The 144,179-nt window shown below is 45.4% G+C and overlaps 1 protein-coding gene and 3 long non-coding RNA genes across 8 annotated transcripts; 3 read left to right on the forward strand and 1 right to left on the reverse strand.

Annotated features, from left to right (window-relative positions):
• Nucleotides 1-4,304: 4,304 nt before the first annotated feature.
• On the reverse strand, nucleotides 4,305-95,337 carry Capn13 (calpain 13). 5 transcript variants are annotated; one of them, XM_040730926.1, is made up of 24 exons: nucleotides 95,201-95,319; nucleotides 83,799-83,949; nucleotides 81,136-81,369; nucleotides 68,787-68,859; nucleotides 67,296-67,411; nucleotides 62,834-62,970; nucleotides 57,332-57,506; nucleotides 56,483-56,557; nucleotides 51,319-51,404; nucleotides 47,266-47,340; nucleotides 45,558-45,703; nucleotides 43,570-43,712; nucleotides 39,185-39,196; nucleotides 36,728-36,930; nucleotides 35,803-35,839; nucleotides 34,721-34,777; nucleotides 31,844-31,901; nucleotides 31,699-31,757; nucleotides 30,094-30,162; nucleotides 26,969-27,044; nucleotides 24,939-25,145; nucleotides 22,857-22,912; nucleotides 21,863-21,911; nucleotides 12,763-13,235 (listed from the first exon to the last, which is right to left on the reverse strand). In XM_040730926.1, the coding sequence occupies exons 3-23, from the start codon at nucleotides 81,331-81,333 to the stop codon at nucleotides 21,885-21,887; spliced, it is 2,085 nt and encodes a 694-aa protein (XP_040586860.1). In that variant the 5' UTR covers nucleotides 81,334-81,369; nucleotides 83,799-83,949; nucleotides 95,201-95,319; the 3' UTR covers nucleotides 12,763-13,235; nucleotides 21,863-21,884. The 5 variants fall into 5 exon arrangements, with proteins under 5 accessions (XP_040586859.1, XP_040586860.1, XP_040586861.1 ...); XM_040730925.1 differs by lacking the exons at nucleotides 12,763-13,235; nucleotides 83,799-83,949 and adding an exon at nucleotides 4,305-5,069 and having other exon boundaries at nucleotides 95,201-95,337; XM_040730927.1 differs by lacking the exon at nucleotides 83,799-83,949 and having other exon boundaries at nucleotides 24,939-25,067; nucleotides 95,201-95,337.
• On the forward strand, nucleotides 91,330-95,307 carry LOC121133820. Its single transcript, XR_005870815.1, has 5 exons — nucleotides 91,330-91,583; nucleotides 92,797-92,899; nucleotides 93,483-93,547; nucleotides 95,026-95,127; nucleotides 95,216-95,307. It is a non-coding gene; the product is annotated as an uncharacterized LOC121133820 (long non-coding RNA).
• Nucleotides 95,338-96,616: 1,279 nt separating the features above from the next.
• Nucleotides 96,617-101,207, forward strand: LOC121133862. The gene is made up of 3 exons (XR_005870878.1): nucleotides 96,617-96,698; nucleotides 98,404-98,494; nucleotides 100,751-101,207. It is a non-coding gene; the product is annotated as an uncharacterized LOC121133862 (long non-coding RNA).
• Nucleotides 101,208-129,686: 28,479 nt separating this feature from the next.
• Nucleotides 129,687-133,122, forward strand: LOC121133837. Its single transcript, XR_005870845.1, has 3 exons — nucleotides 129,687-129,797; nucleotides 129,963-130,668; nucleotides 132,889-133,122. It is a non-coding gene; the product is annotated as an uncharacterized LOC121133837 (long non-coding RNA).
• The last annotated feature ends 11,057 nt before the right edge of the window (nucleotides 133,123-144,179 follow it).

The following is a 144,179-nucleotide window of genomic DNA, read 5'->3' on the forward strand; positions in this document are numbered from 1 at the left end:
CCCAAGGCTTTTCTTAAGGTCAGTTCTATTTAACCTTTAGGGCTTTTCTTTTGCTTGCAGACCAAGAAAATTGCTCATGTCTTTTTGTTTGTTTTGGTATTTTTTTAAATCCTCTTTCATTGCTGCTACTCATTACTCAATGGATTTGAGATACGAGTTAGTACTTGGGAAAAGAGAGACAGTCTGGCTGCCATGTTCTGACTTCAGTCTTGAATGGAGTTCCGGCCCTCCATGGGGATAGTTCTTTTCTTCCTGAGCTTTCTCTATCTTCATGTGCTTCCAATCCTCAAACCAGGGATGGAGGATCTTTCTTCAGCCCTTCCTCCAGCTGCAACAGGTGAGCTTTAAATGTTCAGGGTGAGCTGTCTTTCTCTAGTGGCTTGTTTTCCCCAAAAGGGTTAGGGAACGGTATTCTTGGAATTGCTTCAGCACTGTCCCTCTCACCCAGGTCTGAACCAGGAGGAGGATGGTGTGGGTCTTACCTTCCCATATTAGCTCTTAAAGTGGTTCGTGGAAGAGAGACAGCTGGGAATCAAGCCTGGTCCTCTAGCAGAGCAGCCAGTATGATTAACCACTGACACATCTCTCCAGCCCTTCTTTTCTGATTAAAATAAGGAGTCTGGGGGCTGGAGAGATGGCTCACCAGTTAAGAGCCCTTGTTCACTTTCCAGCACCTCCATGGTGGTTCACAACCATCTACAACTCTGGTTCCAGGGGATCTGATGCCCTCTTCTGATATTCACAGGTACCAAACATATACATGGTACACACACATATATGCAGACATGGAAAACACTCATACACATAAAATAAAATAAAACAAATCTAAACAATAAAATAAGGGGTTTTATTTTAAAGGCTACAGAACATCCCATTATATTGGCATATTATTTAATTGGAAACATACTGCAGATACCCCCTCTTGATGGTTATTTAGATTGGTTACTAGCCTTGACACTGTTTATAAATGGTGCTGAAGTTCGTTTCCCTTGTGTACAGAGATGCTCTGTGGCATACATGACTGCCTATGCTATCCCTGGACCTACACACATGTGCATTTGTATTACAGTCTGCCAAACTAGGCTCAGTTGGGGCTACACCCATTTCAGTTCTCTCCACAGTGCAGGGGAATTTGCCTACTCGTGCACATCTGTCAGAGCAGAATGTCCTCCTCCACTGATTTGACAGACCTGAAACAGCATCTCAATGTGGACATCATCTGCATTTGTCTCCGAAGGGTTGGACCCGGCATCCTGACATAGGCTAGAGAAACACTTGCATTCATCTTTTAGTTCTTCCGAAGTTGGAGGGGCTTGGGATGGCTTTGTGGAGTTTGGGGAAGACCTTCCCTAGGATCATGCTTTCTCCATCCCTCTGCCTTCTCTGGATTTAGACAGAAAGATTGAAGTTACTGTGTGATGCTTTAGTGTGTGTGAAATATTTCTGTTACATTTACTTCTTTATTTGCAGAAGTGGATTTTATCAAGTAATTTAGAAAATTTGGATATAAATTGAAGTACAGGTATTAAGGGGAGAGAGATGGTTGGAAAAGGGAGAGTGCATATTTAAGATATGGCTGTGGGAGAGAGAGATAGATAGATAGATAGATAGAGAGAGAGAGAGTCACCTCTGTTACATACAAAAACAGAAAATTACTGATTAAAGCAATGTCATTTTGAATCACTTTCAAGGCTGATCAGGGATGAAGTCCCCTGTTGTACTCTGTTCATCTGTAGGGGTCAGTCCCTCAGTGACTAGAGGGGTGAGAATTTCTGGTTCAGATGGGTGAGATTTCAGGAACCGAGTTAAGATGTTTTTCTGAGGGGTTTGAAGTATGTGCTTCCTCATGGTCTAGGCTGAGCTTCCTGGACAGCCCAGCTCAGAGTACATCTCTAGGGTATGGTGGAAGCTGAGTTAGTGTTTCCTGTGAGGGGGCTGCCCCTGGCTGACTAGGGCACACTTCCATGGTGTGGGCTAGGTAGAGGATGTCTCTAGAAAGTGCAGAGGACTTTGAGGAGTGGGAGCTTCGTTTTCATTTTGCTTGTTCTGTAAAGGAAAACAAGAGTCTATGACTAAGGTGGCCGTGGAGGAGATAAGGGACCAGCATCAGATTCCAGAGCAGAGACAGAGTGCCAGGACAGGAAGTCAGGGCATGTGCATAAATCTGAGGAGGAGAGTTAAGCTCCCTGTCACACGGGGCTTGAACCAATTGAATTTTATTCTTCCGGGGCAGTTGGAGCCCCATTAATCTGTGGGTTACAGCACTAATGCTAACTGCCCAGTTTGCAGAGCCACCTAACTGGGCCCCCCTTGTCTGAAAATCTCCCCTTAGCCCAGCTGAGGCTGGTGGGAATGCAGGGTGGTCCCAGCTCAGTGTCTCCATCCCTGGTCCTGTATCCTCACATCTCTCAAGGCATTGATTGAGCTCCAAGCCCAATGGCACCTGCACCTTGAATATCTCTTCTCTTCAAAGGCCATGTCATAACTGCTGGTTCTGCCCAACCCTGTCTCTGTGCACCCAAATCATTGATGGGCACAGAACATCTAGCAACTGCCCATACCAGCGTGTCTCTCAGCTTCTGAGGAGCTGTGGTCCCTCAGGGTTCCACACTTCTGGAGGTGGAGCTGGTGGAAGAGGATGGTGGCAGTCCCCTAGGGATAGAAACAGCAGCTGTGGATGCTCTAGGTTAGACACATTGTCTTAGTGTTCTCCGGCTTCGAGGAGACGCCATGGCCACAGCAACCCTTATAAAGGGAAAACATTTAACTGGGGCTGGCTTATGGTTTCGGAGGTATAGTTCGCTGTCACCATGGCAAGGGGCATGGCAGCACACAGGTAGACGTGATGTTGGAGAAGTACCTGAGAGTTCTACATCCAGGTCCACAGGCAGCAGGAAGAGAGAGAAAATGGGCCTCGTTTGAATCCTTGAGACCTCAAAGCCCACCCCACAGTGGCACACTGTCTCCAATAAGGCCACACCTACTCCAAGGCCACTCCTCCTAATCCTTTCAAACAGTGCCACTCCAGGATGAGGCCAAACATTCAAATCTATGAGCCTGTGGGGACTATTCTTATTCAAACCACTACACACAGCTAACTCCAATTGCTTCCTAGGACCCCATAAATAACCTTGTTCTTCATAGCTTTCCTTCCAAAATAACACTATAGCTCTTCTCATTTCAAAGAGGAGGAAACTGAGGTCCTAACTTCACACCTGAGCATCTCCGAGAGCCGGTCAGAGCACAGTGGGAAGAGAGCTGTGCTTTCTTGGTTTACAGCACGCTGGACCCAGGAACACCACACACAGCTGTCCTATGCCGCTTTCATGGGAAGAGAAAGTAAGTTAATGGGAAAAGCTATGATCACAAGTGTGCTACAGCTTGACCACCTGGCCCCAAAGCCCCACCAGGGACCCATGTTTGTACATGTGGCTGGCCAAGACTCCCCAGGAACACTTGGGTAAAGGGATTAGAGGCTGAGTTTCGAATGCAGCGGCTCAGAGGCAGAGGATGCCCAGCAGAGGGATGGGGGAAGAGACTTTCCCACAACCCAGTTTGGCTTTTGGAAGTGGTTCGCTCTGGTGATTCAGAGGTTCAGCTTTCCCATGCCCGTGCTAAGCCTCTTACTGACCAGTGCCCTGCATGGCGGGCCATTTTCAGGAGCCTGGGCTCTGAGTTGGTCCATTCTGTCCTTCTGCCTCACTCTCCTCATTACTGAAGGAGGATACTATACTCACAGAAGACCAGCAGCCTTGGAGATGGAACTTGCTTGGTTCCTGGTTCTCCCTGTCAGGGGTTCCTTCTATCAGAGACCCCTTTCATTCCTCATAAAGCCAAAGCACTCGAAACTTGTTTTGTGAAATGCTTCCTACATCCCAAGTACAGTAAGAACCCAGCAAACAGCCTTGTGGTTACTGGTACTCTGCGTCCTGTGAAGCAACAGTCTATAAAAGCAAAGCTCTGGTCCTGTGGGCCATGCTGCCATCTGGAGGTCGTGGGGAAGGAAATAAAAACAACTGAAGATGAGGAAAATTAAAGATACTGATCACGCTATCAGACACAGCATGATTATCTAGACATGGGCCCGACACTTGGCATGATTTACCCTACTGAATAATTAGATTCAGCCCATCCCTCAATAAGGATGTTATATATGTGGTTGGAGGCATCACCACTGTCACTTAGGTTTTATGACCCTATCAGATGGAGATCTATCCTCTCCACTACTGAGATACAGCACCACACCACGGAGCTGGGGATGCTAAATACCTTCCCAGGACCACACAGCCAGTAAAAGACAGATCTGGGATTAGAGCCAACCTTTATGCTTGTCCTCTACATTGTAGATTCCTCATCAGCGCTGGTTCTCAACCAGTGGGTTGAGACCCCTTGGGGTCGAACAACTCTTTCACAGGGATCACCTTAGCCCATCGGAAAGCACTGACATTTACATTACAGTTCACAATAGTAACACAATTACAGTTATGGAGTAGAAATAAAAGTATTTTACGGTTGGGGTCACCACAACATGAGGAACTGTATTAAAGGGTCTCGGCATTGGGAAGGTTGAGAGCCCCTGCCCTGCAGGCTCTGGGCTAAGGTAGGCCTCTGGCAGGAAGGACAGGTGTGGCCAAAAAGGGAGACAGAAGTGAAATCAAATGTGTGGTCCAAGAAGCATCCGTGCTGGTCTTGGCTTCCTGCTGCCCTCATTGCAGAGACTGGAGCGTGACCAGCTGTGAACAGATACTGATGGCAGGATCAGAGCCCTGATGTCCTCAAAGCTGGCGGTGTCCAAACAATCGCTCACATTCACAGTCCCACAAGAGTACAGACTCAAAGGGCAAGTGAGGGAAGAAGCCAGCTCTGGGGCAGACGGTGATGAAGATGTTTGTGTTTGTGGCTTTGTGCATCATGCCTTCTCTGTTTCTTCTAGCACAGGGACACATCACTTACACGTGTGTGCTATCACAAGAGGAAGGACCGTTAGATTAGATGTCGCCTGGTGCATACCCGGCAATTGGAAATGTATTCTGCGACAGAGGGGAGAAATCCGCTCCATTCCAGGGAAACTGAGGCACAGAGAGGAAAGAGATGATTACAAAACCACATCCTTAAACATGCGGCCGGCCCTGGAATTCAAGTCTCCAGACACCAGCCTGCTCTCTGTTTGTTTTGTTGAGTGACACCCGGAGCTACAACAGGGTTGAGCAAGTGAAGGGAAGGCCTGCGTGCCTGATGGCGACTGGGGAGTAGGGAGGACTTGCTATTCCTTGGCCAGGTCTACACCTTGATTCTTATACCTGTGCCCACTCCGGAGGCTTCCTGTGGGAGATGTGATGGAACCAGGCATGATAAGAGGGTGATAATCCACTATTCAGCTAGCGTGGAACCCACAGTGTCAAAAAGACCAGGTGAGGTTATTTGACAACACTGTCTTAAACAATTCACATATTAATCTTAAGAGGTAATATCTCCCCAGACATACACTTTAAAAAGTACGTCTTCCCTAAGAGGTTTTCGGTTCACAGCAAAATTAAGCAGAAAGTGTAGACTTCTTTCCTGTGTCCCCACAGCCTCCCTCAACATCAGCATCTCCCACCAGAATGGTCCTTTTGATGCAATAGATGGATGGATCAACATTGACACCTCATCATCCCCCAAAGTTCACAGATTCTGTTGTAGGGCACCCTGGGTGCTAGAGTCATGTGACAAGTGGTTGCATGCTTGAATGCCTATTTACAGAGGAGGGGAGCTGGGACCAGAGTTAGGATGAAGGTCACACAGCAGGAAGTAGCTGGGATCCTAGCCTGGTTTTGCAGGATTTTGTACCCAGCTTTGTGACTTTCTAACAAGGGTCCATCATGTGACAGACACACACTGGCTGCTTGTTGGCTGGAGCTGCCACCTTGCAGGGCCACAGTCTCATAGGGCCACCTAACTGGGCTTTCTCACATGGTGTTGGTGTGTAGACTGCAGGCGAACAGAATCATTGGACAGGTTGGTACCAGAAGCATTTCTGCACCGACTCAGGACTCCTGATCTGATATTGTGATACTGGTGGGTGTCTGTTGAATTGGATCCCGGCCCCATAGGAAGGTGCATCCCTAGGCTGTCTCACCCTTATCTTTAAATACCTGGCAGACACGGGAATAGGGTAAGTGCCTTTCTTGCTCCTCTAGGACATCTCTGGGTTCTTCTGGTCAAGTTCTGCCTCCTGATAGGCTGTGAAGCCATTCAGGTCTGCAAATGCTCACCCCGAGTGGACTGGCTTGCAGGCAACCAGCCTAGACTTTCCTTTTCTTGACATTTGTGCAGACCAGTGGCAAGAGTGTGGCTTTGTATAGTATCCCATGCTTTGCCCTTTTAGCTCATGGCCTCGGGCACAAGCCTGTGCCCTTCGTTGACAACTGTGGTGTAAGTCCGTGAAGAGTGCTTAGGGATCAGAGACAGTTCCTAGTACTGCACAGGTGCATTTAGCAGCTGGTAGCCCTCATCCCTGAGCAAGATGCTCTAACTCTGAAGTACCTCCCATCTAGAAAGGATGCCAGATGGGGCTGCCAGATAAAAGCCAGGGCACCTCAAAGCCCAGTTCTCTTGTTGCCATCAGTTTTGTCTCTGTTAGAGGCATTACAACTTTTCATCATTCACAAAGCAGATCCAAAGCCCTCTTGGATTTCCACTGTGGACACCAGCTATCACTACCGCTCTCTCCGCGAGGCACCTGCCACCTTCCCCTCCTATAATCCACTAGACAGTGTTTCGCTTGCCACTTCTAACCCAGTGGGGAGCAATGATCTTTCTCTGGGGGTGCCTCAGTGACTTGGGGAGGTTTAAGTGCAGATCCCAGGCTTCCATCAGCACCCCAGGTCTGTTATGAAACTCTCTAGAGCAGGCCCAGGACACTCATCACAAAGATCCCCACTGACTCTGGTTTGAGTGTCACTGTACCCATGGGATGGCTGCCTCATGTCTGTCTCTCCAAGGAGAGTCTGAGTCAGGGCTGGGAGAATTGGGAAGGGAGGAATAAAGTCGTACTCATTGCTTATTCCAACTTTAAAAACATTACTGCCCCGAATTCTCTATAGGTAGAGGCGCTATCAGCTGGGTGTGGAAATGCACACTCCAGTTCCACACATATATCAGTTTAAATGCCAGTTCAGCAATTAGTTGCACACTCACTTCAAATTACTTCTCCTATTTTTTGGTGTTTTTCCAATGTTAGAATGGACTGTAATCTCTAATTCAAAGATTTATAAGTGAAGTCATGATAAATTCACAGGAGGCATACAAAACACAGGGCCTCGCATTGCCTCTCAGCTCCAAATCTGTCCTTAGATGCCCCGTGTACAGCTTCTTTCCCCACTGGCGCAATGCTCATCTTCATCACCAGAGGGAGCCAGTAATAGCTCAAGGGAGTCCCAGGTCCCATCTCCAGTGAGTGTTCCCAGGATCCAGCAAGGAGCCTCCTGGGCTCCAACTTCAATCCTTTAAAGAAGTTAACTGCATTTTACCTTTGGCAATTGTATGTGCATATGAATTAGATTCCCCTAGTCAAGGTGTGGGTTGCGACTTTTGTTCCCAACAGGGGCTCTGACAAATCCATAGCAGGCATTTGGAAACAGCAGCACACTGGTTCTCACCTTTAGACGGTGCTAAACATGATCTCATGACAGAAAGTGGCCACACACTGCCAGAGGCTGTGGCGGCTCTAGAATTTGTATCTGCAGCTGGAGCCAGTGACCCCTTCCTTCTGGACGGGTGTTGATGGGATGCTACTACGTAAGACCTCTGTGGTGGTCTAGGGCTAGGCTTATCCCGGTTGCGTCTACTGTTTTCTCACGGCGGCAGCTGGCATCTGGGATGACGGGAAGTCTTGACACGCAGTATCTGCTGTCAGTAGCCGGTTGCGTGGGTCTGCTAGGCTCCATAATGGTGACACAGGTGAAACCCAGGGTTCCCATACTGGGTTTTGGGCTACTCCTAGCTCACAAAACAGAACAAAACAAACAAACAAAAAACAAACCTGTTTTATAAGCACGAGAGAGTCTTGGGGAGCAGGGGAAGGATTCTGAGACCAGCCCAAACTGAAGAAATTGATTAAAGCTAGACTGAGGCAGCTTACACCAGGCGCTGTGAGTTAATTCTTTTGGTTTAGTTATGGTGTAGCCTCCTTGTCTGCAGGGCAGAGCAGTGGGGCTGGAGAGCAATTGGTAGAGATAGCCACTAGGTGTCACTGTCCCACCAGCATCTGTCCAGGGAACGACATTGGCTGATGGCCAGCTCCAGGTAGGTGGAAGGGAGTGTTTTGTTTTGTTATGTTTTTTTCTTTTCCATGCTTGTAAACATCCAAGGCAGAGAAGCATCTGCTCCTATACTGTGGGGAGAGAGAGCACTCTTTAGCTTATTGTCCCACACAGTGTGAGTCTCTGGTTGTTATGGTGCCAGGTGTATTTTTTCATGGCTGTCCACAACACTGATTGCTGCTTAGACTATTAGGCACTTAAGACCGTTGTAGGAAGAGACCTTGGAGATCTTGGAGGCAGAGTCTTCATTTTTCTTAGAAGAGGCCCAGAAGGAAAAAGCCTTTCCCTGAGGATATACATCTGAATAGACAAAGACTAGACCTGAGCCTTGGACGCGGAGGTTTCGGTGGCTCTGTCGACTCCACCATGATCCCTGTTTTACACTCTGCTCCATCAACTGTGCTGTTACCATTCACGGAGCAGTCACTGTTTGCTCTGTTCTTTGTAGCTGAACAGAACTGGACACCTGTCCAGACCTACGATGCCCTGGCATGTGACATACCCATCAGTGCATGTGTGACGGTGCATCATAGCTAAGGGGACAGGTCATTTCCCTCTCTTTGGTCAAGAGCACTTTGCCAAGGCCATCCACATTTTCTGCAAAAGATGGCAGAGGATTCAAAGATGACAGGGCAGTTTCGCAGAAAACCCATCATCAAAAGATCTATCCTGAAGGCACAAGCAAGTTACATGAAGAAGTTGTCAGAAGCCTATATTTTCCACCCGTCTCGATGCCTCCTGCTCTAAAGCATGCACCCGTAGCTTCATGGGGTGTGCCCTACGGTCAGTTCACTGGAAGAGAAGGAAGAGGAGGTCCTGGTTTACTGATGGTTCTGCATCAGAAGTGGACAGCTGCAGTTTTACAGCCCGTCACTGGGACAGCCCTGAAAGAACCATTAAAGGGAAATCTTCACAATGGGTAGTTCATAATGGGTGTATATGTTGCTGTGGCCAGCTCAGGTGACACTGAGGATGGGGTGGACGTTGGCAACTGTGACCACCAGGGGGCAGTATTTCATCACCTTCGGCACTGAAGAAAGTTACTTTGGGATCTTTTCAGGGATCAGAGCGTTGGCAATAATGTTCTGGGTGCAGAAAACGAGTAAGTCTATCGGTCTGGCCTTGAAGTCTACCTCTCAAAGACAGCCATTGTATCATCTTGCCTGTCTGGCCTTTCACGCCAGCAGCTATGGAGTGGACACCTCTGCAAGACCAAAGCGTCCGTCAGCTCATCTACCTTGCCCAGGGTCCTTCTGTGGTCCAGAGCCATTCAGGGTTAGACTCTGAGAGAATTTTGTGGTCTCAGACGGAAGGATATAGAGTTCCATGGATGCGGGCTACACAAGGCTCAGGAGAGCAACCAATGTGTCCAAACGCATTTGTAGATGATGACCTCACGCCACAGTGTGGGAAGGTTGCACACTGATGCCCGTGGTTAGAGCTACTCCAGTCTGTGCACGCCCAATGCCCTCAGGTCATGTCACAGTGTGGGAAGGTTGCACACTGATGTCCGTGGTTAGAGCTATTCCACTCTGTGCATACCCAAGCCCCCCAGGCCAGTCTTGTTTTCCCTCCTTTGCTTTATACTGGGCTGCAAACCCCCACTGCCCATTCCGCATCTATCTTTTGTACTCTGCCACAGCCACGTGTCCCTGCCGCGCTCCTTATTGACCATTCTGCTGGGATATTAAACACCTTGGGCTTGGCTGGGGGACCATTAATCACCAACCTTGTCAGAGTGATGGATTCTGTTAGGATTACTGCTTAATTAGCTTGTTTGGGGCAAGAAAATCAGCCAGGACATTAGCTCTCTGCAAGCTAGAAGGAAAGGGGGAAGTGAAGGGGTGGTAGGGACCTTGGAGCTCTCTTGGGTAGCAGCCTGTGTCTAGAGCACGGTGGGAGGGGGGCCTCTGACCCGAGCGAACCTTACGCTCGAATTCACCAGACATTGCTGTCCCCTCTGGCTACCACAGCCGGGAGAGACACCCCCATGCCGTGGCACCAAAGAGCAATGGTTCCTGACGGTGTCATTCCAGGACCACATCCATTCCCCGGGGAGCTTTAAAAAAATCAGATTACCAGGCCTGGGTTTGAATTTTCTCCATCAGCATCTTGGAAGACTCTTGTTTTATTTTGAAGATACTCCAGATGGGTTTTGTTCACAGCACAGTGTGGGAGCCATGGCCTTGAAGGTTTGAGAGTTACTTGAGTCTGGAGAGTGATGAGCTGGTCCTGCCTTTCCAGCAGATACGCATTTCACATGGGCAGGGTGGACTTTCACTGCAGTGGGCGGGGTGGACTTTCACTGCAGTGGGCGGGGTAAACTTTCACTGCAGTGGGTGGGGTAGATTTTCACTGCAGAGGGTGGGATGGACTTTCACTGCAGCGGGTGGGGTGGATTTTCATTGCAGTGGGCGTGGTAGACTTTCACTGCAGCGTGCCTACCAGTTTCCATGCATGTCAGTATCCTTCCGCCACGTTTCTTTTCCAGCTGTGCAGGTGACCATCTCTTGGCACCAGGCACATTTTCACCCTCTATATATTCTTTTCCAGCTGGAAGGGGCTGGAAGCCTGAGAAAGACTTTGCAGAGAGAATTCCAGACACATTTGCAGGTCCACCATCGATTGGCTTGTGTGGGGTTTGGAAGGCCCCAGAGGAAGCCTCATTACCCAGGGAGGCTGGGTCCCAGAAAGCAGCTGAAACCGTATACTCAGAGCTTTTGTTTGTTTTGGGGGGTGGGGTGGGGGCTCCCTTGCTTCTCCCTAAAACAGAAATGAAGCCAAACTTGGTTCTCAGCTCCTCCAGGTCCACGGAAGATATAAGACAGTATTCCCAGAAGGGAATCCCAGAGGCCTTGTCACCAGGGCACTGTGACAATCTGGCAGGGCTGTGCGCATCTGAAGTCATCAGGGCATAGCACTGCCCTTGCGTTGGGGCCTTTCTTGACTTTTGCTGAGGGATGCAAAGAACCAGGAGAAGTTACATCAAGGGGACGTGCAGGCTGGTATGTCCTGTGCTGAGGGACTGGGTAGAGGATCTCCAAACTCCAGACAGGAAGAGTCTGTGTGTCATGTCATGGACACAGCAGCTTCCCCGAGTCCTCTGGAGCTCAGTGTGGCTCTGTGAGTCAGCATTTCAAATAACCTCTCTGCTTATGTCTTGCTAACATTAACAATAAAATTAAAGCCTGGCTCTGAAGCCGAGCCTCAAGGGGGAGGAACCTGGTCTGCATTGTGTGGACATCAGTTTGGTCAATGCAAACGAGGCTTGGTCCACCCCAGGACTACTTGCTGTTGTCCCTGTGGTTGTAAAATGAGCTGTTCTTCCTTGGCTCCTCAAAACCTAGCAGACTCAGAAGGGAGACGGGGTAACATGAGCTGAGGCAGCCAAGAATTCAGGTATGCTGGACTTTCTACATAGATATTCAGAAGGAGGTCACCTTTGACCTTCCTCAGGGATGGCTGGTTTAGTCTTCTGCATTTTTTCTTGTAGCAGACCTTCTGTTGACCCACAGGCCCAGTATTTTTGCATGCAAAAGATCTTATGGGACAGGGCAACCCAGCCCATTAGCTATTTCATTCTAAATTCCATGCAGGGGACATGAAAAGACCAAGAACACCCTGCAATGTGTGTATTAGTTGGTATGCTTGTTGTTTGTATACCAGATGTGGTCACTTCCAAATGGTGACCTTGTTCATGGTGTGAGTGTGTGTGTGTGTGTGTGTGTGTGTGTGTGTGTGTGTGTGTGTGTTGGGGCAATCTGTCCCCTGCCATCTGTTTTCTTATGGAGCCCTCTCACAGAGTCACACTCGGGAAGGTTTTCATCTTCCTGGACTTTCCATACAAATATTTGCTGTTCTTAGTGTGGTTTAAATTCAAAATGTTTCCCTATAGCTCATATGATGAATGAATATTTGTTCTCCAGCAGGTGGCGCTATTTTTGGAGGTTGTGGGACCTTCGGGTGGTAGGGACCCAGCTGATAGGTAGGTCTCTAGAAGTGGATTTCAAAGTCTATGTAGCCTGGCTCCTGGTTCTGGTTTTACTGTTTCTGCTTCCTAGACCACTGTGGTGTAAGGAACCTGTACGATAAGATCCAGTCACTATGAACGTTGCTATCCTTTTTCCACCACAGTAGACTAAAATTTCATGATACGATACGTCAAAATAAACCTTTCTCCCTGGGAGTTATTATATCAGGTATTCCATCACACAGATGGGGAAAACAGCCAAAACAATCCCTCACTGGGAGAGGCTTCCAGAGTTGAACTCTTAGACAGCATATATTCCAGAGTAGGGTCTGGCCTGGTTATTTTCTGAAATGACCAGGGTTCAAAATGACCCTTTTGAGATACCCAAGGACCACATGATGAACAAGGAGGAGGAAGGCACTAGATTGTCCTTTCCTGAGCTGTGCTTTTAAAGCCAGACCTAAGATTCTTCTTTTGCACCAAGAGTCCTTTGTGGAAATGCGTTTTATTTTGCCATTTAGTTGTGAAACAACTAGGGTGCAGATACAAAATAATATGATTATCGGCAAGTGACACTGAATAATAGACCATTCCTGAGTCACCAACGCAGTGGATAAACTAAGTCAGTCTGGCTTTTCCAAGAAACAGATCCAGCGATGGTAGTGCAGGTTTCTTCCTCTTTTACCACAGGGACATTTCCTGCTTTGTTTTCCCAGAAGTGCTGACTGATGTCAGAAAGTGCTCCGATTACCCAGCGGCTTTGGGTTTACCCAAGGAACCCAGCTAGGAAGTCATCCCAGGCTCTTGAAAGGCATTCAAATGCCAGGCTTAGCTGCAGACCTGCCACGGGGGTTGGTTGACTCCATTTCAAATGCCAAGCTTAGCTGCAGATATGCCACCGGGGTTTGCAGGGCTCCACGGAGAAGGAAGCCAGTTCCTTGACTGACCACCAGGAGCGTGTCCTACAGAAACACAGAAGCTCATAGGCCAGAGGTCCCGGGGAAATAAACTGTTCCTTTCTTCAAGTAACCATGGAGGCGCAGCCCCATTTCCACCTTGTGGTGCAGCATAGCAAGGCTGGGCATTTCCTACAATGTGTGTATTAGTTGGTTTGCTTGTTGTCTGTGTACTGGATGTGGTCACTTCCAAATGGTGACCTTGAGTGTGACTGGTTCCCTCACAGAGTCCCCCAACAGACAGGGATGTTCTTCCTCTTCAAAATTCTTAGAGGCCCTTTCCATCTGTTTCACCCTGCCTGAAGCTGGGATCTAAGCCATAGCTCACTTGGCTCTGTGTGTACCTGCAGCACTGTGACCGTCAGCCCCCAATTTGTACTCCCCGGGGACAGACCAGAAAGGCAGCTCTCCCTCTGCCCTCTGCCCTCTGCCCTCTGCCCTCTGTGTGTTCCAGTCTTTTGGCTGTGAACCTCTGCAGAAGAGCACCCTTTTCTCAAGAATATATGGGTCAGATTGAGTGACAACCTTGCATAGATATTTCTCCTGCAACTATAATTTGTCCCCGCCCACACCAGTTAGGAGCCCTGGCTTTCCTTCCCAGTTGGTCTCCTCTTGCAAGACCTAGTCATTTGATTTTCAGGCCTTTCCTGCTTCTTAGATGTATTTTCTAGTAAGAATCCAATCTAACACATATAATTTGAGAACCCAGTCATCACTACAACCCACGAGGAAAAAGGGCAGATGGCTGTGTCCCTTCCTGTCCTCAGTTCTTGCTTTGGAAGCCTCAGTCTACTTTTCTAAATACTCAGCTCAGCCAGCGGCTCCCTCACTTGTCAATTTTAAATGCCCATCGATTTCTGAGATGGAAGACAGAGCTGGGCATTCCTCGCCCACTTTTATACATCTATCCTCTTCATTCTTCTAATATATTTATATTCCACTTTTTGCTAGATCAATACTTAATTTCTACTTTATTACAATTATATATGTACTGTTCACCGCTGGGTGAAGAAATACTCTTGGATCACATTTCCTTTCTTCTGTAACTTTTTGTTCTTCCAGGAGTTACTAATTGCCTCATTTTTTTTGTCTGTATAGTCTGTCATTATCTTAACAACTCTTCCCTAGTCTCCAGCAGGATTCCAAAGCTTTCCGCATGATGGAGCCATCCAAGGGTCTGCTCTGGTTTGCTCTTCCCTTAGCTCCAGGGTCTGCTTGCCCTCCGTGCGGTGTCTAATCCCACTAACTGTACTTTCCTGCTGGTGGGGCTCACGAGTCCCGACCCCGCCCTCACCCTCCGATTACACCCTCAGAGGGTGCATGTTCAGTTCCCAGCTGAGATCATTTTTCTTCCAAAGCCAGTCCAGAAGGCCGGACACTGATTTTTTGGGGGGGGGGTAACTGGAAACCATTGTGTTTATATTTTTTTAATGGAATCTGGAGTTCTTATGCTACCAGTGGCAAATCCAGACTCCTAACTCTGAATATGACCTACATGGGAGAGTCTGATCCAAGCCTCTGATGGTCTCATCTGCTGTGTTGCCAGTCTTCAACCCAAAGTCTAGCCAGCCATATCAGAGGGATTTCTTGGTCTAAAGGTTACAAGAGATGAATTTATTGGGGTAGAAGCAGACCCACTCTGAGGAATGTTTGACAGCAGTCAGCAAGGTCAAGGACATTTTTCACTTTCTCAGAGATTAAAGATTGCTGTGCAGTGGAAACTGGTATAAACTCCAGCTTTGTTAGAAAGTGTTCTACTGCCATATTGTCAATACATCAGCATGGATGCAGATGGCATCAGCCAGACGAACTTTCAGCAAGATGCAACTCACAATGCATTAAACCTAGAGACCCTGAAAGCAGTTTGAGTCAACACGGCCTCACCTGTCTCAATGCACCACTAGAATTTCTGAGCTTAGTATTTTAACTGCGCATCACCCACAACATGGCAGCGGAGGCACATGCCTTCTTCAGAACAAATAGGTGCGAGGGGAGAGTGGAAGAGCTGTTCAGCCTGGCTGTGCTTGCTCAGACCCTAAGCTAAGCCAGAAGCCAGCAGGGTGCTAAAGATGAGGCAGAAGCAGAGGAAAATGCAATTCTAACAACGGCAGTGCAAGCCAACCTACTCAGCAAGTCCAGGGCACACGAAAGGCTTCTTGTATGTATAGTTCATAGAATGTGACCCAGAGACAGACCGGCCTGGCAACAGGGTTCCATTATTTCCTTCTCTGGGGAAGAAGCTCGTGTAATGAAAATGACAAATCCTTTGCTTATTCCAGCAACAACATGACTGAATTAGCAAGATCTGAAAAATGACAATACCACTAGAATACTAGCATGGAAGGGGACAATTTCACAGGGTCCCATGCCTGCACAAAGAACTACAGGCAACTAATGACTGCTGATAAGGGGAAAGTTATTCTTTCCCAGTGATGCGTGCCCTAATTGTTTATCCCTGAAATAATACACTCACAAGCAACATTCAAGAGTCTCAGCAGGCTGTAGGTATATATTTGTGCATTTACATATGCATAGACATATGTAATTATAATAAAAGAAGCCATCAATTTGAGAAGGAATGAAGATGGGGACATGGGAGGGATTACAGGGAAGAAAGAGGAGTGGGGAAGCGATGTAATTATATTTTAATTAAAATAAAGTTTAAAAATGAAAGCACAATTTCTTTTAAAACCTGGGAAGTGATTACTGGGTGACTCTCCCTCCCCACACTGTACTTGGTACTCAGGTAGCAACAATTAAGACACAGTAGGCTTAGCATCTAGCAGGGGGTGTGGTCACCGAGCAGTTAAAAGTGTATTAGCCAGCTACAGACAGATTGGAGGTTCCCTAACCCGATGGATGGTATCCACTAAAAGCTCAAAGTTAAGTGGGACATCCACACCCAACCCCCTTCTCCCAAGGCTCCAGGATTGTCTCATAGCAGAGGACAGAAAGAATGCAAAAGCCGGAGGTGGCAGAGCACTGCTAAGAAACACTGTCCTCCAAACACGACGGGGCAGTTGTTCACAGGCACTCAAAGGAGCTGTGACGGCATCCTCAAGACCCATGCAAGGTCAAGGTAGACAAGATCCCAGCATGGAGGGAGAGGTGGCCATAAAAATCCTGCCCCTTGCTGAGGAGCTACTGGCAATTGGTGAGACAGGGACTCTCAGGCTGCCAAGAGAGGGAGAGTCTGTCTTCTTCAGAGACATGGCCCCTGAGAGGCTACTCGGGTTCCGGTAGGAGGTCCTACACCCAGGTGCATATAGATAGCACTAAGTAGACTCGGTGGGTTTAAGAAAGAAAAAAGAGCACATTAGCTTCGAAGGGGAAAGTGACTTGGGAAGGCATGGGAGGAATTATACGGGAGGAAATACATTTGACCAAAACACATTATGTGCATGTATGAAATTCTCAAATAATAAAAAGGGAAAAATGCATCATCCACACGAATATGCATGGTCCTGGACATAGTCATTTCTGAATGAAATTTAAATGCAATGTTTTCTGAATACTAAATAGACTGTCACCTAGACATGAACACATACAATCCCTGTTGGACACACGGCTGGAAAAGCACCACAGTAAAGTAGGAAAATTACAGACCTAGCCTTTAAATCCCCCCTTGCTGTTAACTGCCCTTGCAATCCCCAGCAACCTTCTCAATTGTAAAATGGGGGCGATATCATACAGTATTTGTTGCAATGTTAAAAATACTACATTCCCACCCCCATTTTTAAAAAACCCTTCAAATTTAACATTACATGGAATAGTGAAAGACTAGCCATCTTTTCTAAGATCAGGAACATAAGGATGTCTGGGGGTCTGTTTGTTTATTTGTTTTTTCATTTGTGTTCAAATTTGTAGTAGACGTTCTATCCAGGATAATAAATCAAGGAGAAAAACCCCAATACCAAAAAAGCCAAACTAAAACAAAAAAACCAAAATGATAAGTAGAAAAATAAAACTACGTTCAGATATGATTTTATATCTTCAAACTCCAAAGGGATCCCTTTAAAACCAGAATGAGTTTAGAAAAGTTGTAAGACAGAAGATCAGTTTATAAAGCCCAACCTATTGCTAAAACCTAGCAATGGATAGCTGAAGGGGGGTAAGAAAACAATTTCGCTTACGATAGCATCAGAAGGAACACACAACTCAGGAGTCAGTGTAACACAGGTGCTCAGACCTTCCATTCTGAAGTCAGGAAGGCATCTCTAATAGACACTAAAGATGTAAAAATGGAGGTGTGTTCCATATCTACAGGTTCAAAAACTTGTTGTCGTGAATATGATATTTCCCAATTAATTTAATACTTAATGTGATCCCCATCACCTGCATGCCTCCAGGACAGGACTGGGAATATAGACTAAATCCTTACAGTATGAAGAGTTTGTGTTCAAAGACAGCAAGATGGAAGAGGTACTAGTCTTTATCAGTGGGTGCAGAGAAAACCAGACATCCACATGTGAAAGAATAAAGCTAGACTACTGCTATATACAGGCAAAAACGTTACCTCAAAATAGTTCAAAAGCCTAAATGACAAAAGCTAAATTGTAAAAAAAAAAGTTACAAGAGAACCAGGCTAGACAGTGACCCCTGAGATCTACAAACCAAATTATAAATAACTAAAGAAAAATAGGCATGGCAGACCTCATCAAACCTAGAAGCTTATGAACTTCAAATGATACCACCCAAAATTGAAAAGACAAAAACAAAACAAAACCCCCACACAATGCAAAGTGGGGAGGATCTTGGAGGAATTGGGAGATAGGGGAAATAAGATAAAACATATTACATGAAAACAATTTTTAATTAAAATGAAATAAAAATTGAAAAATGAAAAGACAACCTTAAGTAAGAGGAAAAAACTTGACAAAAACATATATGATAAGGGATTAGTAACTAAAATATGAAAATAAGTCTCACAATTCAGTGGCAAGAAGATTTGAATATATAACTCAATTTCAAAATGCAGAAAGGAGTTGAGTAGAATTCTCTAAAGAAAGCATACAATTAACCCATAATCAGTGGGAAAGAGGCTCAGCATCATTTGATATCAAGGAAGTGCCAACAAAACCCACAGTGAGGTACCAGTTCAAACCCATAGAGACAGACAACCCCATGTGTTGCTTAAACTCCCATTCTCTGCTGGTGGGAAGAGACAAAAAGGCAAGCCACTCCTCAGAGCATCACACAGAGTTACCATGTGCTCCTTCAGGCCCATCACTAGCTATATAGCCTAGTGAAGTGAAAACATGACGTCCACCTCAAAGCTCACCTACAAACATTCACAACATGATAATCAATGATCATCTCCACAAAGTACAAATAACTTCAACATCTACCAGTTGTTGAATGATGAATCAAATACGGTGCAGTATCAATGAAATACTGCTTAGGACTAAAATGGAATGAAGACTTAAGGCATGCTTCAATGTATGTGAACTCTGAGAACATCAGGGTAGGTGAAAGACACAGTTACTAAGGGCCGCTCATTTTATGATTCCACTTGTATGGAACACACAGAATAGGCACATCTACAGAGTCATAACGTAGATTACAGTTTTCCTAAGATTAAGGTTGGGTGCAACGGGGGAGTAACTGCGGGGGGAATATTATATTGCTTTATATGGAAGTGCTATAAAATCATATTATTGGAATGGTCATGTAGGCCTGCAAGTATACTAAAACCACAAATATAACATACTTGGTTTCTTTGTTTGTGACAGTGTCTCAGCATGTAGCTCTGGCAGGTCTAGAACTCACTATGTAGCCTAAGCTGGATTGGAATTTGTGGTCTCCTACATCTGCTTCCTGGGCTTTCAGTTTCTAGGTGTGTACCACTGTGTTTAGCTTGAATTCCACACTATAAGTGGGCAAACTTTATGTTGTGGATTGCATTTCAACAAACCTCACTAAGAATAAAGGAAGAAACGACAACAAGAAAACTACATGCTGAGTTTTGTAACCGGGGAAAGGGTATGTGAGAAATTTTATGGGAGTTGCCAGTTGGGCTACAGCAAGAAATGGCAGATGATGGGCTACTAATAGTCAGGGCAGAACAGACAGTAAGGCCTGAGATCCGAGGCTTGGAATAACAAGAATAGAAGGCAATTGTACATATGGTGGATGTAGATGAAGGAACAGGCGAGTTGTGATAGGATGGATGGGCTTGAGGCAGATGGTGCAACGATCCAGGGATTGATGTTAAGGACTCTAGAATTACCTTGTATAGCAAGAGGAGGATATGTTGAAGAGTTTTTCACTTGGAGAATGTGGTAAATGGATTTGAATTTTTTAAGAGCATAGTTCTGGCTTCAGGAAATTGATTTGAGGGATATGAATGGATATAGAAAAATAAGATCAAAAGCCAATGCAAAATTCAGGGAGACAGATGATTTCTGAGAAATCCAAATTGAAATAGCTCAAAGAGAGAATAGGAAGTAAGGATGGGGAGACAATTAATTCCTTTATGAAGTTTGGCTCTAATGGGAGGAGAGGGGTGGTAGAGGCTGGAAGGGATTATGAGGTGGGAGAGATTCAAAAGACAAATGTTTGAATGATGCTTAGGAAATCCTGGAGAATGGAGAGAGAAAAGAAAGAGAGAGAGAGAAGAAAGAGAGAGAGAGAGAGAGAGAGAGAGAGAGAGAGAGAGGAAGGGAGGGAGGGAGAGAGAGAGAGAGTATTTCGAAGATAGAGGAGAAAATTCATTCAAAGGTGATGGTAGTGAATTACAGAACAACCCCAGAGGGAGATGCTGTGTGACAGCATGGGGATGAAGGGGTTGGTACCAAAGCAGGTGGAGCTGTACATTTCCAGGCAGAGCTTCTTCATCTTCCTGCCTCTAGTTCCTCAGTGCAACTCAAGAGCCATGCAATATTGTGATGTCAGAGAGTAGCTATGAACAAGGAAGAGGGACCGCTCAGTGTAACGACAGGCATTGATCATTAATGCAAGATAAACACATATGCATCTCATATTATGCTCCATCCTTGCACACTCTTAGAGCAGGAAACTGGAAAGATGGGTGAAAAGATAACTGGGACTCCCCAGAAGAGACAAGACAGAGAGAATTCAGCTACTTTAAAAGTTCAAGGATGTGGACCCCGCGTGCCAGATTAGCTTCAAGATACAATTAAAGAGTCATCCTTTACATTAAACCCCTGCAGACTGTGATAGGCATGATAAAGCTGGAAATGATCTATTTCTTTTAAAAGGAGTGAGAGGGAAATTCAAGCAGTCGAGGGAAATTGACTCTTGTCAACCTGTAGTCACCAGTAACCACCAAATGTTCATCAGGAAGTACTGATGCTCAAATATTATATCTTTATGCAGAGTTCCTTTCTCACCGTTTCAAGGCACACACATGATTCACAGATTACACAAAGATTATTTTCAGAAGTTAACATCTCAGAGGGTCTGGTGGTGAATTTTGATTATTAACTTAACTGGAGGAAGAAACATCTGTGGGATTAGTGGGGTATATTTTTCGGTGTGTCTGTGAGGGTATTTCCAGAGAGGACTGACTAAGGGAGTAAGTCCTGTTCTGAATGAGCTGGAGAGGTTACCCTCCTACAACCTAGGTCCCATACTGAACACAAAAGGGAAAAAAGAAGACAACCAGTTGAGTATGTGAGTTCATATTTCTCTGCTTCCTGCCTGTGGAGGCAAAGCACCAGCCACCCTGAGTTCCCACTGCCATACTTTACCTAACCATGACATACGGCACACTTTCAGACAGAAATGAACCCTTTCTCCTGTTAATTGCTGTTATCAAGCATTTTGTCACAGCCACAAGTTACTAGTAGAGAGGGCATTGACTACAGTATTGTTTCATGGAGAACCAACAGTGATAACTAAGTAAGGGAGGCTTTGGGTCAGGCAGCAGAAGTTTCTTCAAGGACCTCAAGGTCTGGAATGTCCAGTCTTTTTTTGTTCTACAGTGGTCTAGGGAGTAGAGCTTCTTCGGAAGCATGATAGAAGTTTCCAGAGACCTAGATTGTTGTCTCCAAATAAGGAATACATAGACTTGAAGATTTCCAGAAAGTGGAAGCAGAAAATCTTAAGCTTATCAGAATTCAAGAACACCCAGCCAGAATTTCTCCTATGGCAGGATTGGGCAATGTGATAACAGACCTCCTGGATCTCTAGTTTGTTCCATAGAAGTCAAAGTGGTCATGCGCTTCTTGATGAACACAGACTAGAAGTATAAATGACAGTGACTACACATATCCACTACTGTCCAAAACCAGCTAGGCAGTGGTAAAGCTGGGTGGCCAGCTCTCCTTCCCGGCAAGGTCAACTGTTCATGTTGCTCCACAGTATTCTATTTCCAGCATTTCGAGTCCCTGTCTGGCATGAGTCATCACCCTTTCTCTTTGGAACATTAATAAAGTGTTGTAAACCTCCCATTCACGACTTTCAGACTGCTCTCTTCGTGAACGTGTCTGGATGAAATCTGAGCATTTGGCCTTGAAACTCAGGAGCCATGAGCAGCGGGGCCTTGGCTCATAAAACAAGATTTCTGGTGTCTCTGAGAGGCTGTCCAGGGAGTCTTAAGTGTCATTTGTAGAGAAAGAGGGGCAATGTTCATAGGAAGAAGAAAGGACTCCAATGATGCCATGTCTTACCTGGTCCAGAGGGCTCTTCGTCTCAGCCATACATGACCAGGTTCATCCACTGAGAAATAAGCATCATAATTAGAACAGATACTCTTTCTGGCATGTAAATCTCTGATATGTAATATATGCAGCGTCCTGTACATGTAAAATACATGGGTTTGGGGGCAGATGTTGGTGCCAGGTATCCTTCTTTACTTTTTGAAACAGAGTCTCTCATTGAACCTAGAGTTTACCAATGGAGTGAGGCTGGCTGGCCAGCAAACTTGTCAGATTCCCCCGTCTCCATCTCTCCAGGGCTCTGGGGTTACAGGCATGCACCACCATGCCTGGCTTCTTACATGGGTGCTAGGGTTCTAAACTCAGGTCCCCATGCTTGTGTGTAAAGTACTTACTGACTGAGCCCTAGCCCTGTGTCACCAGTTCTTAAAGCTACTTCATTTAATGTGGAAGAGGGCAAATGTATACCCCTTCCCTTGGAAGATCTCAGCCCAGCATAAATGCCTTTCCCTGGCTAACTCCACCCTCGGTGGTCTGTCACAATACATCGTCTCCCCAAACTTTCTAGGTAACTTTACAGTCCTCCACTCCACCACCTGAGCAATTGAAGGGCATATATTATTTTCTAAATAGCCCAGCAGAGAGAGGTGTTCGGGGGTTGACCAGCTGGCTGGTTAGATAGCTCTAAAATTCAGGCTTAATGTACAGTGAGCTTGGTGGATTGTTCTTTACTTCTCTCTTGGATTTATGACTCCCACATAATCCTCTGCTTTATTAAGCTATTGGAAAAAAATAAAATCTCTCTGCCAAGATCCTAAAGCAGCCTGGCAGCCTGCAATATATAAAAGCAGTAATTGGAGGCAGTTCCCCCTCCCCCTGCCACCACCAGCTTGGCTGGCCTTTGATGGACTATTTAATACCCTGGGGAGAAAAATGCCCCTTGGAACTGGATCAGGAGAATGAAGCCTGGGACCGTGCCTGGTCCTGGGAGGGGAAGGCGTCTCACCTCCATTTCTGTCAGGTAGACTCCTTTGCCATCCTTGGAGAGGTTGCGGAATGCCTCTAGGATAGAGGGAGAAAGGTTCTGACAGGCTGACAGGCCGTAAGTCCTCACTGCCCCCACAATGTGCCTCTGCTCCCTCTGTCTGGCCCAGCTCCATGCTGCGGGGTGGCTTAAGGTTGCCCCCTCAGGACAGCTGCGATTACCTCACCTCTCCCCTTCCAGATCCCACGTACCTTGTTTCCTTCCACTTTGTCTTTTGGGGGGGGGCGTATGGGCTGATTTGTTTATTTTCTGTTTTGAATCAGGGTTTCTCTGTGTAGCCTTGGCTGTACTAGAACTCAGATCAGGCTGACCTCGAATGCAGACATCTACCTGCCTCTGCCTCCTAGAGTGCTAGGATTAAAAGTGTGTGCCACCACACTCAGTGGGTTGGTTTTTTCCCCCTTTTGAGACAGGGTTTCTCTGTGCAGCCCCATATGTCCTAGAACTCTCTCTGTAGACAAGTCTGGCCTAGAACTCACAGAGATCCACCTGTCTCTGCCTCCCAAGTGCTGGGATTAAAGATGTGTGTCACCATGCCCAGTGGGTTGATTTTTTTTGTTTAATGGGCACAGTTAGGGATCTCCCCGATCTACAACAGGCTTCACGCTAACCTTAAGGCTCTATTTTCCCAGACTTCACTTGGAACCTTGGGCTTTGCAGAAGTTCCCCATGGCTGTGGAGGTATCAGGATTCGGGGGTGTTTCTGGACCCCACTCTACCATTCCCACATTTGCAACAGCTGTATCTATATTGAGCTTCTGAGCTGGGGCTTCACCCAAGGTTTCACTTAGAATGAAAGCTATTCTGCTAAAACATGTGGAACCCTTCGGCCTCCGTCTCCGGAGTTCTGTAGGTTGGAAAAAGAACTCCTGCTCCCAGGTATTTGCTTGTGTGAAATTCTTTCACTAGAGACTGAATCCTTCACTGCATAACTAAAGAGCAGATTTAGTTCTTAATATAACACAGAGAGGGGACAGGGCGACTTAAATGAACCTTGTCCTGAGACAGAGCCTGAATAGGGCGAGGAAGCAGAAAGAGACTTGAGGTGTAGGAACAGGAAAGAGTGTGGAAGGGAGGATGAGGACACAGATAATGGCACTGCTACTACTTATCAGAGGCTGACAGCCTCTGGAATTTCCAGGTCCCCATGTGTGAGAATTAGAAACAACAAATGGATAGACATGTGGAGAAGGGCAAAGGTAGAGACAGTTTATTGAGAATATAGGCCCATGATGGGCAGTGTTAACGGACAAACTTGACAGAATCTAGAATCACCAGGAGAAGCAGGGCTCTGGGCATGTCATGATTGCATTGAGGTGGGAACCACCATGGGTGGCGGCATCCCCCGGCTGGGATCCTGGTCTGTGTAAGCAGAGAAAGGGAGGTGCACAGCAGCTCACATTCGCTGCTTTCTTCCTGGCTGCAGATGCAACATAACCAGTGGCTTCAAATTCTGCTAACCCATCTTCCCTGACTGTAATCTGCAACCGGGAGTCAGACAAAACAAAACAAAACAAAGAAACAAACACAAAAACTCTTCTCCCTTAAGTTGCTTTGGTCAGAGTGTTCTATCATAGCAACAGTGAAGGAGAGCGAGACAACTTGCAAGAGAGGAAGTAGGCCAGAGCATGGAGGAAGGTTAGAGACTCAATGGCATGGTGTTAGGAGGGCAGTAACCCTTTCTGTGACATTTGCATAGCATCAGTTGCCACAGAAATTTGCATACGATGAGCTTTTGGTTTTCTTTTCCTTTTGAGGATGCACAATCTATTCCATGTTGGCTTTGGTTGGGGAGGTGTCCAGTCTTCCTCTTGGCCAACCTGTCTTTCACGTGTGGGGGTTTTGCAGACCTCATTTTATGCCTTACTTCTTGCCACCATACTACTTACAGTCTCGCTGGCTGGGCCCCCTTAGATCCAGGGACTCACCAGCCTGCCCGCTCCTGAGTCTTCACCAATGTATCAGACATCGGTGCTTTCCTGATCATCCATTGAGTTCACTGGTCACTGTCAGGGTCTACAGAATGCCCCCGGGCTCACTTACTTGCCATGGTTTCCAGCCGTATCAGGAAGCAGACAAGACTGGGGAAGCTGACTTGGCCAGAGTTATCACTGTACCGGAGTGTCATGAGACTCAGCAGCTCATTGCTGATGAAGACTCCTGAAAGGAAGTCTGGGATGGGAAGGTAAGTTGGTAGCTCAGAGGAGACTGGAGATGGGGTAGTCCTCTGCCTCATGAGGCTCAACGAACCTGTTACGAGGGCCCACAGCCTTCTGTCACATCCCCTGCTCAGTCCAGTGTGTCAGCTAGTCCCACCTCACTCAGGCTCTTGCCTTTTTGTCCTGATTGCTGGCTGTTGTGTTCTAGTGTCACTGCTTGCAGCTTGGCCAGAGACCAACTCGAGGGACTCAAGGTGCTGACTATTGTGAAGACATGCTGCCTTTTCCAATAATTAGATAATCCCCATGTGGTATAGAGCTGCTAGAACACCTAAGGACTGAAGTCCAGCCCTGCCTCTGCTGGGTCTCTCTTTGCTGGTGTTCATATTAAACCACCTTCCAACTAGATGTTGGGACTCTATGTAAGCACTGTATACGGGTGCTTCTAATGCAGGCAGGCGTGGTCTCCCTGCAAGAGGGAGATTCAGCTCTATAGTGCTCAGCCAAGGAAAGGCTGGGCCACAGAAGGGAGACCACAACCGAGAAGGTCGCCTTAGCTGAGCAGAAGATAGGCCTCTTGCCCTCTTTCTTCGACCTTGTCATTTTGTATCTCTGGTTATAAGCTCCAGGGAGACACCAACCACAGAGGTGACACGGGCAGAGTGGCCTTAGTTGTTCCTCTGGTGAGCGGGCAGGCACTTGAAATCTATGCAAGGATGAGCTTGGTGGCCCATGGGCCCCATGTAGTTAGAGTCACATTTGACTTCTGCCGTTGATAAAATAGGAACCTTTGGATGGGGCTTGGGTTTTCCTGATAGCTCCCTGCTTAGCTTCTGAGTGCTTCTCAGTTGAATTGGAAGTGGTCTCTATTCCCCCCCCCCCATGTTTTATTCTGCAGTCACGAGGCTGCTCTGATGGCTCCATCTTTAACTGGCTCTTCAATGGTTCTCCAAGTGTGGCCCCATGTCAGCCACAGAAATTATGCCTTGGAACTTGCCAGAGATGGAGGGAAAGCTCAGCCTTCCCAGTTCTAGCAAGCCTAGCGGGGCAGCTCAGCTCTGGGTATCTTAGCCTTCTACACTGCAGACCTACGACGCTGGGGTGCAGCAGCTGACCATCATAATTAAGGGGAGGAGCTCTGCTCAAACGGAGAACAGTGACTTGTGTTTCTACCACTGTCTATGCCAGGGACACTGGAAGAAGAATTATGGGGGTGCTCTTTCCACAGTTAACCTGGGGGAATGCGATTCTACAGCTTATTAAGGAAGGTGGCCATTTCCTTACATAACCTTTATGAGATCTCTCTTCCCCACAGGTGCGGTGGAAGCAATGATTCCTGCCCTTTCCAGTTCGCAGCCGGGAGGAGACAATGAAACGGGATGATGTGAGCAGTTCTTGGTGAACTATGAAGCACCAATGCACCCTAAAGTGTTGTTAGCATTACCCGAGGGTGGAAAGCTTGTGCCGACTCAAAGCCAACGCATGCCATTTGGTTTAATTTAGCCTTGAACCTTATGTGAAAGGGAGAGAAGTGAGATCCCCAGCCTACTGTAGGCGTTTAACCCTGACAGCCCAGACAGGGAGCTGGAAAGCCCCTGGAAGATGAGCTCCATTCCTTGCAGGCTATCAGTCACGCGGGTCCTCCCCACTCACTCAGAGCTGTGCTGGGGAGAGAGGGCAGCTGAGGAGATTGACTGGAACAGGACTGCTCAGGCTGCAGTGGAGAGGAGGGGGCTCACATGAGCCTAGAAACCTTCAAGGTCAATGTAGGTAGGAGAGAACACAGAGCTAGAGCTCTCTTTTCTCCCAGCTGCCCAGTCTCACCATGCCAGGCTTGCTTATGGCGTGATGGGAATGTGGGCTTCATGCGTGTCCCATGGCCCCCAGTCATCCAGGCTCATGAGCCCCCATTACCTGTACTTTCTATGACCTTCCACAGGTCTGCGCCCAGGAGAACTCCGGGGCTCCTCTGAATGTTCTGGAAAATGTGCTGGTGGGGAGAAAGAAGCAAGAACCCTGTGAGGACCCAGACGATGTAGGGGGAGAGGCTCTGTGGATGCTTTCACCCCCAGAGGAGGCCTTACTAAAGTGTGCAAGGAGCCAGCTTACAGGGAGGTGGGGGAGGGAATGGTGCAAATGGGAACGGCCACACCCTTTAAGTTTGGTCACGGCTGGGCCCGAAAGTCCTCTCTTGTAACCACTCTCCTTTGCTCTTCTCACTCCAGACACATGGGACATTTGGCTGTGTTTGGGAAAGCACAAGGTTTCTCTCTAGACCAGCGGGTCTCACCCTTCCTAATGCTGCAACCCTTTAACACAGTTCCTCATGTTGTGGTGACTACCAATCATAAAAAATGATTTTTGTTGCTACTTCGTAACTGTAATATTGCTACTGTTAGTATTGTAATGTAAATAATTTTGGAGATGGAAATTTGTCAAAGGGGTCGCAACCTGCAGGTTGAGAGCCTCCATTCTAAAGAGTTTGCGTCTAGTAGTGGTTACACGCACAGTCACAACATGATCTGCTGGGCTGAAGTTCCAGCTCAACTACTGACCAGCTGTGTAACTAAATCTTTATTAAGTTATTTCATCTCTCTAGGCCTCATTTCTTCATCTACACTAGCTACAGTCCTAGGTTTTTTACAGGACGCCAAGGAGCAAGCATCTATAAGTTACAAATCCATAAAGTGCCTGCCATTCACTAATACCTAAGTGTGCATGCTCGTATACGTGAAGCCCCTCATGGGGATAGTGAGTGCTGTATGGAAAATACCAACAGCAGGCTAGAGCTTTGTCCTGGCCCCAGCGTGGCTGCAGAAAGTAGACAGTAGCCACTGTTGTCCCACTCCTGTATTTACTGGAGAAATTCCTCTCAACTGAGTGTCCATAGAGATCCTGGGCTGTGGTGCACTTCCTACACCAGGTAATTGACCCCCAGGCAGGTGAAGACCCGGTCTTCGATTAAGTGGGCAGCTGCCCACGACTGAGCCCAGAGTGCCTCATGGGAATCTTTCCATGTCCAAACAGCAAATCCCAGGTATGCAAGGCAGGGCCAGCACGGAGTGGGGCAGGGAATGACAGCCTGAGAACCTCCCCTAGGCATTATTTGGTTACTGGTAGCTTTGAAGACAGACTTCAAGTGATTTCCATTACTTATCTCATTCATTTAGTAGCTGATTAGCTAGGTCATTTATTGAACAATTCTAAACACTGCTGTGTTACACACACCAAGGGGGTCTCTGGGGAAAGATGAACATGAGGAAGATCCTGCAATGAAGGACCTAGCGATGTAAGGACAGGAGGAGCCTGTTGTTGTGGAATATTAGTTGAAGATGTGTTACATTTGTTTATGCTGTGGAACATTTGTTTGATGATACAAAGGTGTGTTGCATTCTTGTATGTTGCATCTGTCTAACTATGAGAAACTGTTACTTTGCTTGTCTAAAACACCCATTGATCTCATGAGGAGCTGAACAGCCAATAGCTAGGCAGGAGAGAGAAATAGGCGGGGCTGACAGGCAGAGAGAGTAAATAGGGAGAGAGAAAAGGGAGGAGTGAGAAAAAGAAGGAAAGGAGGATGCTGGGGGTCAGCCACCCAGCCAGACATGGAATAAGAAGGAAAGAAAAGATACACAGGAATAGAGAAAGATAAAAGCCCAGAGGCAAAAGATAGATGGGATAATTAAGAAAAGCAGGCTAGAAACAAGCCAAGCTAGGCAGGACATTTATAAGTAATAATAAGTCTCTGAATTTGTTTGGAGGATGGGTGGCAGGCCCCTGAAGAGCAAAAGAGAACAGAATAAAAAACAACTACAGCCTGCCAACCATTCTACTGTCTGGTGAGACGTCCAATGGCCCCCTGTCAGTGATCAGGTGATGTGTGTTGGCATAGTCACACTGGGGTACTTGATTCAGTCTTTCACAGTGTTCAGAGATAGTGACATGATTAGGCATATGATATATTGGTGCTCTTTATTTTTTAAAAGCAGCTTGTATGCATGTATATGTTATATGATTGACTGATTGCCTTATTTATTCATGTACTCATTTATTCATTTGACAAAGGGTTTCTCCATGTAGCCAAAGCTGCCTTCAAACTCATAATCTTTCTGCTGCAGCTTTCTGAGTACTGGGATTACAGATGTGCCCATCATACCTGGCCAGATTATACTTTTATTTAGTGTGTATAAATATGCCTACTATAGGATACATTCTGGAACACATTAACTAGGTCTTAATACTTTCCCTTTGGCAAGATCATGTTTCCCTTTTTGAGTTTGCTTTTCCTCATCTCTGTTTTCTATTGTCAATAGGCACTACTTTTAAAACAAGAAAAAGTCCCTTTTAAAGTACAAAATATTAAGGTAGACAATGTGGCCTGCCCTACAGGTATCGGATAGAAGGTGAGGAGTCAGAACAGACAGTGATCAGGTCACAGGGACTGGAAAGAAAGACTTGGCAGGGAAGGCATGTCCAAAGCTACCTGGGTTCTTAGTATGGATGATCGATGGCCAGGCTTGGGGTACAGAGATGGGAGAGAAGAAGGGCAGGCCAGAGGAACAAAGGGTTTATTTGGGAGAGCATCTTAGAGTTGGGTTTCAGAGGAAGGAGGATGAGTAATTGACATCCTCTGGAATTAAAATTAGAGGCGCAACTCAGGAGGTCTGTGTGCTTCTTTGATGCATTGGACTTTGTCCTGAGGACAACAGGAGGTCATGGCCAACCACATCTATTTGGTAGGTCCTTCCACAGAGGCATTGGGATAGAAGGAGATGGGTTCAGACTAATGGGTGTTTCAGTCTATATCATGGCAGTTCTAGACACTGTCCATGGTAACCCACCTCCTGGAACATTCCTCATCCTTCCTCTCTGACAGCACTTCAGACCTTGGTGTGTGTCTCCCTAAACTAAATGTGAGTGACTCTGGGATCGGTTGATGCTTCCTATCCTTTCACACCCCAGCGTGGGTCACCTAGTAAATATTTGCTCAGCTGGGTTCAGTAAGAGCACTGGTCATGCCATAGGAAGTGTGACCATACCTGGCAGTGGATAAGGCGACTCCACAGTCTTGCAAACTCGTCCTGATCCAGCCGCCCATTCACCTTCACCTGGAGGAGGAGTTAAGTGCCAAGCAGTCCAGAGGGCAGCGGGAAGGGGTCCTATTTGTCCTGGCAACAAAGCCAGAGCAGCTTTGTCCTTCAACTAGCAACCCAGTGCCATGTTGGCCCCATGCCAGATGACTCCCACTGTATGTGAAGGTGACCTGGCTTATATTTCCTTTACAAAATAAAATGTACTGTTACAAGGAAGACACCCCGAGAAAGAGTCATCAATTTCAGTTATATCCAGCAGAAGAAAGGGACCCTCCCCCGCCACGACTACAGCATGGCCTTCACCAGCTGGGCTGTGTTCCTGGGCAGGGAAGGGTCGGGAGGAGCTTGCAGGGGCCTTGCAATGCAGAAGTAGTGTGGATAGGTAAAGGTGCCATCCCTGGGCCCTGTGTGTTGCTGGGGTGTTTCCTGAGTATTAATGCTTCCCCAGCTACCCATTGTAGTGGGCAGCTAATGCAGGAAAAATGATTGAACTATGAGAGCTAGCACCCAACCCTAGCACTCAACCCCAGGGGAGCCCTATTTGCAGTTTCCAAGCACAGTGCAATGCATGGGTCTTTTTCTACTCTCTTTTTTTCCCTTCTCCCAGCTGGGTGTCCTGGTCATGGGGTTGCAAGGGCCATTTGGATTCCTCTGTGTCTCTGAGTGACTCCAGACCAGAGCCAGCTAAGACAGGACTGATTTATGATTCCATCACGAAGCCTTCTTGTTCTACAATAGCTGGCTTCGCATTCACAATCGAGCCTTGTTAACAGTGTGAGAGGGGGTGATCTGTCTCTCTCTGGAGACAGCCACAGCCTGGGGAGGAACCGCCAGGCTTGGGAATCCATCCTACATGGCCAGTGTCTCTTGGGTCCGAAGAGAGAGAGGTCGGATAGAGGAGAAAGGTCCCTTGGAGAGGGTGTTCAGATGAGAATTAAGCAGTTAAAGTTTGATTCCTGGTCCTGTTCCTTGTGGTCATGGAGCTGGGCTAGACCCCGAGTTGCCTCAAGACCACTGTCAACCCATGCAAAAATGCCATATGAGTCACGGGGGGGGGGCACCACTGCTGTGCACTGCAGACCAAGGAGGTTTGAGACTTTTCAGTGGTTATCTTTTTAAATTGGTGGCCTTCTGATTAAGGAATCCAAGCAGTGAAGGAAAGCTCGAAGGTTTTGAAAACAGTTCCAGTTGGAGGACATTGTACAGGCTGAGGTTAGAACATAGACTTTGGGAGCTAAATTTTCAAATCCATGTGTGGCTTTCAACTAGCTGTGTAAGCTGGGCAAAGATACTTGACCTCTGTGACCTTTGTGTTGCATTGGGCAATGGGATTCACAGCTGTTGCATCATAAGGGTTGCTGCAAGCATTACAAACGCCATTTCCTTAGGGATCCCAGAAGTTTTGTCAGCAGTGACTATTGCTATTGCTGTTACGATGAGCTAGAGTCTGGAGTAAGCTGGGAGAGAAGGCCCAGGATTCATGTGCTGATCTATAACCAGAAACCCAGGGACGCCCTCAGGGCTGCAGGAGAGGGTGATGGTGAAGGATACATCCATCAGAGCCACAATGCTTTGGCACTGGTCCAAGGAGAAAGTGTCCTCCGGAGACCCTGAGGAAAAAGAAGGACTGAAGTGCCATTGAGGGTGGCTACATGGGGGATGAGGCCAGAGACAGGAGGCCTCTGAGTTGACATACCTATCAGGAACTCCTGGTTGAGAAGTCTCTGAAGTTGGGTGGCATCAATGCCCAATCCCTGGTCCAAAACACAGGAGAAAAATGGGTGTGAGATGGGACTCAGGAGCCGAGGGATAGATCCACCCAACTCTGTAGCAGCGTTCCGAGTTCTATGCCCTCCCTTTCCGTAGCGTGTCTACCTGCTCTTTGTTCTGGGTTCTGGTCATGTTGATGACCCCCTCCCTGACAAGACATGATGGTCCTGACACTTGGCTCCTGGTGTGGGTCCGTTATTGTTAGAAAGCACGCCTCTTCCTCCCCTTCTCACTGCGGCTGGCTCTCGCAGATCCCCACCATGGCAGGATGACCAGTGTAGCCCTTTAGGGATGTATTCTCCACTTCCAGAGGGACTATTAGAAGAGGTGATGACTTTGTGTGTGCCTGTGTGCGATAGTAGGCGCTAAACACACTCAAAATTAGGCTACTAGAAGAAGCTAGCATGGAGCACATGACTTAGTCTTCCAGGTACCGAGGCTTTCCTTAGATTAAAAGCAGGAAGCCTCTAACGTGGTGGTGAACAGGTTTCTTTGTAGGCCTGATCTCGGAAGGAGTCGTGGCACTGACCGTTCCCTGCAGACAGGCACTGGGCAACCTGGTGGTAATATCATTTTTACAAAAAGCATGGCTGCTGCCCTTGGGGCTGCTGGCACTGGAGTAAGGTTTCTCAGCGGGTAGACTTGTAGAGTGGCCCTCCATGGCTTAGAAGGTGCCTCCTCACAGACAACTGCACTCACAGCTCCACATAGCCCCTTCCTCCTGCTGTAAAAGCAGGAGCAGCCCCAGAGCCTGTCATTGTGAGGCCCTGTCTGCAGTGAGAAGCACAAGCCTCTAAGATGCCAGTGTCTCCTGCTGGTCCTCAGGGCTTTCTTCTAACTTCACGTTTGGAAATATCAGCGAAGTTGGCTTCATGTGCCAACATCAGCCGAGCTTTTCTTCCAAAGAACCTTGCACAGAAGTGCCATGCTAAGGAGGCACTCGCCTCCATGGAATTGCCCGTCAGCCAACAGGCTGAACAAAGCATGGACAACATCTGCTTCCTTCTCCATATTTCCCACCTAGGGCACACTTGGACCAGGACTCCACACTATTCCCCACCAGGAGCATTCGAGGAACTGGTGGCAGGGACGGCAATGGTGGTTACTCAGTCGAGTTCCCCAAGAATTGCATGTATGAACTAAGGGACCCTCAAAGGTTGGGGCTGTGGTACTTCCAAAGCTTAGTGAAGTAGGTACTTGGGGTGTGTCCTGGGAGTTTGGAAAATGCTTGCCAATTGAATTTATGAAGGATGGTGGTTCAGTTTGCTCTGTCTAATTGAGAACCCAAATGCATGTTGCCCTTCTGACGGGCAGGCTTGGTTATAACATTTCCACTACCATGGCTAACACAGGCAACTAGCCACAATGAGCGGTGATAGATGACTGTACTTATAGAGCTAGTTACACCAACGTGAGATGTCATGGGAAGAGACAGTAGTAAGTGCATGAGAATGCTTTGGTTAAAAATGTCTTGGGCAGTCACAATCCCTGAGCACAGTTTGCATGTTGTACAGGATGCTGCCAGGGTGCCTTGCTCAAGGGTGCCTGCCTAAGAGGCGGCCTAGGCACAATACTGTATTGGTGTCTTATTTTAATTCTGACCACTGTCCAGTACCAGCAACGGTCACTCTAGGGGGAGCCCAACATTTGTCTGTCTCTTGGAAATGTCCTGATTAGGGAGTCTGTACCATCCTGTCATATGACAAATTACATTTTTATTTTAGAAGTCCAGGTTCATGGACCTGTGTGAAGATATACCACCTGCCCTGGAGAAGCTTGGTCTCAGGCATCCTAATCAGGTCCTGCTGGCCACCTCAGAGCAGCTAATCTAAGCTTGGGTGTCTGCTCCAGGGGAGCTAATCTGTCTTAATTCAACCTGACAGAAATGATTGAGTACCTGCTCCGGGCCAAGGACAGTGATGGGTGCTTGGGGACAAGGAATGCAGATGAAGCCATCTCTGCCTTTGGGAGCTCACAGACAGGAGACAGAGGTCTTCTGGGCCAGTCTGGTTTCAGTGAGAGCTGCCCTGAGTCCTGGGCAAGTACTGATGGCTGTTCTTTGTAGCACTCACCCCTCATTCCAGTCACACCCTCATCTGCATCCACCCCCTTTTGCCTGTGGTCCAGGCTGTGCCTGAGATACCACTATGCCATTAGCCCTCTGAGTACAGAAGCATGGGAGACATGCCTCCTTTCTCGGCCTCTGCTTGGCCCACTGTACACAAAATCATCTATATTACTTTCTGCTTCCCACACCGACACTGTTATTAATGGTAAAAGGCCCATCCCACGGAACCACTGGCAGCTCTTTTATCCTGAGGAGTCAAGGAGTTCTTTATAACAGTTTATTAAACCATTAGGAAAGCCCCATGTGCACATAGGTGGCTTGGCAGGGAGAGAGCTGTTGGGGATTTCTGAAGCTGGCCAGCTCCCGGGAGGAACAATGCCAGGTTTGGTGGGGGTAGGGAGAGTGATGGCTGAGCCAGAGAAAGGAAGATTTCAAGGGGTGCTGCCAACTTCTTGTCTAAAGGCTCAAACAACACTATATCCCTTACACACAGCCCTTAATTATCATCTCCCTTCCTAAGCTCCATGTCCCAGTGGGATTCCACCCACATTGGGACATACTTGTCTCTAGAGCTTGGCAGCCAGAGCATCTGGGGATGGTCCAGGGAGAGAACATGACCGATATGATCAAGTCCTTTTCATTCTATGCATTCTGACAAGCAACTGGAGAAGTCTGTGTTCCTGAAGTGTCCCCCACCCACAGACAAGTAAGGTCGACGGGTGTTAGGTAACATACCCGATCCACGTATCTGTAGAAAATGCTTTTTTGGGATCCATTTTCTGAAAGACTTCCCTGGTTCAAAGGAAAAATAGGTATGTCAAACTTCTGGGGAGGAGACCACTCATCCGGTACGGCCTTGTTTCTGTAAGAGCTGGACTGATGAAGGGTATAATTAGCCTCACCTGAATCTTCCCCTGGTGGTTGTAGGGGTCAGGTGGGGGAAATCAAACTTGAAGGGGCTTTGAAAACTAAAGTTTGTTAGAAGGAAGATACTTGAATCCAATCTGATCTTGGGGTGCTGGTCTTCTCTTCTGCTCCACCCCTTAGAGCTACGAGAAGCCTATCATAGCATTTCTGCTTTCCTTAGGCAATAGCAAGGCCAGGAAGGAGAAAGATGCTCTTATGTGTGGGTCTTGTGTGTGTGTGGGGGGGTCTTGTGTGTGTGGGGTCTTGTGTGTGTGTGGTATTGTGTGTGTGGGGTCTTGTGTGTGGGGGGGGTCTTGTGTGTGTGTGGGTCTTGTGTGTGTGTGGGTCTTGTGTGTGTGTGGGTCTTGTGTGTGTGGGGTCTTGTGTGTGTGGGGTCTTGTGTGTGTGTGGGTCTTGTGTGTGTGGGGGTCTTGTGTGTGTGGGGTCTTGTGTGTGTGTGTGTCTTGTGTGTGTGTGGGGTCTTGTGTGTGTGGGGGTCTTGTGTGTGTGGGGGTCTTGTGTGTGTGGGGGTCTTGTGTGTGTGTGGTCTTGTGTGTGGGGGGTCTTGTGTGTGTGGGGGTCTTGTGTGTGTGGGTCTTGTGTGTGTGTGGTCTTGTGTGGGGGGGTCTTGTGTGTGTGGGGTCTTGTGTGTGTGGGGGTCTTGTGTGTGTGTGGGTCTTGTGTGTGTGTGTGGTCTTGTGTGGGGGGGTCTTGTGTGTGTGTGGTCTTGTGGGGGGGTTTGTGTGTATGGGGGTCTTGTGTGTGTGTGGGTCTTGTGTGTGTGTGGTCTTGTGTGTGTGTGGTCTTGTGTGTGTGGGGTCTTGTGTGTGTGTGGTCTCGTGTGTGGGGGGGTCGTGTGTGTGGGGTGTGATGGAGTTAACAAAGACAGCAGACAGGACCTGCACACCTACCTTAAGGGCTCTGAGGTTGAAACTGCTGCTCACGTTCCTAGAAAACCAGGGGAGCAGTGTGACAAAAATGACCAGCACTGTATTCCCAGGAGTCTACCTGTGGAGGACACCCAAAGACCTAACATCTCCAGCAAGGGTGAGTAGAAGGCAGCCATGGCAGTGGACACACACTGATCTCATGCTCATTTGAAGTGGCATGGTCTGGTTTTCTAGCCACTGACTTGTTCATCCTGAGATGCACATGGACAGTGACCTCTATAGCCAGAATGCAGAAGACCTTTGGCTCATTCTCCATCTTGAATTAGCAGTGGCCACCCTTACTCATTGGCCATAAAGACCTCTCTGACCATATAACTCCTGCCTCAGGCTCAAAGAGACAGGACTTGTTGATCCCAATCTTGACCCGTGATTTAACATCCAAGACCCCATAGAATGTCTGTTTGTCAGGTCAATCTGTCCTTCTGGTCTACCCCACATTCTGGCCATGTTTCAGACAAGTGAATATAATACATGGTACAATCTTCCCATGCATATGACTGGCAGTACTTATCCAACAAGCCCTGGCACTGCTATGTCCCTGCTTCTTCTCAGGCTTTCTTTCTACGTGCATGGTCTTCTCTTGAAGTTACTAACATCTGTTTACCTTCAAGGACCAGCTCAAGGACCAGTTCCTCTGAGAAGCCTTTCCCAGCCCCCAGGGCCAGAAGCAGTCCTTCCACTCTGTCCTTTCATGCAGTTTTACATTATTGTGGGGGTCAAGCTGTAGGTTCATGGACTTGCTCATTCCCCATTGTAATGAGTGTCTCAAGAGCAAGACTCATACTGTGTCCTTAGCACACCATGTTCTGCATATGACACACAGAGCCCTCTTCATAAAGACACACTGGAGCAGAATAAAACACTCAGAAGCCCAGGGCTTCTATACCTGTCCTTGTCTGGCATTTTGAGGAATATTCGGAGCAGGAACTCAACTTCTTTTCTGTGTGCTGAGGGAACCACTACATAGGTCCCAGGGCTCAGGTGGAAGGACCTTGTGAAGTTGCACTTGGATACATAGTCTATGCCCTGGGCAGCATTTCTAAATGGGGAGAAAAATGCAGGTGGCAGTCTTTCCTGGAACTTCTGGAACTAGAAAAAAAGCAAAATTATTGTGAGAAAGGCCTTTCTATACCTGAAACCTAGCACCAGGACAGGCTACTGCCTTCTAGACCCTTGTAGGCCCACCTGACTAGCTTTACAAGTCCTGGAAAAGGAGCCGGTGGTGACTCAGGTCCAAAATGAAACAAACAAAAATACCCCAAAATATCTTATCTACCAGGTGCATCCCACCTGCAGTCTGTGGGTCACATGTGTCCGCGGATAGCCAGGGCTGTGGCCCAACACATTTATAGATGATAAAATAATGTCACAATGTCAAAAGGTTGGATGTGGCAGATTCCAGACACTACAGTGTATGCACCAAAATTTGACAGGTAACTTTATCTCACTGATCTAATAGCATCCTGGGGTTCTGGGTTTCTTTCTTATTTATGTGCAAAGAAGGTATGGAAATTAGTGGCAGTGTTCCAGTGTTGAATTCCTTCTGGGGTCCCTACAGCTAGGTCTCCTCTAAACCTTTAATCACATTCCCTGGGCTGCCACAGGACTGCGAGGTTGAATTTTCTTCTCTCCCTCTCTTTCATCTCTCTAGCAGAGCCTTGGGATTCCTTCTCATTGGAAGATAATGGGTCTCAATCATTTTCCTTTTATTTCAAATTTTCTTACAGATAAAACAATAAATATAGCGCAAGTCCTATTACCAGATGTCACATACATATTATATAATAAAAACCCCTTACTAAACAAATTTTCCTACAACATGTGAGCATGGTGATTCCATTTAGAATGGTTATACAGCATGAAATGGTTATTGATGGGCTCTGCCTTGGGGGAAGAATAGGGGGAATGCGGAAGTTTCTATCAGGGGATAGGGATAAGGCTAGGCAGGAGGAGGACCACTGTCCGAGGTGGACAGCAGAGGGATGGTGGAACCCCCAAAGCAGATTTTCTGCTCTCAACAGCAGCCCTTGTAGGTTTGGGGAGCTGGTTTTCTTAGGTCGTTTGACAGAAGCAATAAACAATAGGGCTGGTTCTTTTCTGAAAAAGGCAGCTCTGCCCTCTGGCACCAGGTATGAGTGTTTGGACAGAGGTGTGTGAGCAGCCTCCCCGCTACAAGCTAGGTTAGGGTGGCCTTGCTCACCTGCTGTCCTCCCCCTGACCCATCATATTTCTGCAGCCTTGTTCAGTGCAGGCTTGCTCGGTGGCAGTGAGGAGTATGACTAGGGACTGACAGGAGACCTTGGTGTAGTGTGCAGAGGAGCCTGCTTCATGCAAATTCATGGCCAGCAAGGCACAGAGCTGGCCCTATTATCCTAGCATTGGGGCGTGTACCCTTTTATCACTCAAACCCGCTCTATGTTCTGTGTTCTCCAGCTCAGGGAACTGGAGCTCTGACCCATTCCATTCACTTGAGAGCTCCCCTCAGAACCCTCCTAGGCGTCCTTCTATGGTTGGGGAACCAGGGACTGGAGGCAGATTCTAAGCCCAGCTTTGTGGCTGGGCCATGGCTAAGGGACAGACCTCTTTGATGTCAACTTTCTGTCTGTATTTCTGAGTCTCCCTGCTCTGGGAGATGCTGCTCTAGACACTGTCTACTTCTTGGGATCTTGTAACAGCTTTGGGGTAGGGCACTTTTACCATTTGCAGGCTATGACCATATCTTGACCCTAGTCCATACATTGTACCTTCCTCTTGGCAGCAGAGAAGAGTTACTGCAGAGTCCAGAGTCTATGTCTGTGGGATCAGGCCCTCTGAAGTCCATTGTCCCTTTCTATCCTTCCTTATAGCCTTCAGATCTTTTATCAATATGTTACCAGGTCTGGTTACTGGATAAAAAAGTATATCCGTTTGCTCAAGAGAAGAGGTAGAGGGTATGCCTTGAAGCTCTATGTAGCCAGCAAGCATCAGCTTGTGGTAGATTTGGGGACTAATTCAAGAGTCTGAAGGTCCTCCCTGGGTACCCCTTTCTACTGCTCTCATCTTAAATGCACAGGAACCCACTGGACCAAGCTTCTCTATGGGGACCAAATGCTTCAGGATACTTTCACAGTTATAACCCATCTTGGATGTTAAAGAAAGAATCCTAATAGTGTCCAACCCACATACCAAGATGACAAATCCTACCCTAGTTTGTTGACCTGTTTGGACATGCTAAGCTGACAGCTCATTCAAGATGCAACAAGAGCAGGTTTGTGGAGTCCCCAGTGTTGGAAGAGGCACAATAGTTTCCCAAGGGGCAGCATCAGAAGTGTGGGAAGTCCATGAGGACAGCAGTGAGCCATACCTGGGAGTTTACCTGTGGGAGAGAGGAAAAGAGGCTTCAGGAAGATACAATGGAAAGACAACTGTGTCTCTCATCCTAGTTCCGGGCACATGCTACTTCTTGTGTGGCCAGCCTGTCTGCCACGCAGGGCACGTGTTAGGAGTGGGTATGGAGCCTTCATTTGTGCTGAGCTGGAGAAAAGGAGACCTGCACTGTTGAAGGGAAGCAGCAAAGAGTAGGAAACTGAAGAAGAAAGAGGATAGCCGAGAGGAGGCAGCACGCTCTTTATATCTTAGAGCAAGATATGGCTATTGTTCAAGTTACGATGGTAATATAGGAGGAAGCTGGAGGACACTAACAGGACCAGAGATAAGATGCAATCTCAGTCAAGGGCAGATTTTTCAAAGTCAAGTACAAATCCCTCAAGCACCAATGAGAGGACAACTTTGATCTCCCCAAGTGTAAACATAGGCGTCTGCTCTGTGGATATTCCCCTCCCCTTGTAGGGAGTGTATGTGCACATATGGATGGGGGATGCTTGTGCTCCCCCCCTTTCCACCTGGTGGGAGGAAGCACCAAGCACAGAGTTCTGTCTGTATGCCCTCTACAACTTCCAAAGTCCTTCTGTGTGATATGCTGGCTGTGTGTGATATTCTGGCTATCCAGCACAGCCCTTTGAACAGATGCTTGGGTCTTGCTCCATGTGTGAGGAAACAGGCTAGGAAGGCAGGAAGCAGAGAAGGGAAAAGGTCAAGCTGTGTTGCTTCCTTTGCAGTGGTGTCCCTCTTCCCATCAAGCACAGTCCTTCCCAGTTAGCCTGGGTTTTGATCACCTTCTACTGTGAGCTTCAGTTCTGCACACTCAGACTAACCCACTTTGTGGGTGAGGTCAGACCCACTTTAGCCATAGCTGCTGGGAGGGAGGTGTCAAACCCTGGCTTGTGGGAGGACCTTTGGGGAATGAGGATGAAATAATATGTACTCTTGTTCCTTTTATCTGTCCTGACTTTTTCCTGCCTGTTCACACACCACTGGTATCCAGCTGATGTAAAACAGAATAGTGGGCCCACTGCATCTGGGGTGTGTGGGGGGCCACAGGCTCACACTAAGCTTGGAATCCTATTTCAATGGCATCAGCATTATAACAACTCTCCCCTTGGGACTCCCGTAAGCCCAGATACTAGCAAACTCATTGTCTCTGGCTGGAATGCAAAAAGAACTGAAGTATTTTTTAAGATTAAAAAATGTATGTATCTGAGCGTTTGCCAGCATATACAGGTATGCACCACATGTGTGCCCAGAGCTCAAGAAGGAAGAAGGCATTGAAAACTCTGGAACTGAGGTGTAGACAGCTGTGAGCTACCATGTGGGTACCAGGAACCCAACCTAGGTCCTGTACAGGAGCAGCAGCCACTCTTAACCACTGAGCCTTCTCTGCAGTCCCACAAGCATCTTATGATGAGATCTAGACTCGCTATTAACATGTAACTCAATCAGGATCCTGGAGGGACTATTGAGGTCTCGACAGCCTGAGGAAGTCTTAGGTCTGAGTGCTCTTTTGGTAGTGTCAGCTGAGAGATAATGCATCTCTCATGTACAAAGGAAAGAAGGGAGCTTTGGGAATTTTTAAAGATAGAGTTGATTACCTCACAATGGCTCCTGAACCATAAAAATGTTTGCCCATGGGTTATGGATGGAATCATCTGGAAAGCAAAGCTCAGAAGGCAGGTGGGAGTCGAACAAGATGGTTCCACATCTAGACATGATCTTACATACTGGCCTATATGGCTACTTCTGGGCCAAGAGATTTGTTGTAAATTACACTTGCTTCTTCCTGCCTTTTTTGTTTAATTATTTAGCAGTTGAGTGTTGGCATGTGTGTATGATGAGGTGGCTGGAATGGAAGTGGAAGGGATACCCAATTGGAAACACCCAGGTCACAGAAGATCTCCTTTGCCATCCAAGGCCTGGATGTGGGGTATTTGGCTTCATTTTTAGCTACTGCAGTGGAAGCCTGCACGCTTCATCCCATCAAAGTGGAGGCAGGTGCTGGATGGCACTTGTCTATTACTGCATCCTTAGGAGATGTCCTTTGGTAGTCTTGGCAGGCCCGAGGCAACTTAAAAGTATTGTCTTGAATCCCAACAATCTTCTGTAGGAGCTCTGACTCTTGAAGAATGAGGTAAAAGGGGTGGGACTAAGCAAGAGTTCTGAACTATGTTGAGAGAGTAGGGGCTCAACAGGCTTTTCTTCCAAAGCTAGAATCTTCATTTCTCTGTTGCTCTGAGTACCATGAGAAAAGCAAGCATGTAAGCCCCACTGAGAAACCCAGGCCTGGGCTATAGGTGCTGAGATCCAACTTTACCCATCATCCCCAGCTGTGGGAAAGATAGTTCTCCTCTGAGCTCTGAATTTCATGTCTATGAAAGTGGGGACATCCTTGGTCTTGCGACACTCAATGAGAACATGCTTGTGACTCTGCAATGCCCCGTAAATGAGGCTTTCTCACTAGCAAGAGCCACAGCTGTGAGCTGGACAGTTCCCCATGAGCAGAGGAGGCAGGAAACTTGTCGGTCCATAAATGGGCTTTTTCTCAGTTAGCAACTGGAGTTGTCTGGGAGGCTAGTCCCATCTCTAGCCTAATGTGTCTAATAGGCTTCTGAGCTCTGTGGTACCCACTAAAGGTGACAGACGTGTCTGACTGCAGGCTTGAAGGGCATCTGGTACCCAGTCTCAGCTTCACCATCAGCTCTGGCATGCCATTTCATATGCTTGTGTAATAGTGTCTTCAACTCTAATGGTACCAGTCTCGCTTCACCATCAGCTCTGGCATGTCATTTCATATGCTTGTGCAATAGTGTCTTCAACTCTAATGGTACCAGTCTCGCTTCACCATCAGCTCTGGCATGTCATTTCATATGCTTGTGCAATAGTGTCTTCAACTCTAATGGTACCAGTCTCGCTTCACCATCAGCTCTGGCATGTCATTTCATATGCTTGTGTAATAGTGTCTTCAACTCTAATGGTACCAGTCTCGCTTCACCATCAGCTCTGGCATGCCATTTCATATGCTTGTGCAATAGTGTCTTCAACTCTAATGGTACCAGTCTCGCTTCACCATCAGCTCTGGCATGCCATTTCATATGCTTGTGTAATAGTGTCTTCAACTCTAATGGTACCAGTCTCGCTTCACCATCAGCTCTGGCATGTCATTTCATATGCTTGTGTAATAGTGTCTTCAACTCTAATGGTACCAGTCTCAGCTTCACCATCAGCTCTGGCATGCCATTTCATATGCTTGTGCAATAGTGTCTTCACTTTAACGGGGTGGGAGGAATACGACTGACATCACAGAGATTCATAGTCTTATTGGTACAATGAGGCTGTGGGACGGCTGATTTGAGAGTCACTCACTCTACTTTCGGGATGCTTTGAATTTCTTGAGAGATGAGACAGCAGAGCCATTTGATTTTCTTTTTCTTTCTAACTTTTTCTTTTAAATGAGTTCCTTAGTTATCTGTCCCGTGTGTGTGTGTGTGTGTGTGTGTGTGTGTGTGTGTGTGTGTGTGTGTGTGTGTGTGTTGGCATTGGTGGGACTGAGGGAGCTGGTTGGGAGTGCAGTGGAGAAGAGGAATTTGGGCCGAAGGGAAAACCTGGCTTTGGATGAGCAGTTAAACAGCCTGAATGTCAACTACTAAGCTGTATCTGGGCTTTGGTCTACATATAAGAGGAAAAAGATTTCACCTACTGGATTTAAGTGTGTGTGTGTGTGTGTGTGTTTAACTTTAATCAATGATTTTCAAAAATGACATAAGCAGGCAGCCTCTGAGGAACTTGTTAAAATGCAAAACATTAGATGCTGCACCCAAGATTCTGATTCAGGGGGTCAGGACTGGCTCAAGAATCTGCATAGTCACAGAAGTTGGTCTTAGACTTTGAGCACCTCTTGAGACGCAGACATTAGCGTCTGAAGCATACTGGGAAAAGCTGTACCACACCAGTGGCACAGGTAAGGGGTATATGCCATTTAAAATATGGCCAAGGGGTTGGAGGGATGGCTCAGGGTTGAGAACAAATGCTGCTCTTGCAGAGTTCTGTTCCCAGAATCTGCATAGTGCAGCTCACAACTGCCTGTAACTCTAGCTCCAGAGGGATCCAACCGTCTCCCGGACTCCATGGGCATCGTCACTCACATGTACACATACCCACACATATAAATATGAGTCACAGAATAAAATTAAAAAATAGTCAGGTCTGATTTTCCTTTAGTTTAAATCTTTCTTAAAATTTTAGGGCTGGACGCATGAATGTTTTTATTACTAAACCTCCCAGCTTGACCAGTATCTCTATGCAGTTCCAAGTGTACACAGTATCTACAAAGAGCAAGTCCCAAAACAGACTGCATACCTTGAACACCTGGAACTGTAATGGGAATATCTCCTCTTCTGTCTTCAAGCTTTGTGACATGATCGTGAAGGCCACAACAACATTGTTGCCGTCAGTGGGCTCTTGAACACCAAAGAGATACTGAATATCCCTCCCATGTCCACCTAGAAGAGAATAAGCCATTACCAGGGTTAAGAAACACCCCTGGGCTCCCAGTACAGTGCTTTATGGGATTGGGTTCTAAACTCTGCTTGGAAAGCTAAGGCCTGGGTCCACAAAGCCACAATCAGTAGTTGTGAAACAGGTTTTTTATATCCAGAGCCTCAGTCTCTTTCTTTTAAAAACATGGAGGGGAATGTTATCCCTACTCGAGCAAAAATATCTCCTAAACAATAAATTCAGCTCTGTGTGAGTGTGAGTGTGAGTGTGAGTGTGTGTATGTGTGTGTGTGTGTGTGTGTATACATTTGTGGAGGTCAGAGGTCAACCTCAAGTACCATTTGTCATATTCTGCCCACTGCTTGCTTTATTTATTTATTTATTTATTTATTTATTTATCTATTTAATTTTTGTGAGACAGGGTCTCTCAGTAGCCTAGGACTTTCCAACAGGCTAGGCTGGCTGGCCAGTGAAGCCCAGGAACCTACCTGTCTTCACCTCCCCACAAGTACTGGGATTGTAAGAGCCCACCATCATGGCCAGCTCTAAGCCCTATTTCTTAGTAAAATCTCCAAGTATGCATGAACTTATTGTGCTGGCAACAACCATTAGAGCCTTGAATGGCATCAGTCACCAAGCACCAGTGAAGATAGCCGAAATCGGGTGGTAAGATGGTCATCTACAGTGCTCTCATCCGCAAGCATGCTTATGTAAGCCAGAGCAAGAGGAGGGCTCCATGGAAACTATTAGACTCAAGTGCATGAAGCAGGGCAGGCCAGTCAGGCTATAGATGAGTGGATATTCTTCAGGAGTCATGGGTCATTAGTGAGCTCTGGAAAACGAGCAGAGAGACACAGAAGACGACCATGGTCATGGCCTTCCTATGAGTACTGAACAAGATGCCGATTAAAATGCACTTAGCAGCTTATAGCAGGTACTCAATTGCTGGCTTCCTTCCTTCACTTCCCTGTGAGGTATTACTGTAAATGGCCTTGCTGTGTAAATCGGGTTGGTTTACTAATGCACGTTATATCCAGGGGAAAGGGCTTTTGTGGCATAGTTAGGCGGGCACTGCTTAGGGAGGTGAATAAGTAAGAATGACTCAGCAGTTTCATAGTCTGCTGCCTCCTTGGTGACAAGGCTCTCTGAGGGATCAAAAGAGCCTGGAGATCAAAAATGAATCGTGCCTTTCTGGACAGGCGAGTGTAAACATACATCCTCTCAAACCGACACACTTACAGCCTCTTTTGTGGAGGATGTACTATCTCACCCAGACTCTATGCCACAGGAAGCAGTTTCAGTCATCAGTGTCACTAACAGGGAACTTGAGGGACAGTAAAGGGTCATGAGAGATGTGCCTGCCACTGCTACTCATGAGCAGGACAAGACTTACCCACCCTGTGCCTGGCTGGCACTCTGTGGGTTCAAGGGGGCAAGCAGAATTATTAGTGATACCATTTACAGCCATGGAGCCCAAGGACAGAGAAAACAGTGACATTCCCAGGCATAAAGCTAGTGTGTGGAAATGATGATGGTTTAACCAGGCTCTGAATTCCTTTCCCATGCTCCTTCTACAGCCTTTCCTCCTGTCTTGGGTGTTTACTGGAGAGCAGAGAGCCAGCGCTCCACCCTGGTGCTGAGTAGCAGGACCTATAAGGTACGGAAACCAGGAGAGGTGACTACCCTGCCCACTCTTACTAGCAGTCACTGTGCTTGGAAAAGAGCTAGTTGTCCCTTGAAGCTAACTCCTTTGATTTCTTCATCGGGCTAGTGGTCTCGCCTGAGGAAAGAGTCAGAGAGAAGTCAGGGCAGAGCTAGGGCTGACAGCTGCTGGTCTAGCAGAATGACCACCTGCCATATTTCTTGAGACCACTTGGTTCTTGAACATCATTTGGCGCCATCTTTCACTGGGTGTGACTCCATGATCCAGGGTGATCGGGACCTGGTTACAGATGAACAGGCATGAGAAGTTCTCCTGGAAGTCTTGACATGACATCCTGTGGAAAACAGACACACAGCCCAAGTCACCTCTGCCTGTGTCCCCTGGTTGGGCTTCCTACCATGTCACTGTGCCTCTCCAGTCAGCAGAAGTGCCCCTGTGTTGGCTTGCCCCAGGCCTAACGTCTGTCTCTGACACATTCAGTGCCACGTGCTCCTGCCCTGGGACTCTCCTCTCCCATGCTTGACAGGGCACCGGGAGAGACAAGTCTGGTTATTGTGTCACCTGGCAAAACCACTTATTCAACCCAATAATCCAACTGAGTCCTTTCAGGGTCAGTGGGACGAAGGCCAGGCTCTCTCCACTTGGTCCTCCACACTCTGCAACCTTGCCTTTCCTAATTGCAAACCCATTGCCAATGCCTTTAAGAAAACACATGGATGCCACAGTGAAACCCTGGCCTGTGCCAGGGTTAAAATAGTTATTGGGGGAAGATTTGCCCTTCTGATTGACACTTGCCTCTCTGACTCTTAGTAACTTAGACCCCGGCTTTCTTTCACTATTTCACACATGCTAAATTTCTTCTTTTTTAGTTATTTAAATTTGTTCAGTCTATTCGATGTTCTTACCTCTTCTCCAACTCCTCCCCACCTCCCTACCCACCCAACATCATGTCCTTTCTCTTTCTAAAAAAGAACAAGACAAAAAATGAAAATCAAAAAAGACAAACTAAAAAACAAACAAACCCAAAAAACAAACACACCAAAAACTAGAGTCTGTTGGTTTACTATTTCTTGTTATGGGGCCTGCCCTAGGGGTGAAGTTGATATGCCAAGTGACACTCGATTGTAGAAAACAGACATCCCCTTTCCTGCAAAGGGCTTCTTGATTAAGGGTGGGACTTGGTGTTCACTTCCCCTTCTCGGTGTTTGGATTTTTGTCTGGTTTGAACCTGTGTTGGTCTGTGCATTCTGTCTTAGCCAATGCTTTCCCAAGTTCATTTCCTTTCTTCTGCTCTCCAGGGAGCATCTCAGGTCCCAGTCAGGCTTATTCTAGAGATCTGTCCTGCTGTTTCTCTCCATTTTCATGTACACATGCTATATCTCACCAAAATACATCACTAAGTAAACTAGAGAACCCTCCAAGAAATGGCCATCTTCTTTAAGATGTGCACATAAGGCATGACATGTGTTTTCAAGGTGTGGAGTCTTGAGTAGCCACTAGCTAAGGACAGTGTTATCCCACCCAGGCCCAACTGGAAGATGTACCTGCAGTTACTCTTCTGGGAGAGTCTTGCCAAAGCAAACTGGAGTGCTGAGTCCTTACATGATGGAAATCAGAGGTGACAATCATGCCTCCAAATTCAGACCTCTGAGAAAACTAGCTTTTACCATCAAAATTTCCAGGAAAGCCCATGTCTCATCTCCAAGATAACCTTCCCATCAAGGAGAGGGGACATAGCCATTTTCCATTCAAAGTTGTTGTGCCTGGTACAGAAAATAGGCTCTAAGCAGGTCTTTGCAACACCAATTTCCATCCTCATAAAAGTTTAAGGGAAGCAGTTGGGAAGGTGGGCTTGGGAAATGAATACTTCAAACATCCTTAAAGAAGAATAAATACCAAAACTCGCCATCATCCTTGTTCTCATACAGTTGGCTTTTCCGTGGGTCATGGGTTTCCTCCCACTCCTGGGACCTGAGTATGGAGAGAAAGACCTGAGTGAGACCTCTCCCACATCACTGCAAGAGGCCCATGGTGACCTCAAATCACCTGCCCACTTTTGTTAAACTCTAGATGTCACTTTTGAGAGAGAATACCCGACTTCTATCCTTGAAGATCTGGCTCTTCCCACTCAGTGTGATAGTCATTTTCTTGCTAATAGCATGTTTTTCGTCTTCTTTATGACTGAATAAAACTCTGCTGCATGCATACAACCCTTTGTTACCAATGTATCTACTGGTGGCTGCCTAGGCCAATTCCATAAATTAGCAATGGGGAAGGGGAGGGAGGACACGAGAGGGTGGTAAAGTGGAGGAAGAGATCAGAATACATCTTACACATGCATGAAGATGCCACAATTTATATGATTAGTGGACACTAATAAAAACTACCTCCTACCTTCAATCAGCTTATTCTACTTGCTCCTGTTACCAGGCTTGAACACAAGAGCCTTTTGCTGTGTCTACCTCTTGAAGGTCACCAAATGTTACTCATTTATTGAGTCTACCTCCTAGGCCTATCTCCCAGATGCCCTGGCCCCATTCTCCCTTCTGTTACTCTAATTCGGCCTAATCTTTCCTCCCTCGTGGACATGCGGTTGCTCTCCCTGAACATGGTCCTGCCCACTTCCCTAGCCATTCTCCACACGGCCACCGAAACGAGGCCCTTCCAAGCGGAGCTTGACCATATCACCACTCCCCTGCTTAAAACATGCTGGTGGCATCCAGGTCCTGCCAGGGCAAAGTTCAAACTCCTTAAGAAGACCATGGCCTCCTCCAGCCAACTTCTCCAGGGTTAACTGGGCTGCTCCTGTCCCAGCAATCACGGATATCTTCATTTCCTTAAAGAGGGTTTTACCCCTGTGTCCTCCCCACACGCACGTCTTGGCTTTCATCATGATGCCCCTGTGCCAGGGACACTCCCATCAATGCTACCTCTCAGGCGTCTTTTCACCTAATGAGTGCTCTGTGTGAGACGCCTGGCTAAAGCTTGCTTGCTGCACACCGAGACCTGACCCTTCCTTTGGGGCTTCCGTACACCCAGTCCTCTGTGGGGCTATTCTTCTGCCACTTTTTATTTCTTTCCTCTTTTTAGACTCCAGTTACCCAGAGAGCAGTGGCCTTGCTTTCCCAGATACCATCACAGGCATCTAACATACACCACAACATATACTCCATGCAATGATTCTTCTCTCTTTTTTTGCTTAGTTAACTAAACTACAGAGATGTAGTGTTCCAGAAACAAGTTCTGGGGCGTGATGGGAAAGAGACCCTTCTAGGCAAAAGGCAACAGCTGTTCCTCCTTCAGTGTGTGTCTCAAAGTAGAAGCAAGCTCCACAGGCTACTGGCCCCAGAGGCATAAGAGTTTAATGAGATCTTTCCCGTAGAGGAGCCTGTACTGGGAACCCGGGTGACCTCTGTGTCAGGACAGCAAGGCAGAGACCACCACCCAGGCTCCTGGTTGCTGGCTGAAGCAGTCAGATGTGTTATTGTAAAATGGCAATTTTATAATTAAGCGATAATTACATTTTCTGCAGTGTGTAAGGGAAAATAAATGTAGTGTAAATCAATACGCTATTGATTCATGCAAGTTTGCCTTTAAGTGTGTGCGACTGAAATTTCAATTATGGCTGAGATTAGACCATCCGGCTCTCACCATCCGTCTCCATTCCTAAGGAGTAGGGAAGAAATCGACCACCTGCATAGAGACAGTGATTATGCGGTCGCCACCACTTCCTTCCAGCCTGGTTCTGGCGAGAGGGGGCGGACACTCAGCCAAGGGACTTGATCCTACAGGGTGGATACTGTTCTGCACCCACACTCCTGTTTAGGGGCTCCATCCATGCTCATTCCTGTGGGGTTTGAATCCAATTCAGGCCCATTCTCCCCATCCTTGCTTCCTCTGCTGTAGCCCAGCAGATTCCTGGCTAGGGAGAGGGGCCCTACCTAGTGTCTTTTCTGAAACACACCTATACCCTTGTCACAAGGACACCTCCTGTTCATTGCCATCTGTCACACTTTCCCTGAATATGCCCACCCACAGGACGATGTCTCTTGTGGCGTTTGGTGGTGGTGGAAGACACAAGGGAGATATTAACCATTTTGAATTTGTTGTCTGCCCTCACCCCATGGAACCTGTTGTCAATGGTCTGATTTGCTTTATTTCTATCAGCCAACCAAAATGTCCTTTGGGTCACATTAAGCAGTTTGGGTGCTGGGCCTGGGGAACTGGGGACAGCCAGAGCTTACTCAGATTTACTTTGGAAAAAGTAAAGGATAATACAGGTTGGGTGGCACAGGTGCATGATTTTAGCCACCCCAGAGGCTGAGACTAAAGGGTGGCAAGTTCAAGGCCAGCTTGGGTGACAGAGTGAATCAAGCCTTGACCAAATACAGCAAGACCCTGCGTCAAACAGATCACCAAGAAGGCTGAGAGTGCAGCGAAGTGGCTGAGAGCTTGCCTGGCGTGCATGAGCCCTGTGTGTAATTCCCAGAATGGAAGAAAGAAGAAAAATACATAATTTAAAGAATAGAGGCAAGAGAAAAGAAGAAAGATGACAGTAAGGGAGGCATTGTGAGGCTGGGTTGGTGCATGGGCGCATGTTTTCCCAAGTTCATGTCACTTCTGTTCTCCAGGGAGAATCAGAGGCACCAGCCATGTTTATTGTAAAGACATGTCCTGATTAATGTTTCTCCTCATCCCTCCCTCCCTCCCTCCCTGCCGCCCTCCATTCCTTCCTCATTCTCTCCCCACCTCCATCATAACTTCATCGCACACTATTTGTTAAGTATCCACGAGGCCAGGGACACACCAGCTGCAGGGCCCACAATGAATCAGCTTGGCCCAGAGAGTCCAACTGGGGTGTCGGCGGCTGGTCCAGTCACACCGGCTGTCTGGTGTGCCTTCCAGAGCTCACTGTGAAAACTATTGATTTTCACTACTTGTTGGGTCCTGTTCTGTCTGTCCGGCACATTGCATTTCCTTTCCCATCGCGTTCCCACCCCTGACTGGCGATGAGGCTGCAGCCGCTGTGCAGTGATGGCTTTTACAGGTCTGCACAGATCCTGAGTGGAATGTGACAGATCCACCCCCACTGGCCACCAGGAGAAGCAAATAAAGCACTGCTGCCTCTCTGTCCCCCTCTCACCCTCTCCCTTTCAGTCACGAGACCCTGGGGACTGAGGTGGGAGGAAGAAAAGTCAATGGAAGGGACAAAAGAAAGACAAATATTGAATGTTCTCTCTCACGCATGGAAACTGGATATTTAATTGCTCATGACAGGCAGTAGGGTACCAGAGGTCAGGCTATGACAGCTGAGAATGACCATTCTAGCACCTGGATGAAGACGCTGGGTACCCAGGCGCTCAGCAGGGTGTCGAGACCTAGCCACTCAGCAACTCCCATCATGAGCGAGGTGCACTACAGGCACGTGGGTGCGCTGAGTCCAGGTCAAAGGTCGGGGGTGAGCATCTGAGTCTGCTCAATAAAGAGATCACCAGATCATTGTCTCGGTTCCTCAGCTCTGCCTGCCTACTCCACTCTGATCCTGTGGCATTGTCAGCATCTGCATCCTAAGAATCCCTTCCAGGAAGGATGCTTTTATACTCCGCTTGTCTTTCCCCGGTGGGAAGCCTAGCTCCCATCCTGCCTCCTTACCCTCTTTGCTGATCGTGGCTATATGAGATCTCAGGGCCTTTTGGGAGACACACATTGGGTCTTCCCATTTGCATGCACATCACAGCATCTACCTAAGCCACTGTACATTCTGTCACACGCACATAGTAGGTGCCTAATGAATGCCTGGAAAGTGATTCCTGGGGGTGTAAGTACAGTCAGAGCCATAGCCAGCGATGAACTGGCCAGGCGCATCGTGAAGACTGCAGTGGGCTGGCTAGACTCTGCCCAGGTGCTCAGCGAAGGACCCCCATCTGCCCGTGTTTCCAGCACTCATACCCATCTCTCCAGCGCCCTTTCCATTCTGTGTTGCCCCAGGGGTTCCAAAGGCGGATGATTTCTTCCCAGCCCCTCTGGTACTGAATCTGTAAGGAGAAACAGAAAAAGCAACTGTCAGGGCTCTCTGGCAAAAGTCAGCAGAGAGCTGAAGTATGAATGCAGCTCCCCTTTTTACCTCCCAGGACTAATTTAACTTCTGACCTCATTTGGCTGCAGCCAGGAGAAAAATGAAAAGAAGGGAAAAAAATCAATGTCTCTCTTGCTGCCTGTGTGGAGCTGGAATGGGGGGGGGGGATGAAAATGACCCTTGTCTTGCTCAGCCCCCAGCAGGTGCATGGGTAGCTCCATCATGTTGGATGCTGTCTCCCGGAGCTGGGTGAACTCAGGTTTAACCGCAGACACCTAGCACAGGCTGCTGCATTCGGCTGTAAGGGAGATAGCTTTGTGGTCCCCTGCCTCTTCTAATCCCTCTCACAGAAGGCATGTCCACCCCACCGTACAGCCTGCATCCATGCCGGCAGCCTGCCAGGGGCTGCGGTACAGTCTTGTTGTGAGTGAGAAGGCTGACGTGACCGAGACAGGGATAGCCTCAGAGCTGGGGTAGCCAAGGCTAGTTAGCCTCCCTCATTCCCCATCTTGCTCCTGGCCAGACAACCCAGTCTGTGAGAAGGTGGCCTCTAATAGCCTGACTAACCCTCCCTTCTGATAAAGGAATGTCCTTCTTGTATGTATGTTTCTCTTATTGGTTGATGGGTGGAGCAATGGTTGCTCAGTAGCCAGGCAGGAGATGTGGGCAGGGCAGGGCTGCCCGATGAGAATTCTGGGGAGAGGAGGTGGAGAGAAGACGCCCTGTAGCTGAGGAAAGAGTAACAGGTTCCCTTGTCTGGGAAGATAAGACCAGGTGGAAATACTTAGGTTAATAGAAACAGGTTAATAATTAAGAGAGAGCTAACCAATAAGAAGCCTGAACCATCAGCCAGTTTATAATTAATATGTCTCTTTGTGCTTACTTGGGGCTAATCGGCCATGGGACCGGGTTGGAAAGAAGCGCCGGCTACACCCTTCAGCTTCATCCCTACCTCCAACATGCAAGGCTTCACCTGTGCTCTTACGTTAGTTAGAGGCCAGGGGCTGTAGAGTGTTACACCAGATAGCAACAAACCATCCAGCCCATACTTCCAGGAGCAAGGAGGCCTCAGCCTGGAGAGAGGGACGGAGGCACGATTGAGTTGTAGCTGGGCTATTGATCCATGCTAATGCTGTCTCCGGAGACGGAGGGCCTAGGGAAGGAGGAGCTGCCCACTGACTCCATGGCAGAGGCGCTGAGAAACTCAACAGCCTATCACTGGACAAGCAGAGACTGTGTCGAGGTTCCAGCTGAGTTATCCTCAGGTCTCTGAGGCGGGTAGTCCTACAATCCTTGTCTCGCCGAGGAAGAAACAGAAGTAGGGTGGTAAATAAACTTTCCCAAGGCCACTGAGTAGACAAGGACAGGAGAATCCCCATCCTAGCTGCTGTTAGTCCCCTAGGCCTAGCTCTAAATTTTGGAATTAGATACAGATAAAGACTCCTTGATGTGGCTGTGACATTGGCCTCTAATAAACCCTTGAGTCGCCTTGCTGGGGTCCAAGTGATCTCTCACAGGTACCCTCTGAAGAGCAGCATGAGACAGGGCCTGGACCTTGGCTTGGAAAAAGGTCATTCTTTTTTCCTTTCCAGATCTGCCCTGTCTGTCACCAGCATGAATTGGAAGTTTGTAGTTCCTCCAGAGGTCAGAGGTTCCTGGCACAAGCCCAGGTTCTCATTTTCTCTGGCCTACCCCAAGTCTCCCCTCAGCTGCCATCATCTGCTGGCACTGACAAAGCAGGGTCACCTTGGGTGCCACAGAGCTTAACGAGAGCCCCCTTTGGTGCCCAGTGGAGTTGGGGGCTCAGTTGAGCACAGAGAGGAGAAGCAGCCAGTGATTCAGAAAGGCTGAGAACAGGGCTAAATGAGGCATGCAGATAAACACTCACCCCTTGGCCCAGGGGAGTTGCCAGCAGAGCTAGGTGCATAATAAAAAATGCCAATTTCATTTATCTTCCTGTCTGTGTCCTGCCTGGAGGGAGGATGAGCAGATTAAAAAGCATACTACATTTACAGGCTGCTTTAATCTTTGCACTTGTGGCTCAGAGTTATAGCCTTGTCGCTGTGGAGGGGGAGGGAGTCACTCACAAAGTCAAATCCCTGAGCCCTTGTGTCCTTTATAACCCCGCCCAGCTGGTAGCTATGCAGGCTGTGGCCAGGGGTGCAGAGGTCACAGTCGAAGCTAAGGCCATGGATAGGGATAAGAATGGGGTGGCTCCCAAGCATCCTCTTGACCTTGGTCAACCTTCTCAGCAAAGGTGTCATTGGACAAGAGGTAGCCCAGGTTGTCTGTTCTAAATAGCCGCTTCTTAGATGTATTTTCTTGAATGAATGCTAGTTCCATTGCCTATTAGTAGCTCTACTCCAGAAAAAGTGGTTTCGTTGTTAATGGTTGATTAAAACCAAGTAGCACTAAGGAAGGAAGGCCTTCAAACTGTGAATGTACCCTGCGTCTGCAGGAGGCAGGAATGGTGAGAAGCTTTCTCCAAATGTATCCATCTTCCCAGCACATCTCCCGAAGGTGTGTTCTGCAATGTGACACCTGCTCAGACATACAGGGTGGGATTATACAGGTCACATGGTTTTGATCACTTGCCATGCCAGGTCAGTTGCTCTGTTCAGACCGCTCTTTCATTCCATGCTCACCCCAGGTATCACTACCTGATTACACCTCTCTTTCTCCAATTCTGTTAAGCAGTATCAAAGTCTTGTCAACCTGGAAACCCAGACAGCATAGTTAAGTGATAACAGCTGCCACACGAAATAAAATCTATTTGCGATTTGGAGACTCATCCACATCTGGGATAGTAGGGCCATAGGAAATGGAGTGTCTACACATGGCCAGTGTGATGACAGTATTGACTGTGCACGGAAGAGGCTGGGATAGTGGAACAGAGGGTCTGGTGCACGGCTCCGAGGACCGGAGTCTGCAGCCACCATGACCTTGCTCATAGAAATGCCTTCTTGGCTACTCTCATATATTCTGTGACAGGCGAAGAGTAATACCGTCTTCCCAGGCCAAGGGCAAATGCATTCATTCATGCATGCAATTGCCTCCATCCATTCCGGAAACATCTATTAGATGCCTACTGTCTTCAAGTGTATTGGTGCTGATTTACCATTTTGGAGGCAGGTAGGGAACAGAATAAGGTTCCCCCATGCTGTGAACTAGGGCTTGAAACACTGGGGTCACTGGCTTTAAGTTGGATGGGAGGGACAGGTTGTCACAAAAGAGTCAAGACAAATTGAGAAGGTCACAGAGGCCACTTGGCACTCTGCATTCCTTAGTTTACAGGTATCTGTAAGAGATTTGCCCAGGAGTCTGGAACTCTCTCTTAGGATATAGAAGCCATGTTTGGCTTCAAGAATAGTGGGAAATAGAGTGACAGAGAGTGCTGTGGGAAACCCTTGGGAGGTCAGGAAATGCTGTCACTGTACAGCTGTTTGATGATTGCAGATGCAGACATTCAGGCTAGGTGCCAGGCAGCTATACCACAGGTAGCCATCTCTGTGACTTTCAGAGAAAGCCTCCTCCCATCAGCTCTTCTTAGAACGGAAGGAGCTGGGCTTCCATAATGTTTTCTAGACGGACCATACTTTATGCAGAAACCACACACACATTCATTTGGAGTCAGTTCTATAGACTGCCCTCCTCTTTGTGGAGTAAAGTTGCCCCTGAGCAGACAGGAGCGTCCTTTGGGTCACCGCACACGTCTGAGCATCCTTTGGGTCACCGTATGGCTGGGGGATTAAATGCAGGTTGATGGGCCATGGGAGTGGGTGGGTGGGTTTCTTCTCATTCTTGTCCACTATGGGAAGCAAAGGGTGGCTGCTAGCCTCTCTCTTTCCCCGAGCTAGAAGACAAGGGTACCATGTGTCTTGAATTCACAGATGGAATCCCATGCTCTGGATGTCACAGTTACCCACTGTGGTGACTTGAAGGAGAATGGCTCCCACGGGCTCATGTATTTGAATGACTGGTCCTTGGTTATTGGAACCATCTGGGAAGGATTAGGAGGTGTGGCCTTGTTGGAGGAGGTGTGCAACTGGGGAAGAGCCTACAGCAGGTCCAGGTGTTCTCTCTCTCTCTCTCTCCCTCTCCCTCCCCGTCTCTCTCTCCCTCCCTCCCTCTTTCTCTCCCTCTCTCTCTCTTACACACACACATACTTGCACACTCTCTTACACACACTCTCTTTCTCCCCCTCCCTCCCTCCCTCCCTCCCTCCCTCCCTCCCTCCCTCCCTCTGTCTCTCTCCCTCTCCCTCTGTCTCTCTCCCTCTCCCTCTGTCTCTCTGTCTCTCTCTCACACACACACTCACACACACATACTTGCACACTCTCTTACACAACTCTCTCTTTCTCCTCTTCCCTCCCTCTCTCCCTCCCCCCTCCCTCCCCCCTCCTCTCTGTCTCTCCTGTGGATCAGGATGAAAAACTCTCAGCTACTGCTCTAGCACTATGCTTGTCTGCTTCCCACCATGGTGACTGTGGTCTAACCCTCTAAGTCTGTAAGCCAGGCCCAGTTAAATACTTTCTTGTGTAAGAATTGCCTTGGTCATGGTATCTTTTCATAGCAACAGTGATTAAGACACCGACTGACCTAGGATCGCCTGCGTACCTGAGACAGAAGTGAATGCTATCCTCTTTAAGTATGTGTAGTTTAGAGGGCCTTTGTTCTACGAGTTTAGTTTTTATGTGCCACAAATAACATAAATTTCAGGGTAAAGTGTTCTTCAGAGTCAACTAGATGATTCATTCTAGCTCCCTTTGGAGTAAATCTCCTATCTAACTAGACATCTACCATTGTGATGACTTCACAGAACAAAGATGTAGAGGAAGTAGAGTCACGGGGGAGAAGGGACCCTAGGTGCCACAACTTTAGACAAGCAACCGAGACTGCCGGAGGTGGGGGCTATGGGACTGTGGGAGAAAGAAACACTCCCGTCAGCTATTGGGCTTGCTGCGGTTGTCTGACTGACGCTGGCTCTTGTTCAGAGGAGCCCAGGGGACAGATGCCAAGCTATCAGTTCAGCCTTACCTGCTCAGCTCCAGTCACTGTGTAGGCATGCTGGCTCACCAGTCCATTCTCCATCACCTCAGACTCGTCTGTCAGCTGCAGAAGAGAAGAGCAGACAGAGTTCTTTGGAAACACAGAAATATACATTCAGGTAGCAGCAAAGCTAGGGAACTATCCCCGCCTCCAGCAGGAAGTGTGTGTGTGTAAAACCCTTCCCAGGAGTATGGAGGCTACTGGGTGGGAGGTCGCAGTGTTTCATGCCCAGGAGCTACCTACCCCACTGGCTATGAAACTCACAGGACTCTGAGGACAAGCGCTGCTTGCTCCACTGACTGTGTGCCATGAGCAAGACACTGCATAACACATGTCAGCGGGGTCTCCCGCCCCGAACAACACCCCTGCCTCCTGGAAGGAACAGTATGATTTGGCCAGTGTTTAAGCGGATAGGAAGTGACAGGGACCCAGGCATCTTAGAATAGACTCAAATAATTTGGAGGGCACGCAAACTATGAGACCTGCCACCCCATGGGTGGCGACAACCAGGACTTCTTATAAATATAAAGAAAACACACTGGAGCTACCTATAGCTATAGTTGCCTTTTCTGACACCCTGAAAGCCTTCCTGTCACCCTGGCCCACATGCTATTCTTGGTCATAAGGAAGCAGTATGTGAGGATTTGGGGGTCCACTACATTCCAGTTGTGCACAGTGCCCTCTAGCTGTGTGACTCTGAAATTTGACTTTAAACTCTCTCTGAGCTCATTTCCTCCTCATTGGAATTCTTGTCTCCTCTCAAGCTAAGGACTCTGGATGGACACTCCCAGGTGAAGAAAAATGTCTCGGGTACCAAGGAAGCCCCCAGATACTCACCCCCTTTGGGGTGGCACAGGCCACCATTGATCCTGCCTTGACTGCAGTCTTCACTGCTGTAAGTATCTCAGAAGGGGAGGAGTGCAGGTTGACGATGGTGACCACTCCTCCTGTGAGGTCCACCAGGGCATCAGGAAGGTAGCCATAGTGTATCTGGGAATAGGAGCCAAGCAGCCTGGAAAGGGGAGGTCAGGTTAGCCCTGAAGGTTCATGTGGGTAAAGAGAGTGCCAGGGGTATCCCAGGGAGGGAAAATAAAGTTGGAGAGGCTCTCAGAGCCAGTAGAACAGTGGTTCTTAACCTCCCTAATGCTACGACACTTTAGTACAGTTCCCTGTGCTGTGGTGACCCCCAACCAGAAATTATTTTCATTGCTACTTTATAACTGCAATGTTGCTATTGTTATGAATTGCAATGCAAATATCTGATATGCAGGGTACCTGATATGTGCCCCCAGTGAAAGGGTCGTTTGACAATCCCCAAGGGGTTGCAACCCATGAGTTGAGAAGTGCTGCAGTAAAGCATGGTGGACCTAGAGGGCAGACAACTGGGCTGGGGGACGTCTGAAGTCTCTGGGAGGAAGGGCATGGGAACAGTAACAATGGTATCAATGAAGCTGGGGTTGTAGGGTCAGACTCTCAGGTGGGGTGAACTGTGGGTTCCTAAACGACGCCATGGCAAGACATGAAGGAGGGAGATGGCGGTCTGTGGGTTAGTCTCCTGGATGTAGGAGCTGCCCTCCCTCTGTCCCTGCCAGATCCCAGTGCACCTGTCCCCTACGAGTAAGCAGATGCAGATCTTTTCACTGGTGGGAGTCAGAGTCCCTACCATGACCCTTTGCTTCTTCTCCTATAAAATCAAATGGGAGCCTGGGCCTGGGTCTGCTCTCACCACTGCCTATAACAAGGCATTCGGCCTTGGAGATGAGTCTTTTCTGCTTTGTTCTTGGAATTTCCACTAGACACAGCAGGATGGACTCGGTCACCCTGGGGCCCACAGATACTCCTGCCTCATCCTATTTCTACCTTGGTCAGTCTCCTCCTAGAACCACAGAGAATTCCAGAAAAAAATCATGTTAGCAAACATGTGCTAAGCAGCCACTGTGTCCCAGGCACACATGTCAAGGGTTGCTAAGAAAAACCTCTCATTACAGGAACCTAAGGAACCACAGACCAAAAGGGCAAACCAGCAGGGACACTGGTGACATTTACCCACATTGTTTAAAACGAGTGCCGATCTTGTCCCCTCCCTGGCCTCCCTGCGACCTCAGGATCTGATCGGCTTTAAATTCTTTTTATCCACAGTTTTTGCTCAGTCAATGACACAGGCTCCCCTTGGTCAGGGTTATGCCCAGTTGCGTCTGAAGACTTGACTCTTGATATCACAGGTCTTTGCTGAGGGCAGCTGAGTTAACAAGGATCATTCCAAAGTCTATTTGTGCTTTACTCCCCCAGTCCTTCATGCCTGTACCAAGGGTCCCCCCAGCTCTCAGCAAGACCCATGAAGGTGGTTGCTCCAGGAAACTGGGGGTTCTGACCCCTCTTCACTGATATGCCCCATCTCGATGGCCCTGGGCTTCACCTGAAGTCTGGTACCCACATTATTCTGCTGTCACCACAGAGATGGAAGGGCTCCCTGTTCAGTCTCCCACCTCAGCACTTCTCCTCTTCCAGAACCTTCTCTCTGTGTCTGTCCTTGGTGACTACAGAGCCTGTCCCAGTAGCAGTTAGATGTTTTGACAAGGAGTTGGTTTTCTTTACAGATGCAGGCTTATGGTTCCTGCTGATGCTCCAGGAACATGGCAACTATTCATAGCCCCAGTTGCTGACAGGAAGAATGAGAGGGGAGAGAGAGAGAGAGAGAGAGAGAGAGAGAGAGAGAGAGAGAGAGAGAGAGAGAGAGAGAGAGAGAGAGAAGGGCTCATCACATCTGTCACTATACTTTGTCACCTGAACCCAGGAATTCTGAGCAAGCCTGTCTGGATCCCTCTTCTTGAGCCTTGCCGTGAGGAAATGACTGTCTCCATGTTCTGACCAAACAGAAGATTCCAGATGCCTAAACCTGAGCCCAACAGGAGGCTGAGATGCTGCAGTTCTGACCCACAGAGACACTGAAACGGCCCATATGCAGCCTGCCAGATCCTGTCCCCATCTCTCATTGCTCTGCCTGACACTTGACCGAACTGATTAACTTACTTCCAGACTCCCCAGAACAGAGATACATAATAGGATGTTTCTATGCGCTCTGAGGGGGCAGCGGCCTCTGCCACAGACAGCTACGCTCCCTACATTTGTGTGGGGGTCCGTCTCCTTGTCAGGCAACAAACAAGATGGACCTCTTTCTGGAAAGATCAAGAGCCCAGCAGAAAGAAACTGGTGGTATGGGGGGGGGTGCAGCTCTTAGTCCCAACTTGGTCTTGACCACTGTGTGACTTTGGACATGTGATGTGTCCCCTCTGAGCCTCAGCTGTCTAGTCCCTCACAGGAGGGGGCTCTGAGATGCTGGCATTCACTTTCGCATTCTGCAGCTCTCCTCTTTGGGTGGGTGGGTGGGGAAAAGCGTTTAAATAGCCTTAATAGTTTGAAGCATTTTATCCCCAGCTAGATTTCTTTAGGCGGGAGGAATGTGGGATTTGGGCCCATTCTCCCATTTCTTTTCAAGCTGAATGATTGCTTTAGGTCAGCTGTTAACAAAATGGGGTCAAAGTCATCATTTCCGTCCTCAAGCTTTCTAATTCTCCTGGGCTCCCTCTTTTTACATAAGGAAAAAAAAAAAAAGAAACAAGGCCCAGAAGTGATAAGGGTGGGGTCTAGCCTGGAAAGATAATGGCAATGTTTGTGTACGTAGCGTAGGAGTGAATTAACCTCCCGGAACGCCGGCTCTGGTTCAACAGCCATGCTGTTATCTAGGCTTCTTTCTGCAGTGCCAATGCACGGCTCTTCCCAACCAAAGAAGGGAGAAACAACTTTAGCCCTCCCGCAAATTGCCTTAAAGAAAAAAAAAAAAAAAGAACGGATACAAAGAGGTCTGGAGGAGCCACCTCATCTAGATTGTGAGCCCAACCAGGCTGTAACCCTGCTACATGGAGTCCCGGGCAGGTGACCAAGGGATTAAACTACCTGCACCTGTTGTCCCATGGTAGCTCAGAGGCTCAGCTTCCAACCCGATGTCCCTTTCTCCTGTTCCCTTTCTCCCCCAAGAGTGTGGACTGCATCATGGTCTTCCTCCTGTGAGCTGTGACCTCCCCCCTCCCCCCTCCCCCCCCTCCCGGTGAAATGTTTTTCTCTGGGTCTCTGCCCATGCATCCTCCTGGGGAACACACTTCCATACGGCGCTTGCTCACAGGGCTCTACGGCCACTGAGCCCTGGCCATGCCTGAGAAGGCCAGTGGGGACCCAGTGTAAGCCTGGCCAGCTCGGTGGCCACTCTCTGCAGCTGGAGCCTCGTAAAAAGCAGAAGATGGGGTTGAAGGAGCAGACTGAAGCCTGAGGTTGAGACAAGGAGCAAGGCCAGGAGGCCAAGCTCTGCTATGGGGAGCCAGGAGGCAGACAGAGCATCCTGAGGGAGGTGAAGTTAGTGGCGTGAGCAGAGGTGAAACCTGGAGTCAGGTAGGCTGCTGGGTTTCTTCCCCCCTCCAAGCACTGCAGGATGCTTAATCTGCAATGTTTCTTTCTTCCAGGTTCTTGAAAAAAAAATGCATACTACAGTAGCTGTAATGTCCACGTCTGTAAACACTTCATTTCTTACTGCTCAGTGTTTCTTGCCCCATTTGTTTAGAGCCCACCCTCCAAAGATTAGCGTGGGCTTAGACTGCATACGTGGTTTCTGACTGCCATGTGGCTGTCCATGGAGTACACCCACCCCATGGTATCTGTGCATCCTGGCATGGATACTTCACACCACATCCACAGTGCCATCAGGACCAGCCCAGGTCTGCCTCTTGAAGCCCTTCTAGGAGTGTCCTCATGGGGTGTGACACATGAGTATTCTAAGAGTAGTCAGGAGGCCCTAGGAGGTGATCTCAGGGTGTGTCCATCAGGGCCGTTTCTTAGCTTCCCCTCATGCTGGCATCCACTTGGCCTTACCTAGCTTTGACTTTTGCAGTCTAGAACATAGAAGGCTGCTATCTTACTTTTTAAAATTTGCATGTTTTCTTTTTTGGTTGTAGAACGGCTGAACCTCTCTCAGGCATTGTAAGAGTCTTTAGAGCTATGCCTTGCTCCATATAGATGTGCGCATGCATATCGTTATACATATTTGCTTGAGCCAGATTGTTCAAGTGTCTGAGGCAGTGCCAAACACAGTGCCTGGCATATGGTAAAATGTTCAGTGGGCATCTGTTGAATAAGTAACCCTGAAAGCCTAAGGAAAACAAGTGAGCAGATTCTGAGCTTGTCAGGACCACAAGGTGGCCCCTGAGCTTCCTTTGTGGACCACAAGAGAAGGAGAAAGTCCTGCTAGTCTACGGTTCCCCCACACAAATGAGATCTCACAGCAGCCACATGGGACCTTCAGTTCCTGGACCACAGTTTAAGTGTTCCACACAAGACTGTCTCTTCTTCCTGCCTCCACCCACAAGTCTCCCTTCACTGTACAGTCCTACCCATCCTTCCATCTCACTCAAGTGTCCTGTGTTAGTCAACCCTGGCTTGCTTCTCTGTAGGTCAGAGAGTCAGGATCAGTTCCTCATCTGTGGCACATCAGACTGTGAGCATATTATAGCCAGTCCAGTCCTCTGACTCTGCAGTCTTGGCACTCACCATTAAACCAACCACGGAATGAAAGTGTTAGAAACAAATTTTGTCAGTAATGAACATGCACAAACATCCCTTGTCATTACTTCCTAAACAATACAGTACAACAACTATTTGTATAGGATTTATATTATACTAGGCATTTTATGTAATATATGTATAGATGATTTAGAGCATATAGGATGTGTGTAGTTTATATGTAACTACTATTTCATTTCATATAGGGATCGCCAACATCATGGCTTCTAATATCCATGGGAGAATTCTTGAAACACTCCTTCAGATACCAAAGACAGCTATATTTCATCTAGATTCTTACATTTGCCTAATGATTCATGTCACATGGGCCTGGAGCTGTCTAGGCCACACCTCACTGTGTGTCTCTGGGGCCCTCCTGGTGGCTCTAGGACCAAATCTTGAATGTTTACAGAGATTGCTTCACTGGGTAACAAGGGCTATGATGCTCAAATGGACAGTGCTTATTTATTTGTTTTGAGACAAGGTCTTACTAATGTAGCCTTGGCTGGTCTGAGCCCCACTATGTAGACCAAGCTGGTTATAAAGATCCACCTGCCTCAGCTTCCCAATGCTGGGATCAAAGGTATGGTATACCATGCCCAGGACATTGCTTACATTCAAAACAGATACTGTAAGTTGCAGGGCCAGGTGGCAGGAAGCATCTGTGAGGACAAGACATTGGGCAGGCAGAGCCAGCATTGAAACTATGCAGAGAGGCTTGCCCACACTTACTTGGCATAGGCTTTCTCCATCAGGCAGGGCCAAAATTCCTGGTTGCCTCTTCGAGGATGCACAAAGAGGAAGTTCTTGCCTATGACAGGCAATCGGTCATCAACCACCACCTCCACCCACTGGCCACACTGCCAGAACTGGAAGAAAGACAAGGATGTGTCTTAGCATAGCTGGGGCAGGAGGGAGTTTCTGTAACTTTTTGATCTAAGCCAAAACATTCTTGTAACTTGACTCCCATGACCCAATAACAGACTCGATCCAGAGCAATATCACAGCCCAGAAGACATATGGTAAGAGAGAAAAAATGAGATGGAGATCAAGAATACAAGTCACTTAACTAAGGGAAATCAAGGCAGGGAAGATGAGTGTGTGGGGTCTACTTGGACTTTGCTATAGCCTTTTTGTGACAAATCCTCTGCTCTCTTTGAACAGACACGGAATCCAGATCTTCCGTGCACTCACAGGGCAGCAGGGGAAACATATGTTAAGGGTGTCAGGTGCAGGGCTGTGCCAGGGCAGGAAGCATGACAGGCATATTGCAAATGCACCTCAAATGATGAAGACAGACTGGGCAAAGGCCTCAAGGTAGAATGATGTGGCCGGCTCAGGAGGATGGGGCGGTGACGGCCCTTCTGTCCTCATGTCACACTGGCCTTGCTGTTATAATAGAGAAATGAAGCAGGCTGGCGCTCTTCCTGCTAAGAGCACAAATGAGCCAGATGTTCCTCTCCAAGCAGACTGCTTTCATCTTTAGTATTCAACTCTAAACGGTTCACCCGAGGACATCGGCAAATGAGGAACATTCATTCCAAAGGTAGCCTTTTAAGTTTCTTTGTTGGTATCTGTTGGGCTGGATGAAGCAGCAGGACTTCTGGTTTAGGGCTGAACTGGATGAAGGTGAGTCTTCTCCAGCTGGGCTTGCCGAAGTATGGTGGATGTGAGCTCTCATCCACACCGCCCTTTCCACAGCTGGGTGTCTCAGGGTTGTCACACCCACCTGAGGACACACTATCAGAGCAGAGATGGAAACAGAGACTGAGATGTCAGTGGAAACTAGGTAAAGATGTGTTCATGGTCATTAATGAGCCAGGGCGTGGACACACTGGATGAATGTTTCTCTTGAAGCAACCAGTAAACTGTGTAGGCAGAGAAGTTCAGGTAGCAGGAATGCTTTTGAGAGCCGCCAAGGAAAGCTAGTCACAGTTCCCAGAGGGTAGACAGGAAGGCCATTCAAACTTTGTACTTAGCTGGGTAAACGTAGAGAGGATAATGTCCAGTTGGTAAAACTATGCCTGAATTTTGGTTTTATCTCTTATTAGCTAATAACAGTTATTAGGCAAGACACTTCTTACTTAACCTTGACTCCATTCTAGTCTTTCAAATGACGGTAAGATGAAAGGATTACTTAGGAGGCTAACACTGTAGCCAGAGGAGAAAGTGAGAGCAACGGAGTGGTTTTGAGCCACTATGATTTGTGGAATTGTATGGCTGCTTTGTTCAGCAACTAAGATGGTGTCATGACAAATGAGAGTGCCCTGGGACAAGGAAACTATTATGGCCAGTTTTGTCTTAGAAACCACTCTCATGTAGACTGATCAAACATGCTTTCTCTATGCAAAGAGAAGACCGGGTAAGATTGCTGTTGCCAGAGATCAAGAATACACACACACAGACACACACACACACACACACACACACACACACACACACACACACTTATTTATTAATTGTGTAAAACATGATGAACTTTCATTATAATTATACGTATTTAAAGAAGCATTGATGCATATGCATAAATAATATAATAAGACAAAAAATAAAGCAAGTTGACTGATGGTCAGGAATGTAGCCGTGTGCTTATTTACTGGGTGAAGATGACAGACATATGGACAGTGTTTAAACCCTTCAAAAACCATGCAGGTGCCATTTTGCTAGTGTCATGTGCCCAGACCAGAATATGATATCAGTTCCTCAGGAGATAGAATTGAGGGCAGTTGAAACCATTCAATGTGAATGCTAACTGAACTCAGGTCCTCTGTAAGAGCAGTCTCTGCTGTCAACTGCTGAGCCATCTTTCCATCCCCCAAGAGTAATTTTTAAATGGTGTACATCTGAATGCACTCTAAAGGCATTTCTGAATTCCAGGGAGAGACAATCACTTAGAGACTTGAAGTTTGACAGCACATGTTATATGTAAAGTTAACTGACACTGGAGTTTTCTACAACAATGGAAATAAGACAATGAGACAATGGGAACCTTGAGGTAAAGGAACTTGACAGGATAACCCAGATGGCAGAGGGTGTGTCTATGTGCCTGATGTGGCATATATGGAGGTCTGGGGACTACCATCTGGACTTGGTTTTCTCCTTCCACCGTGAAGATCCCAGGTCTTGAATATTGGTCATCAGGTTTGGTTGGCCCAAACCTGTTGAAAAATCTTTCTGGCCCACAGATAACAAAGTATTAAATGGACTATCAGAGAATCTCAGGACATTACATTGGGAAACACTCTTTCTGGCAAAGCATAAATATTAGTAGGTAACTCCAGTTATCTGTGGGTATAAGAACAAATCTTTAGATTGTTGTCAGGGATTGTGTTAATTTAGTAACGTAGTGGTTTTAGATTCTCCTCCAAGATAAAATGATTTCATTAGCACTGATAAGTTTCCTAGGTTCCCAGTGCCAGGAATGTTTTCCCTTTTGTTGAGAAGGTTTAAGTCCAATTAGAGAGCTGTTGGTTACCTCCAAGGTTTGTGGACCACTACTGCACCCTCAGGGTTATTGCGCTATGATGGTCCTCGCTATGGTTCATAGGCGTCATAACTGGGTAGGATTGTCGATGGTCCCACTCCTTTGAAAGCTTGCATGGTACCTTCTGGTACCCTGAAAGCTAGTTCTCATACACACGAGTAACATTAAACAGATGGAGCTGGTTATGTCTAGGTATATATGTATGTATGTACATATACATATAGGCATATATGAACAACTAATGAAAAAAAAAAGAAGCCATGAGTTTGACAGAGAACAAAGAGAGATATATAAGAGAGTTTAGATGGAGGAAAGGCAGAAATATTGTAGTTATGTTATTATCTCAAAAATAACAATTAAAAAAAGAAATAACTCCAAGAGAAACAAGTGGTGCAAACCAATTAATAGCTCCTGAGTACACTAGTAGAGCTAAGTCATATTTTAAAAAGAGGTGGAGTGAGGTAACCTAACTCTTGTCTATTATACTTCCCTTCTTGTCTACTTTGATGAATGTTTGATTAGCAAACATTACTCAAATTATTTCAAATAATCAAGTGTATAATAGTTCACTTTATAAAGCTAGTATAACTCAAACATGATTTAAAAACAACATAATGCAGAAAATAACTTCCGACATGACATAGGCACAGAAATTCTACTGAAGCCCTTAACAAACAGAAGCTGGTGGCATCAGGAAGGCTCCTTACTAAAATCAGGAGGAGCTAAGAGTTTGGCTGTTGACACTCTGATTCAAAGGGCATGACATGACAAAAGAACAAAATAACAACTAGGGGCGTTAAGGAAGGAGAAACAACTCCATCTGCTTGAAGATCACATCATGAGGTAATTAAAATGATCCAGACTCAGCCATAGGGAAAAAGGAGGACTAGAGAGAGAATTTGGTAAGGTGTCCATACAGTTTATTCTACAATAGGTGGCCATTTTTTCTCTTTTTCAGCAACATCTACTTGGAAAGTGGGGGAGGAGAGCCAAAAGAACTCGACACTGGCTATGCAGTTGTAAAATATTTGAGAATAAATTTACCAAGAAGGGTACAGCACCAATACGAAAACATAACTGTAACATTTTATGGGCAGGCATAAAAATCAGTTCTGAATAAACAGAAAGATATAGCATGCTTCTGGAAAGGAATAATTAAAACAATAAAAATGTGATTTTTTTTCAAATTAATACATAAATTGCACACTGTCCCATTCTACATCACAGTGGCTTTTCTGTTTAATTAGACAAAATTATTTTGAAATTCCCCAGGTAGGGAGATGTGCAAGGATTGCCAAAGGTGTCTGAGAAAAGAAGAATGAATAATGAAGCAGAACACGACCTCCCGGATGCTGCAGTCCCTGTGACGCTCCTGTCGCTAACACCATGGCGTGGCACAGGAATAAGAGGCAAGAACTCAATGGCCATCACCATAGCTTCCGGGTCAGCACTTCATCCACTTCCTGTCACATCCCCCCCCCCAAAAGTACGCCCAGAGAACACCTTCGCGTCCTGTTCCCACCATTTCTAATTCCATGCGAGCAGCTCACCCCTCATCTGCTCCATGTGTGGCTGGGCCATAAGTGGAAGGCAGAACCCTGTTTTGGAGGGGGTGGGGTCACTGACGCATAGATGCCACTTCCAGCTCAGGCTCCCAGGCCCGACTCACAAGAGTTCCCCGTCGTAGAAGGAGTATTCTTGTGCACATACCCGGAACCGGAAAATCCCAGCATACTGATGTGAATAGCTTTGGTCCATCAGGATCTTCTGCAGACACTTTGGGTTCTGGGTCAGGGAGCCCAGTGCTGCCAGGAACCAGCAGTCTCCTGGGGGGAAATAAAGCCATAATGGAGACTGGTCTTAACCAGAAATCATACCCTCTCTGTGTTTTACAGGTTGTGGATACCAGAGTTAGCAAATCTTCCTACAAATAGAGTGAATATCAGTCAGAAATCTTTGAGACCAGAACATTATCAAATGATTTTAAATTTTGGACTGTTTTCACATACATAATAAACTATTGTGGGAATGTGACCCACATTTAAATATGAATTCCTTTATGCTTCACATGTACCTCTCTCATATACCCAGATTGGAGGTGAATTTAAGGCTTATTTTTTCACACCTGTGTTTTGACCATGTATGTCATACCCACGACATTTCAGAGTTTGGAGCAGTGAAAATTTTGGGGTTTGGAGCTAAGGCCAACGTATGCTGAAGTTTTGCCCTCTGAGGGAGAAAAGTTGGGGAAAGGATTTACCAAGCCATTTCTAAGTGAGATGGAGAGGAGGTACTAATGACAGTAGGTATTAGGAGACAGGGGGTGAAGCAAGGTCTGGTGAGGAAGGCCAGGGAAGCCCTAACTAGGCTTTGGCAATTAAGGGGTTCAACTTGCTCCTTGGTTCTTTTTCCTAGAGTTTCCCAGGGCTGATATCCAGCAATTGTTTTAACCACTGAATAGAATCAGCAATGGTATTTTATACATTGCAGAAAACGCACCTGTATTTTTCTTTGCAAATGTTTGCCCTGTCCCTTTTAGGGGACTCTCCAGCCCATGCAGAAGTTTTCTCTGCTTCCTCTTGATGGATTAGTAGCCTTGACCTTCTCTACAAGTATCTATGTGAGCCCTTCTGACTACGCTTCCCTCCTGTCTCAGGCTTCCCCCTTCATTGTCAACAGCATCAATTCTCTGAATGCCAGCCACTGTGCTCAGGGCAGAAGTGGCAATGAGGAGTCCTTCCTTTCTCCAGTTAGGGGAAACTAATGGGCAGATTACAGGCTGGAAGCTAGCTAAGTGTCTATGAACTTGGCTTAAGACTATAATTTCTCAGCTGGGGGTTGGTGGTGCACACCTTTAGTCCCAGCACTTGGGAGAGAGAAGCAAGCTGATTTCTGTGAGTTTGAAGCCAGTCTGGTCTACAGTGCTAGTTCCAGGACAGGAAGGGCTGTTTTTGTACAGAGAAATCCTGTCTCAAAATGTGACCCCCACAAAGAGGAAGAGGAAGATTAAGAGGGGGAGGAGGAAGAGGAAGAAGAGGAAGAGGAAGGAGAAGGAGAAGAAGAAGAAGAAGAAGAAGAAGAAGAAGAAGAAGAAGAAGAAGAAGAAGAAGAAGAAGAAGAAGAAGAAGAAGAAGAAGAGACCATGACTTCCCATGTGAAGAACAAGTCAAAAGGCTGGGATGGAAGCTGTGGAGTTCTTACCTGCTCTTCCTTGCTGGATGTCAAATCTGCTTGCACCTTTCAGGATGAAATGAGGGGGATCCTCTGACAAATCCTTACAAAAGACAATGAAAGGCTATGAGCCTCTTTTACTCCTTTTTGCCTCAGTGTGGTACCCACAGCATCATTCACTTCATCTTTGAGACATAGAGGTTAATTCTTAAGTAGGGGCTTAAAATACGAATTAGGAAACTTTCCTTTGTTTTTTGGGTTTTATGGGTCTTGGGAAAGCAAGTGTCAGAGGGGTGTGTATGTAGCTGACAAGACAGGCAATAAACGCACAAAGAAACTGCACAAGAAAACTTCATAAATAAGGTCTGAAGATCTTTATATCAAATGGTAGTCAGACTGTCTGCTCCCAACAAGCCTGTGTTTTATTAGATGGTTATAAACAAATAAAAGTGAATAGGATCCATTCGTCAGTAGAGACTTTGAAAAATATCAGGACTACACTTTCTCTGAGTAAAGCTTTTCCTAGAAAATGGCTGTCTTAGTTAGGGTTTCTATTGCTGCAATGGAACACCATGACCAAAAAGCAAGAGGGTTTACTTGGCTTACACCTCTACATTGCTGTTCATAATTGAAGGAAGTCAGGACAAGAAATCAAGCAGTTCAGGAACCTGGAGGCAGGAGCCGATGCAGAGTCCACAGAGAGGAGCTACCTACTGGCTTGCTTTCCATGGCTTGCACAGCCTACCTTCTGATAGAACCCAGAACCACTAGCCCAGGGACAGGACCCACCCATCATGGACTGGGCCCTCAGAATCGATCACTAATTGAGAAAATGCCTTACAGGTTGCTCTCATAGAGACATTTCCTCAGCTGAGGCTCCTTCAACTCTGATGACTCCAGCTTGTGTCAAATTGACACACACTACCAGCCAGTACAACTGCATATCTTAGAAATCAGCTTGGCCATTAACAACTCAAATGCTACCCAGGACATAAGGTTCAAATTACTCAGATCTTTGGCCACCCCCTCGCCTACTTGCAGACTCAGTCTGAGAAATCTCTATCTACCCCTGGCATCTAGTCCCCACCACACACTTACCTGCCACAGAAGAGGAATAAAACAGTGTCAAAATGTGACATCTGGAGATCCTAAGGGGGATCTCCAGACACTTTTAGGACACACTGGAGTAGAGATATGCTCCTCCTCCAGAGTCCCCCAGCCCTCTAAATTTGTTTCCCTCAGGGAGGCCATGGGGTTTTCCCCTGTAACTCTCTATGTGGCTCTTCTACTGTATATGTTTGTGTAATTGCTACACTACTGTTTCCTTTCACACTGACACATAAGTCCCCAGAGAGCTGGGCCCTAGCAGCTACAAAAGGACAGAGACCTACACCATGGACAACCCTCCCAGCCTGTCCTGTGCTGACAGAGGGTTCTGGTGAGGGTGAGGACATGGATGGAGGACAAGCAAGGGGGCACCCACCTGCATTTTCTCGAGCAAGGGCAGCTTCCTACCAGCTTTCATTCGTTTTCTTGGCAGTGAATTGGCCCCATTATAAGCCAGGAGAGGCACAGTTTGGATCTCCAATGAGCCCCTCTGTTATACAGCCAGGGCGTAAGGATCCAGGCATTATGTTGGCCTTCCCGTCACCTGGCAGAGTGCACTCAGGCAGCACCCTGGTCAACCCAAGTGCAAAGGACCCCTTTAAAACAAAGACCTCTGCCCACTTGCACTCCCTTTCTGCTCTCTCCTTTCCCTCTTTCTTTCCCCCTTTCTTTCCCGCTGTTCCCCTGGGGCAAACAGGACTCCCTCTTCTCTTCGGTCCTCTCTGTGTCTGTGTCTCTTTACCTCTTTTCTCTTTCCTCCCCCCTCCCCTTTCTAATAAAACTTCTCACTTAAGCTCTGTCTGCCTAGCATGTTTGTCCACTCCTCCCCCCACCCCACGCCTGGTCACCCTCTCCTGCCATGGAATCCGCCAAGGTTCCTCATGTTTTGTTCCTAACACAGGGTATAATTGGAAATCTTCCCAGTTCACACAAATGGAAACTGCTCTGAAGGGCCATGGTCCTGTGCGCTGGCAGCAGAGTTGGCTCTAAAACAATGTGTGTGCACTTTATTGACCATGGATTGACCCCTTTTCTACTGGGGAAAGGCACTCGATATCTTAAAGGAGGTCTCCTATCAGTTTTGATACTCCACATAGGAACTGGGAAAGAAGGTAGAAATCTGGGGAGATAGTTCAGTGTAAAGTACTTGCCTTTCGAGCAAGCATGATGACCTGAGTTTGGGCCCCAGACCCCATATTAAAGGCTTGCTCAACGAGAGGGAAACCATGCTTGGTACCTGAAATCTAGCCATCTACCCCTGGGCTAGTGAAGTCATGGATCATGAAGAACCTACAACGACCAACTTACTAAACCAGCACAATCCCTAATATATTCTAAATATATTCTAGAATATATAGTACTAATATATTCTAAATATTTATCTTTATACTCACAGGTAAGTATAGTTCTTAGGCCTAATCAAGGAAACTTCCCTTTGCAACAGGTGGAAACCATTATAGAAAACCACAACTGTTTAAAATGTAGAAAACAAGAGATCCTGTGGTGCCCAGTCCCAACCAGTACATCTACAACACAATTCTGGCACCTGAGGCTCAGGGATGATTGAGGAAGAGGGGGCAGAAAGATTATAAGAGGCAAAGGAACAGGAAGTTTACTGTGAGATTCTGTCTCCTAGAATGCCAGACAAGCTACTCGTGTGAAATCTCCTCAACAGCACAGAACAATGATGGTACCAATAGACATGATAACATGGAAGGGGAAAGCCCATGAGGTCTTGACACTGGACAGAAAACTACAGGTGGTCAAGGGGGGCCAAGAGCAGGAGAAAAAGCCTTCCCTAGGGAACAACCCCCAAATTGGTTATTCAATCCTGAATGGTGATCCCTGAGATCATACACACATAAGTAACATTATGTGGGCTGATTATGCTGCATTTATATTTTAGGAGTGTGTGTGTGCATGTGCATTGTGTAACAATAAGAAAAAGAGGTCATGAGTTAGAGCGAGAGCAAGGGGAGGAGGCACATGGGAGGGGTTAGGAGGAGGAGAGTGAAAGAGGAAATGATGTAATTATAAGCATATAATATATATATTAGGAGTGGTGTGGTACATTTATAATCCCAGCACTAGGGAGGCAGAGACAGTCAGATTCCTGCAGCTTACCCACCAACTAGCCCAGTCTACTTGGCAAATTTCAGGTAAAAGTGAGAGATCTCATTTCAAAAATCAAGGTGGATGGTATCTTAGGAAAGATGACAGCCGAAATTGTCCTTAAACTTCCATGTATGCATCTATACTGGTGACCTACACACATACATGCATGCATGCATGCATACACTACACATACATGCACGCATGCATACACATGTAACAGAATATACACATACATGCATGCAAGCATACACTATACATACATGCACACATGCATACGCACACATGCATACACTATACATTAAGTACGCACACATATGCATATAACAGGATATACACATACATGCACGCATGCATACACAAGTAACAGAATATACACATACATGCACATGTGCATATACTACACATAAATGCACACATGCATACATATGTAACAGGATAAACATACATGCACACATGCATACACATGTAACAGGATATACACATACATGCACGCACGCATACACTACACATACATTCACGCACACATACGCATATAACAGGATATACACATACATGCACATATACATACACTACACATAAATGCACACATGCATACATATGTAACAGGATAAACATACACGCATGCATGCATACACTACACATACATGCATGCACACATATGCATGTAACAGGATATACACATACATGCACGCACGCATATGCATGTAACAGGAGAAAGTGAAGACCATGGGAGTTTGGACCAGGAGCACGGCCAAGCCTGTAGTTAACTTTTAGCTCTTCAGCAGCTGCCTTGTTAGCTTTGCACCGGTGACTTGCACAGGAGGGGACTGTGTCTGGAGGGTCCCTGCAGACAGACTGCGTATGGAATCTTGCCCCGACATTTCTCCCCAGGTGACCCGGAGACCTTGAACATTTCTTCTTCTTTGCTGTAGCTCAATGCTTTCATGTGTAATATGGCGACAAAAGCATAGGGCAGCTGAGAGAGAGTCAAACTCTGCAGCAGACAGCAGCGGCCATTTGTAAAACTCTCACTAAGTGGTAGATGCTGCGCTCCTAGGCTATTCCCTGCGGTCTCAAAACAGACTCCCAGAGCAGGATGAGTCCTTCCATTTGCAAATGAGGAAGGATGTGGAACGCTTTAATACAGCCTCTGACAGAGTGTGTGTTCAATAATTATTGATTCCTTTCTCCTGTGTGACAGCTGCAAGATTAAAATGGCTATGCTCATAGACAAACCCATAGCCTTGAATGCATCCATTATTAAACAAGACAGAATCAAACATAAATTAAGCAGTCAATTCATAGATAATATAAAGAAAGGGACAAAAGTGGGAGGAAGGAAGTGATAAAGAAAACAACCTGTAAGCCATAAAATAAGCCAGAAACACAGCAAGAATAATAAGGTAAATAAATTGGTCTGCTCTGGATAGTGGCTTCACATAGAACTTGACCTTTGAAAAATATGGCAGAGAAACCCAAATACAACTGGAAATAAAAATGGATTTTAGAAATATAAAAACACAGCAGTATACTAATAATGACAAAATTACTTAAGTTAGTAAATGACACCCCAAACAATGATCTTGGTCATTATTTTTAAGATTTCAAAGACTATTACCCTAGCATATTTATCAATGCAGTTTTCCCGTTGCATTCTCTTAAACTTTCAGGGGACAAACAAGCCCTGTATCATTTACAGTTTCAGTGTTAGAGCTGTACTGTCTTTTAAGAAGCCCCTGAAGTCTATGTGCAACCTGAGAGTAAACACAAATACGTAAATATATACACATGTGCACACAGACATGCATGCACACACATGCTGACATCACAAACGAGACTGACTTAGAGTAACTCATTATCACCAAGAAGGAAGTTTCACAGGAATGAAACATGCATGGATATTTTCGTTTCAGGATCTCTAGTAACACACAAAAAATACTTACATGGGACAAACAGAGGAAATTTTATACTCTTGCTAAATGCTATGAGGGTGTTCGATGAACTTGCAACCTTTTACCAAAATAACGGGAGTTATAAGCAAAAGAACAAAAAGTTACTCATTATGAGCAGAATAGAACTGAAATCAATAGCCAATATCAAATTTGCAAGCTAACAGTGGACACATCAATGGTAGACACAGTATCTTCAACTCCTGTCCCTCAAGTGTCTGCCCCACGCCTCATGCTGGGCTCTACAACTCCACCCTCAATCAGCGAGGGAAGGTGGGAAGAGGACGAGGATAATTAGAGCCTTTCAGGTTGTCCATCTGGCTTCCTCAAGGAAAGGCCCATATGGAACACGTGTCACTGTGACTGAGAAGGAACAAGCCCTGGGCTGGGAACTTGGCAAACCAGGGCAGTGAGAAGTTATCGTGATAAGATCCTAGAAGAGATCTGTGTTGAACTACCACCACATGGTGACTCAGAATCAGCTGGCAGCCTTGCAGACCTGAAGCTCTGCCTTCCACCCCTGTGAATCAGTAGGTCAGCCAGAGGTAGCATTAAAGACTGACAGTAATCCCAGGTGACTCTGAGGCCATCCAGGGCAAGGAACCAGGCTCAGAGAAGTCCGGTGGTATGCTCCATGGCAGTTTGCTTCCATGGTTCTCTCTTCCCCTCTTAACGCCGCAATAGTTAGTGACTTTCCCAGCTTGAAGTATTTGACTCTTTGAGATAGACAGAGCTGCTGAGGCCTTAGATATGTTAGGTATGCCAAAGGAAGCTGTAGTAGCTAATTAGATATGTCAACTTAACTGGATCACAGGGAGTCATTTATTTGGTAAATATTTTATCTGGGTGTGTCTGTTAAAGAAAGGGTGGGTGGATTGATATTTGGATTTATAGACACAGTAAAGTAGTCTACCCTCCCCAGTGTGGGTGGCAACATCTGATCCTATCCAACTCATCAGGTACCTGTCTGTAACAAAGGGGAAAATGAATTTGCCTACTTTCAGCTTGAGTTGACAAAATGGTCTCCTGGTCCCAGACTAGGAATCAGACCTGTGGCCTCCCTGGCTCCCAGGCCACTAATTTAAGACTTCATGTCTCTAGGATGTAGACTGTATATCATGGTATTACTTAGCCTCCAGAACTACACAAGCCAATATACTGAAACAAATTTCTCCCAATAAATACATCAATAGGTTAATGATAGGTATATTAATAGGGTTAGTGTATGAGCACATGTTATCAATAGAGATGTTGATAAATCCACTAATAATATATAATTATATGTCAGTGCTATATAGATATGCATATACATATGCTATAGATTTTGTCAGGTACTTGGAAAATCCAAATAATACATAAGCCATCAAGAATCATCAAACTAAGTAATTGTCTCATTAAGTAATCATAGTAACTTAAGTCTAGGGTGTAGGTCCTTTTCTCCAGGTCAAGTGTGGGTTACTCTCTTTTGTATTAGGAATGTCAGAAACCCATGTAATGCAAATCTTGGCAAACATCATCTGAAGTGGTGCCACAGAAGCCACTCACTGTTCCTGATTGTCTTTGGAGATATCACCTCAGTATGGGAAACATTTGCCTTACAGTATTTTCTTTGAATACACATATGAATTTCCCACACAAAGTGCTGGTCTCGGGTAGTAAAACATGTACATTAGTTTCCCTTGTGACTTAAATACCTGGGGAAAGTTTAGAGGAAGAAGGGTTTACTTTAAAACACTATTTGCGGGGGTTGGTTCCTTGATGCCCTTAGCTGTAACACTGAGTAGTGAGACGGTGTGCTGGTGTGAGGATGTTCACTGCACAAAAAGTAGAGAAGCCAAGGGACTGGAGAACAAGTATAAGTTTCAGAGGCATGCCCTTCAATGACCTGCTTCCTCCTACCGACTTCCTCACCTCTTAATGTTTCCAGAATCACCCAAAATGCTGCCATCAGCTGTAGACTAGGCACTCAGCACCTAAGTCCGTGGAACATTTCATATTCAGTCTGTAACAATTAGACTCATCATCTTGTCACTCAGTCCTTCCAGATGGTGACTAGGCTTTTGCTTGGACAGGTGGCAATATAATTCCTTTCCTGTTTTTCTGAGAGAATTCTGATGTGTTGTCATCAAAAAAAATTTTTTGGCTCCATGGCAATTGGCTGTTGGCACAGTTACTTCCAGTGCCTTCTGTTAACTGTTACATGATGGGACATCTTTACTATTTACCCCACATTCAGATCTCCATCTCCTCTTCCCCTCTTCTTTTTATGAAGAATACATTTCAGTGAGTCACTTCTAGCCAGTGAATGATCCCATCAGAAGCTATTCTGACTACGTGAAGATATTTCCTGGGCTGGCAAATGCATTGCTCTGGAATCACCATAGACTGGGTCCACAATGGAGCCGTGAACTGAACTAGAATCTTCAGTTCAGTTCGTCTCATTCTTTGGTAGAGAAGTGGATTATTTCTTCCTTGAACAAGGTCAAAGATGACATTCCAATTCCTCAGTCTACCCACATTGGTGACGAGGTGGCAAGCTATAGTCTTCAGCTTTGTGCTGTCCACTATGATAGCTATAGTTACACATGTTGATTTATACCAGCGGTTATTAACCTTTGGGTTGAAATCCCTTTGTGGGGGTCTCACATCAGATATCCTGCATAGCAGATATTTACATTATGATTCATATCAGCAGCAAAATTACAGATGATGAAATAGCAATGAAGTAATTTTATGGTTGGGGGGTCGCCACAGGAGGAACTGTATTAAAGGGTTGCAGCATTAGGAAAGTTGAGAACCATTGATTTAGACTTAAACAACAGTAAAATTTCCATCTCAACCCCCTGGCACAACAGTTCACATTTCAAGTACTCAGTAGACACGTTTGACTGGTGCCCATGGCAGCGAAAGGAGCAGAGTGAGCAACTCCATCATTGTTTAAAGGGCTATGGGACACTGCTGATCTATTTAGTTAGCATAATATTATCATCCACCTTACAGGATGGTGAGGGCAATTAAATGACAAATTGCATGTAAGCACTTAGTATAATACCTCAACTATGTACATACTCAGTAAGCGGGATTTATTACTATTAGCCACAGAATAAAAATTCTCCTAAAAGGGGGCCATCTAACTACCAAGTTTAATTTAGAGAATGCATTGCACACATACCCCATGTTTAATTCTTGGCATTATCTTTTACTGAGAGCAGAGGTTATAGGAAACATTAAGAATGATGAATCCTTGAGTTCCCTTTCTGCAAGGTCACAGGTTACTGCAGAGCCCAAGCTGAAGTGAGGAGCAGGGTTGGGCATCCCTTGCAGAGAAGTGGGATGGGCCAGGCTGTGAGAAACATTCCCCTTCAGCGACATTCCCGCAGAAATACACACTGGATTCATTGGTAGAAGGAAGGAGAAGCGAGAAAAGGAAATGTAAGGGTGGTGGTTAATCTGGACTGTCAACCTGGCGGGATGTAGGACCACCTGGGAAACAAACCTGTGGGCATATGTATGAGGGGTTTTCTGGATTATGTTAATCTGGTGGGAAGACCTGTCCTCAATGTGGGTGGGACCACTGCGTGGGCTAATGTTCTGAACAAATATAAAGAAGAAATGTTTTTGAACATCAACGTCTCCTCTGCTTCCTGTCTGCAATCAGTCACCTTCTGTTCTGCTGCCATGCCTTCCTAGCCATGATGGACAATACCCTTAAACCATCAGCTGGAAAAAGCTGCTTATGTCAGGTATTTTGGACCATCGACAAGAAAAGTAACTAATACAATAGGTGAAGGGAAACAGGGAGAGAGAAAAGGAGTTATAGGACATGAAACAGCCTTTCTGTGATGAAAACTGAGCCTGGGTCTCAGGCCCCTGACTTATAGGTTATTGTTGAATCTATTGAACTGGAGCTACTGAACAGCTACTCTAGGAAGACTAATGTCCCTGGTGGCTTAGCAGTTGCCTAGAGTATGGAGTTTCTCCACTGTCTAGAGATGGGCTATGGAGCCTTGGAGCAGGTGAGCCAATGAGACCGGTGGGCGAGCATGAAGCGAGCTGTAGGTGGGGGAGGTTTGACTGTGAAAGCAGAGATGGGATACAGGACATTGGAAGAAACGTATGTGGCACATCCCTTCCCAGCAGCCACTTAGCCCCCCAACAGTTTTCTCTGACCTACATATCTCCTTGGAAACGTTCACTGACTTTTTTGTCTGAGGGCTGAAGCTGGAATTCTCTGACTGTGAAAGCCCAAGAACATCGAGGGATCAAAGAAGCAATGGTTAGTGTGTAGTAAGTAATTACAATGTGATAGATACCAAGCATCGCATTCAGTCCCTCCTTAAAATCATCAGACCCAGTTTTCATTGCATTGTACTTTTATCATCCCTATTACTTTTCATCTATGAAATGGAACAAAGAGAGCATCTAAGGACAGAGATCGAATTTATGGAAGGGTTGGTTCCTGGTTGACCATATGAGATTGGAGAGTCTAATGGTGCATAAAATATCTGTGACAACCAACAGCCAAGAATATAACATACAGCATGAGTTCACCATGACAGTTTATAGGAGACAATGTATTGTGAAGTCAGGCATATAGGTCTTGGATTGTTTAGCTGTGTGGCTTCAGACTGACCATTCTATGCTGTTTCTGCTTTTATATGAGGAATGGAATTCATGATAGTTCCTCACGATAGTTTAAAAATCATTCAGAGAGCTTAAAGTCACCACACCATGTGCATCATGGCTTTATTATGAGGCCTGGGCCAGGTTGGTTGCAGCTCTTCTTTCAATACTCTGCATAGTCAAGCTACAATAGTCAGTAAAGAGACAGGTTCCTGGGTTTTCTCTTTGGTCAACAAGATGTTTCTCTCTTGTACATATGAGCTTGAAACCTGAATGAGTCATTTGTAGATAGTCACCCACTCATTCATTTATTTATTCTTCCAAATCCTGACAAACCCTTATTAGGCATGCAAGTTCATATGGGTAAAAGTACAGCATGTGGCCTTGGGAAGTCTTGATCCAACTCCTGGGTCCTTCTCTCTCTAACCAAGTCATCTCAAAGTCAAGCATAGCATCAGCACAAGCCTGTTTCCTTCCTTCCTTCCATCCTTCCTTCGTTCCTTCCTTCCTTCTTCCCTTCCTCCATTCCTTCCTTCCTTCCTCCCTTCCTTCCTTCTATTCATCCTTCCTTCCTTCATTCCTTCCTTCCTTCTTCCCTTCCTCCCTCCCTCCCTTCCTGCCTCCCTTCCTTCTATTCATCCTTCCTTCCTTCCTTCCTTCATTCCTTCCTTCCTCCCTTCCTTCCTCCCTCCCTCCCCCTTCTCTCTCTTTCTTTCTTTGTTTCTTTCTTTCTGAGACAGGGTTTCTCTGTAGCTTTGGAGCCTGTCCTAGAACTTACTCTGTAGGCCAGGCTGGCCTCGAATTCACAGGGATCACCTGTCTCTGCCTCCCCAGTGCTGTGCCACCACCAACCAGCCGTTATCTTTCTTGTAACATTAAAACACATAAAGGCTTCAAGTAAGATAAACTACATGGAAAGCTTTAGAAAGTAGTATATAAATACAGGCAATGCTAAACTTGGAAAGGGACACATTAGGAAATATGATAATTGAGAATATATGATGAAATAAACACTGACCATTAGTAGAATATGGGTAAGTACTTGGGTGTGAGGCATGATGGGAAAATGAGCATGGCTTCTAACCCTTTCCTTTGGATTTCTGGTCTGATTCTGTATGAGTCATTTCTACTGCCTCAGTTTCTCCTTGTCCCCCACAGACATCACAAGTTGACTGGAATTTACAATTAGGCACTGTCCACATTTCTAAATAGAAATGTTATTAAGTTCTCAATGCCATAAGGCCTCACACAGACTGCTCAGCACCTTGTGAGGGAAACAAAAATACTTTCTAAATGAACCTCGTCTTTTCAAAACAACAGAGGAGGTAAAGTGACCCTTCAGAATTTCTTTAGAGTTGTCTACCTCCTCAGGTGGTAAAGACAAAAGAAGAGCCATAACTAAGGAACTGCTGCCAAGGACTGATGGGATAAACCACACAAAACTCACTAATGCACTGAGCTTTCTTGAACCAGCATTGAAACCCCACCTCGTTTCCACTAGCCCTTTCCTTCCCCAGAGATATAACTGTTCAGGCTAGGCAAGAAGTTTTCTCTTCAGAGCTCAGTGTCTTGAGCTCTCTTTTCTGTGTGCAGAACTAAATTACATAGCCTTGGGCAAGAGAGATAATGTAGCATCTCCCAGGTCTCCCAGCCTCTTCCCAGCATCACCAGAGGCTAGTCTGGTGTTACCCAGTGTGCCTAGTCAGTGCTTGGCTGGCAAGCAGTGCTTTGAATTGTTCTCAGAATCCACTGACAGACTTCATACTATTTTCTTGTTTCAGGCTGCATTGGCAGATTCGGAGGTATGAAGAGGAAGCATCAGGCATCCCAAAGCATTTCCTGTTTATCTCCTTTGCATTCATGAGAGTCCTGATGAGATCATGAGAAACTTCAGTCTGCTGCAACGTTTCCCACAGAGCTTCATGCTCTAATATTGAGACAGTTCTCGAAAACAGCAGGGCTCACCCTACTGCAAGGTAGAGTCAGCAGCCGTCTGCTGAGGTGGGGGAGTCAGGGTGATTCGAACACCGCCCTGCGCTACCTCTCTGATGTCACAGGAGATGTCTGAAGTCCCTTTACAAGACTGAGAATGGGATTATAAAAGAGAGGCAAAGCAATTATTTAAATTCATCCTATAGTATAAATGACCGACATGATATATTCCTTTAGAGTAAATTCTAGTAGGTAAGAAGAAAGGAGCATAAAGACACCGACACCTGAAGAGAATAAAGGGTGACACACTGATAGATAGGCTCAATTAAAGAGGTGGAGAGATCCTAGGGACCAACTAGCACAGCCTCCCGATTCATGACATGCCGTTTTTCTAGTCATAGGACTGGGATGTTTTAATCTGCTGATGAGGTCATTATTAGAACTGAGTTAGAAGCAGTGGTCCAGGCTCCGTTCTGAGCAGAGTCTTCTCATTCCTTGGACTGGACAAAAGACTATGGCAGACAAACCAGATGAACTTACTTTCTTTCCAATTTGGTTTGTGGCTGGCCCACCCTCTTTTCACTGGGAGATGCCATGGCTCACAGCTCCCAGATTGGCAGCGCCTTCTGTGTTCCCAGACAGGGCTCACTCACCTGTGGTCGCTTCCACTCCAGTTTTGAAAGGTGTTTTCCTTTGAGCAACTTCTGGCCTATGGAAGATGCCTCGGCGGGGAATGTGTCATCTATAAACAGCTGACCCCTGTTCAGGCACCGATCCCGTAAGGTCCTAAAGTCTTGATTCTTGAACTTGACCACGGAGGTCTCTGGTGGAGGTTCTGGGTTGTGTGCCATGGCTATCTCTGGAGAGATGTCTGGAATCCGTTCTTTCTGGTGAGGAAAAAGAAAAATGATCAGCACCAGCACATTTTAATGCATTCACTTTCAGATCCCTGCTGCTCCCTGGTATAGAGCCCCTGGGTGGGCAAGCGTCAACTGAAATTTAACATCCCTACTTCCTGTTGCACTCAGCTTGGTGTACTGCGCTAGCATCTCCCTGTGGTCTTGTGTGAACCAGAGACTACGAGGGCATTTGCCCCTTTAATGAACATTTGTCGAGCATTAACCTTGTGCCAGGCACTCTTCTGAACATTGGCAATCCAAAGACAAATGCGTCACGATCTTTATCCTCTAGGGGCTCATTATCAAGTGAGGAAGATGGATTAGACGTTTCAACAACCAGCTATCATTCAACAGACACCACTCAATTAAAAACGAGTACAAAGTCTGTGACCCTAAAGAGAAAGCATCATAACTCTGACAGCCCGGGAGGACTTTCCATAGGTGGTGACATTTGAATCAGCCTTGAAGGAAGAAGAATTTACCAGGTGGAAAAATGGCAATGTTTTGAGTATCTGTAGCTGCCTTGAATAGCTTGTGAAGTCACAGGGTATGGGAAATTTGAAGTGACTTGGACAGTTTAGTGGGATTAGGGTTGGAATAGTTAAGTATTGGGGGAAATGGCTAGAAAGGCAGACTGGAAAGTCAAATTCAGCTGTGTTACTCATTTGTTTTGTTTGGGGTTTTGACAACCACTTGGGTTTTAAACTTTGCATTGTACTTTTATCATCTACCTTTTGGGTTTATAATACTGAAATATTTCCTATGTCTATGAACTAATCTCTCCACCTATGTGGGTTGATTGTACCAGACTTACAGGTTTTGTGATGATATTAAATAAGATTTGGCCCAACCAAGAAGCTGATACACAGGAGGAGTTCATTAAATGCCAGTGTCTAACTTCCTTAATACCTTTTCAACAAAGGTTTAGGATTCTTGTCCAGGAGGCCTTACAGGTGGAGCAGATGGAATCCAACAACATATCCATCCCGTCCTCCATCTGTGAAGCTAGCCTGGACCACAGTTCAAAATTCACCTTGTTAGTGGGACATGAAAACCCCCTGCAGATCTTAAAGTCCTGCTAGTGAAGCTTCTTTGGCACATGTATACGTAGGTGGCATATAAAGTCCCAATGCCCATTTTTCCCCACACGCTATTGCTTCACAGTGAAGAAATCAAGCGATAAAGAGTAAGAGAACACAGAGAAGTAACTTATAAGGGAATAACACGAACTGACAGCCAGGACTTGTGAATCCCAGAAAAACATATGCAAACTTAAAATAACTTTGCAATGATCTCGCAGTTACTTGGTAGTGGTATGTGGCAAATTACTGAGTGTGAATTCACAGGCAGAATATCACCAGTTAAGTGTCATTGTACGAGCATATTCAGAGGGAAATTGTACTTATAATTTCTCCCAAATAAGGTATGAATAATTTACATTGGCGTTATTAGACTGAGAGCTATAAAAGCAGCATTGTTGTGGATCAAAAACAGCGAAATATAATCAGATCCATATAGTTTAACCTAAGGTAAAATAATGGTTAACTACAGGCCAATTGATTTGTCTTTACTTAGCATGGTATATGTATTTCTTCAGTTTAATTCTTGGGAAAAAACAAACCAAAATATTCTGTACACCTCACCACCTGCAATGGGTTATACAGAGCGCCCATGACAAATTAAATAGTAGTGACAGAGCTGGAGTAACAGCAAGCTATCATTCAAGAGCAGGAAAACAGTGGTAGAAATTGCTTGTCAATTCAAGATAATGACAATGACACCTGGTAATGAAGAGTTACGAAATTGTGGGTTTGCCAATTGTGTGTGTGCTCAGAGACCGGGGAACCAACACAGCATTACTCAGCCTCCTGCCTCTCCATCATATATTGAACTGGAGTATGTGAAAGACTCTAGCAATGACCTAATTTTAGCGTATGAAAACCACACTATAGTTACCCTTAATAACACAATTATGGGATTGCTAGTAAGGAGCCCATAATTGCATGTAAAATTAAAGTTTAAAGGATTTTTGTTTCATTTATTGTTCAGAATCATTCAAAGGTCTTACAAGTAGGGAATGACTTCCTGGTCTATTCTAGAGAGTTCCCATTGCCCACTACTGGGTAGTGGGTTGGCCAGACTTTAGGCATGTCTGTTTAAGAGTCACTGTCCTGATTTGTAAGATGGAGATAATTTTATGTACATAATAGGGTCATTCTGAGACCCAGAAGAAACTATACCTGTATAATGCAGAACACCATAACTGGTCAATGGGTAATTGTTATCAGCACAGGGACCATTATCATTTCAGGATAAGTGGGTTATGTAGTGGCTGACATCGTCTAAGACAAGAACTTGACTGTATTCCAGAATAGGCTAGGATTAACTGAAGGATGAGGGTAAGAGTGTGATCATACCTCTCTGTCTTAATATTTGTTCTCCACTGTTTACTCATTCACTGGGCTGTCTAGGCCAGGGGGAAGGGCAATGTTCCAAGGGCAGTGGCACTTGATGTCTGCTGCTGAAGGAGGTAGGATACTCTGGGGAAGAATCTTTCTCTTTTCAACCCTGTTTATTTAAAACAATGTTTTTATTAATTCTTTGAGATTCGCATACATATTCACCACCCAGCGTATCCCAGATCCACCTCTATCTCTCTCCTCACTCAATTTCCTGCCCTCATTTTCTTTTCTTTTTAAACCCAATGTGTGCTGCCCACGCCCACTTGGGCATAGGGCCATCTCCTACAGCATGCTTGACCAACCAGAGGTTCCACCCTTAATGACAGCTGCCTTTCCCTTTCCCAGAAGCTATCAATTACCAAGGGTGCCTCAGTCAAGGGTGGGACTTCATGTCCATCTCTGTGGGAAGGGGGGAGAAGGCAGGGAATCTGATGGGTGACAGAAAGGACAAACACGGAGGCCCATTCAGCTAACAGAGACGTATTTGTATGCACACAGACACACAGCACACATGCCTCGCACCTACCATGTCCTCTCCTTTCTGGGTTACTCATCTGCAGAACTTGACACTGTGTCACTATGATATGTCCCAGAAAGGACCCATCAGTTTTCCCACTTGTCACTTTTGGGGGGCTTCATTTCTTCTTCCCCCTACTTGCCTTACAGCGTAAGAGAAACAAGAACAAGTGAATAATCAACCGCATTGACATGGGAAAGGAAATGAAAGACAGGAAAGGTCCCACCAGTGCCCAGGTTAAAGTCCAGCTGGCTGCTGGGCATCTTTTGGGGCACTCAAAGAAAAATGGCACAGGGAGGTATGACAATGGCAGAACGGGTAGGAACTGAGTAATTGTGTAAGTTAATTAGTCCGGCTTCAGGAAGAGTGAAGGTGTTGGGGTTATGAAACCTCCCCTTCTGCTGGCTTTTGCATCTATGAAACAGGCTGAATCCAGCCTTCTCTACACAACTCTGTAGAGGGGAAAACTGTCTTAGTCAGTTTGAACCGCATAACAAAACACCACCGACTGGGCCCACTAGCAACAGATTTTATTGATCCCATCTGGAGGCCAGAAGTGAGGCCCAGTTTTGCGTTCTCACTTGCTTCTTATACATGGCCACAGTCTTTTGTGTAAGGCCTTACTCTTAACGCAAGCTAGTTCCTTATGATTTTATCTCTGGATGCAGTCATGCTAGGGGCTAGGTTTCCTACATACTAGTCTTGGTAGGGGTGGAGGGAATTCAGCTCAATCTGCAGCAGTGGCTAATTCACTCCAGTTTGACCCAACAGCTTTCCTGGTACTGATTATGTATTCTAAGAAGTTTGCAGATCCGAGGGAATTGAGGAATATTAACTAGGACCTTGGGATAGAAGGCAATGGATGTCAGTGGCCATGAGGAAGACTGGCCAGGCAGCACCTAACAGTATTTGAATGAGTGGAAAGATGGAAAGGTCTCTTTGATGGAATGGCACTGATACTTGTCGGCATGTTGATAACTCTCAGAAATCATCATGCTGAATGAGGGAACGAGCTGAAAGGGGCACATGCCATACAAGTACATTTAACTATGTAATTGTGACGGGAATGTTTGGTGTCACCCACAACGTGAGGGAGAAGAATGAATACATTACAACTGCCGAGGGTGACACTGATGCTCATCTTGCGTGTGGTAAGGACAGCACATGTGTGGACACCTTCCGGTTCCATCAATGTCTGCACTTCAGATATGTACAGTTATGTGTTAGTTGTATCTAAAGTTGATTAAAAGTAGGTGCTGTACATAGCTTTTATATAACATTCATCATTCATTTTTCCTTGCTATTTTACACATTATCCTACAACGTACACAGCCACCTCTCCAGAGATATTAGAAGTTCTCTTTGTTGTAACGAAAAGCTATGCCATAAATATGCTTGGGCACACCTCGCCCTAATATCTCCGGATTGGATCTCCTGAAGTAGGCGTTTTGGGTGTGTACTATGTGTATGTGCAGTCAAAGCCAGTACATGGTTTTCCAAGGAAGAAAGAGTCTCCACTGCCGTACATCATGAGCGATTCTGGGTATCGGCAAGTTTCTCATTAGTATCCATCTAGTGTGAGCAAGTAGCAACTCCTTGTGGTCTTAATTTGTTTCCCTGGTTAGTGGTAAGATTGAGCATTTTTCAATATGTTTCTTCTCCATCCATGCTCCCTCCCTTGAGAAATGAATATTCATATCTTATGCACATTTATCTACTGGCTTGTCCTTCTCTCTTTGATTTGTAGGACTTCTTTATCTTCTTGGGATAGTTGTCTTTGATTGGGCATATATGTTGCAAATGTCTTCACCCAGCTTGTGGCTTCATCTTCTTTCACAGTGTCATTTTGAAGAACATGACTATCTTCTAATTTACATAAACATATTAAAGTATCAGTTTAGATTTTATAAACTGAGCCAAATGCTAACAGTTGTGGATATTTAATAGAAAAAACTGTGAGCTTTTCTCCTTTTTTGTTTGTTTAAAGTTGATTTTTAATTAACACTACAATTTTTCTGATTTAAGGATTTTTATAGCTCTATGGCAACTTTAACAAGTCTGGTTAAAAAAAACTGAAACAGATTCATGAGGAACATTTTGAGTTTTTAGCAAATAATGCTGGAGGATGTGCGTTTTGTGTGTGTGTGTGTGTGTGTGTGTGTGTGTGTGTGTGTGTGTGTGTGTGTGTGTGTGTAGTGTTCCTGTCTTTAAAAACAATTTTCTATAAAAATCTTGTCTTCCTGTACATGTAAGGTGGTAGCTGGCTTGGGCTGCTGTGCATCCTGCCAGATGGAAGCACTGTGCAATGTAGCACAGTGATGGAGAATGCATCACAGTAACAGGATCCACAGTTCACACTTTGACCCAGAGATGCCGATGAGTGAGTCGGGATTACCTGGGAATCACTGTACTGTGGTGGTCATCGAATTATGACCCTTGCCCTGCCCTGCTCAGCATTTCCACCTGCTGAGATTTAAATGAAGATCCTTTGCAACTTTTCTGTCATGTTTAACAGTGGAAATAGAAGAGAGCCACAACCCAAGAGCTGACAGAATCCAAACTCTACATGACCTCAGAACTCTGGGGATGAAGTGTGACCCAGACTGACACAAAACTGTCTTTGCATGAGAAGGCTAACTGTACACATTCAGAGAGAGCAGGGTCAAAGTTAGCAAAACTTCATTGAAAATACTCTGGGCATTGGACCATGCTCCAATAAGTATATGGGCAATACAAACTGGCCTTGGTGTGTGTTTTTCTTTTCTTGGGGGGTGGTCACAAGGGTGGGGATGGACTTGAGAGGTCTGGGAAGCAAGTGTGACTGGGGAGCATTGTATGAAATTCCCATCTAATCACTGAAAAGATTATGCTGGACAAAAAAGAAAAAGAAAATATTCTGTATATCTAATTTCATGCTTAAAATGGAGCAGGACTATGCTTGGGGTCTGAACTTCAAAGGCAATGTGTTGCTCTAGTCTTGTATATTAAGCTGCTCATGGTCTTCTGGGGTGTTGAATGTGTGGCTTCAGTACTAGAGGCTATGTTCCAAGTGGCCCATTGCTTCTCTCTCTCTCTCTCTCTCTCTCTCTCTCTCTCTCTCTCTCTCTCTCTCTCTCTCTCTCTCTCTCTCTCTCTCTCTCTGTCTGTATGTCTGGCTCTCCCTCCCTCCCTCTCCTGTCCAAGCAGGAGTAGAATTTGAGTAGGGAGGTAAGTACTCACTCTACTTGCAGGCAGGCTTTTTGACATGCTAGTCATATCCACCTGGAACAGTGGGTGACTTTATTAAATTTGTACAAATAAGATACACAGGCTGGAAGAAGTCCAGTCAAGCAGGCAAGGGGCCTAGAGACCATGATCAGTATCTAAATAAGTTTCCTGGGAGGGAGGGCACAGAAATGTCATTGTCCCCAGCCCCTGCATCCCAGCTCCCAAGCCTTTCAGAGCATAGCTGTCCTGGGAAGGCAGCAGTTTGACTGTCTCTGGACCCTGAACAGCTACTGGGTTCTTGGACTCTCTGGTGTGAGACAGCCTATGTTGGAAATAACCTGGCCACATCATGCAAACCAGTCTAGTAAGTAAGATTTTAATATATATATTCTTTCTCTTGGCTCTGTTGCCCTAGAGAACTCTGATTAACACGCTGTCACATACAACACAGGAATCACTAGGCACGTGTGGCCCTTGAGCTCCTGGTATAAGGCCAGTGACCGACTTTTAATTTGATTCCATTTTATTTCATTTACATTTAAATTGCATTTAACTGTACCCATCTACGTGCAACTAGTGGCTGCCTTATTGGGCAGCACCCAGGAAAAGTGCTGCTAATGACACGAAATGCCACGGAACAAGGAAGAGCATGACAGAGCTTCAGTCGGACTCATCAAGCACGACTGCAAACAGACGCAGAAGAGTCTTTGCAGCCTGCAGATCGCTTTCAACTCTGGCCTGCTGGGCTCTCTCTACCCAATTACTTTTCCTCGGCATCCAATTTCCCCACCACCGACTCACTCAGTCACTTCCTTCCAATGACAGGCCCAGGAAAGCAGCTCCCCCAGGCCTTGCACTGACAGGTGCCTGAGCTGTCCCGGTGTCCCTGTCTACAGAAAGTACTTGGAATAGTCTAGCCACAAAGGGTGAGTTGGTTTGCTTTTATATTTTTTTCCCAGTCAGCTAAGAAACAGGAAGAAGTGTTCAATTGTTGCTTGCCCAGGAGTGATGCACACAGTCCTCTCTCTCCTGGCTGGTGTTTTTCAGAACAATGGAAATAAATCTAATGTAATGTAGCAGAACACGACAAGGGACGGCTTTCCCCTTAACAAATACTCATTTGAAATGGTGCCCAAACCCTGCACGAGAAGCGATCTATTTCCCTCAACAGTGTTACAGCAAAACCCATTACTAATTCCACAACTCAAATTAAAACTAACAGAGCTTGAAGGCTGGGGCTCACACACTCTCTGCTGACAAGGGACAAGGAAGGGTGGGGGAAGGGTCCTGCTCACTCTCATGTGTATGTGTTTAATTACACTGTTTAACACGTGGAGAATAATTTAGTTACCGGAGTGGAGAAAATAAGGCACTTAACTGCTCTCTGGCGGAAAAACACCCCGTGCAAACCACTTTTAGCTATGTGCCTCCTTGACACGCCTAGGAGCGTTAGGGAGAGAGAAAGGAGGAGGGATTGAGGGGAGGAGAGGGAGAGGCCAGTCCACAGAGCAAATGGGGAGGGAGGACTGGGGACAGAGAAGGATGGGGAGGGGACGAAGGGGGAAGGGAGAGAAAGAGAAAGGGAGCATGAGATAGGAGAGAAGAAAGAGGCCTTGTGCATAGGCTTGTCTGCCATTGGTGGAAGGCTCAGAACTTCCCAAAGAGGGGGAGAAGGCTCCAGTGTGAGAATGAGCATTGGTGGCAGGTCTTGAAGACGGAACTAAACTCCAAGGTGACTGCTGGCCTTGAGTTATGTTCATGCTTCAGACACCTCAGGGAGTTCCCAGCCCTTTATGGTCTAAAGCCAAGGCTGGGGGTTATGTCTCCCAGAAAAGCAAGTCTCAGAAGAAAACTCTCGCAGTTTCTTTTCCTGCTGTTGCATAAACACTTTGGCAAAAGCAACCTATGAGAGAAGGGGCTGCTTCGTCTCTCAGTTCAAGGTATAGTCTATCGCAGCGGGGAAGTCAACGTAGCAGGAGACAGCAACAGAGTGGTATAGGCATGGGCTGTTTGCCTTCTCCGCTCTCCATAGTGTAGGCCTCCCCTGCTGGGAAACGGTGCCACACACAGTTAGAGTGGACCTTCCCATATCAATTAATGTGATGAGGATAATCCTCACAGGTCTGCCCAGGATCTTATCTCATAGTTTATCACAAGCGAGATTTATCATCACAAAGATCGCAGTGTGTTCCATTTGCAGAGGAGGAAACTGAGGTTCAAAGTCAAGTGGGAGAAGTTGGGCAGCACTTGGGGGGCCTCTGCACTATCCCCGGCTTCAGGGCTGGAAGTCCAGCCTGCAGTAACACATGGCGCCTGTCCATTCCCCTTAATCAGGCTTGAAAGGGATGGGAGTGAGCAAGTGCCCGCCATCCTCCGAGATAATCCCTAGCCCACCAACTGGCCACGGGAGTGGGAGCCGGGAAAGAAGCCTCTCTCCACGCTCGGATTTAGAAGCAGTGAAGCATCCCGGCTCTATAGCAGGTGCCAGAGAAGTGAGTGCTCAGAATAGAACCATCCATTGCCTGCCAGTGACTGGGTTTAGCCTCAGTGCTGGCTGCCAAGGAGATTGACAGCTTGGCATTGAGAGCACAGAGTGTGGAAGATACCTTCTGTGGGTCAGCAGACATGGCAGCCACACCACTCTCTTTCCCACTGGCCTGGCTCGTGAACAAAGCCTCCCAACCTCCCACCCTCACAGCCTCAGGAAGCATACAGGGGTTCCTAACCGACAGGAACACCTCAGGAAGTTCTAGGGGATAGAAAGAACAGAGAGGATCTATGTTGCTATTCTGATCTCATATATAGCATTGCTCCCCCTAGCCTTAGTTTTTCCCTTTGGAAGCAAATTGGACTTTCTTCAAAGTTTCCCCTACCTTCTAAATGTATGCCCTATATTTATGGTGCTGAGAATATGTACGGAAAGAGAAAGGATCTTATGTATCCTAAATATTACCAGGCAGTAAGGTTGAGATTCTTTTTACTGTGTTTAAGTATATATGCCTTTCTTCATCCATTCACACACAGCCAGAAAACATGCATGTGCTGTGACCCATCTCTAGACGGTGCTCTTGAAGATAGTCCTTACCCCTCTATTGCTGCTTCTGGCTTCCCAGTTGGCTTGACATACTAACTTTTGGTCGGTGTTAGCTCACAAGTGTACGGCAGAGCCCTGGCCTGGAAGCCCAGCCCAACTCTGACTCTATCAGCGGCCACTCCCAACGTGGCATGGGAGTGGTGGGGATGGAAAGGAGGAGTAAGTGGTACCAACAGCCAGGGAGCGCTTTGACCAAGGGGACCATTCTCTTTTCCTGAGAAGCAATCTGGAACACCTGATGATGATCCCAGGTTCTAAAGTCAAGTTTCCAAGTAGATAAGGTCACATTTCGGAGTGAGGGACAGGTCAGCCCTCATGAATACCAACAGGCCTGAAGCCTCTCTCTGAGAAGAGATGGGGATGCTATCAAGACCTCTCCTGTTGCTTGAACCACCTTTCCAAATACCCGAGGTTAACAGGGAGTCATTGGGGGATCCTGCGCCCATTTGGGAAAAGCACCCTCACTGAGTAGGTGGATAGGGTTGATACACAGGTCCAAGGAAGACACTGGTACTAGAACAGGGTCATCCCTGGTGTTATCCATGTACCCAACAATGCAATAGAACACCAGGACATCTGTGATGTTATCCAACATTCTTCTCGTATATGACTCCATCAGATAGGCAGCTAGTGTGACAAACAAAAGGGCAGCTAGTGTGACAAACTTACTTTGTACCCTACACCAGCACTTTAAAAAGTTGGATTCATTGCTGGATATAAGCAATGAATATAGATCTAAACAAAAGAAGACAATTAGACTGTCTCTGAGGCAACGCGGGAGCTGGATGAATGGGTTCACAGCTGCTTTTGAACATATCGCGGTTACAGAGGGCTAGAAGGGCCCCTCACACATCTCACATGCAACTTCATCATTAAGATGAGGAACTGGTCCCAGCTGTTTACTGGGTATTCAGCTATGCAGGTTGATGAACTTTCTACATACTGCTGGGTTTCTCATTATATTGCAGAATTTTTCTGCAAAAAAACAAAACAAAACATCTATGGAATAGAAAAAAATAGAATGTAATAAAGTTCCTTGAGAATTTAGGGATCAAGGCAGAAGGAGATCAAGGCCCGCTTACAACCGCTATGGTCAAAAGTAGTGCTTCCTATAGGTATTTGGTAGAGGAAGAGGTCATGGGTTCAACGCCTTTCTTCTGGCCTTTGCATAGCCTTTATATGCAGATTTGAATAATGACTCTCCAAGCAAAGAAAAGACAGCATGCAACATTAGCCCAAATGTTGGCATCAACCCTTTATACCAAGGAGCTCCCAACTACAGCTCTCAGAAACCATACACTGTTTTACTTTTGGCTCTGTTAGCTTCATATGTCTTTTGGGTGTCTTAGTCTCCTCTCCCTCCCTCCCTCCCTCCCTCCCTTCCTCCCTCCCTCCTTCCCTTCCTCCCTCCCTCTCTCCCTCCCTCCCTCCTTCCCTCCCTTCCTTCCTTTCTTCCTCCCTCCCCTCCCTTCCTTCCTTTTTTCCTTCCTTCCTTCCTTTCTTCCTCCCTTCCTTTCCTCCTTCCTTCCTTTCTCCATCCTTTCCCTCTTTCCTTCCTTCCTTCCTTCCTTCCTCTGCCCCTCCATCCTTCCCTCCCTCTTTTCATCCCCCTTCACTTTCTTTCATTCCTTCCTTTCTCTTTCTTGTTATTACTTGCTTGCCGCGTTCACTCCATGTGTTTTAGGCAGCAGGGTTGAAGAGGCAGAGGTGGAGCTGGACATTTGCTTGACTGGTAGAGTGCTTGGGGCCATCTGAAACCCTCATGGTTCTCTCATGGGTGAAAGAGGTGACCCCTAGAAAATGCTAGTATATTACATTATGCCAAGAAAATGGATAATTAGTAAAATACTAAAATGATTATTTGGTCCTTTTTGAACTTACATTTTGTCACAGGTTCATTGCATGTGCCTCCATGCCTAGTGTGAACAGTTAGTGTTAACTGTAATGTTGGCAGAGGTTATAGCCACCAGGGAGATGAGCCTCTGGGCATGTCTATGGGGGATTATCTTGACTACCAAATTGAAGTAAGAAGACCTACCACTGTGGGTAAAACTATTCCCCAGGCATGTCTGTATAAGAGCTGAAAAAGTAAACTACATACTAATGTGCATATATTTATTGCTTTTGTCTTTCAGTTGTAGACATAATGTGACTCGTTGCCTCAAGTTCTTTCTGCTCTGACTTTTTCCACAGTGATGGACTGTAATCTTGAGCTGTGAACTGAAATCCTTTCCCACTGTAAGTTTCTCTTGCCAGAGTGTTTTCTCACAGCAACAAAAAAAGAAACTAAGTTACTCAGCCTCTCAGTTTCCTTTTCTACCCCAGACAAGGAAACACCTTTGCCAACTGTTCCCAGACTCTGATGAAGTGCCCACCCTAAAGACTAGATGAGTGTAGGTTTCTCAGTGAGGGACAGTGAATCAGATAACACAGTCAGGAGAACAGGAGAGTAAGCTCATCTGAACAAGGAAAATGAGGGATCCAGAATGTTCATCACTTCTCTTGTTTCCATGCAAGACAAGATATACAGCCATTCCCTAGCTAAGTGCCTGGGCCATGTCTCTGTATGAAGAGAGGCCAGATGGGTGAATCTCTATTGTTTCCCACCATTCTCTGGTTACCTCCAATTTCCCTCACTCTTGCTTGCCTGGATGGTAGCACCTAACGCTAGTACAGGAGCACTTAAACTTTGCCAGTAGCCAGTTAGCAGGGAGCCCGGGATAAAGTATCATCACTAATAAAGACTCAACTTTCTTGAGCAATATCCACAACCCATGCACTGTAAAGTCCTTTGTACTTACCATTTTATTTAACTGTTCAGTCTTCAGAGGAACCAACTGTGGCTACCACATCTTAGCGAAGAGGAAACTGGGACACTTCTAACAGGTAAGGTAGTAAGGATACAAAGTTTGTCCAGTGCCAATGAGGAGGCATTCACTGTGCATTGCCTCCCAGCACCTTCTCTTCTAAGTTGTTTGCCTAAGAGGCAATCAAGGAATCAGGGAGCAAACCAAGGCTCTGTCATTTGCATTTAGTAAGAGCTTAACAGTCACTTTCTCCGTCTACAAATTGGGAATAATGAACTCACAGTACTTATAACATCTGCCCATTACACAAGTAGCATGTTATTGTATCTCTCCACTTCTCATAGTAATAAATAATCCCTCGTATAGTTACCAGACCTTCCCATAGATAGCAGTGAGGTCAAGCTGAGTACACAGTAGAGAAATTCAAGAAAGTATTCTGGTTGAAGATCCAGTCACTGCCTCTTGGGGGTAAACAGAGGTCCACCTGTCATTTGTGACCCCATTCTAAGCACAAAGGGAAATACACCTTTGTTCTAATCTGGGAAGCATGGGGTTGACCTACCCAGCTGTGTCACCCTGACAACAGCATCACATCTCAAAGACTGGGTAGCTTCAGCAACCACAGAGGCACTCATGTGACTACAATGTAGCAGGAGGTTATAGAAGTCACCTAACTCAGCAGTGGCTGTGACCTGCTTTTTGTGTTGAGCTCAGAGTTTTTTCAACTTCATTCTTGTAGCTATTATACCATATTATTAGAAAACAGTGTCCGTGCTCCATGCTTCCCTTTAGTGAATATATATATTAAATGCCTACTCTCCCAGACCTGTGAATCAGTGGACATAGAAGTCACGATTACTTGGCTAGGCATATTATTCAGTTGGTGAAGTCCATGCCACATAAGCATGAGGACCCAACTTAGATTCTCAGCACCTACATAGAAAGTTGGGCATGGTGGAACACGCTTATTCCAGCAGAGATGGGCAGGTCCCTGGGGCTCACTTGACAATATGTCTAGCAGAAATATCCAGTCTTGGGTCCCAGTGACGCTGATTCGCAAAACAAAGTAGGTGAATCCTGGAGTTGTACCCAAGTTTGGTCTCTGGCCTCTACACACACACACACACACACACACACACACACACACACACACACTTATACACATAATAAATAAGTAAATAAAAAGGTGAAAAATGTCTGAGAAATGACACCAAGGTTAAACTTTGAAATTCATGCACATAAGCACATATATGCACAGACACCTACATAGACACACACACAAAAGATAGATTAAAAAAGAAGTAATGATTCCTCTCATCAGAGTGTTCCTATGACCAGCAATGACCTCAAGGTCATGGCCCCAAATGAATAGAGAGCAAAGTTGACTAAATGACTGAGATCTTTGCTCTTTGTGAACTGGGGCAAAATTATGATAAGCCCCTCTGCAAGACTCAACTTGTGTTTGTCCCTACTACATTTTTAGTTGAAAATAGATATTTTCAAATACAATATATTCTGACCATGATTTCCCCTCTTTCTGACTCTTCCCTCTGGAAGCATCTATCTCCTTGGACCAGGTACATAGGAAAGGCACAGTCTTCAAAGACCCTGAATCCTGCATCATAGCCCTGGGGCAGGACCCAGAACCAGCATCACGAGGTGAGGCAGGTTTCCCAGGAAACACGTAGACTCGCTGATGGCAGGAGGGTTATCTAGGTCCAGAGCACCTCACCTGTGTCCTCTGCAGGTGCATCCAATAGATCCTGCACGAAGCCCGCTGGGGTGAATCAGTCTCACAGACTGAGCTGCAGCGTTCTTGAGGGTTGGCGAGAGGCAGAGGGGACAATGGAGGAGAGTGCTGTCACTTTGGAGGAAACACAAGAGGGCTGGCAATGCCAGGCAGGTTCTGCTTGCTTCTTCCTCTCCGGTGCTTCCTTATATGGGTTCAGCAGGCACTGCAGCCCCACCTTAGTTAAACAGTAATCCCAGCCTTGGCGCCCAGACACACAGAGAGCTGAATATGCTTTCAACTGTGAGACCTCCCAGATCCCCCACTAACCCCTCCACCCCGGCCCAGCTCCATCCCTACCCAGCCCTGCCTAACTTCTGACACACTAGCTGATGAATTCTCACCTGCCTTACTTGAATTTTCCTTGTTTCCAGGTATTTCCATGGCTTCATCTTTCCCTTGTTTCTGAGACTTGGTGATTTTACAAGACCAGGGAAGCTGTTCTCCTTCATGCCTCATTCCATCCCGGAAGCTCAAACACCTCGTCTTCCCTGCCGGGTGTGGTCACTCAGAGCAAGTCACATCTCATGTTCGTCCTGGTGAAGAACACATTTTCTTCTTACAAATAAATTTCAGAATACATCAACCCCTGGGCATGGTGAGACCCGCAGATGGACTCCGCATCATCTCTGCCTAATGGAGCGTGGGGAAATGGATGGGGCCCATGAAGCCTGTGTCTCCCGGTTGCAGAACCCTGATACTGTGGTTTACCCTGGGTTACAGGAGTTGATGGAAAAACAGGCAAAGCAGGACAAATGTGGAAACTACTAGAGGCTAACATGAACAGTCTGTTCCCAAACTGGGAGGGACTGGGAGAAAGGAGATTTGGGACACCATGGAAGGAAGAATCTGACTGTTTGAGGGACAGCAGCTTAGACCACCCGTGGAGACAGGGCAGTGAGTGGGTAAACTGGTGGGGGAGGTCACTGGCTTGACTTACGGTGGGCTTTATTTAATCCATCCTCACAAGCTTTATCAGGTCTGAGGAAGACACTTCCTTTAAGTCTTCGTTTACCAGTCTGTGAGATGAGTCTTGTTTGTTTATTGGGACAGACTATTAGGACTTTGACTATAGACACAACAAACAGCACACTTTCTGTAATAACTATGAATAAATATTCATACATATGCATGTTGGTGGTGCATGCCCCAGATAATTTCACTGATTAAATATGTAGTCAAAAACATTTGAAAGCCATCATATCAGAAAACAGAATAGTGAGAAAATATCTCAGAAAGCCCCACCCACATGATCCTATATTAAGATTGAGCCTCCAGGAAAATAATTGGGCTTTTTTTCTGGCTTACTGATGATGGATTTGCCTTTTCTCATCTCATGAAATATTTTTCCTCCTAAAAGCAAGAGTCCTTGTCCTTACAATAGTCACTGGAGGACCGAGTTCAAGGGAAATGTCTTTTGTTGGAGTGTTTGATGCACAAGGTGAGTTCTGTTTGCTGACAGTTGGGCTGTAAGAACAGAGAACAGCAGCTGTGAAGGGGCTGTTTGCTGATTTGCTGGTATTCTCCTCTCTCTCTCTCTCTCTCTCTCTCTCTCTCTCTCTCTCTCTCTCTCTCTCTCTCTCTCTCTCTCTCTCTCTCTCTCTCTCTCTCTCTCCTGTATGCTCTCTATCAGGCAGCTCCCAGTGATCTGTGTTTCTAGTGAATTCTATCCTGAAACTATAAACATCACCATAAAAATCTTAACTGGACTTCCTGCTCCGGAAGAATGTGGTAGACTCTTTACTTCATGCCTGCTGTGAAATGCAGCCCATTGGTCGCCGAGCGGGAGGCACAATAGCCACCCATTTCCTGTCATGGCACAGTGGCACCGTGGCAACTCTGTCATGGAGACCTCCTGAAGCACTTCCCAGTGCTGTCACAATTTGTGTGTAACAGCCACACAGATCCTGGGTGGCCCAAGCCAGGACTTCTGGGCTTATTTCCCTGTAGTGACCCTGGATGAAGCTGTGTTTCCCACAGCCCGCGACAAAGTCCACCTTCTCCGGACAGTGGCTTGGCTGTCTCTGCCATGGCTGATCCCAAGCCTGCACTTGCCTCATCTCTTGCTTGGTATCCTGTAGAAGTAACAGAGGGAAGGTTTATTTTTATCTAGTATTTGGCCCCAGAAAAACGTCAGAGAGAGACTGGGATTAGGAGCTACACTCTGTGCTCAGCCTAGGCTACAGTCCTTGGGTCACCTACCTTCCCAAGGAAAGACTACCTTCCCAGAAGCTTCTTTGCTTACCCGTGTAAATACATACCCAGTCTCCACCGGGTCTCAACACACTCATACTTGAGTGTAAGAGGCAAAGCATTTCATAGCTCCCTCTCCTGGCTTCTCCTCATCTTCTTCCTCCAGCCCTGGGTTGGACTTTACCTCTCTGTCCATTCATCAGTCCATCTCAAACCACTGGCTCCTATGCTACTGCCTTTTCCAGGCTCTTTGCCAGGCTTGGGATACATAGATGTGGACCTTGGTACTTGTGACTATTTTAATGAGAGAGACACACATAACCGACAGCCACAGGGCAGACACACAGTGTGACTTGATATGAGTGTTGTGATATACATTAGCATCTTCAATGAGGTTTCCAAGCAGTGTTATGGGTATCCAGAAGTCTGCTGGGCAGACTGATGCTTCAGGGCACCCCAAGGTAAAATGCTCTTGGTCTGGTTGGTTCTGATAAACCCTATTCTGTTTTCTTTTATAAGAAAACAACAATGTTGGTTTAAGGGATTAAAAACGTCTATGTGAAAACATGGCAAAAGGCACAATTGACAGGGTAAACAGGTCTACAGAGCACTTGCCACACAGCTAAAAGGATCACCTAACAAATTTCAAGCTGGGTGGAACTGATTTCTGTTAGTGCAAAAACTTATGAAGAGACAGGGCTCAGCCCGCTGGACTTTCTGCAGAACCAAGCCAGGCCCACGTCCGTTCCACTCTGATTTCTTACTGTGCCTCGCAGGGCAGGACCCCAGCAGCAACCAAGAGTCCCATTTGCATGTCCAGTGGAGCAGAGACTCGAGTGTGCACAAATGGGCGGAGGGTGAAAGCATCAGGGACAGAGGACCCAGAGGTGCTTTTCAAACGATGTGGCAGCTCTTACTCTTTTGTGTGTGTCTTTCTACACCCTTCCGTATAGAATTCAGAAATCCCCAGCAGTCCAGTCTGCAGTTACACTTGAACCAGGTCAACTCAGCCTTCTCTCTGTCAAGACTTCCTCCATGTTTCTGGTGAGTCCTGGGGGTGTCTTCTGGGTCTCCACAGAGCATGTTCTCTTATCCCTGGGTACCAGAGAAGACTCGCTTTGCCCAGGCTGCTGGTCTCTGACTCACTTTTTGCCTCCAGTCCTAGTTCTTCCTCTTCCAAATGGCTTCTGGAACCTTCTCCCTCACAACCGCTGCTGCTATGGCTCTAGGGTGGGGTGTGTATCCAGACTCTCAACCTTCCAAACGAAACTTGTTCCCAGCATTGGCACTCTCTTCCTGTGCCTCTCACAGACATCCTTCCCTTGACATTTTAAACAAGCCTCAGATTATAGTATCGGTCTCCATCCCGCCCTTCCCACCTAAAACCCAACCACAAACAGGCTCCTTCTATGCTGCTGGCTGATCTTCGGGACCACAGCTCTGGTGACTACTAGTTCTTCAGTGCTTGAATATTGTTTTGTTAGAGGAGACCTGACGGTCAAGCTCCGTGGTGGCCCATAGCTACAGGATGCATCGTCATGTCCCCTGCCTTGTGGGGGGAGACGATATTTATATAAAACAAAGGAAAAGAGGATGTTATTTTGAGAGAAAGTGCAAGGGAGAGTGTGTATACATACACACACACATATATATAAGACAAATAAAAGAGGATATGAATTTGAGAAATAATAAGAGAGTCACGTAGGAAGGAAGGAAGGGGAGAAAGTGATATATTTTAATTTATTACAATTACAATATAATTATACTATATAGTATATGATTGTATTAATTAATATTTGATTAGATTTAATTTTAAAACATTAATTGAAAAGAATGGAATGTCCTGCCCTCAGTTCTGGTTAGTGCCACACTGACTCCATTCCTGGGAAATACTGATTTCTGCACACGACCCTTCCTCGGGTCCTCATATAAATGCCTCTACCTCTCCAATGATGGGCAAGGTGGCACTTGAGATATTAAAATATCTGCCTCCCTGCTAGCATCCTCTATAAAGCCTATCTCCTCTCTTCCCAAACTCATCTTTGGGCATTGGTTTTTACACGCTTCAAGCTCCCTGACTCATGTTTGGTGACACTAACTCATCTTGCATTTCTGAACATTTAAATCATTTCTGAATTTTATCCACTACAAATCTGCTTACATGAATCTCCCTAAATGGTGTTGATGGATTTCTTATGCTAAACTCTTAAAATTGAAAGCACTGGGTTAAGAGTTATGGACACTATGAATGATTTTGATTTCTTTTTAAATTACATTTATTCTCTCTCTCTCTCTCTGTCTGTCTCTCTCTCTCTGTCTCTCTCTCTCTCAGTGTGTGTGTGTGTGTGAGTAGTAGTAGTAGTAGTAGTATAATGCATGTGTTAGAGGTCAGGGAAACCATTTAGGAGTGTTTTTCTCACTTTCCACCTTGACAGTCCAAGGTAGCAAGTGCTTTCACCCACTGAGCCATCTAACGGGTCCAATATTCCAGTTTCTTTTCTTTTTTTTTCTTTTTGATATTTACGAGACAGGGTTTCTCTGTATTGTTTTGGAGGCTGTCGGTCCAGCCTGGCCTCGAACTCACAGAGATCTGCCTGCCTCTGCCTCCCGAGTGCTGGGATTAAAGGCGTGTGCCACCACCGCCCGGCCAATATTCCAGTTTCTATTGCTAAAATATTCATACAAAAGGCCATACCCTTCTAGCACTACACAAAGGCCATTTTTCTATCCTTAGGGTTTTTCTTATGTAGCTCTGTATGTGTGGTGTATGCACATGTGTATATTCATGTTGCATGTGTGTGGGCCAATGTGTGTATACAGGTGCATATACACATATGTGTATATGTGTGTGGAGTCCTGAAGTTGATATTGGGGCTCTTTATCAATAACTCTCTACCTTGTTCATTGAGACAGCATGTCTAAGTTGAGCAGGGTTTTATTTATTTATTTATTTATTTATTGGTTTTTCAAGACACGGTTTCTCTGTGTAGCTTTGTAGACCATGCTATCCTCAAACTCACAGAGATCTGCCTGCCTCTGCCTCCTAAGTGCTGGAATTAAAGGTGTGTGCCTCCACAGCCTGGCCGTATCTCTAAGTTCAACGCAGAGTTTGCCAAAATGACTACTGTGACCCATCAGCTTGCTCCAGGAATCCCTGTAAATACTTGCCTGGTATTTACATTTATCTGGGGAATCGTAACTCTTGTCCTTGTGCTTGTACAGCACCTGCTTTACCCACTGAAGCATTGATCCACCCCGCTTGGAATGTTTTGACATTATAAATTGTACTGGTTTTCCCAGGGGCGGGGGAAGATGTGGCACTGGACAGTGGAGAAGTGAACTACAGCACAGGAAGGAAGCTTCAAGTGCTCAGACAGCGGGTACCACTTCTTCAGTCTCATCCCCTCCATGTCCCTGCTCCATGACCAGTTCCAAGCCGTGTCATCTCCTCCATGTCCTGTGCTCCATGGCCAGTTCCCAGCCGTGTCATCTCCTCCATGTCCCATGACCAATTCCCAGCCATGTCATTTCCTGCATGCTCCATGGCCAGTTCCCAACCATGGGAGGCCTTGACAATCCTTGGGAGAGTCTTGTATTTCCATGTTCACAAGAACTTTGCTGTGTTGCCCCCCTGTAGAAAATATGTCACCATATCTCTCCTGCCCAGTCTAGCCCAAATCACTTTCAAAGCATTGTTCAAACATTATGTCTCTTCTTACCACCTATCAGCAAATATTCAGTAAATCTTAGCAATCGCTACTGTTGTTACTACTTCATGAGATTCTATGTAGGAGTCTTGGTTAAATATTTCATTTAATTCTCCTAACCCAATGAGAGAAGACAATTGCCATCATTTTACACACACACACACACACACACACACACACACACACACACACGCAGAGTATGCATTTTAAAGATTAAATCATTTACTCAAGATCACATAGCTGTAAACAGTCAATCATGATTTGAACACTGTCCACTCTTCCTTCAAAGACTACAGGATCCTACCCTCTGGATTTTTCTCCAGCCTCCTCTCACCTCCCTGTATCATGAAATCATTTTCTCTCTCGCATTGGCTATTAGGTACTTGATCATTTCCCAACTAGTCTTTGAGCTACTTAAGAGTCATGGATAATATATCATCCATATTTCAACCTTCTAGCAGATCCATGGCCTACAGGAGGTACACAATAAATCTGTGTGGCATGAAGTGCAGTTCCTAAATCAAGTGGCTTGTTCGAGTGTTGGTGAGGTAGACCATTCATTTATCTTGGGCTGTAACAATTATTTCACCTAGGCAAATGAAGTGTAAGTTGCAGTTCTCAGAGTGGAGTCTGGAAGTGACATGGAAGCCTGGAGAGCACTACTCAAGGGCAGAGGGTTAGGGTAGATGACCTCCAGAATGATGGAGCCCATGGATCTTCATGGTCTCTATGAAGTATAGGTATTGCCATGCTCTTAGGCTGAGACAATACCATAGATGAGATTTACCATAAATAGTAAATCTGATATTATGTTTAATAGGAAGTTACAAGTACAAGTTTTTAAGCCAGTCTGTCCTGGTCTTGATACATATCTGTGGGAGCTGGAACAAGTTTAACTCTTAGCCTGTGTCCTGATCAGGTGTGATGGACCTGCTAAAGCCAAAAGTGGAGTCTAGCTTATCCTACATATTATGATTGCTCTGTAGTAAAAACTTTAGTACCAGGAGGATGGAAGTTAGGAGAACCAAGTTAGTAGAGAAGCTGTGACTCCTCGTGTGGAGATCGAGATCACTCCTAGGAAGGTTGAATGTGGTGACCAAGGACAGACAATGGCCAGTGTAGGAAAGTCCTGAGTAGAAAGGGGACACATTTTCACCTGCTTCCAGAATAAGAAAGCCAATGTGTGCTAAGAATTTCCTGAAGAGATTGAGAGACTGGCAATATATCTGTCTCTCATATTACCATGTGTTGCTATACACAGAAAGACAGAAAAATCTAACCAAAGAGACATGAGTAAAGCAGCCATCTCTCTCCATTTGGTATAGCAGCCATGAGAAACTAAGTCTTGCTTATGTTGAAGGAGTAGGGAGTTGACACCTGGAGGGGAATGTATCTGCACCAGGGCAGGGTGACTGCGAGCTTGCCATAATTCAGTACCCATCATGTCGTGTCCTTGTAGTTGCCACTCAGATCCACGAAAACATAGCCTAAAAAGAGGTCAACTCCATATCTTGTCCTGGTAGCAGAAGCCCTGGCTGGGGTAGTTGGTAGATATTTGGTCTGTTTCTTTCCTGGTACAGCAATATTTACAGAGAGACTTATTTATAAGCAATAGAAGTTTATTTGTATCATGGTTCTGGAACTCTCAGAGGAAGTGCAACATCAAGGCAACAGAATACCTTGAGTTGACATACTATATCATCCCATGGTAGGGAGCAGGAGGGCAGGACAGCCCAGCAATAGTGAGAGACATGAAGTCACTTTTATATCAAATGTACTCTTACAACAGATACCTTGATTCCATGGTAATAAGACTAATCTACTTAATAGCTCCCCACCTGCACATTATCACACTGAGAACTCGTTCCTACCACTTGAAATTTATGGACACATTGGGCTATGATATGACAGGTGCATCGCTTTTAGCTTGTCCTCTGAAGAGAGACTTCCAGTCCCCCCGGGAGAGCCCGCCAGTACTTGTCTTGGTTTCTTTTCCTGTTGCTCTGATAAAACATTCTGAGAAAAACAACTTGAGGGAGTTAAGTTAGATTGTAGCTCCTGGACTCAACCCATCGTATTAGAGAAGGGAGAAGGACCTTAAACCATCTGGTCACATCGAATCATCCATAATCAGGGACTGAGCACAACCCATGCACCTGTGCTCAGCTCACATTTTCTCCTCTGTACAGTTCAGAATCCCTAGCCTAGGTAATGGTGCCACCCACAGTGGGTACGCATAAACACAATCATGATAACCTCCACAGACATGTCCCCAAAGCAATCTAATGTAGACAAGCCCTCACTGAGATTCTCTTCCCAGGTGATCCTAGTTCACATTGAAAAGATAGTTAACATTGACCATCACAGGACCCTTTAAGAAAATGATCTTGGACAGCCAGAGTGGCCTGGTATAACTTCTCATGGACTCCTGGGCCTGTCTCTGTGCTCCCTAAGGTGTTAAACAAGAAAACTAGCAAAAGGGCTGCCTATGTCCATTTGAGGGGAGGCAGAAAGTAAGGGGTGCTGAGATGGAGCTATCTCAGTCTCTACCTAGGTTGGGGATGACAGAAGGACTACCAAGAGATAACTGGACCCCAGAAGATAAACAGATTTTAAAGAAAGAAGAGGGGAACCAGACTAGTGTAGGGTCCACTTGGGGCTCTTTCTTGGGTCTGCTTCCTGCTGCTGTTTACTGTGAAAGATAATGAAAATCATTTCATTTATATGAACGCTCATGTCATCACCAAGTAATTAAAGAAGTTAGAGGAGACATGTGCAGCTGGGTATGAAGAAGACACAGACATGCCCCATGAGAGAGCCTTAAGCAAGCTCACATATGCTATTGTTTTCACACTGTGGTCAGAGGAATATTTGTATCACCTTGATAGGGGAACACTATTGGGTGAATGTACACAAGTCTCGTAATATCTATTTTTGTCCTTGTGAGAGCCATCTTACATCCCAAGAAGACAATCATTAGACAATGGGCCAAGCATGAAGATAAGTACAGTGTGCCCAGTTGCAAATACTGCCTCCAAACAGAGCAATCAAGCTTTATTCATTTCCTTTTCAGCTCATTATGTTAACCTTTTATTATACAAAACTGTCAATTCCGTTGCACAATGACAAAAAAATATTTGGAACAATTCACGAGATATGTTTACCACACCAGCTAGCAGGGGAAATGAGCTCAAAGGGATGTACTGAAGAATATTCTCAGCCTTAGAGATTCATCAACAGGTTCATACATCTGTTCAGGAACTTGTCCTTGAGTGTGCTTTGGAAAATGCAGTGTGCTCTAGGCAACACAGAAGCAGCAAGGTCTTCTTTCTTTCTTTTTTCTTTTTAGACACAGGAAGTATGTTGGTAAACAGTGCCTGGCAGTGAGCTCTGAGCCGCAGGTCTCAAACTCCTGTGGGGAAGATTCACTCAGGGAGTCTGATAAGAAATGTGGATCCCCGATCTCACCCTACAGATTCTGATTATGTATGGGTTGGGCTCAGAGAATCCACAGGCTTAATTAGCACCTCAGAAGATCCTGCCTTAAGAGTCCCTGTGCTCATCTTGCTTCCTGGTACACCTCTAGAGAAGTGGTTCTCAACCTGTGGGTCACAACTCCCCTGGGGGCAACAAATGACCCTTCCACAGGGGTGGCTTAAGACCATCAGAAAACACAAGTATTTGTATTTCAATTCATAACAGTAGCAACATGAATGATTTTGTGGTTGGGGTCAGCACAGGATGAGGAACTGTAGTATTAAAGGGTTCTAGGGAGGTTGAGAACCACTGCGTTGGAGGAACATGCAGCCTTCAGTAGACTGGGAGACATGGTTACCCCCATGAGCACTGTCCAGCAACTTATCTTGGGTGGTAAGTTCAGAACTGATCACCCAGGGGGCAGAGCAAACTTGTGGCGTAAATTTCAGTGGACTGCTGGCTTTTGCGGCCTCTTGGTCTCCAGAGACAAGTTTCTCAGTCCTGGCTGAGCCTTAGACCTCTGAGGGAATTTTTAAAGATGCTTATGCTTGATCTGTTCCCTGGAGCAGTCACCAGGATCACAGCAGTAGAATGAGGGCATTCCTGTGAACAAGGGCTACACCATGAGGGTTAAGAACTATAGGCTTTTTCATTTTTTGGCTTTCTGGGTTCTTTATTTCTGGCTCTGAAGGGTGGACACTCATCTGAGAATTCGACATTGGAACCACATGGCCTGGCTGCCCACATGCATCATGCTAACCATCCCACTGAACCGTGTTCTTTCTCAGGGCTCCTAAGCCCTCCTCTTCTCCTCTCTCCAGCACTGAGCCCCTAAGGGAAGATGCTGTTGGAGGAATAACCAAGGGAAGCTAGGCATGTCTACAGCCCTTCCATTAGTCTAAGTGACTAGAGACTCAATGGTCTTAGTCAAGGCCTGTGAGGCAAACACTGAGGGAATTCATGCACAGCTTTACAGGGAAGCACTGTGGGGGAGAATCAGTGCCTGTGTAAGAATTAAGGCAGGAATAAAGGATGGCATGGATAGGGGGGAGTAGAAGTTATCATGGATGCGCTTGAAGCAAAGCCTTGGCATGGACAAGTCATGCAGTTCCTAGGAGCACGCCTACTGGGAGGCCAAAAATAACTTTGTTGAGTCCCCTACATAGACTGGCCTTGACCTGTGATGAGGCAGTCCTCTTCAGTTAATGGACACCGAGGCAATGCCCAGAGAAAGCTTCACTGGAGACTCATGTAAGCATGTTGAACAACTGGAGAACTCAACAATCTTTAATCACAATTTACCTACCACCCACCCCATTATCCATGACACTAGCCATGCCTCAAGGTGTCTTTTTTTTTGTTTTTGAGATGCTTGCAATATGAATCTAACTAGCTGTTAGGGACGCGGGCGCCCTTGAAAGGCAACCTGGGAATGTTGTAAGACATCTTGGGCTTGGATTGAAATACTAGGCAAGCATAGCCACTTCCTAAAGTTAGGATTTTAGTCAAGTCACTTAAAACCTTACTCTCAGTTGACTTATCTTTAACATAGGCTCATAAATGGGTTCAATGCAAAGTCACCGAGGTCTGAAGTTCTTGGTATGACAATATCTGGGACATAGGGTGTATACCCTCAGTCTCTGCCCTGAGTGGACTTCCCTGCCCTGGTCTCTAATTTTCCATATGATAACAGCACACTAATGAGCCATTTCTCCTCAATCTCACAATGTCCTGGTAGCTGAGGACCTGAGAGCATTGATAATAACACCTCTACTGGGAACATTGTTCACATTTGGTCCTGGACTTGAATCTCAGATTTCCAAATTTCTTACTGCAACAAAAAGAAGTGCCTTGGCCTATTTTCCTTTAAAGAGCAGGGAGACTTGCAATACAAGAGCACTGTTATAATGTCACACGAGACCTACCATCACTCTCCTGGGTCTGAGGAAATCCAAGCCAATGCGGAGGACTAAATCTGAGAGGGAGGGCCCACAGGTCATAAGTCTCCCAAATATTATCCATTAAGAGGTTGACTAGTAACTAGCCTTGGAGTAATGCTGTGAGCATATCAAGCACAAAGTAAAAGTGTGACTCAAAATAACATATTCGATATGATTCCAACTCTGCTACATAATGGCTTAGGAAAATTCTAGAAGCACAAGTGTCAAGATGTCACCATAATTGCCTCTTTACAGTAAGATAGTGGCTGATTTTTTTTTCTTTCCGCCTTCTTTAGCCATCCTTACAGTTATACATTTCCCCCACAATGAGCAGGGAGTTGAGCACCAAAAAAAGGAAAAAGAAAGCAGGAAATATGTTCTCAACGCGGGGGGGAGCGGGGGCGGGGGGCTCATGCCATCCCTCCCACAAGCTTCTCCCTAGATGACATTGCCACACAGAGAGGAAGGCAAAGCTGGGCATCCTTACCACTCACCAGAGTTAAAGTGTCTGTGTGCAGAGGCAGAAGCAAAATACACACTTGTGCTAATCACCGTTCTGAGCCAGGATGCTGGGTATTTTCTGGGGGCCGCATTGTCAGTCGAGGGCTGCCCGCTGCGTGGGGGTGGATTTCCCAGCCGCACAGGATAATTTTATCACCAAGGACAACATTTGCAGTTCTGCATGAGTGGCTCTCCTGGTGTGATAAAGAGAGGAGGCAACTGCTCAGGGACAAGGGCTGAGACGGGAAAGGCTGAGAAGTCTGGCACAAGATGTCATGGGGGAGTCGAAGCTGTACTTAGCACAGGGAGGCCCTGGGGGCAGGGCGGCACAGGAGGAGGTCCAAAGGGTGCTATCTGTCTTTGCAAGCAATCCGCGGTAGCCGTCTCACTCTTAAAGTTTCTTCATCCTTGTCTTGGGACTTTGGGGACAAGCGCTATGTTACTGATTTCATGTGTCTTTCTTGTGCACATTTATGTGGTGTGTGTGCGCATGCATGTTCATAGAAACCAGGGGGGGTGATTTCAGTTGTTATGCTTTAAGAATTGCTCACCTTTTGGGAGGGGAGAGGTTTCTTTGCTGGCTTTGAGATTCGTTAAGTCAACTAGGCTGGCTGATGAGTGATCCCCAAGAATCTGCCCATCTCTTCCTCCCCAGCGCTATGATTACAGTCACATAACATCACACCCAGCTTCTTTCTTATAGTGGGTCTGGGTATCGAACTCTGGTCTTTATTCCTTGACAGAAAGCACTTCTCTGATTGCTCTGCCGCCCCAGATCTCAAGTGCCTTCCCTGTGTTTAATCCATTATTGTCAGAACCCTTAGTAGAAATCTGAGGCAGTCCGATGAATAGAAAGAACTATTTGAAACTCGGGTAACTTAAGAGGTGGGGAACATTCTGGGTTTCACCTGTCCTATACTTTATTTTACAGAGACCTAAAATCCAGAGAGACTCATGAAAAGCCTGGATCTGCCTGTCTGAATCCAGACCAAAATTCTAAGCTGCAGGTTATTGACATGTTATGGGTTGAACTCAACAGCCTTTCTAATCCCCCACCTAAACAACTAAGACCATTCACTGTAATCTTAACGTAGTGCCTTAGCAGGTGATGCCAATAGGAGAAGTGAGTTTTGCAGAGGTGACAAAGTTAAAATGAGGTCACCAGGACAGTCCAACACCAGTGGCATGTCAGGAAATGGGACAAGTTGGCATGACTGGGAAAATGTCCTATAAAGGATGAGGTAGTGCTATTGTGAACTCCTACTAAGAAGCCAGGAGTGGAGCCTGGAATACCAATTCTAGAGACTTCAGAGGGAACAGGGGCTGCCAAAACTTGACCTCAGACTTCTGGCCTCCAAAAGTTTGTGGCAGAAACTTTTTATTGCTTAAGCTCCTCAGTGTGGAGCTTACAAGCAGCTGGGAGATTAGCACAGGTTTCTCAAAGGAGGGATTTCTACCATTGGTCCTACTGGGGAGAAAATCTCTCCATTTCAGTAATCCACTCCAGCATCTGCTACATGATCATTAATTTAATAGCTGGGGCCGGGGAAAACACAGATAAACCAGGTCATTCAGAAACTGAGATGTCTTCGAGAACTCAGGGTTCACCACACACTGGTTTCTAGTCAAGATCTGCACTTCCCTGCCCACAGCAAGTGTCATTAACACACGTTGGGGTCTCCTCTTCTCTACCCAGTAGCTAAATGCAGTGTTTTACTTTCCCAAGTCATAAAACAATATAAACACCTATACCAAGAAGGCAAAATTGTGGTTTGGTACAATTAGACAAAGTCAGACTATCATAGGCCAGGGGACAAGACCAAATGGCTGCCTCTGGACACAGAGAAGGACTCAGCCCAGGTGTGACCCCAAAACAGGACTGGACATTTTGTTCTATTGCTTCTTGAGTTTCGCAGACAGATGTTATTCTAAGACCTGAATAAACCCACAAGTGTCATTAACCAAGGAGTCAAAGCAGACATGCTGGGCTCAATGACAGGTATAGAATATAAAAGAGCAGAGGAGCATACTGGAGGAGGATGGGAAGCAATACAATTCGTGTCTCCATCTCAACTGGCTTTCTCTGAATCCTTTCTCTTTAGCCTGTAAGTTATTAGCAGGAAACGAAAGACATGGACACCTTGCTGTCAAAGTTACTTCCTGGCCAGGACAAATCTTACTCACAGGTCTTCAGGTCTCGTTTCACGTTCTCTCCTTCTTTGGTGTGCGTATCCCATTGGTACAAACTGTGGCCCGAAAAGTAGTGAGGGGACCCTGGAATAGAAATTGCCTTTCCTCCACACATCTCGCTTTCCAGGAAAACGATCCTGAAATTCTAATCCATTGATACATTGCCAAGCATAGTGATTTAGCTGGCAAAACGCCGTGTCATGAATGTGGGGGAAATTGCAGCAGTATGGAACTTAGAGGTTTATTCCCATGGAGAGGTAACTTGTGGAAAGGGCAGGGCAGAACTCTCACAGCCCATCCCTAAGCTCAAATGGAGGGCTCTGGCATGCAAAATGGCAGATGGAGAAGATTAATCATTTTTAAATATGTTTTTTCATCTTTTCTCAATCACTGGAGTGGTTTCTTCAAATCTGAGTTGGAAGCATGAACTTAATTTTTTTTAAATGAGTTGTTCCAGTTTAAAAATGGGCAAATGACTCCCTCCATAGAAGATACAGAAGTGGCCAATCAACACGCGAAAAGGCGAAGGCCATCAAAAGGCATCAGAGAAACAGGACCCCATACTACCTCCATGACAATGACAGCAGGCAGACAGGAGAGAGTTGTCAGTGATTTGGAGAAACTAGAACCTGTGCTCTGCTGGAAGACATGGAGGAATGGGTTCGTAGAACGAAAGTGGAAATGCCATACAACCTCCAATTCTGCTTCAGGGGGACACACAAAAGAACCGGGGGCAGGAGCTCAAACACGTGTCTGCGTCGCCACCGATGACAATAGTAGTATTTACAGCACGCAGATATGAAAACAATCCTGGTATCCATTGACGGCTAGAATGCGGTCTATATACACAATGGAGTTGTTTACACTGTTAAAAGGTGGGAAATCCTGATGTGTGTGGCCACGTGGATGAGACATTATGCTAAGTGGATAAGACAGACATAAGAAGAACAAACACTGTAGAACTCTCCAAAGACAAGTACCTACAGAGGTCAGACTCCTAATATGTGTATATGTGTAACCATGATAATATGCATGTGTATTATACATATAGAACATTAGTAATACTGATAAAGAGCTTCTCTGAATTTTTGGAGTGTGTGTGTTCCATTAGTTGTGTGTAGAGGACAACTTGCAGGAAATGTCATCTCCTCCCACTATGTGGATCCCAAGGATCAAATCCAGCAAGTGCCCTTAGAGGACTCTGAAAGAAACCCAGACTATGACTGACAGATGCTTGACATCAAGATCTCTGGGTTTATCACACACTGGCCTTGGACAGTCAAGACCCCAATCAGAGCTTTTCTGCCTGGGGCAAGTGCCTGCCTGAGATGTGCCATTAAAACAAGTCAGGAGTTCCTGGTCCCTACCCTGTCCCCTCTCCTTTGTCAGGTACTAAATGCAGTATTTTGCTTTTTATAAGTTATAAAGCAGTATAAACAGCCATAAGGAAACAAGATTCCATTCTTAGGAATTCACTCTCTAGAAGCTGGGGTGATCACTCAATGGTTAAGAGTGCTTGCTGTTCTTTCGGCGAGTATAACTCTAGTTCCAGGGTATCTGAAGTGGGTACCACACACATGTAGTGTGCAGACACACATGTGGCAAGACGCTCCTACACAGAAAATAAAAATAATCCTTAAACGGAAAACGAGGTCATTGGCTGTGACTCTAGAGCAGCGGTTCTCAGCCTTCCTCATGCTGCAACCCTTTAATACAGTTCCTCATGTTGTGGTGACCCCCAACCAGAAAATTATATTCGTTGCAACTTCATAGCTGTAATTTCGCTACTGTTATAAATCAAAATGTAAATATCTGTGTTTCCCAATGGTCTTCAGTGAACTTGTGATAGGTAATTTGACCCCCAAAGGGGTCAAGACCCACAGGTTGAGGACCACTGTTCTAAGACTCACCTTAGGATTTAAATAATCCAAATCTCAATGCAAGTGCATCATACAACTGAAAACCACTCACGGATTTCATAGAGATGGTTCTACTTGAGTGTCTCAGCACTGAGGTAAACAAGCCCAGCTTGGATCACCAGGTCGACTGCAGCAGGCCTACAAACAGATTGATCTTTCCCCCTCGGGACTGGTATTGCTGAGAAGTTTTTCCCCTGTTGGCTCCTGAAATAAAATTGGCTTTGGACTATTGGACAGAGGGCATTATCACTTAGTGTCAAGATTTTATGAGAAAATGAGGATTCTAGAAGGTTTCACATCACCAGAGATTTTTGAAGGAATTAGTCTGAACAGATGACCCAAAGTTACCTGTGATTTATTTTAAGGAGACAATTTAATTTTATTTGCAAAGATTCAGTAGGATTTTGCAAGACTGAATTTGGATGCAGTTTGTAAACGGGTCCATTATGTAACAATGGAGATGTAATGTTCTGATTTCCCAGTGGACAATGTTCCATTTCTGAAACTTCTTTTAAAAACGTGGTTTTTTTTTCAAATTTAGTTGGGGGGTCTAAAGAGAATAATATACAATTAATAAGATTTAGCCTCAGTCAGCATGCAGGGATATTCCCTTTGAAATTGTCTGTTACCTTCTTTTGTGAGGATGCTGGGTGTTCAGGGGTAGGGACATCCACGTGTAAAGTCCTTTAAGTGGAGCAAATGACCTTCGAGAACCTGGATTTGGAGGGGATAGTTTTTAAAAGATGCATTCCAGGAGTGGGTCTCAGTATATTTGTGGGATTTATTCCGAAATTCTCTCATGGAATATGTATTCACACACTAACAGGATTAAAAAGTGTTGAAATGAGTCATATCAGATGAGTGAGTTTCCAGGAGGAGGGAAGCAATGGTGCCCGAAGAAACAAAACAAAACAAAACAAAACAAAACAAAAAACAAACATAGTTCCCTAGGGAGGGAAGGACTTCTAGAAAATGGGAAAGCCCATGGATAATGGGTAGGAAGTTAGTTCTCCCAAATCAGTGCCAGGAGGTAGGTAGAATAGGATATGTGCCCTCAGAGGGATGGTATAAAACCATCAGGTTGAATTTTATTATGAGTACGGTATGGTAAGAGTATGGAAAGCTTCATCACCATCGGACAATGCGTGTGTTGTCTTTATGGAATCCATGTGAAAATAGAAAACGAAAGGCAACGGCCACCGGGGCTCACAAAACAAAGCCTGCAGCTTCCGCTAGGCGCCAGGGTGGTAAGATATTTTCTCTTCGTTTGCTTGTAAATTCTCATCGCATACTGCTTCAAGATGACAGTCACTATTTTGTTTTCAAGTCACTGGGAACAGAGATGTAGGTATGGAGCAAACAGATATTTCGAGTTTCACAATACTTGAAAACATACAAAGAGAGATAGGATTACTTTCATAATTTTGTCACTGTTGCCCAACTTCTCTATAAATAAAAGATAATTTTGTATGAGAATAGTTTTTGAAGGACTTATTTTTATTATTTTACATCTATGTCTGTGAGTCTATCATGAGTATGTGCCCAGGGAAGCCAGAGAAGGGAGTCAGAGCTTTAGGAACCAGAGTTTTAAGCACCTGAAGTGGGCGCTGCGAACCAAATCTCAGTCTTCCAGAAGAGCAGCAAGTGCTCTCCAACCCCAGGAATAAATTTCAATGAACATTTTTATTCATCTGCTTTACCTGTGCCTTACAAACAATTATATATTTATGTATTGAAACATTGTATAGACACACAGACACACACACACACACACACACACACCTACATACCTAATCAACAATGGGAACTGTTTGTACTATAATGTAGAGAAAAAGGAAAAGATTATATAGATAGCACAAACTAAATAATTCTGTTTGAAACAAAAAAATAAAGCCAGGGGAATCCATGAATGCAATTTTATATAGAAAGAAGATTAGCTGGTATTCTTTCCGAAAGTAAAATCTGCTTGACTCTGAATGGTGTTGTTATGAGACATTTATTTATTATACAGATTTTTTCTGTTTTTCAAATTATCCATAAAATTGAAAATTCGAGTTATTCTTAACATTTTAAATGAAAGAAATTTAAGCTTGAAATTCTCACCTAATTGAAAGTTTTAAATTTTTCACTGTGGGGAAAAATAGAAGGCAATTCCACAAAATTAAATATTGAATAATCATATAATGTAGTGATTCCCCTTCTGCGTGTAGACCCAGAAACACTGGAAGTGGTCACTCCAACAGATGTCTGTCCACGTGTTTGTAATGGCATTGTTCACAACCACCAGTGAAACATGTGACACAAATGTCTATCTGTGGGCAGATGGTAAACAAAATATGTATAGTCTTGTTCAGCCTTAAAAAGGAAGAAAGTTATGATTCCCGGGGGGGGGGATCCTGAAGACATTCTATTAGCTGAAGTAAGCAAGTCATTCAAAGGAAAAATCCTATATAATTTCATTTACTGCAGTCAAAGTTAAAGGCAGAGAATGGAATGGAGGTTGATAACAGTAGGGAGAAAGGAATGAGGAGTTAACGTTTCCTGGACAGTTTTACTAAATGAAATTACTTCTGAAAATGAATGATGATGATGGTATTTGCACAGTGAGAGTGTTCTCAAAATGCCACTAAACTGTGCACTTAATCATGGTTAACAAGGCAAGTTTAAGGTTATGAATATTTTATCACAATTAAAAAAACACTCACTTAATAGGAGTCAAAGTCTATGTAACACTGGGAGCCTATATGAGTTGATACAGTCAGTAAAAAAGTTGCAAGGTGGTGTGCCAATCACTGAGATGTTTGAAGGCTGGTTGGGATGTTGAAGAGGGTCTCTGGGGAGAGCTGAGCTGCAGGGCCTATAGGATAGTGAAGTTGGGGATGCAGGAGCCACAGAGGGGAAGAAAGTCAAAGCTGCTGACAGCGTCATAGGCTTCCACTTTGACAGCTATGGTGGTCAGTGTAGTCAGCTTGACAGGCTCTAAACTCACATGTAAGATGGACGTCTGAAGGTGAACCAGCCAAAAGATGAACATTCTGATAACTTAGTCATGAGTTGGGATGATGCACCCACTGTGGGTAGCACCATTCCCTAGTTAGGACCACTGGCTGCATAGACAAGAGGAATTGAGACACAGCATGCATTCATCATTCTCTGTTTCCTGATTGTTGAGGCAGTGCAACAGCAGCTTAAGCCCTTGTCCACTTGACTTCACCTTTGTGATGGACTAAACCTTTGAAATGTGAGCCAAAATGACCCCTTTCTTCACCGAGTTGCTCTTGTCAATGTATCTTAGCACCACACCGGGAAAGAGAATGAGACAATGGCTAAGGAGCTAATAACTAAGAGAAGTGACTTTCTCAGCCTCTCAGGGACAACAGAGGTGACCCAGATCCCCAGCTCATTGCCCTTTCTTTCACAGTATGTCAACCTTATATATCATGAATGACAGGTAAGAGAGGAGAAGACATCACAGGGACTGAGGAGAAAGTGGAGAGAAATGGAAGCTAGGCAGAGCCTTCCCCAGCAACGATGAAAACCAAAGCTGCAGACAAGAACAAACGTTGAAACAAGGCCCTGAGTCTGCATTGAGCTTTTGACAGTTATGGTTCGTCAGCATGGTAACTGATTCATAATTATTTTATGGGAGTTTAGCAACTCTCTGTGAAACTGGCACAGAGCAGTTGCAGAGCTGTTAATCCTGGATGTTTATTACCCACCATTCAATAAATAGCTTAATAAATCTAAAGAAGTCCGATTTATGGGGATGGTTATGGCATGCTATTCAAATTTTAAGCAATTACAATAAAATCATGTCTATTGAGGGTAAAGTGCCCTCCCCTCATCTAATATAAGAGAATGGCTGAAACTTGACATCCCTTGGAGCTATTCTTTGCTTCTTGTCTAGGCCACAGGGGGCCACAGGCTTTCCACAAGATGGAGGAAACACAGCTTATCATTTCCATTCTGTCTAGGGACATGAGTCTGGAGAGAGTGGTATCTAAAGACTCACCACGGATACGAAGAGGCTGATGCCATAGCTCAGCTTGCATAGGCACTGGGCTTGCCCTAAAGAGTAAATTGAATGAGTTGGGAAGAACCAGGAAGCAGTTGAGTTTTCACAGCTTCTTTCAAGGTTATAGATTTCTTTGTTCAATGTCAGGGGTTTAATGCAACAGCAGATAGGGTAGAATTTGCCATTGCAGATGGTGGTAGAATCAGAAGTAGAAAAATCCTTTTCTCTCCTCCCTTCTTTCTCTTTCTTTCCCTTCCCTTGTTCCCTCTCCCCCATTCTCCCTCTCTCAATGGCATCACTCCTTAAAACACGTTTTTTTCCCACTCTCTGACTTTGCCTTCCTATTGAGAGGCAATTGGTTGTAAACGATGCCAAAGTGAATAGTAGAATAGTAGAAAGGCCCCATGCTGATGAAACCCACAAAAACAGCTGTCTGAATAAGGGGGAGCTCTTGAATCCCAGACTGATGCCTGAGAGGCCAACAGGGGACTGATCCAGACTCCATGAATGTAGTGCCAGGGAGGAGGCCACAGAAATCACTGGGGCCTTGGGTAGCAGATCAGTGTTTACCATGGTTTATGAATGACCTTTGGGAGCCCAATCCAAATAGAGGGATGCTCTCTCAGCCTGGACACATGGGGAAGGGCCTAGGTCCTGCCCTGGATGAAATGACAGACCTTGGAGATTCCCCCAAGGAGGGCCTCACCCTCCCTGGGGAATGAAGTGGGGACTGGGGGGAGGACTGGGGGGGCTGGTGGAGGGACTAGGGTGGAAGGGAGGGAGAGGGAGCTGTGATTGACATGTGAAGCATCCATGTTTCTAATTTAAATTAAAAATGTCAAAAAGGAAGGCCCTGTGCTAAGAAGGACAGCTGCTGTAGTCCCGATCTGAGCTCATTCTTCCACGTGGCCTCTGATACACATTGTACCTCTGTTTCCCCTTTGCATTCGAACCTTGCACCTATGGCTCAGTGAAGAGGAAGAGAAGGTAAATGGAGACAAGGGGAAAAGGAGATCAGCAGGGGAGGAGCCCAGTCCGAATCGGAGGACTGTATCCACATCACCACTCCCTTGTCTACACTGGAGGACCCACCGTCTCTACATCACCAGTCCCTAGTTTGCACTGGAGGACCATCTCCACATCACCAAAAAGTAGAAAGCCAACTCCACCTTCTTCTAGCTCAAATGTTTGTTGGGAATTTACTGACACTATGAAGTTCAGTGTTCAAAACTTTACATAAGTAGAACACAGGGACCCCCTTAAGAAGTCAAATCTGTCAAAAAGATACATATTCAAAAAAGGTTGGTGATTTGACAGTCACACCAGAGGGACCAGGGATAGGACGTTCCAGAGCAAGTGTCCAGCTAAGACAAAATGACTAAAAGTGTTCTCACTCAGTGCCTGCTAGAGGCGCAGGAGCATTAGGACTACAACAGGCAGAGCCCCTGATACTACTGACCTAGAATTAGGAAATACAGACAGCTTGAAGCACAAGGGACAGTCTAGGGAGAACCTGAAAATGGCCTTGAAAAGATGCAAGCCCTAAAAGAAGCTTCCTCGAGGAAGGCTGAGCACTACACTTACCTGCAAGTATAAGGACATGTTTTCAGAATGCAGTCAAAATTACAATGGTTCAGGAAAGTGGCAACAGCAGGTTCTCCTCTAGGGTCCATGACCTCACTTGCTATGAGTAGTTGGTTACGTTTATAGAACTAGGCAGAAATTCCCTCCTATTTGAGCAGGGAGTAAGTTCAATTAGATGGTTCCCCAAGACTTAAATTCTACAATTACACTCTTGGGACTATCTTGCTGTGGCTGGTCTACATTGTGGCTCACAGGCTTAACAAGCTGGGCAGGACTCCTGGTTGTTTTTCTCTCGTGGCAGCTGGCATAGCATCTTCCAATACTATGAGAGCTGTCCTCAGGGAGGAAGCTTCTATGTCAGTCCACCTCTATTTCTCTAAATTCTGTGTCTGAAGTGTGTGTGCGTGTGTGCGAGTGTGTGTATGTGTGTGTGTGTGTGTGTGTGTGTGTGTGTGTGTGTGGTGCGAGCGCATGTGTGTATCTTCACCAATAGGGTTTTATTTTCCAGTTTTGGGAGACAGCCAAGGGCAATATCAATAGCTTATATTGTTTTGGGGAGACCATTACACAAATCCATAACTAGTCAAAATATGAAGAACAACGGACTGTGGGGTGCCCCGCCCCACTCATGTATCCCTAACCTAGTCTCTGTGCCTAGGGCACAAGGGACATCATGAAAGAGAGGGTGGAGAGAGTCTAAGAGCCAGAAGACCAGGACATCTTCTAGGAAATAGTGTCCTTTATATACGACAGGGAAGCTGTACTCAGGAAATCCCAACAGTATGGTTGATTGAACAAGAGAAGCACAGCGGCTGTACCAGCTGGCATACCACATGGATTGGGGGAGTCTCACAAGACCCCACCTCTAGATGAAGAGTTATAGCCAATGGTGGCTGCTGAGGGAGGGACATTCGATTTTTCTCCAGGGTTATCTGATCCCAAAGGGATCAGTCCTAAACACACACACATATACTAGCAATACTAAGTAGCCTCAGCAGATCGTATTTATATATACACATGTGTATATATATATATGTATATATACATGAAACAATGATAATTAAAGAGGAGGAGCTTATGAACTTGAGAGGGGTTAGAGGGAGGCAACAGGAAGAGTTGGAGGGGGAAAGGAAGGGTAGAATGGTGTAAATATAATATTTATGTATGAAATCTCAAAAAATTAAAACAAAAATGATACAAGCCCAATGTATTTTGGAGGGTCTTAACTTCAGACTAAGGCATTTATATTATCTCCCTTGGGTGATGGGTATCAAGGAGCTGACAAAGATGTTTTAATGTGGGAAGCATGCCATTTTTATGTTTTAGAACTAAAACCAAGACTACATTAGGTGGAAAGATACTGGGTGCTGAGCAGCAATTAGAATGTTAGTCTGTAATCTACAAGAAACAATGAGAACAGATGTAGGGCTCTCTCCATGGGAATGAAGGCAAGAGAGAAACATGAAAGGTGTTCTGGAGACAGGAGCAAGACTTGGTGATGTCAGCATTTAGCAACACAGAGGTGCAGATGATTGCAATTCAGTGATGTGGGAAATATTTAGACCAGTCTCAAAGATGGAGAAACTAGTGCTTGGCAGTTAAGCTGATAGTTACACATGTGCAATTCACACAGGAAGCAGGTGCTGGGGCTTGTGACTAGAGATCCTTCCATCTAAAACTTTACATTGAAAATCACAGGAATCAGTCAAGTTACTCAGAAAAAAATAAGGAGGAAGATGGCTAAACCACCCAACAAATATTCTCCCAGAATGGGACAACTGAAGAAATTTAGAATATGCTCTCAGGGAGAATGTGCCAAAAGCAAGGGAAAAAAAAGAAAAGAAAAGAAATCAAAAGATAAAGGGGAAATACTGCCCCTAGTCTATTCAAAATCAGGGAGGAGAAACTGTTTAAGTCATCAACAGGAGGCTATTGGATTAAGTCATTTTGTTGAAGCAGATAACAGTCTACAGAAGCTCACGAGTGCCCCAAGTCCAAGGTCGAGAAAGAAGGTATACACGAAGAAACATTCTAGCCAAGAAAGGCTAGAGATCACTCAATATTATGGTCATTATAACCATTTATTATTTATCATTTTAATAAATATTCTTTCTTACTTCCTTGTATATCCTAGGCACTTAGCTAGAGCATCCTTGTAGGGAATGGTAATGCAGATGTCCTGCTTTTGAGGTAGTGACCACTGACATGCATGTAATAGGGCAGGTAGTGACCACTGACATGCATGCATTAGGGCAGTGTATAATGACCCATGTGTCAGAGAGGAAGAAACTTGTATTTTACCTGGTAGAGAAGTTGCAGAAACTTCTGACAAAGAACCATTCATCTGGGATTTAAAAGATTAGAAGATACTTGCTGGGAGGAAGCGGGCAGGAATCTTTCACGCAGAATAAAACAAGATGTAATGGAAACGAAGGTGTCAGAAAGGATGTACTTAGGGATTGATGCGCAAATTGATATCTGTGACATGAAGCATGCAGGGAGTGTCAGCTAGTGGGGCAAATAGAGATGTCACCATGAATGGCTTCAGATATCATGCTTAGACTTGTGCTTGGCCTTGACCTCATAGGAGAGAGAAGAGGCACAGCAAGGAACACATGAGGCTTAAATATCTTTGATTTCAACCAAACTATGTTTTTGTTTCCTTCACCCAATTGTTTCATATCACTGTTATTTTCTAGCTTAAGATGAACATTGAGTTCGTTTATTTTTCATTATCTTTCTTTAATAATTAAATATGGCCTCCCTAGTGCTATTGTATTTGGATAAGTTGTTATATTTTTTTTCATTGGCATCTAAGTAATAAATTATCTTTTTAATTTCCTCTGAAACTAGTGAAATGGGAATTTAAAAAGTAGAAAGCATAAGCAAATCTAAAATTTTATTCTTTGAGAAAGAATAATAAAATGTACATACCCCTTGCAAGCCTAATTAATATAAAAGAGAGTATAACCTACACAAGATTAAAAATGGAAAAGGAGCCATATCATATCTACAAGCTTGAACTAGATAATAGCAGAATCTGAAACCTGAGAGGAAATAAATGAATTCAGCTTAAGGAAACATTCACTAAAATCTATTTAAGAAGAAATGAAGAAATGGATAGCCAAACTTGATCAATTATTAGAGAAGTTGATACTCGTTTAGTGGGCTACTATTGGGAAAATCACCAGTCTCCAAGCTGAGTTTTGATAACTCAACAGTAGCAATTCCAATGCAATCTAATCATCCTAGACAATAAGAGGAAATAGAAGCCTTCTGAGTAACTTTGATAACAAAGCTCAACAAGAACCACAAAAGAGAATTATACATGCCACCATCACTTATGAATGAGGGTGCTACTACAATTTCAATGGCAACATCCTGCAGAGACTCAGGTCTTTGAACACTGGGTCACTAGCTGCTATCACTGCGTGGGAAGTTTGTAGAACTCTTAGCAGCTTCACTAGAGGAAGTGGGTCACTAGGCATGGGCTTTGGAGCTTTATAGTCAGTGTTGTAATTTAAAAAGATGCTGCGAAGAGAAGTCAAACCATGCAACAGGACTCACATAGGAGGTTTACTGGAAGAGGAGAGAGAAGGGGCAGAGAAAGGGGCAGAGACCGGTCCCTGGGGAAAAGAGGGTGGTGGAAGAGAAAGACAGAGAGCATGAGGGAGAGGTAAAGGGAGAGAGGGAGAGAAGAGAGAGAGGGGGAGGAGATGGCAGAGAGGGAGAGAGGGGGAGAGGGGGTAGGGAAGAAGAGGGAGAATGAGAGGGAGAGGGGAGATGGGAAGTGGCAGGGTCTTTGCAAAAGGGAACATAGTGAGTGTGGTGCTCTTAGTGGCCTCAGCTGAGGGCGTATCCTGTCAGAACCTCAAGGGCGGGCCAGTGCAGATGCCTGAATGCTAACAGTCAGGCCCCTTCACCCTCTGCTTCCTGAGTGTGGGTGCCATGTGATCAAGCCAGCCTCCTGGTCCTGCCTCCATGCTTTCCCTGTTTGCTGCATGGCTTCCCCACCATGAGGGACCGTATCCTCTGGAACAACAGGCTAAAATAAGCCCTTTCTCTCTTGCATTGCTTTTACTATGGTGCTTTATCAAAGCAATGAGAAAGTAACTAGGGTAGGTGCAAAATGAAATGTTGACACAAATAAAACACAGCAATGATCTACAGGATAGCTCGCTATAAGCAGTCAGCTCTTAATGAGGTTGTGTGCATTATTGTGCCTGTGCGTGCATGTGTGCGTGCATGTGTGCATGCACGTGGCAGCTAGAGGACAACCTAGAGGAACTGGTTCTCTCCTTCTACCTGAGTGTGGGCTCCGGGGCTTGAACTCAAGTCCTCAGGCTTGGTTGGCAAGCGCCTTTATGCACTGAGCCATCTCACCAGCCTGCTCAGGCAGGTTTTATGGCAGTGCTGCTCAATACAAGGAAATCTATCCAAATAGTCACTATGCCTTAAAAAAAACCATTATATCAATATGCACCAATTAGACCAATAAACGGAACATAAATATGCATATGAGTATACACGTATTTTAGGCATGTTATATGTACAGATTGAATATTCATGTATGACTGCCTATAACATTAATGTGAATAATACATCTATATAAATCGAGGGGACTATGGTCTAAGGTTGGGAAGGATTTACTAATGAAAAAATATCTAGCATAAAAACAAAATACATGTACATTTGACTATACATACATATATATAAATCAAAATAAGCTAAATAAGCTATAATATGAAAATACAAATTCAATGTTTTCCCTTCAAGAAAAGGTTACAAGAAAAATGTCAGAGAAAATGGTACAGTAAAAGCCTCCAAAGAGTTCCTTCTCCATAAACACAATGGTAACACTAGTAAAAGTGGTCAGAATAAATTTTTAATGACTTATTTATTTTTTATTTTATGTGCATTGGTGTTTTGCCTGCATGACTCTCTGTGTGAGGCTGTCAGCCCCCCCCCCCCAAAGCTGGAGCTACAGACAGCTGTGGGTGCTGGGAATTGAACCTGGGTCCTCTGGAAGGACAGCAGCCAGTGCTTTTAACCGCAGGACCATCTCTCCAGCCCCAGAATAAGCATTTGTAGAATCCTCAAATTTAACCAAATCTATCTATCTATATATATATATATATATATAAAACAGAGTGCACTTATCCAAAAAAGTGGGTAAAGTTATATAAGAACAGAGACATTATAGCATTTTTACTCTTCCAGCTCTGCAGTAGACACAAAAATAAGCATTCCTCATTCACACTGAAAACCAGCAGCCTAGCAGCCAGCAGGACAACTGTCTCAAAATCACTAAAAATAGAAATAAAGAAGCACCAGGGGATTTAAGACAGTACAATAGAAAACAGTCATTTAGCAGAAAATGGGACAGTGACAGAGGAGGAGAATAACAGAAAAGACATACCATATATACAGAGCAGAGAGCATAGTGGTGGCTATAAATCACACCTCATTAGTTATATTCAATACAAACACATTAGACATTAAAAGTAAATTATTAAACGCTGAACGAAAGGAGGAGATTGACAGAAGAGATTTTTTTGAAATAGTCTTCTTATATGCTACCTATAAGAAATACATTTTAAATTCAGAAGACAAGTAGGTCTTGTCTATTCAAGTATAGAGAAACTGTGTTATGCAAACAGAATTTGAGTGGTTACAAGTATCAGAAAAAATATGGACTTAAGTACAAAAATTATTACTGGAAATTAGAATGAAATAGAGATAAATACACATGTACTTTACAACCAAATCCCTGAGTATATGAAGCAAAATACAGAATAAATAAAAGGGGAAACTGATCACTAGTAATAGAACTTGGAGTCTTTAATGCCCTACTTTCAGCCATGGATTGCAAAACAAGGAAATAAAACCAGACAGACATACATACCTAGCAGACACCTACAGAACATTTTGCCCAATAAGCCCAGAATACACTTGATTCTTAAGTATACCTGGAGCATTCCTCAGGGTCGACAATAGGTAAGACCATAAGACAAGCCTCAATTAACCTTCACTTAATAGGTTGACACCATGTAAATTATGTGGGAAATTCACAAATTGTAGAAATTTAAAAATCATTCATATTCTTAAATAGCCATTTAGGTCAAAGAAGAAATCACAAAAGGAAGGGGAAACTGTAAAAATTTTCAAACTTACAGAATATAGCAAACATAATAATTAGAAAAAATGTATATATACTGTAAGAAGATGTTAAGACAATAGCTTAAACCATTACTTTGAGAAGAAAACAAAATGTTAACAAAACAAAAAATTAGACAAAAGAAGGTAAATAAACAATGGAGTGGGCATATGGGATATAAACAACAGGAAAACAATGGAGAATAATAAAATTAAAAGTGTTTTTTAAAAAAGGAATCAAAATTTCTTAACTTTCAGTTAGACTGATCAATGGAAAAACTCCTTTTAAGTAATCAAAATTACAAGTTAAACATGGATATCTGGAGTGGTGAACTGACTTATTGGGAAAAGGAACTTGCTGCCAAGCTAGTGACCTGAGTTTCATCCCTGGAATCCACATCATTGAAGGACAGAACCTCCCACAAGTTGTCCTCTGATCTCTATTGATAACATATGGTACGGACGGACACACACACACACACACACACACACACACACACACACACACGCAAACACACACACACAGACACATATACACCACACACACACATACACACGCAAACATACACACACACACACATGAACATACACACAATAAAATATAATTTTTAAAAATATGGGGCATTACTGTTGACCTTAGATAATAACAAGGGTTATCATATCAATATATATCAAGAAAAATTGTGAATCAACAAACAGAAGAACTAAATGAAGGGACATATTTCTAGAATGCTGCATACTGTGAACGGACTGATTCGAGGGTGTAAAAGTTAATTTTGACTATCAACTTGATTGGATAAAAAACACCTAGAACATACTTTTGGGTGTGTCTGTGAGAGAACTTTCACAAGGTTTAATTGAAGAGAAGAATCCCTTTTTGAGTGTGGGTTTTACCATCTCATGACTTGGAATCCTGGCCTGCACATAAATGAAACACTGTAGAATGCCCACATCCCCCTTTCTCTGCTCCACCATACCCTGAGATGAGCAAGGCATCTCTTACTACTATATCTTCTTTGCCAGGATGGGATTTATCTCTTCAACTGTGAGTCAAAAGTCAACCTCAACTTAACTACTTTGCTCCTTATGAGGTGTTTGTTCACAGAAACGAGAAAATCAATATGGGAAGAAACAAAATCTGCAGAGAAAGTTAGAAGATTAAATGAGTAACCAAAAAGCCTTGCTCACAGGAAAACCCAAGTTTAAATGGCTTTGCTAATGAATTCGATAAAACTTTTAAGGAAGGATTAGCACTCATCCTTATAACGGCTTGTCCAAAACAGAGGGCAGGACGTTTACCAAATCATCCTGAAGTCTGCATTACCTGATATAATATGTTATCAGAGATACACCATGACTTTATATAAATGGTAGTTATATGGTCCACTCAAGGTCTCATGGAAACAACACCACATATCATTTAACACCCTAACCGTTTAGGGATTTCCAACTCACAAAGTTCGGGGAACAAGAGCATTCAGCATAAACACAACTCTCATAAACCTGGAAACCAAGCTTTCTTAAGAATAGCTTAAATGCCTGTTATGAAAGAAACAATTGGTAACTGGTACAGACTGTATACAGTATAAGAAAGTGTGGGAACACCAGACCTTGAGCAGAGACCCACTTCCCCTTCTGCCTGGGAGTAGGCAGCTGTAAGACAATGTTTACTAAAAACATGTTTACTAAAAACAATACAATGCCCGGGGCAATACGTTCCTGGAAAAGGCCTACCCACAGAAACCACCCTGACCTCGACCTTGTCCAAAGACTAACCACCTCTTCTGCCACGCCCAGATCAGTTTCTGGGGTCAGAGCAGAACCAGCCAGGGAGGGGGAGAGCAGAAGCTTCTCTGGTGGGAGCCTTTCTTAGGAAGTTTTCTTGAACCTTTTTGGGGCCTGCTTAAAGTTTTCTTTACATCGTTGAACAAGTCTCTGTGTTGTCAATCCCCGACACCCTCCGCACGTTCTCGGACACAGGCCGCGCAGCAGACGCGACAAGAAAGGGGGTAAATCCCCCCAGAAGCTGAGAATGTCCTCTGTATGGAGATTCTCCATGTCAGTCCATCTGAGCTCTGACTTATGGGGTTCATGCTATCAGCCAGCCTCCCCCTTTCTTCTTCTAAGACTGATCCTGGAATAAACTGAAACTCATCCTTGATCCTAATTAGACCATAGTGGAGAAACCGACTAAAGAGAACCACATGATTGCCTCAAACATGACCTTTAGTGATAAGGAAGGGATCTGAACCCACAAGTGCCAAGTTCAAAATGAGATAAAGTATCACAAGAAAACTGTAGCCTGGACTTTTGGGGGAAGGCCTAGGCCCTGCCCTGAATGAAGTGACAGACTTTGGATATCCCTCATGGAGGGCCTTACCCTCCCTGGGGAACAGAGTGGGAACTGGGTGGGGAACTGGGGGGGGCGTTGCTGGGGGGGGATGTAGGAGGAGGGGAGGGAGAGGGAGCTGGGATTACATGAGAAGCAAGCTTGTTTATAATTTAAATTAAACAATCTAAAAAAAAAAGAAAACTGCAGCCCAATATCCCTGATGACTATAGATATGAAAATTTCCAGCAAAATACTAGCAAACTGAATCAGGCACCTCAGAAAAAGGCTGATATGGCCTGACCAAGCTGTGCTTGTCCTAAGAGTCCAGGGTTACTTTAGCATACGAACATCAGCACAGAAAGCCCTTTTCTGGGGATGCAGAAAAAAACTTGAAAAATTTCCAACACTGTCTTGTGATTAAAAAGGAAGAGAATATTGATAAGAGGAGGAGATTTTCTGAGGAACAGCATCTACCAGGAACCCACCTACAATCTTTCCTGTGAGATCAGCAAGATGAAGATTCTGTCCAAACACAGAAAGGCAAGTCTAGAAACAAACATTTGGTCATCTGCTTTCCAAAAAGGGCACCAAGATGCTAAGGTTTGGAAAGACTTGTCTTTTCAACACATGACACTGGGGACAGCTGGGTATTTGCATGCAGATGACTGAAGTGATAGCCTCATTTCACTCCATAAAAGTGAGAATTAAATCACAAAGGCCTATATTTAAAAGCTAAAATGATCAATGAAATAAGAGAAAACACAGGTATTCAGATCCTGGCTTTAAAATAGCTTTTAAAAAATATCTACGTCATCAAAAGTATAGCCAACCAAAGAAAGATAAATATATTAATTAGACTTTACCAAATTATAAACCGGTCCCTAAAAGCCATTATGGTCAACAAGGAGAATGAGAGAAAATATTTGCAATAATATACGGTATTTAATCTTATCTATAATATATAAGGAATTATTTTATAGTCTACTAATAAAGGCAATCCAATTTAAAAATGAGTTATGGCTAGGGCTGTGGCTCAATGGTAGAGCACATACTTACTAAATCCAATCACTAACACGTCAAAATGGGAAGACTTGAGCAGCGATTTCTCTATTGAAGATACACAAATCACCAATAATTATACTTAGTGAATAAAATGCAAATCAAAACCACAATGAGATACGGAAGACAGCTCTCATTTTCATAAAAAGGAAGCTATAATAGCAAAGACAATCAAGCAGAAACTAGAACTTTCCTACCCTGTTGGAAGAATGAGTTAAGCATAGAGCTGTCATGCAATCTCTTCGTATATGACCAAAGGAACTGAAAGCCTGTTTGAAGAGACTCATCCAAATGTCCACATAGCCCTCTTCCACCTAGGCCAAAGATGCAAAGATGGAAACTGTCAAACATCCATTGGGGAAGACATGAAGACTGAAAGTCAATGGAATATTATTAGTACAGAAATAAGGACAGAGTTTCAGTTCCTGTTCCAACATGGTGAACTTTGAAAACATCCTAAATGAATGAAGCAGAAGGAGCCGTATATTACAGGATTTGTTTCTATGAGATAGCAAGACTAAGTAAATCCACAGAGACAGAAAGCATATTTGTGATTTCCAGGGAAGACAGACGTTTGTTCAGGTGGTTAGTATATTCCAGAATTAGATAATGGTGAAAGCTTGCAAAGCCTTGTTTCTACTAAAATCAATGAGTGACTTGTGAACTCAAAAAGGTAACTTCTATTGTGAGTAGTATGGTAACTTTTATATCTGAAACAAAAACATTAGGTTATGCATCTTGGAAAAGATATAACAGAGATAACAATATACTTACAAAAGTGTAATTCAAACAGTATTTAAATTGTTAATTTCTCCACTGTGCAGAGAAATTAGAAATTGACAAATAGACAAAATCACAATCAATAGAGCAGATTACACCAAAATACGATTCACAGAAGGGCATATGCAAATGGCTCAAAATATGTTCACTTCACTGACAGTCAAAAAATCCAAATTAAAATAACAATGAGGGATCTTTTTGCACTCACCAGACTGGCAAGCATCAAAAAGAACTATCATATCTGCTGTGAGCAGAGACTGTGAGGAAGAAATGGGGCCTCACACATTGCTGCTTGGAAGAGGGATGGAGCAACAGTATTCTGGTAGTAAACAAGCGATGCCTATTAATATCCAAAGTACATAGAAACTGTAATCTAGCAATCCTACTTCTGTGAAACCATCCCAGGGAAGTTAGATAGCAGCTTCTAAAGATAGAACAGGAAACACCCATGCATACTGTTGTTGAATTTGATATTGGTGCTTATAATGACACCAACCTGAATACGCTGTTGTATATTTATATGCATTACATGTATGTATGCATAAAAACAAGGGAACAGTAGCAAACTACCAGAAGATTTGAAGAGAATTCCATGACTTTTATTGGACCAGAAAAGAAATACATAGAAAGATATGCATGCATAGGACCGAACCAGGCCTCCTGAACATGGGTGACAGTTAAGAGGCCTGGGAAGTCTTTGGGGCCTCTGGCAGTGGAACAAATATCTATCCCTAGTGCACGAATGGACTTTGGGAGCCCATTCCCCACGGAGGGACACTCTCTCAGCCTAGATACATGGGGGAGGGCCTAGGCCCTACCCCATATGATGTGACAGACTTTGATGATCCCCCATGGAAGGCCTCACCCTCCCTGGGGGATAGATAAGGGGTGGGAACTGGGATTTGACACGTAAAATAAGAAAGTTTCTAATTTAAATAAAATTTTATTAAAACGATATACATGTGTGTGCACAAGTGTACACACATGTGCACACTCACGAGCATATGCATGCACACACATACAAGCACTCGAGCGAATGCACACGTGTGCACACACACAGAGTATTCTTTTAATAACATAAGAGCAAGTGTGTGTTTGCTTATATGTTGACTCACTACATATCTACATGAAAGTCTGTCTATGACGATACCTTTGCTATACTTCTAAGAACAGAAAGGAGATGGTTAGGGCATTTTCGCCTTAGACGCTGTTGGGAGCTCTACAACTGACCAGGAAAATGTAACGATTTCCTGGTTTTGAAACATTTAAGAGGCAGAAGGTTTTTTTTTGTTTGTTTGTTTGTTTTTTGTTGTTGTTTTTAAGACAGGGTTTCTCTGTATTGTTTTCGAGACTGTTCTGGAACTTGCTCTGTAGACCAGGCTGGTCTCGAACTCAGAGATCTGCCTGCCTCTGCCTCCTGAGTGCTGGGATCAAAGGCGTGCACCACCAATGACCAGCTGAGGCAGAAGGTTCTTGAGACCCAGAAAGCAAACAAACTTCACATGTCTGAGAAATATGAAACTTACAAGCTTCACACCCCCAAGGTTAGGAGGGGGCAGAGGGAGCACTCTTCAGCTGCCAGTAAGTCATGGAAGCACTTGCAGGGGGGCAGCTTTCCTGAGCTGTCACCTGTACTGGGTGAGCTTTTCAGCAGTGCAGATGCTCTTCAGTTGTCCCTGTTCATGTGAGTAACTCCTCACCCACACTCCTGTAAGTAACCCCAGTGCAAAGGTCACCAAGTTTGACTCAAGTGTAATCATTACTTTGGTCTGTCATAGGTTCCCTATCTGGACTGAGTAGATGTGTGTGTGTGTGTGTGTGTGTGTGTGTGTGTGTGTGTGTGTGTATGTCTGTCTGTCTCACACCAGAGAAAGACATGATGAAGAACTTGGCTAAATCTACACTGGAGCTATCTCCATGAAGTCCTTCTACCAAATACCTTCTATGGGGCTTTACGCTCTGTGTGAGAGCTGAGTCGATTATTCTCCTGCAAGAATAGGTCCATCAGTGTCCTGTTCTGTTGCCACCACTCATGCCTCCATCTTGGACACTCTCTTCCTACAAGGTTGTGTGCAGAACAAAAGCACCTACGCAATTTCCCCACCCATTCCCTGCCATCACGTTTCACGCTTTTGCATCTAGCTGATGCTCCTCCCACATTGGAGCGTGGAACCCAAAAGAAACAGATGGGGCCAATAAGTTGCTCATCATGTCTTCTCTTACACTTTATCCTTGGTCTTTATGGACAATAAAGAGGTCCAACCTATGGTCTTCTCTCACTTCTGCCTAGCCTTTGGAGGCCAGCATTGTCTGCAACCACTGAGCTTCTAATACATGCAAAGCTCTGTTCTAAGCAATTAGAGTTGGGGGTGAGGAGGTTGGTGAAGAAATGTGAAAAAATACAAAGAGCCAAACAGAACACATGTGCTCCGGATGAGCTCGTAGCAAGAGGGGATGGGAGGTGAGTTAAGAGAGGCCGTTACAATCCATGTGCTGGGCCCTTTCCAGGCCGGAGGAACAGGTGTTTAAGATCTACTTAAACACATCTACTCTGCTCTACCCAGCCATCCCAACTCTCTTTGTCAAAATGTCTTACAGGAAAGAAGAGGCACTCCAGGCTGAGGAAAGAGAACATTCCAGCGATATAGAAGAGTAGGACTAGGAGCCCAAAGCTCAAAATGCTCCAGGTGGGACAACCACTTCTGCTTGTGAAGCCATGAGAAAGTGGACACAAGCAGACATTGCTCCAGATGACCATAGGGTCATGAGTGTGGAGGTCAGGGAAGGAAACCAGGAGGGAGGCTACGAGATCAAAAATGCTATTTTTCATCATTTTGTCACCACTTCCTCAGGTTTTCTTACCTGGCTGGATATCATGAAGCATTTGGAGTGTTGGTGCAGGAATCTGCAGAGAGATGGTGAGAGAGGCTCGCGTCTGACGTGTCCTGGATCTCCAGTCTCTTCAAAGCAGAGTGGAAGCCAGGACGGGAGGAGGGATCCCAGGGTGGGAGACGGCGAGGGAGGCTGCAGAGGCAAGCGCTGTGAAGCTCCTGCCTTGAGGCCCTTGGGACTTCTGAGACTTCCCTCCCTCTGTGCTTTCAACCTATAAAGGCTGCCTCTTTGATCTAAAGGAGAAAAATGGATTCAGCCTCCAGGTTAATGCTATTTGCTGAGTGTTTGAGAGAGGCCGCATGTTGCAAGGGCGAGCATCACAGGCACACTGCGGCTGCGGGGATAAACCTGTGTGGAGCACCGCGTGCTTCTCCGTAAAGCCCGGGAAACAGGCCCTGCCCCACGCTCTGAAGGGGCACATCTCATCAGACAGCTGCTGTTACATTGTGCTCCGCAGAACCACGGTGGCCTGTGAGAGTACATATTCAATCAGTTCATGCATCTGGGTCCAGGTGATGTGGTGCAGGTGCTTTGAATGAATTCTTGCTTGTCCGTGTCACAGCTTGGCTACAGGCCCTCTGAACAGTTTTGCTGACGTGCCCGAAGGAGAGATCTGTTGCTGATATACTATGACCTTTGCTGCAATCACAAACTGCTTTGGCTTAGGTATGGGCACATTCCTTGGATTCCATGGGCTCTGTTCTAAGGAACATTGATGGATGGGATCGGACAAGGATTAATATAGACACATTAAACCCTTTGCTAGCCTCTGCATACATCATATCTCTTAACAACCCAGTGGCCAAAACAAATCACATGGTCAAATCGACTCATGGCAAAGAGGGATGACATAGCAGGGATATGGGAAATGACGAAGAATCAGGCCATTTTTGCAATCCACCATAGCCTCTATAAACTATAAGCTATGCAAATAAATGTAAGGTAAATTACTATCCAAAGGCAGTTTAATCAATGCATACTTGTTGAATTGATTTACAGGGGCATTGGCCTGTTTCAGACCTGATAGCTTTCACAAGTGGTTTTCCGATCACCCCATAGTTTTTCCACAGCAAAAATAGAAGTCCATTTCAAACTATCCATAAATTTTTCTTGGATAGATGACGCTGTCTGCCTTCCGGAACTCTAAGAGTTTTGTGTGTGTGTGTGTGTGTGTGTGTGTGTGTGTGTGTGTGTGTGTGTGTATGTGGGGGTGTTTGTGGTTATTTTCTGTTTCCATTTAGCTCAAGTCATCAGCGATAACTTTCACTTGGCAATTCCATCAGGGCTCTTTCTAAATGTGCTGACATTTCAATTAAATGTCAGTGGCATCATTCTGTTTACCAGCTGGAAGATTTGTAATGGAGAATATTGGTAGTTCCAGAGACTAGAGATTTCCATTTGGTAAATTGCCAGCCAATGTCTTTTGTCTCCTACACTCCCGTGGGTTGTCTACACATGGATTTTGACAGCCTGGCTGGCTCTTCAAGACATCACTGGTACTCTAGGTTTGGGTTACTCAAACAGCTCTCTGAATCCTAGCAGGATGCTTTCAGATTCAGGTCATTTTTTAATTTTTTTTTTTAATGTAGAACTTGGAATGCAGGTTTTCACTTTCCTAACTTAATTAAATATTCCTAGCTTGTCAAGCAAGCAATTCCAAAGTTATCATTTGCAAATATATACATATATATATGCATGTGTGTTTGCATGTATTTATGTCTATACATCATACATACATATATACATTCATGCACACATAGGCTTTAATCAGGGATAGCAAAGGAAAGTACCTTCTTCAGTCATAGACTAAAGAGTTGCACTGTCCATATCTGCCACTTACTAGCTTACTGTGTGACCATGAGCCGCTTATTTGGGTCTCTGGGCTTCTAGTTCCTCACCTGGAAATAGGGAATCAAGGCTTAGATGAACTCTCCTGTTTAAAGAACTCAGAGCAGTGGTGAAATATTACTGGGCAGCAAAATAAAGTGCAAACATATCAGATACTGATATTGGTAACAAGAAAATAGCTGCCACCCATGATTCCTGACTGAGCTGGTTTATTGACATCTCAGGGTTATACAGGGTGATCATGATAGTTCAAAACACGTGTAGAGTATGGATCACATCATGCAATCCATATGCCCACCTCCTTTGAATTTCTTTATTTTGGAGCCTTTGCACTCCTCCCTCTAGTTCATCCGTGTTGTTCTTTTGTAAAAGTTCAAAAATTAGAAAGAGAGTGAAAGACGCGAGATGGAACCGGGACCTGCGCGATGGAGCACAAGCCACAGAGTGCATTATTGCAGCGGTGGGAGAGCGAGAGGGGGAGAGAGGGAGGCACGGGGACAGGGCGAAGGGCAGAGTAAGAGGGTGATAGAGTGAAGAGTAAGAGTAAAGAGAGAGAGGGATGATGGCTCGGAGCTCAAAAGGGGAGCTCACTCGTGCATGCGGGGAGCTCACTCGTGCATACTGGCATGCTTACTGAGTCCTTAAGGAGCCCGTATGACTGACATAGCCAAGTCACTGTGTGTGGCCCACCCTTCGTCAGGGGGGTGAGGTCAGCATGATGCCGGAAGTTCCAACAATCCTCAAATATGAAATAAGTTGCTGTGAACTGCAGTCACCCTGCTGCACTGAGATGTTGGGCCTAAAAAGGCCCGACAGAAGGCCTAGTGGAACTTCCTGAGGCGGGCTAGAGTTTGGAGACCTGTCTCTGAACTATCACTTCTGCGCAGGAGTGACTCAGCGAAACTGCCTCTGCCTTGCTACTGCAAATGTGGTGGAATATTATTGGCCCTCACCCATCCTGAGGTAGGTCCCCACCCACTTTTCCAACTCTATATAAGCGCATGCCTGTTACACTAAAGCGAGACTCTGCTTCCACAGGTCTCCAAGACTCAGTGTTGATTCTCTCCAGTGACTAGGAGCGGGGTCTGGGTCACCGTCGCTCACCATCCTGCTCGGCCCCAGGAAGTGACCACAGCCCTGACTGCCGTTGAAACACTTGAGTTTGTCTTATCTAATTGGGTTTTGGTGCCGATTATCTGGCCTTCCTCCATTCCCTCCCACATACCCTTCCCAATGTAACCTCATTTATTAAAATTCAATTATTGTCACTGATTGAATTTTTCTATTCATTAAAATTGATTTTTAAAGTTACACAACAAGCAACTACCATCAAGGTATTTAATATGTACTGGTTTCCAGGTAAGATTTCACCTGAGAAAACGTGTTCTTTTGCTTACCACCTTTGGAAGGTTGTTCTTAGCCACTCCACAAGACTCTGAATTTGGGGCTTACAGATGCAGCTCAGATATATAGTCTAGATCCTAACCCATATGGCCCTGGAGGACAAGATGAAGTTATTCCTCAGTGACCTGCAGTAGTACATAGAGATAGTACATTTGATGACAATAGTTTGCTTTGTAAATAGTAACTGCGTTGTCCATTGACCAGACCTTGAAATGGCCCCTGAATGGTTGGTAACGATCAGAAGTCCCTGCCCCTTACTCCACGCTTCTGTGGCCAAGAGTAATCGTGATGCTGTCTAGTATTTCTGGTTTAACAGAAGCTGCACATTTAGGAAGGCTCTGGAGGAAGCCCACAACAGTCCTGCCTCTCCACGGCTGCCTCTGCGTGGGTGGATTGCTGCAAACTGTGTTGACAAGGTCAGGACTGGACTGCTAGACCAGCTTGCCTAAGCAGAGCGGCACTCCATCCCCTCTTCAGCTAGGGTGGCACCAGAGGCTGCTCGGCTCTCTGTGCTTACAGCAGAGCCTCGTGTCTCTTGCTCCCATATCCATGGAGTTGCAGGGAATGCAGCCATTGATTTAACACAGTACTCCATGACAGGCAGAATCAGTTTAACATGGTACCCCATGACAGGCAGAATCAGTTTAACATGTTACCCTATGACAGGCAGAATCAGTTTAACATGTTACCCTATGACAGGCAGAATCTTCCCACTTTATAGATAGGAATACTGAAGTCTGAAGGACCCAGTCAGACTTTTATCAACTGGCCTCTGACTACAAATTCACTGTGAATTTATTCTACTATCATTTACTGGGAATGTTTTAAAAGGGGAGCAGGTTCAGAGGCTAGCGGATCTCTGTGAGTTCGAGGCCAGGCTAGACCGACAGCCTCCAAAACAATACAGAGAAACCCTGTCTCGTAAAACCAAAATAAAAAGGGGGGGAGCAGGCAAGTGCTACTTCACTTTATTTCATAAATTAGTGCAAAACTTGCTTTTGCATAAGAAGTGGAGATAGACTCTATTACTCTTTCATCTAGTCCCATCACAGGGCACCAATGGTCCTATAACAGGGCCCCTATTTCTGCTTTACTGACTTTATACTAGTTTGTAGGATAAAAGTACTTTATTTTTAACATTTTTTATTTTGGGTGATCATGTAAGTTGTTTGCACTTTTCACTGTAAGGAATATTGCTATAATAAACATATTTGCATTTAATGCCAAGGTACCTTTGTTGCTATACATGAATATAATTTACATCGTGTGTGTGTGTGTGTGTGTGTGAGAGAGAGAGAGAGAGAGAGAGAGAGAGAGAGAGAGAGAGAGAGAGAGAGAGAGAGAGAGAGAGAGAGAAGCGGGTTATTCCATTCTGAAAACGTAGAAAGAATATAAACACTAGACTCTCACAGATTTAGGAGTTTTGTTGGGGTTGAGAAGTTCAGGGAAGGTCAGAACTAGTTATGAAAGAATGATTGTCAAAAGATAAATTAAGATGTTTTCATTTTTTCCTGAGAAATCGGGCGTTGCTTCTCCTTTTCCTGGGAATGGGGCAATGTTGATAAGAAGGTGATATCCGCAAGCTGGGTGTGGGGTTATAAATCTGTGGTCAAAGAGCAGCACTGAATGGAGCAGAGACAAGAGGCACATGGTGGTGGTCAGGATCTAGCTTTCTGGTTATTGCTCTCTCTGGGTCTCTGTTCTCATCTGTGAAATGACCGGAAGACGCAAGGGACAGAGAAAAAGCCCCACGAGCAGACCTGGAAAGACATGGGTGCAAATTCCAGTTCAGTCACCTGTTTCACCTTCTGGGTATAGCACATTTAATGCATTGCCATAGCTGTGGCCATTAACCAACAAAAATGTGGAGATATAACTGAGTCTAACAGAGCTACCCATATTCCCTAGAAGAAGGGGTAGAGTAGGGTCACAAAATCCTCCAGCTATTACTCCTTCCCACCCTCTGCCAAACTGCAAGTGATTTTGGAAGATACTAGAAGATGTAAGGTGTTAACTGGAAAGGAGACTCCATGATGTACCCTCTATGAGGGCATCACCCATGACGTAGTGGAACTTTGTAGTGATGTAGCCTTTTGGGGGATCACCCACTTCCTATAAGTAACCTTCAAACATGTTCTGCAAGCATGCCCATATGCCCAAGAAATTCATTGGCTCACCAGAGTGGGATTTTTCTGGAATTGTATTTGGTCTGACTTTGGTACCCTATCTAGAATTTACAGATGTCATTGCCACCTGTAAAATGGGAGAGGATTTCAATGACATGATTATGGTGATGACTATACTTACTGACCTAAGGGATACACATACTTCACAACTTGAATAAGCAGTAGCTCTTTCATCTTCGTCAATTTTGCCTGGAGAAAGCTTACACTGTCTTCCAGCCCTTATGTGGCCCACTTCTGCTATGTGATGAGGAAAGTTTGGAAGAACGAAGGCCTAGAGATTAAATCGCTGTTTAATGGATTAATGATTTAATCTACTTTAAAAAAAATCCTCTCTTGGCAAAAATTCAGAGGGAAATAATAGCTACTAAAGATCCAAACATTTCGCTGGGGGAAAAATGATGTTGTCTAGAAAGGTTTTCTTTAACTACACTTAGTTCCCTTCACTCTATGCTATCAGGGGCTTGCAGGTCAGTTTCTCCCGGTTCCCAGGGGAAGGATGGAATGACATGAGGAATACACCTTGAAATTCTTAGATGATAAAAAGGGATTAAAAATCAATAGTCTTTCTGCTTCAGCTCTTTCAATTTCCCTTTCATCCCCGGGAAGTGCAGGTGCTGAGCAGTGAGTGACACATTTGGCGATCTGATGTGTTTTGCCAGGTGTCATCATTGACTGTAAACTGGCACTACCCCGACGCTGGGTTGAGGCTGTGGTGCCGTGTCTCTGGCGGGAATATGTCTAATGTGGCTAAAAAAAAATCCAGTTCATTGGTTACACCAGCCACATCCTGAGACTTCAGCTGCCAATTCCACCAATGGCTACCGTATTCCACAGTGCAGGGTTAGAGGATCCATCGCCATAGAGAGTTCTACAGAATACCTCGGTATAACGTCTCGTTTGCTGTAGAATTAGAATCTGAGCACAGAAATAGGAGAGATTGCCTCATCTTTTCTCCTAGGATGCAGATCTGTGTGAGGGTTCATCTTTATGGTCAACTTCACTGGGTTGAAAGGTTACTAAGACATGAACAAGGCACAGGCCTGCGTGTGTCTGGGAGGGAATTTCTTGAAACAGCCAGATCACGAGGCTCCACTCTACCCAATCATTTAATCTGGTAGATTCACATGTATATAGGGTCATGGTTAATCCTCACTATCAACATGACTAGATTTGGAATCATATAGGCAGTATACCTCTAGATGGAAATGAGGCTCAATTGAGGGAGAGTTCTTCCTGAGCTGGATAGTACCATCCCATGGGCTGGGGTTTCAAACTGAATAGAAAAGAAAGGGGAAGCTGGATGCCAGCTGAGTATCAAATCTATCTGTCTGTCTGTCTATCTATGTGTCTCTCAGTGTCTATCTCTGTGTATGGCTATCTGTCTATCTCTTTCTATCTCTGTCTCCATCTCTCTGTCTCTCTTTTTCTCTTGCTTTCTCTCTATCTCTCCACCTCTCTGATTGTGTCTCCCTGCCTGTCTGTCTCCATGTCTGTCTATGTCTCTTTCTCTCTCCCTCCCTCCCTCTTCCTCCACTCTGCTCCCAATTATGGAAGCATTGTGACCAGCTGCCTCATGTTCCTGCTACACCTCCCCTCACACTGTGAACGAAGTAAACCTTCTTTAAATTGCTTTTGTTGGGTGATTTGTCACAGACACCAGACAATGACATTTGTGAATGGATCCTTGGGAGGGGGTGAGAATGTGGGAAGAGGAAATCAGTCCCCAAGGGCCTTCCCTACATTTACAACTTGTCCTGGCTTCTCGATTATGTCTTGCTTTGTTTCCTAGTTGCCCTGAATTGAATGGCTCTGTTCCAGATACTTCTATCACCATGAGATGTCTCATCTCATCCCAGGAAACTGAGGCAAAAACATATGGAGTCAACATCTGAAACCACGAGACCAAATAAGTAAATCCTTACTATAGGCAGTCCTTTGAGTATTTTAGTCACAGCTGCAAATATGTGATATGACAATCTACATTACAATCCCAGCCATGCCTCATGCAGTTTGATCTGTCAAGCCCTTGACATTTGATTACCTCATCTACAAAAAAATGGGCAGAACCATTCACTCACTTTGCTGTGTTTAACATGCACCAAATTTTAGGCTGAAATACACATTGTAAACAACAGACAGGCTTTGACAAATGTGTCGCAGCCCCTCTCAGGGTGGATGGAACACTCTGGCACATCACAGTGCTTCCAGCAAGAAGTGCCCAGATAACATGCACGGAGTGCCTTCCCTCAGGCCTGACATGCAGAATGCGCTCCACACGCTAACTGGGTGTCAGACGCCAGTGGGGATAGCAGACTCCTCCTTAGCAATACTTCCCAGCCTTCCCTTTCCATTCCCTTGTCTTTTCTATATCATTGCAAGCTAAAGATGACGTGGAGAAAAGCCACTGTAAAGACAAGGGAGCTGCGTCTCTAGACAAGGATCTCAAAGCACATCAGTAGATGTGTCCATGATTCAGGGCTGACTCCTGCCTTCCAACTCATTCCAAGGAACAAATGGAATGTAACACCCTTAGAGCTTCCCACCAGGCTCAGGAGAAACTTGAGTGTCTGTTGTAGAGGAGGATACTTGAGGAAAAAAGCACCACTCTTTGTTATGGCCCTCTAGCATCTTAGCTATGTGATCATCTCTACTTGGAGGATGCTGCCAAGGAAATGGATGGTTACAATACCCAGGAAAGATGGAAGAGGCACAGTACCCAAGCAGGAGTCAACACAGCCTAGAGGACGTTCCTTCTGTGCTAGGGCATGTCTGGCTCGGCTCTTCTTGAATGTTTATATGCTCAGGTGAGGACACCTCAGCCGCTTAGCCCTCTGATTTCAGAGCAGGACTCCAGATTGCTTTGATTTGATTAAAGTTCTAATGTCAAATCAGATAAGATGTCAAGTTCTGAGTTCTCATGCCAACCTGGCCATTAGCTTACCTATGTGCTTTTGATTGAGACAACCAGCCTGTCAGGTTCATGCATCAGTAAAATGACAATGGCTCCTCTCGTGTGTGTGTACTGTTTAATGAGAATGAAAATTCGTATGCAAGCCAGATGTAGTGGCACACACCTTTAGTCACAGCACGGAGGAGGCAGAGGCAGGTGGGTCTCAATGAGTTTAAGGGCAGTCACATTTACATAGCAAATTCCAGACAGTCAGGGCTATGTAGTGAGACCCTTGTTTTTTGATGTTGTTGTTTTAAGTGAAGGCTAACAGAGAGTGTTTGCATACGTTAAAGCAAATGTGAAGGTACCGACAATATTCTAGAGAACAGCAGATGTCTGGGCTCAGGGCCCATGTAGAGAATCTGTGGTTTCAGGACCATGGAGAAAAAGCAAGGTGCTAACATCTTTCCTCACTCTCCTAAGAGTTACCGGAAGCTAGTCCTTGTTCTTAGTGTATCATGAGGGACAGAGAATCATGCCAGAAAATCACTTTAGGATAAAGCCAACAGTGTCACCAGCAGTGTGCCTGGAACAGAAGAACCTGAGCCACGGAATATAACAGTGACAAAGGCAAGAACTCCACCGCTGGGCCACCAATGTTTGTCTGTTTATCTCTGCTCCTCCAGTCTTGCAAAGCGGTAAATGCCCCTGTTTAAACTGATACAAACAGGCTTTCTGTTGTCTGCACTAAGGGCTCATGCCCCTTGGGTAGTGTGGATGCACCATGCCTAATTCATTCTGGGAAGCCCAGTGATGGCCACGCCTCTTCACCCCAGGGTCAGACTTGTTGCTTCCATCAACTATTCCTCATATGAAGTGATGGGAGTATGTGGACATTGGAAGACTCTTCTGGAGTGTGTTCACACTTGTTTTTAAGGAACTTCATATCAACAAACCATCGCAGGTTCTGATTTCCCCACTTGGGCATTTGGAGAGGCCAGCTGAACCATGGGAAGCTGATGCTGGAGTCCTCTGCCCCCTTCCCCTTGCCCCCTGCCTCCATTCCAAGGACCCCAGGACTGAGGGTGGTCACACAGGCTGTCTCTTCCCCCTGTAGCGGCCTGGCTGCCTCTCTTCCCAGCTTCTGGATAAATAACTCATGTTCTCGTCACTGAGCATCACAGATAGAGGGTTTTCAGTGGGGTTCAATGTAATTGCTACCATCTATCACTTTAATAGCTGAATGAAGGTGAGATGTAATTAGAAAGGGTGTCAGTGGAATATGGAGTTTGTTTTACAATTATCTATACAGCCTGGGGGACCATCAGCACAGAACATTGCCTTTTAAAAGCCCAAGAAACATGTGGCGCAAATTGCATCACTGAGTGACTTAAAGGGCCCTGAACAGAGTCTGCTACATTTTCTTTCAGCTCCTGGAATATGGGTGCAGGCTTTTGTGCCTTGGACACTCAGTAGGCTCTGGATAATGTTTTATAAAACCTCATTTTTTTAGAAATCAAATCCTAAGTTGGACCTGATGGGCTTGTTAGGAGGTGGAATCAGGAAGATCACAAGTTCAAGACCAACTAAGCTACAAAGTGAGTTCAAGGCTAGCCTGAGCACTTGATCTCAACATAAAAAGTAAAAAGGGAGTTATGGATATGGTTCAGTGATAGAGTCTTGCTTAGCGTGTGTGAAGACCTAGGTTCAGTCCCCAGAGCTGGAAGTTGAAATGGAATCCATTGCTTGCTGGCTTACTTTAGCACCAGACACTGTTTCTTAAGTGACCACTGTCTAGTACCCAGATGTGGTTGCCTTGACAAAATGCTCATGACTTTCAAAGAGACATAGTAACCTCTGGGGTGGACAGTGAAGGCGGCCTTTAGTCTGCATGCTATCCCTTCTTCTTTGTCTTTGTCTCTCTGTATGTCTCTGTCTCTCCCTCCCTCCCTTCATCTCTCTCTTTCCCTCCCTCCCTCTCTCCCTGTCTCTCCCTCTCTCTCTCCGTCTCTTTTGTCTCTCTCTGTCTATCTGTCTCTGTCTCTCACTTTCTCTCTCTCTCTCTCTCTCTCTCTCTCTCTCTCTCTCTCTCTCTCTCTGTGTATGTGTGTGTATGTGTGTGTGTGATGTTGGAAATTACAGTGAGGATACCCCTAGTATGGTATCCTCATACAAGAATGCCTCTTCCATTATTTTTAATGCAGTAAAATAAACGCTACATAAGACTAACCATTTTAAATATATGATTCAATGGTATTAAGTATGGTCACAAAGTCACGCCACCAATACCACTATCCACTTCCAGAACATTTCTTCATTTTGAACAGCAATCTGGACTCATTAAATGACAGTTATCATCCTCATCCTCCCGTGTCTTCTAAATTCACTCTACTCTCCGTGTCCTTATGTGACTACATGGTAGTGTTCACACAACTCCATCCGAGTGGGGTTTTATAGCATGTACCATCTGGTTTCTTGTTTATCACATATAGCATGTCATCAGGCAAACAAACTATGTCAGAATTACCTTCCTATCCAAGGCTGAATAATATTCCACCATATTATACATTCATCCTTTAACTGAAACTTGGGCTACTTCTATCTTGGGGCTATGTTATTAAATGAATACATAAATATCTGATTGGAACCCCGATTTTAACCCCTTGGGTAAATATCCAGAGGTGGAATTCCTAAATCATGTGGTAACTGCATGTTTAACCTCTAAAGAATCTTAAACTATTTACTCCAGAGGTTGTGGTAATAATGATTTCTACACCTCTCTCCCTCTCTCTCTCTCTCTCTCTCTCTCTCTCTCTCTCTCTCTCTCTCTCTCTCTCTCTGTGTGTGTGTGTCTGTCTGTGTGTGTGTGTGTGTGTGTGTGTGTGTGTGTCTGTGTGTGTGTGTATGATGTTGTTGGCGATTACAGTGGGGATACCCCTAGTGTAGTGGCCCCAAAACATTTATTCAACACTGTGGAATGATTCCCTCCTCTAACAGCTCCATCCTGGCCACCCCTCCCACCACCACCTTAGCTTAAACGTGGTTTATCATGCCATGGGAAGAAGTCAGTAGCAGACAGAGTGCTGACAGCTGACCCTTATTTAGAAGATACTGTCGGTGGGAAGAACATTGCTACCAGATAACGATCACTTGCTGCTAGATAAATACCAGGGCTTGTCTCCTGACGGATGCTATGCAAAAAACTATCAATTACTCACCACAGTCTTGCCGGCTTGCTGTGGTGTTCACCCCATCAAGGGGAGAGAACCCTTTTGAGATCAGAGCCCTGGAGGCCGAGAGCACCCTCACCCTAATGCCCGATGCCTGGGCTAGAGGCAGGGTGGGACAAAGATGAGTGAAACAGGAGGCTCTGTATCCAACTTGCTGTGTGACTTGGGTGGGTGGAGCTTTCCTGGTTTCACAGTGCCTCAGTTTCTCCACCCTGTACTATAATGGCTGTTAACTACAATTCAGGCTGACTTTTAAAAGTCTGGGACCAGTGCTCTCAGCCTTCCTCGTTCTCCAATTCTTTAATACAGTTCATCATGTTGTGATGAGCCCCCAATCATGAAATCATTTTGTTGTTACTTTCCTCCAGGTTCTTCTTGCTTTTGATCTTTTTGGTACCTTCAAACAGTGTGTGTATGTGTATGTACACATATGTGTGCATGTGTGCACATGTTTTCCCCGAGATTATGATTCTATATACAGAAGTTAGTTCAAAGCAAGCTGCCCTGCCATCATTAGTGGCAAACACCACTGTTATAACTTTTCCTTTGTCCATTCGATATTCTATGTCCCTTTGCTATTTATGTTTATCATTCATGTTTTCCTCATAATTCATATACTGAGCTCATTGAGTTCATTTCTACATCTGTTCTGGTCATGACACATCTGAAGTGGCCTGTAAAATAACTTGTATTCCCTTCTTGAAACAGAACACAGAACATAGCCTACGAGAATATCTGTACGTGTATCACATTCAAACATAGAGTTAAAGACCACTGCAAGCTCTATATACCCACACACTGGGTTAACCTCTGCATTTGGAGCATATAGTGCCCACACAGCTGGGTACGTATCATCGATCCATCTTTGCCCCGGACCCATTTGCTAAGGTTTCTTTTCCATTGAAGCATTCTAACCACTGTTTTAGTCCAAACAGAATTTGTTCATCATGGTACACAGGGAATCAAGACCACTGAAGATGACTAGGAAGTCAGGAGATCCAGGCTCTGAACTGGATTCTTCTACCTCATAACCTACAGGAGGAACCAGTTTCTTCTTTCTGCCCCCTCCTCTAGTGCTGAGGAAAGAGCCAAGATTGCCTACATACCAGGCAGGTGCAATATTGCTGAGCTACATCTCCAGTCCCTGCTATGACCTTGAAAATAGCCTCAATAACTGAGCATCAGGTGGCAGATGGCATGTGAAAATGGCAAACTTACTGTGCACCCACAAGAAAACCGCAACAAAAGTTGAAGCTAAACGCCTTCTTGACCAGAGAAGCAATGGGGGGCATCTAGGGGTAGGGAGGGACCTGGATATGGGTGGAGCTCAAAGCCTTGCACTGACATTAAATAAGATGAAAGGGAGCAGGGGGATTGGAACTGTATCCTCAAGACACTAGAGACTATGTTTCTTCTGAAGCAACACTGACCAGTTACTTCTCAATCAAAATTTACAGCTAACTTTCCAATAGTATATCACATGAAAATACTGTAAAGATTGAAAACAAATGAAGATGATTTTCTTAATAAAAAAACCTGCTGGTAAGATGTGTGGTAAGATGTACCTTGGATTCTGTTCCTGGGCCATCTTGGCCATAGTGCTAAGAATTCTCACACAGACAAATGTACCCAACAAAGACTGTAGCTTACAAAAGGATCTCTGCAAACCAATGTTTGGATCTGAATCTTTCTTTACAGATGTCTTCCAGTGAGTTACACCCACAAGGCTGCCAGGCACCTCGGCACCTAGACTCCGTTGCCTTGGATAGCCAACCTAGTCAAATGTGCAGGTTCCAGGCCAAGAGAAAGACCATCTCAAAATCTGAGGAACAATATAAGAAGTTGACTTCTTGCCTCCACGTATTAATGAATACATGGACACCTACATACACAAACACCCCCCATACACACACACACACACACACACACACACACACACACACACACAAATAGCAATCATGAAATAAAGTCCTACATAAAGGACAAAGGAATTGTTCTCAACTAATGGATCTTTGACTTCCACCTTGTACCTTTTCAACTGGATTCATTGTTTTGCATGAATACTTAAAAATTTTTTTGGAACTAGATTCTTTTCTCATACAATACATCCTGGTTACAGTTCCCCCCTCTATATTCCTCCCAGTTCCTTCTCATTTCCCGCTCCCATACAGAATCACTCCTTTTCTGTCTCTCATTAGAAAAGAACAGGCTTCTAAGAGATAATAATAAAGCATAATAAATATAATAAGATGAAACAAAAGCTATCACATTGAAGTTAGACAAGGCAAACCCCCAGAAGGAAAAGAGTCCCAAGAGAAGGAAAAACAATCAGAAACCTACTCACTGTTGTGAACTCAGGAGTCCCATAAAAATACTAAACTGAAAGCTGTAATGCACATGAAGAGGACCTGGTGCAGACCTGTATACATCTTGTGCTTAATGCTTCAGACTCCATGAATCCATATGAGCCCCATCCCCTCTGGTTCCCACCCTCCTTCCTCCTCTTCCACCAGGTTTCATGAGCTCTGAGGGGAGGGCTTTGATGGAGACACCCAATTTACAGCTGTGCATTCCAAGGTGTTTCTCCCTGTATAATGTCTGGTTGTGGAGGGAAGCTTC

This window comes from Mesocricetus auratus, unplaced genomic scaffold (genome assembly GCF_017639785.1).
Source record: "Mesocricetus auratus isolate SY011 unplaced genomic scaffold, BCM_Maur_2.0 Super-Scaffold_100024, whole genome shotgun sequence".
Taxonomy (NCBI): Eukaryota; Metazoa; Chordata; class Mammalia; order Rodentia; family Cricetidae; genus Mesocricetus; species Mesocricetus auratus.

Coding starts and splice junctions, on each gene's coding strand:
- Capn13 (XM_040730925.1), bottom strand. CDS start 95,221: ATGCACCTGCAGAGGACACAG. Junction 81,370..95,200: donor TGCACCTGCAGAGGACACAG/GTGAGGTGCTCT, acceptor TTTCCTCACCAG/AAAGAACGGATTCCAGACAT. Junction 21,912..22,856: donor TCTACCTGACAGAAATGGAG/GTGAGACGCCTT, acceptor CTTATTTCTCAG/TGGATGAACCTGGTCATGTA.